This window comes from Dryobates pubescens, chromosome 22, assembly GCF_014839835.1.
Source record: "Dryobates pubescens isolate bDryPub1 chromosome 22, bDryPub1.pri, whole genome shotgun sequence".
NCBI lineage: Eukaryota > Metazoa > Chordata > Aves > Piciformes > Picidae > Dryobates > Dryobates pubescens.
The window spans coordinates 18,563,842-18,685,737 of NC_071633.1; the positions used below are offsets into that span (position 1 = coordinate 18,563,842).

The 121,896-nt window shown below is 48.1% G+C and overlaps 2 protein-coding genes across 3 annotated transcripts; both read left to right on the forward strand.

Annotated features, from left to right (window-relative positions):
• The first annotated feature begins 21,231 nt into the window (after positions 1 to 21,231).
• ANO1 (anoctamin 1) lies at positions 21,232 to 104,034 on the forward strand. Of its 2 annotated transcripts, XM_054171679.1 has the most exons (28): positions 21,232 to 21,427; positions 56,799 to 56,980; positions 59,523 to 59,849; positions 62,771 to 62,869; positions 64,581 to 64,732; positions 66,018 to 66,072; positions 69,233 to 69,284; positions 71,988 to 72,053; positions 72,561 to 72,616; positions 74,388 to 74,429; positions 76,582 to 76,646; positions 77,199 to 77,333; positions 78,630 to 78,790; positions 82,196 to 82,278; positions 84,083 to 84,094; positions 84,956 to 85,027; positions 87,661 to 87,738; positions 89,191 to 89,265; positions 91,382 to 91,583; positions 93,289 to 93,400; positions 94,019 to 94,076; positions 94,754 to 94,854; positions 95,068 to 95,213; positions 97,192 to 97,344; positions 98,748 to 98,800; positions 100,823 to 101,007; positions 102,276 to 102,381; positions 103,375 to 104,034. In XM_054171679.1, the coding sequence occupies exons 1-28, from the start codon at positions 21,370 to 21,372 to the stop codon at positions 103,627 to 103,629; spliced, it is 3,141 nt and encodes a 1,046-aa protein (XP_054027654.1). In that variant the 5' UTR covers positions 21,232 to 21,369; the 3' UTR covers positions 103,630 to 104,034. The 2 variants fall into 2 exon arrangements, with proteins under 2 accessions (XP_054027654.1, XP_054027653.1); XM_054171678.1 differs by lacking the exon at positions 87,661 to 87,738.
• Positions 104,035 to 112,912: 8,878 nt separating this feature from the next.
• FADD (Fas associated via death domain) lies at positions 112,913 to 114,318 on the forward strand. Its single transcript, XM_009897495.2, has 2 exons — positions 112,913 to 113,324; positions 113,776 to 114,318. Exons 1-2 carry the CDS (start codon positions 113,024 to 113,026, stop codon positions 114,060 to 114,062), a joined length of 588 nt encoding a protein of 195 aa, XP_009895797.1. The 5' UTR covers positions 112,913 to 113,023; the 3' UTR covers positions 114,063 to 114,318.
• Positions 114,319 to 121,896: the final 7,578 nt, after the last annotated feature.

Consider the following 121,896-nt stretch of genomic DNA (forward strand, 5'->3'; position numbering starts at 1 on the left):
AACTTAGTTTTCCTCTGTAGCAGTTTGCTGTTAGATTCATTGAAAACCAAGTTCTGCTCATGAGCAACAGGACTGGCTGTGGGGTGAACACTTCTGCATCTGGAATGGTTTTTAAACAGATGCATTGCCAGCATCTCCCTCTGCCTCCACTGGTATGTGTGCAACAATGCTGGTGCCAGCCTGAAGACCAAGTAACAAGGACTAAATACAGAAACCCCTACTTGGGCAAGAGTTCTGCCAGCATGAATTAATTTTAACTCCAGTAGAGAATTCAGGTTTGTAGTGATAGCTAGAAAGTGAAAAATCTGAGCTGTGTAAAGTTCTGAGAGCAATATACCAAAAGGAAGCCTGTCTAGCTTCACATCTCCTCACTACCCAAAGGGGCAGATTTACAAAGAAGCTGAGAAGAGCTGCTGAGCCTCACAAATGAGCTGAAGTTGGTTTGGAATGCTAAAGAAGATTTGTCTCCAGTCTTGGGGAAGAAGTGTGAGTCATTGTGGTAGTTCTTCAGCACTGGACGTAACTTGATCTTGGAGGTCTCTTCCAGCCTGGTTGATTCTATGGTTGATCTGAACCAGTGCCTGAGGCACTGCTGTGCCAGATGCTGCATGGAGCTCTGTGTGCTTGGTTAGATGTCCATGAGCTACAGTACTCCAGCTACAGGCAGGCAAGACACAGAAAGGAAGCCAAACTGCTTATTTTACAGGCAGGGGATGGAAGCACAGGAAAAGACCTGTTTATAAATTCATGTAGGAGCTCCAAGCTATGAGAAATGAAGTCCATTTTACTGAGCCTGGGCCAAAGCACCTGTTACTCACCCAAGTCCTTATCTATTTCAGTTGAATAATAACTGTGTAGAAATATGGCAATGATAACACTTGAATATGGTGAAGGTGGTGCTAAGAAGGTCCAGTCAAAGCAGAGCAGCAACAGAAAGAGATATAGGCACAGAGAGATACTAAAGGTCATACATTACGTGAATAACAGAAACTGAGTCCTCTGAGTACTGCTCTGATCTCCTTTTTCCTGCAGCTTTCGCTGTACTTTTAGGATTCCTTTGAGAATCAAGACATGGAAACTACCCTTGGACCAGCCCTTGGAGCCAAGCATAAAACCCCTTGAGTAGTCTGCATAGGAAAAAGGGCAGGTGTCTTACAGTTTCATTCAAATTACTAATCATATTTTCAATTACTTTAATTAAGACCTAATTATACTGCAATGCAGCTCCTCCATATTCCTTGTCTCCTGCCACCTGGGTGTTTTAAGGGTACAACACTTCTTATGTTGCTAACACTTGTGAGAACTAATAAGCAATATCTTAGTGCCCTTGTTTAAAGGTCTTACAAATGGTCAGTCAAGCCTATAACTTGCACCAACTTCAGAAATGCTCCTGGGCTCTCAAAAGCAGCTCCCACAGTCAACTGCTCTGCCTAACACCCAGAAACACCTTTGGCTAGAGTGATGCAGGAGTTCCCTCCGTCCCCAGTGTGGTGGAGCTCTCTGCAGTGAGGGTAAAAAGCCACCTACATAGACTGCAAAGCTTCTTTCCCTGTCACCCCAGCTCCTGATGATTTTCTAGGGAGCTGGCAACCATCCTACATGTTCCAAAGTACAGAGACATGTTTGGGCTGTTGATCTAATTTGCACACATAGCTCTGTGTGCCCTTAATTGCATGTCAGTGGGCATGTGTGTATTATTAACCATGCTCCACTCTCACCACAGCAGGAAGATGAGAGAACAAACCTATGACAGATGTTGTGGCTTAAACACTCTGAAGGTTGTTCAGATAAAGCAGTAGTGAATGGGATATAAAAATCTCTGGAAAAGATGTGTTCCTCTGGGCTGGATCAGAGTCTATGAAGTGATGAATCCCACTACTGCCCCTGACTCACACTCCCAGGCAGAAGCACTTCAGAAGGAAAATGAGAAAGAAGAGACCTCAGAAGCAAATGTCAGGGTAGTAATTTTCTCATAGGACTCTTTTTGGCAGCTCTCTAATAACATGTTGGAGTTTGGAAGGGGGATTCCTCCAGAAGGGAAATGTCCTTAGAAGGACCATTTCCTTAACTCTATTCAAGCCTGTGGGAAACTGCTACCCTATGACGAGTTCTGCTCAACTGGATGGGATTTATATTTACTCTTAAATCATGGTTTATTTTCAGCAGCTCCCCCACTGTGACTTCACATCCCAGACACAAGACCCTTCATGATCTCTGAAACACTGCTGACAAAACTGATTCAGAATGGTCTTTGCTAGGTCTACTCAAGTGTAACATTTTCTTTCCATTCACTTACTCCTTTCTCTGCTGGTTCTGGAACAGTTGTTGTGTATATTAAAAACAATGACACCATCTTACTAGAGATTCATAATCCAAATCCAGAGAAGCACAGAACAGAGCTATCTGCTTCACCTGGTTTTGTGTCTGATTTATGAGGTTTGGATTTTGCATAATCACAGGATGTTAGGGGATGGAACAGACCTCAGGAGATCATCCAGTCCAACCCCCCTGCTAGAGCAGGACCATAGAATCCAGCACAGGTCACACAGGAACACATCCAGATGGGGCTTGAAAGGCTCCAGAGAATGAGACTCCACAACCTCTCTGGGCAGCCTGCTCCAGGGCTCTGTGACCCTCACAGTGAAGAAGTTCCTCCTCGTGTTGAGGTGGAATCTCCTGTGCTGGAGTTTCTATCCTTTGCCCCTTGTCCTATGCCAGGGTGCAGCTGAGCAGAGCCTGTCCCTGTCCCCTCCCTCTTGAGCCCCAGCCCTCAGATAGTTAGAAACATTTATTAAATCCCCTCTCAGTCTTCTCTTCTGCTGACTAACCAGCCCCAGGCTGAGACAGGTGGTGAACAGATACAATCCTGTAAAACAGCCTCTGGTTTTTGAAGTTAATTCTGTGTGCATCCTGTGAGTTTTGAGGCACCTTAGTTTTGTGTCTAGTTGGTTTTACTCACTCCACTGCATTTCAGTTGTAATTTTTCTCAGCTACATGACTGCAACAGCTCATATTGCATTGGGCTGATTGTTAGAGAATTTTTTTCCCTTCCTCTGCAGACTTTGCAATCTCAGTTTGAGATCTTAGAATGAGCCTGGGTTCGTTCCTAATTGCAGACCCTGACGAGAAACAACAGATTTGCCAGTTTGCTGAACACCCTCAGTGATATTTCTTAATCTCATTAGTTGCTGGGACTCTATTAAGGTGAAGTGTGCTCACATAATGGCCCTTTCTGCTGATTATGTGCAGTGTGTGGTCAGACTCTGGATCAATATTTTAGTTCTCGTGGTTGTTCAGACTTGGCAGTTCCAATGAAGGGTAAAATCTGCTGCTAATCGATGCAGAGTGATTCCAGAGAGAGAGAGAGAAGCTGTCACTTTCCCAATGCTCAAAGCAGAAACACAGTCCAGTGCTTTGTTCTGTACTTGCCTGACAAGCCCTCCAGCTTTCACACAGGAGTAAGAATTTGGTGACTCTTGGTGTGACCATTCTATGATTTCCTGCCAGGCTCCTTGGGCTCACACACTAACAGCTATTGTGGGGGTTGGCAAACAGCAGTTCCAGATCTTTTAACTGTTGAAGTTAGATCCTTTCCCAAGTGAGAGGCACACTGGGACAGATGCTGCTTTATGCCTTCTTTGTGGGCCAAGTAGGAGCAAGAGAGAGCTCTTTTGCCAGCCCACTGCCAGTGAGGGAAAACCTGCCAGTGAGAGCAAGTGATCTGATGCCTGTCCCCCTGAGCAAGCCAGAGATTGCAGGGACCTTGGATAGGCAATTTGGATTGAGTCCTATAAGGAAATGGGCACAAACCCTGGAGGAAAATGCTCCCATGCTTCAGTTTCACACCTGAATTCAAATCCTCCTGCTGTCCTTTGTATCAGAGTTTGGGAGGGATGGGATTAGATCCTGCACTGCACAGCACCACAGCAAAGAATTACACTGCAGAGACCAATCTTTGCAGAAACCAAACTGAAAGGAAACGAAACCACTCTTTAGTGGTTGCATTTAGCTCAGAGCTTAGAGTTCGAATGCATGCCGACAGACAGGTAATCTGGGGCTTGATGGCACAGACAGGTTTTCTCATGCCTGTAGGTGGCTGAGAACAATGAAAGTGAGTGGAAGGTGTTGAACTCCCTTGGCTATTGTAGCTGCACTTGGATAAACAATGATGAATTTAGGGTTTTCAAGAAGGCAAAGAACATATCTATGGCACTTTTAGGCCTGTTGCTGTCTTTCATTATGATCTTGCATTACTTGCCTGGTAGTACCACAGGCATTTCTAGAGCCAGGTAAAGCCAAGTATTAATGCCCTCCTGGCAGACAGGAGTTTCAAGGGAGGAGGAAGTCTTTCACTTGGTCAGAGCATGCCAGAATGGCTGCTCCCTGTGTAGTATTTGGTGTGATTCCAGATCATCTGTGTGGGGTAAAAAAAGGGAGTAAAGCTTAGATGCCAGTGCCTCAGTGCAGGGGTCCTAACACTCTGAAATTTCTCCTTCCACACTGCATTTGTAGAGGTCCAACCTCTCATTCTGCACCGTAAAACTCTCGCCAGCATCACACTGGTGGATTTTACAGCACCTCAAACACTCCACTTCATATGAATCTTGGATGAGCAAAGTCTTATTGGGTAAATTCTGTCTCTTCAGTCTTCCACAATTGTTTCTTTGATTCCACTTTTACATTTAAAATACTTATGTTCATATAAAATAGGGGGGTTGGGTTTGGGGTATTTTGGGGGGTTGGTTGGTTAGTTGGGTTTTTATTGTTTGTTTGGGGTTTTTTTGCCATTTATCACTCTAGAAACCAGCCTTGGCACCCAACACGTGGGCAAGCATTGGCATGTGTCTTGTGAGATCAGCTCCTTCCTTGTGAATTAAAGCCATTAGTGTGTTGGGGAGTGCTGTGGTGATTCATGTCTGAACACTGCAGGCCAGGACAGAGCTTTCAAATGCTGCATCTATGTTTAGGTACAGATGGCAACAGATAATGAACCTGGAAAATGGAATGCAGAGGAACGTGAAAATTCTTACACAGGCTAGACTTCCAGTCCCTGATTATTGCATAAGCTAAGATAAACAGAACTCTTGGTTCTGAAGGTGAAAACCCCTCAGGATGGAATGCTTGTTGACATGATGCTGTCTAATTCCTGCTTTGTCAGCCATAAAATTCAGCTCCTCATAAAAAGAAAAACCAAAACCCCACCAAAAACCACCAAAGGCAAAGGTAAATAAAGGCAAGTTTATGGAAGCTGTGTTTGCATTCAAACCTGGTTTGCTGTTGGTTTTCAGATGCCTTTGGAGCCATGGCCTGCCTGGAAACACCACTTCCATTAAACACTGGAAGCTCAGCTTTTTGCAGAAAAATTCACACAAACATTCAGCTCTTAATCCAAACAGAGACTTGCACTATCTGGCTGCTCAGCTCAGTAGCAGCAAGCTGGTAGGCCAGCTCTCGTGCCCTGGAATTAATAACTGTTGTGAGGGGGAAATGAAAGATAAAATAAAAGGGCTTTCAGGCAGATCTAGGCACTGCATATAGCTTGTCTGCTGCTTTAACCAAATAAGGGAACAGGGCACTTCACTGTTTATAATAGTGACATGAAACACGATGTTTCAAACTGTTAAACACTTTTAAACTTTTCCTGCCCATTTCCAAGTTTCTTCAACTCAAAGAAAACCAAAACCAAAACCCCAACAACAACAGCAAAAAAACCCCAACAAAGCTCCAAAGTGGCTGTGATTCTCTGGCAGATTTATAGACACCTCAGTTTTTCACCGTTCCAAACACACTAAGGAAGCTCCAGAGATTAAAGTTGTTACCCCCTCCCCCCAGTTCTGGCACTTCTGCAGGGACTGGACACGGGGTCCAGAAAGAGTAAACATGTGAAAATCCATCCCAGAGAATGGCAGAAAGTGGAACTAATTAAAGAGGCCCAAGCCAAAGAGATCATTTTGTAAGGCAAACAAGTCAATATTTAGCACACAAGTAAAGTCAGTGCTGCAGTGAATCTGGTGGTGTTCACAAACACCCCTTTGGCACAATGACATCTTGCTAATTAGGAAATGAGTGCTAACAAAATATGTGCAAACACTAAGGCTTCATGCTAGACAACTCTCAAACTACTGCTTTAGCCTCTTGTCAAAACTTAAACATTAAATTATCTAGCATAATCCTAAAGGTCTTTAATGACCAAAAATGTATTACTCTTCCCACTTATTGTGACTTCATTGACTTAAGCAGAGCTGCTTTTGATTGCAGCAGTGAAAGGAGGCAGAATCAGGCCACGCAGTCCTCATTCAACAGTTTTATTTCCTACATGTTTTAAATCTGCAAGCCCAGTAACTGTTTCACAGAGCTACCTTGGGCACTCCTGGCAGTGATGCCAACCCTACTCAGTGCTGATCACCCTTTCATCTTGCTGGAGGTTTTCTTGGCACCAGACCCAGGCTTGAGCAGATGAAATACCTCCTCAGAATTTTATTGCCTGCTACTAGTTTTGCACTATGTTCTGAACAGAAAATTGACGTCAGGGGGTTTTCACTCCCCAGAAAGAAGAGCAACCAAGTGCATTGAGGATAGAAGGGTGTCTTCCTCAGTCCTGACCGAAGTCACAGGAGCTGTTGTCACTCTAAAGCTTTGCAATGCTGCTGGTGATGCTGGTACAGTTCTGCCAGATCAGCTGTGTGCTGATGCACAGCAACAGCAAAGCTACACCCTCAGCATGCTGACACTACCACCACCTCCCTTTCTGTCACAGCCTGGTTCTTTTAAGGCAAGGACTACTAGGTTGACACTGCTTCAGTGTGCTTGTGGCATGATGTACCACTGAAACAGAGCCACCTGTAGAGGAGGCAGCAATTTTCTCTGTCACTGGAAATGGACTTCTGTGCACTGGTACCAAATACAGAGGGTAGAAAGTGAGGAGAGGGACTGAATGTACAGAGGTGTGTGATCTGTGTGAGCTCTGTGCAGCTCTGTAGTCAGGTTAATTATCTTCTTCTGGTTCCCTGGTGTATTTTATTAGCTGGCATTTCTGAGCTTCCTAACTGCTTTAGAGCTTTGCATGTATCCAATGCATTCAGAAAACAAGAATTCCTTTAAAAGCACAGCTCCAGAGCCCATGGATACAACAGAGGTTTGCAGATTAAAGTTCCTTTTGTCAAATTCAGTGTGCAAATTCAGTGTGCAAAGCAAAGGGGAAACCTGCAAGAAAAACTGCACAGCACAGATAAGCCAAGAGCATTGTGGCTGGAAAGCTTGGAGCCTGAGCTTTTTGGGTTTGGAAAGGTTAAGGTACTTTCTTTGGCAGCATTTTCTCTACCACGTCAAGAGCCTCTTTCCATTTTGGTGTTTTTTGTTTTCTAATTGTCTTGGGTGGAAATGTAAGTATAACAGCAAGAAAGCCAGGCTGCATTCATCATCTAACTTACTTTCTACCTGGTTGCATAGCAAAAGAATTTCCTGTCTGCAGGAAAGTTCCAGGCTTTGGAAAGAAAGCTTTATTTCAGGCTGATTGAAACATTCTATGTCAGAGTTGACACAGCAAAGGAAATAAAGTTCAGGAAGTTTGCATTGCTGCCTGAAATGAAGTTTCATCAGACTTGACATCCATGATGTTGGAAGTTCCAGCATTCACAATGGGCCATTCTCTAACTTCTCTGTGAAGGATTCCAGTTCAGGCTCCAGTGTCACATTCAGCCGCATGGTTATTGAGGTTGTTACAAGAAACCCTTATCTTTTTACCCCCTTTCAAAGATGCCTCCTGCTCTGGACCACCAGCAGCATGTGTGCTGTCATGCTGGGAGATGGTTTGAAGAACTGATTCAACTCAAAACTGGATTAAGCCAGCTTTGCCACCAAATTGTGTTCATATGGAACCACAATCACTGCATAATTATATTCCTTGTGATGATAGGATAAGGGGCAATGGTTTTAAACTAGACCAGGGTAGACTTAGATTGGACATTAGAGAGAAGTTCTTTACCAGGAGGGTGGTGGGCCACTGGAATGAGTTTCCCACAGAAGGTGTGAACTCCATATCCCTGGAAGTGTTTAAGACCAGGCTGGATGAGGATTTGAGCAACCTGGCCAAGTGGGAGGTGTCTCTGCCCATGGCAGGGGGGGTGGAACTAGGTGGTCTTTAAAGCCCCCTTCCAACTCAAGCCATTCTATGCTTCTGCAATTATCACCTATGGACTACCTTACTTCCCTAGAACAACAACTTCAAATCCCCAAAGGGTTGCTCCATGTGTCTGAGGAAGATGTATTAAGTACCACACAGGGATGAGAAACAGATGCTTTGTGTGAATGTTAACAATTCCAGAACAGTTTCTGCAGTGGTAGAGTTTGCTCTGGTGTCCTTGGCCAGCTTCCCTGGGGTTGTCACTTGCATTGTATACTGTTTGGATACTCTGCAGAGATGGATGCAGCAGTCATGTTCAGTGTAAGGCATCTATCAAAGGCATCCCACGAGGCTGGGGCACACACATAAATTGTCTGGAAGTAAAAGAGGGAAGGAACACAAATGAAAGGAAGGCAAAAAGCATAAAATGTGTTTATCTAAAAGAGCAGGTAAACCTGAAAACAAGTGCAGGAGTAAGGACTCATGGAAAGTAAGCAAGATGAATATTGCTCACTGGGGCCCTGAACAAACCTAAGGTGACGAGGTTCAGTTGGCAGCTGTAGAGAGCAATCTGACTGCCCAGTGTCCCAGCAGCTTAGGACAGGAAGAGCTCTGCTGGAAGTGGTGATGTGCAGTCCAGCACGAGCAAAACTCTCGCTTTCCCAAGTGCAGGAATGAACTCTGCCAGCAGCACACCCAGAGAAATGCCTGTGTCATAAGCACAACAATGCAAGCAACACCACCAGAATTTTTGGAATTAAGTAAAAAAGGAAAGGAGAAAAAAAAATGGCTTAGGGGCTGTTGGACACTCCTAAACTCTCCTCTACTCCATACCACCAACTATTTAAGTGACTGAAGAAAAAAACCCTCTTACAGACCTACAAACTTAATTCAACCAGTGTCTGCCCTGATTTCAAGGGCTGGTAAGTGAAGTTGGAAGCTGCCATTGCTAAGGCTGGGAAAACCAGGCTTCAGCCTCAGGTTTGCAGGAGTGATGGTCTTTTTTCCCCTGGTAACTGGGGCTGTTGTCATTAATGTACAAGGTAAACATTTACACATGAGAGCTAAAGCACAGAGAAGTTAGCTGACTCACATGCACAAGCAAGGCAGTTAATGGTGTGAGAAGGATTCACATCTCTTGACTCTCTTCTGTGTTTTATCCACAAACCCGTTTTTAAGTCACAGGACACTGCTGAGTTTATGATGAAGCCATTCTGTGATTGCATCCTCAACACATATAGACTTACAAAGCCAGCAGAGTTTTGTCACTTTGGAAGCCACTGATTACAGTTCTGTCTAGTTAACTAGGTGAGAAATAAGAAACCATATTTTTATGACTGCAAGCAATTGTATTTTCCTAGCTACAAACTGGAGAGTATCTGAGCAATGAAATTGAGCAGCTGTGATCACACCACAGCCAGGGTTATACCTGCATGCAGCTAATGCAGAGGGACTTCAAATCCAGCAATGCTCTGCTCCTGATTCCCCCAACCTTCTAAGGGACCTTCTGCCTTTGGTTGCACACAACCACCTCTATCTTTGTTCTGGGAGAGATCAATTGATAAGTAGAAGTTATCCCATCTGCAGCTTTTAGTATCTGGAATCCACTGATAAAGCCTTCCTGAATGTGGCAGGAGAACACAACAGCTACCAGGCGGATCAGGATGGGAAAAGCAACTCTGTGCAGGCCCAAGCGTGGTCAGTCATCAGAAAACCTCACCAGAGAGATCTGTGTCATTGCAGAACCATTTTCCCAAGAGGGGTAATAGAAACTTGAAACTTTCATACTTGGGTTGTCATGACATGAATGGTCTGCTGGTCATGCGTGGGGTATGGCTGCACTGCTAAGCCACTTGAACTCTAGGCAGGGGTGCTCAGGGCTCGCTGTGATTTTAATGGGTGAAAATAGTTTAACACTTGCAAAAACATATTTCCTCCCACTGATTGCTACCTGCTGGCTCAAGGGTCCCACCTAAATGAACTCTCAATCATGGGGTCTCCTCTGAGACCTCATCTTCACCTGGGAAGTTTTAATTCCTTCGAAAGCCAGTTCTGGTTTTGTTGGCTGGGAAGAGGGAAGGGCTAGTGGGATAATTACCCTGAGAATTGGAAGAACACAAAAAAATCCAGGAAGAATGAGAGTGCACATGTGAAAGGAGGAAACACCTAGGGAGGAAACCTCCAGTGCCTGAAGTCAAAGGGGAAAAAAATGGAGAAGTGAGAAAGAAAAGCACTCTGTCAAAACCAGTCATGGAGGCCCCCAAAGAGACTTGCTTTCCTCCCTTGTACTAAAACCTCAGGGTCCCTGAATGTAACTCTTTCATGAGCAACAGTAGGGAAATGAATAGCAGCTGAGCTTTCACACACCTAACCCTGTGACCCTGGGACTAGAAAAGCAGAGCAGACATTTGGCAGTTAGAAAGGTGAGCAAACAGAGCTCAGGTTGCTCTTCCAGCACACCAGAGCTCTGCCGATCACAGGCTTTACCTGGGCTTGGGGGTTGTGCTCACCATCTGCACCGGGGCAAATCCTACTTGTGTCTGTGCAGAAAGCCACACTTCAATGGGTGGGATCCTGCTATATTAAGCACTTTCATGCCTTAATTTACATTTCAGAACTTCCTTTTTGGTCAGCTTTATCATGGGCATGCAAAAACGAATGGAGAAGGAAATGGAAATGTAACACCAACACCACTGATACTCCTACACTAATAAAGGAGCCAATGGTCCCTTGGCTCAGCTCTGCATTTTAGGGGTATTTGGTATGTTTTTGCATAGAAGCTGGATTCCCCCTTTATAAAACCAAGGAAACACATTTGTAGAGAACTATCTGTGGCCAAAATAAACAGACAAATAAAGAAATAAATTCAGATTCTAGCTAGTAAAAGAAATGAGGCATCATAACATGCACAAGCCAGGGACTGCTGTGCAGTCCTTTATTCCTTCCAGAGGAAGGAATGATAAAATCTTGCATTGCTTTCCTTCAGAGTCAGAATCCATCTGGATTAAGAAACTCTCAAGAGTTGTGACATTTTCTGATATGCTGTATCTGAACAGCTCCTATCTTGCTCCACCAGTTTGTTGGTGCCCCCTTGTGTTTGAAAGCCCAGGATAAAGACGGATTGCATCCGTGAGTCTTCTAAGGCAAAAGATTCATGGAGAAGAATTCAGTAACTGTGCTTGATAAAGGTACAAAAGTCAGGGCAGAGGGGGAAACATTTCTAAAAGCTTTTTAAAGGATCAAAGAGGGAGTTTTAGTTTGCAGTTTTCCACAACCTTTATATCTTGCCAATTGTGACCAAACCCACTGATTTTATAAGCTTATGGCAAGTGTAATCTTACAAGTATTCAAACACTCAGAACATTTCCATTTCTTTACCCTGTTCAGGTTTATTGTCCCCGTGCATGTGAGCAATAATCAAGTAATGCTCTTCATTATCTGGTGGTGAAAGGTATTCATAGATTCACAGAATAATTTGGGTTGGAAGGAATATTAAAGAGCATCCAGTTCCAGCTCCCCTACCGTGGGCAGGGACACCTCCCACTAGCCCAGGTTACTCAAAGCCTCATTCAGCTTGGTCTTAAACACTTCCAGGACTGAGACATCCACAACCTCTCTGGGCAACCTGTTCCAGTGTCCCCCCACCCTCACAGGGAAGAAGTATATGAGAAAGTATCTGAGGACTTGTTTTCAGCTGCCAATATTTTAAGGTGTGTGGGTTACTGGGTGTGCAGCTCATACATGTGAGAAAGGCACTGGAGCAGAATCAGCCACTGGAAGGTCTGTTGCTGTGTCACTCATCCACATTCAGACCTTGAGCCTAGTACACTACATCATAGCTGTTGACATCCTGAGCTTCAGTACGTGTTGGCAGCTTCCCACAGGCATTCAACCTGTGCTTTAAGACAGGAGTCGAACCTGTGTTTAAGATGAAAGAACTGAATACAAGTCTTGGGTTTAATTTATTGTTGCAATAGCTGATAAAATAGGTCAAAGGGAGGGGGAAAGTGATGTATGTGGTAACTAATATCCTGATCTCCTCTGTGTTCTTGTGCAGCAACACAGAATGGGAAAAACCCCCTGGATTCTTGCTGCAGAATGAACACAGATGGATGTGGGGCAGTAGGCATGTTGCCAAGCACATATTTTGCCATGGTCTTGGTTGATGGCAGAAAAATGCATCCAGTGCATCTGTTGTGACTTAGGAGTGTAGGATGAAGCATGTCAGGAAACCAGCAGCTGAAAAAGAACAGCCAGGCTATGGCACCAAGCTATGAGAAAAGCAGGGACCAGCCACGGGCTGGGGGGTGGCACAAGGCAGGAATCCAGCAAATCTGAAGAGCTGTTGAAGCTGTTCAACAGCTGGGTTTGAGAAGAATGGGAACCTCCATCAATGTCTCTGAATGTATCTGTTCCCCACTTTGACCTACATAAACAACACACACAGAACTTCCCCAGCCCACTCAAAATCAGTTCTCAGCTGTGGTCAGCATGAGGCTGCTGCTCCCCTGAGCCCTGTTCACCTCTGGAAGAAAACTCCCCAGTCTGGTACCTGCTGGACTGCAGCCCTGACGAATAGAGCAGTGAAGCATCCTTTCTGCTTCTCCTCCTGCAGACAGACATCTGCTTGACAGTTTTGAGTGTGAACTACAGGAAATTCCCAGAGGACAGATTAACTCTTGAGTGGTGCAGTTAAAGAGATTTGTTAAGATTAGTTGGAGAAGGTGACACTAAAGCTGAAGAAGTGGCCTGGATGTCACACAGCAACAACTGATCAGAGAAGTTCTACCTTGGCTTTGTCACAGTAAGACACCACGAGGAGTTTACAAACGTTTTCCATCAAACATTTTTCTCTCTTCCTGTCCATCCCTCTCCTTTTGTCACTCAGCCTAGCCCACTGCTAGAGGCTATTTACAGCTGCATTGCTGGAAAGCATTGGTGTTCAGTCTGACCAGGAGACAGCCACTGCTGCATTGCTTCATGGATATGGATTCAAAGCACGATGGAACTGTGTCTGTGTTCTTTCTCGGATTCATTTGATATTCAAAGCCATGCACATGAGGATACAGCCATACCCAATTACCAAGAACAGCTCTCATCCAGTGCAGGTGATGCTCTCTCTTGCTGGGTCTCAGATGGATGATTGCATATTGAAACAGCCTTCTTCAGGCAGTTCTGCACTGCTTTCCTTACCTGTCCTACAGAAACGCAGAGGTTTGAGGCTGGGAAAGTGAACACAATTGTTCCTTTAAGCAGCTCATCATCCTCAGAGTTTCTCATGCAGGTCCTTGGATATTCATGTTTTGGAAAATGTTGTTGAATCTCCCTGAACTCACAGCCCTGGGCTGGGTTCTCCATTCATTGTTCCTTTGTTTCCAGGGAGTCTTCACAGAGATCCTGACCAAACTCATGATTCACATGTTTAAACCACAAACACCTTGGAGATAAAGGTGGATGTGAAAGCAGATAATGTAACCAGTTCCCAAAAAAACACCACCAAACACCTCAATAAACTAGCCAACACCTTTTACTAGCTGTTGTAACTGAATATGGCAAAGTATGGAACTTAAACCTACAACTCAGTGGTAGTCCTGTGTGCAAGTTCACTGCTAATGTCTCATGTCTATGGAAAGACCTTACAATATTTGTGTGTTACCTGGGAAATAATCACTGCATGCAGACCTCTGAGACTTCCACTACAGTAATTAAATCCTGGAAAAGCAGACACATGATCATGTGTGACATTACCCAAATCTCAGGTCAACAGGTTCCCTGCTGCTTTGCTGCAGTCTGGTACTGTCAGGATGCCAGGTTTTCACGCCTTTGCAGGACTCCTAACTTTCTCATTCTTGTGAAGTGTTGTAAAATATTGTTCTTAAACCATCGGCTGTCTCTGCATCAAATGGACTTGTGATAGGATCACACACAGCAGAGATGGCAGCAGCCTGCACAGAGTTAATAGAGGCCTCAGCATCTTCCCAGCTGTGGTCATACTGACAACTAGAAACACCTGAGCAGAGAGGGGCAGCCCCGCAACCTGCCCTGCAGGAGATGGGAAAGAATAAAAGGGGGTGTTGGCTTCTTTCTTCGTGGAAGCTGGGCTGGCTGCAGGAAAGCAAGGTCAGTGTGGGCTCCTGGCTGGGTTATGGAATGCAGCACCATGGTTTGGGGCTGTAGGTGTAATCTCTGTTATCTTGGAGGGGTAGGTGCTGCACAGGGACTGGAACCATCAGCAGATCCTTCTGGAAGTGTTATCAAATCTCTGAGCTTTTCAGAGTCTAATTTCCAATGGATATTAAATCTTGAGCTGGTTTAGTGGCATATCTGCTGGTAACTCTTGAGGGTATGAAAGTATGTAGGTGTCTGGGGTGTTCTGGCATGTGAAAAGCATTGCTGCTTATGGCAACACTCCTGTTACTGCTACAGAAGTGATAAACATTGGTGAACTGCCAGGCTGTGCAGGATGCTACTTTTGCTGTCCTACTGCCCTGTAAAATGTCATGTGAGTGAGAGCAGCTCATGGGCCATAGTCTTCCACAATTACAGGATGTTAGGGGTTGGAAAGGACCTTGAAAGATTATCCAGCCTAACCCCCTGGCAGGGCAGGATCACCCCAGGACACATCACACAGTGTTGCATCCCGGTGGGTTTTGAATGCTTCTGGAGAAGGACACTCCACAACCTCTCTGAGCAGCCTACTCTGGGGCTCTGTCACCCTCACAGTGACAAAGTTTTCACTTGAGTTCACACTCTCTGGGTCACCACATTTCTGTTGCTAGTAGTTTTTGCCCGGGCTGCTGTTCCTGCCCGTGTGAGTAACCCCCGGGTTGCTGTGGCACCCTTGCTTGGTATGCTGCAGACTCCTGTGCCCCTCAGATGTTTAAAGAGCCCTCTGAGGCTGTGGCTGCGAGAACGGCGGGGGGGGTGGGGGGGGGGGCTGGCTCTGCTCTCCAGGTGCATCCCGGCTCGGGGTGTGTGTGTGGGGGGGGGGGCGGCTCTGTTCTCCAGGTGCATCCCGGCTCGGGGTGTGTGTGTGGGGGGCGGCTCTGCTCTCCAGGTGCATCCCGGCTCGGGGCGGGGGGGCTGGCTCTGTTCTCCAGGTGCATCCCGGCTCGGGGCGGGGGGTGGGTGCCGCTCTGCTCACCACGAGTATCCCGGCTTTGGGGAAAAGACCCCATCCGCCGGCACTGCCGCTCAGCCGAACTGCTGCGGGGACGGTTCGGCTCCAGACGCCGATGGCGGAGGCTGATCTCTGGCGGCCACTTAAAGGGTATCAGTTTGAGTCACTGTTAGTGCCTCTCTGTGTCTCATGAGCCAAGGCTTTGCTGCTGCCTTTATGAATGGTGCAACAATCGCAGGTTCATAAAAGAAGTTGCAGTAAACACCCGGACTGAGTGCACGTGGAGGGAGAGGCTGGCTCTTATAAATGCATAATGGCAAGGGGAGTCACAGGTGAAGACTTCATCCTCTTTCCCTCTGCATGATTCAAGTGGCAGTAAAGCCTTAGGAGTCGCTTCTGGTAACCAATTTGCTTTGCTTTTGAAACTTTGCATCTTTGGTCTTAAGCAACAGAGGCAGTGTGCATATGTAAGCACTGTGAGGTGGTTTTTGCTTTGGAGCAAACACCACAAAAAACCCCCAAGGATCCCTAAAAATTGTAGGGTTTTCCTGTCCTGGCTATGCAAAGCTTCAGTTCAAGGAAGAAATCTTTTATGGTAAAGGTGGTGAAAAGCTGGCACAGGCTGCCCAGAGAAAGGGTTGATGCTTCATCTCTGGAAACATTCCAGGTCAGGTTAGACAGGGCTGATCAGGTTTGATCTAGTTGAAGATGTCCCTTCTTAAGGCAGGGGGGTTGGACTAGATGACCTTTAAAGGTTCCTTCCAATACAAAGTAATCTATGACTGAATGAATCTAAGGAGATGATCAATAGCTGATATGGACTGTTAGCCTCACAGATGGAAGAGAAGGTCACGTACACTTCCCTGTCTCATGGCAATGGCCACAGACCTGCCCTACAGCAAAAAAGGGTTGAGGTTAGGGGAAACCTTGTCTAAATGCAAGGACAGTTTTGAGCACAGCATCAAAGTCCTACAGAACCTTGACACTGATAATGACCATCTCATAAAAATGAGTGAGGAAAACTCAGATCAGCTGTAGCGTGGGTCCAGCTGAATCTGCTGTGGGCTGGAGAGGGGGCCTGGATCCAAAGACAGAGGGCTTAATAAAAAAAGAAGAAAAGGGAGTGGGCCCTGTGTGACTCCCCCACTCCTCTGGCCAGTGCAGCAGGGCTAGCCATGGTTGTCAGAATTTCCTTCCATCAGTAACAAGGGGAGAACCAGAGACCAACAGTGACTCACGCAGTCTGAGTCAACTCCTCTCTCTTGCCTTTCCTGTGAACATGGTTTACAGCACCTCCTAATTTAATTTCAAAGCCCTGGCTGGTCTCTTGGGTGGTACTTCAGCTGTAAATTGTAGAGGGGAAAAAGAAGGAGGTTGCTCTAACGTTTGTAAAACGACACTCGGAAACTTCAGCAGCATTAATGGGAAACCCTCCACACATCTCCAGCGGCTGAGAGTAGCCAGTGGAAGCCTTTCCTGGGGACACGAGAAAGGGAGTAGTCTTCACATATGCAGGAGCAAGGAGTCTGTCTTCCAATTCCATTTTGCTTTTATGCAGAGCTTCATTTCTCACTTCTCTTACACTGTCTAAACTTGTGAAAAGAACTCATTCTAAATATTTACTCTTAATTTAGAGAATGTGTGGTGACCCCCAGCCCGCCCCTGCCGCTGGCACAGGCCAAGGCCCGCAACGTAGTAGATGTTTTTCACTAGACTTTGTTTGATTCAGTCCTTAAACTGCCTTCAGCTTTGAGCATACATCTGGCATACCTGACATGACTATTTACAAACAGTAACATTTTTCTCACTCAATTTTAGCAAACAGTTATGACTTAAAAAAAAAAAAGGAGAGGAGGAGGAGGAGGCAGAAAGTGTTCACAGAAGTAGTATTTAACATCAGCTTACACTTGCAAGCGTGGAGCATTGATGAAAGAATGTTTTTAGCAGTACTACACGTGACCTAAATGAGTCTGTAACAAGTGAAATATTCTGTGCTTTAGGTACATGAGCTCTACCTGAATGTTAAGTGTTACACAGCCAAAAGCCTTGCCATGCTCTGAGGTCCCTCTAGCCCAGGGCCCAGTGCCTGTCAGAGATAAGAAACAGAACATCCTTCCTCACAAATGCCTTGCCAACAACCAGAGGCTTAAGAGCTTACTGTGATGAAAATTATAGCTGGGCTGTTTTGTACAGTAGACACCACTGGACCTATTTTTCATCAAAGTTTCTCATCCCTCTTTAAAAGCTGTGCTCTGAACTTCATTGGATTGCATGGAAAAGGAGCAAAGCTCTGTAGCCATAGTTTTGTTATATTTACTATTATACAATAATTTACATAATAATCTTATGGTTTCAGTGTATTATGTAGAGGGGAAAAAAATCTCTTCTTGTTTATCTCAGTCTTGCCACCTGCTAATTTCTCTGGGTATGCCTTAGTTTTGTGACTTATTCCTCATTTACCTTTCTTGCACTGCCTGCGATTTTAGGGCTCTCTGGAACCTTATTCTCTACCCCACATACAACACACCCATGAACTTTCCTGTGTGTGCAGTGGTGGCCAGGGACTCTGTCATGCATAGTGCTGAAGGTGAGGAGGAGGGGGGCATGCTGCTGTCATAGCCACAGCCAGGGTTTGTTTCACCATCATGTGATTGTGTTCCCGGAGTTTCGGGTGGCTGCCAGGGATAGGAGCTCTTATCTCCGGATGCCCCAGCCGAAAGGAGAGCTGGAGTGTGCCCCTCAATAGTGTAAAAGGCTTTGTAAAAATAGTTCAGAGGCAACTGCAAGGCAGAGAGGCGCTCAGTGGGCTGGTTGGTTTGTTTGCCATTGGGGATGGTGGGCCTGGTGCTGCTCACAGGCATTTCCCTGGAGCGTGAGCACCCTGAACACCCGGAGATGTCGCTTGGCTCCGGATTTCAAGAGCCGAGAACTGCATTATTATTGTTCTAAAGGTACACAAGGCATTTTGCAGGAGCAGGCTGTAAATATTTCCAGCAAGTGCACTTACTGTAGGTGTGGATGCCAAGCAGGACTGTCTCCTTCCTAATTGTTAAGAAAGCATTGTTGGTTTATTGCATAGACAGTAGATTATCTGTCCCCCCACCATTCTTCTCACAAGTATGTGTTGAGATGGCACACGGGGTTTATCACACACTAAGGAAGAAAACTGCTGCTGGGGTCTCTGCTTCCTATCAGCCCAACAGCCTATTTTAGCTCATGGGGCTCTTGAAAAGACAAATTGTATTTCCTCTGCTCTCGTGCATGGTCAGAGTCTGAGCAGTCCTGTCACTTCAGGTGCAAGAGTGGTCCAGCCTTGGACGATACGCTCATTACAAAGTCCATCTGCACGCACAGGGAGGAGCCAAGGGAATATTGGCAGGTACATGAATCACATGTGGAAGCAGTATGGAGTGATGGAGGTCAGGCAGCCTCTGTCCAGACACAGGATTTTCCCCTCATCTTTATAGTAGTTCCCAGCAAGGGGCTTCTCCAAAGCAGCTCAGGGATCTGCTAGAGCTTGTCTAGGGGAGTGAGAAGGAAACTTCTTGTCCTGCCTCTCAGTACTACTGGGTGGAGCACAGCTTCCATGGCAGATTTTTTTCCATCACCACTCAAATCTGGGCCATGTCAGTCCAGGACCTTCAAAAAGAATAGCAGGCAGTTCATGTAGTCTCGTTTTCAGGACACATTACAAAGAAATGATCGGCCATTAACACTCAAACACCTGGAATGAGGCAGCGATGTTGGCTTGGTTTCTCCTTTTTTTCCCCCATGCAAAGGGCTGGAACACAAATTTAATTTTTCAAACCCTGCTTGTCAGACTAAAACTTCCTAAAGCTTGTCACAAAATGACAACATCAATCATCTGGCCTGCCTCTGGCTGGGCTTTCAGTAGAGAATTACCTGCAGCCCTTGGAGGATGAGGGCACGCATTCTGTGTGAGTACATCCAGGCTGGGTTCCTGCCTCAGCTGTAGTCAGCAGTTGCTCCTGGAGCTTGTGGTCATTCCAAGGCAGGACACTGGAACCTGGTATGATTTCCAGACTTGTTTCACATTCATAAAACAAATATATATGTTGGTCCTGTGCCCACATTTGGTTCTGCCGCAGATCTCCATCCAAAATAAATTCATTGTAGGCGAAGGGAAAAGAGCATGTTCCCAAGTGCCTTTGATCCCTGGTGAAACAAGCCGGCGAGCGAGGCTTCGGCTCTGCACAGTCTGCTCTCCTGCCCTTCTGCTAATAACACTCTGCAGCAACATGCATTTGGAAACAGCCAAAATGCATACAGGCTGAAAGAGCAGAGCTAAACAGGAGTCAAAACATGCCAAAGGTAGCCTGAAAGCAACCCAACTCCGTTTCAAAGCCTCTAGGGCTTATGTTCTGTGAAGGAAAAGTCCATGTGCAGAAATTGCCTTGTTTATATACTTATCTCACTGGGGTTTGTTGTTTGTTTGTTCTGTTCTATCCCTTGTGTCAAACCTCTGACCACCCCAGGAAAGATGCTTTCACAGTTTAAAAATACAGTTCCAAGGATGTAGCTGAGTTGTAACCCCCTCCTTTTTGCTAAGGAGTGGAATTAGGACCATGAGCTAAGTGCCTGAACCCTGCCATGCAGTGGGGAGCCCTGTGCTACCCCCCAGTGGTGCCAGGCACCTTGTTTTCTAAGCAAGGGGAGTAGAGATGGCTCAGCTGTCTACAAACTCCGTTGTTACCGGGGGGTGAGTACTACCAGCAAGCTGTCCCTTGGCAATTCCCCTTTTCTGAGTGCTAAGAGGACTGAGGAGGGCCTGGGTGCAGCAGGAGTGTGGCAGCAGGAGGAACTTGGCCTCGTACAGTGATTGCGGGGTGTTTGGGGGTCTGCCTGCCAGAAGCTGGGAAGCCTGCTGAGCCTGTTTACTTCTGGCAGAGCCCTGGTGTGCTTCTGTCTTTGCATTTTTGAGGGTTAAGTGCTTGTCTGAGATTAGAGAAAGGGAAAGCAGTCAGAGAATAGTGCTGATAAATCTGTGTCAGTTTTGCCCTGAGTGGGTTTCTACAGCACCGCAGGGATCAGGATTGAAGAAAATGAGGGAATCCCTGCAAGGCACTGAAGAGGGGTTTAAATTCCTGGAGATGGCTGAACCTGGAGTCTCGGGCCAAATCGTGTGCAAACGGTGTAGCCACACAGCTGGAGGAGTAGCAAGAAGTAATAAAAAGGTAACTTGGTGGCATCCTGTGAGTGCCCGGGTTTGTTGGTGTGGACAGGGATAATGGACCAGGATTCATGGACCAGACCCGGGAAGAGGAGGCAGCCAGCTGCTCGGGCAGGCACAGACCCCCGGGGAATGAAGCCCTGGCTGCTCCCGTGTGATGGAGGGAACTGTCACCACAGGTGGGGCAGTGGGAAAGATGGGGAGAGCTGGGGAGTGGTCCAGTGTGTATCTTGGTTGTAGAGGGAGTCATCACCGGCAGCTACGGATGATGCCTTCGCTTTGGCAGCTACGGAAACGTTCTGCTTTCGATCCTCTTCCTTTATTTTTGTTAAACCAAAAGGTGTGGGAGCTTGAACGTTCATAGAAAGCAGTAAAGGGGAGCGCGGGAACGGTTAAATTGCCTTCATTTCGGGGACCGCCGGGAGAATAGCTCCAGCGAACCCCAGCGGCGGTGCCCCCCCCGACCGGTCCCTGCCCCTCCGCCGCCGCCGTTCCGCGGGAGCGCAGGGCGTGCTGACCTTTCGCGGCCGCGCTGCTCCCGCCTGCCAGCAGCTGCCGCCGTCGTTCCGGCGCCCAAGGTCAGGGGCAGCTCCGCCGCCGCTGTCAGCGCAGGTAGGCGCGGAGCCCCGCGCAGGGTACGCGGGGGCGGCGGGTGCCGGGCGGGCGGGGAAGGAGCGGCGGCAGCAGCGGCGTCACTAGGAGGGCCGGTCCCCGGCGAGGGCCGCGCTCCCGGCGGGCCGGGCCGCCGCCCGCCGCCCGTATTTAAAGTGTGGCCGGGGGGCGGCGGGGAGCTGCGCGGTGCCGCTCGCTGGATGAAGGCGCCCTGCCCCGAGCGAGGCACGGGAGACGGCGCGGGGGGGGAAAGGGAGGAGCAGGGATCCTGTCAAGTTGAGTTTGGTACCAAGCGGCAGCCGGGCTACGGGATTCGGGGAGGAGATGGAGAAGGATGAGATCCACCTGCGCAGGCTGCCGCCCGCCGCGCCCTGGGGACCGCGTAAGTCACAGGCGGCGGGGAAGGTGCGGGGCTGGGGTGCGCCCGGGGGTATGCGGCTTCCCCGGCTGGGAGCTGGGCTCCGCGGGCAGCCGGAGTGCCCCGATAAGGGATTTATTATTAGCGTTTCATCGACTATTTTTAAAAATCCAGGCATGATCTCTGCAAAGGACCAGCGAAATCAAATATCCCCCCCCGCTTCCAAAGCATAAAACAGTGTAAAGAGTTTGGAACCCACATTAATGCAGCAATTAAAAGCTCTTCGAACCCCGGGGAAGCCAATCTAGTTATGAAGAAGTAGAGTACAAAGTATACAGGGTAAAACCCTGGGGTTGGTGGTTGCTGTTAATTCAGGCTGTGCTGTGAAAGATGAGAGGTGGGGGAAAAAGAAAGAAGAGGAAAAGGTCTTCTGAAATGAAATGGTTCTGCCTCAGCGTGTCAGTAATGCTTTTACAGAACTGGCTAAACCGTGTATCTCGGTATCATTAACTAATGTGTGCAGCAAAGTAAATTATATATATTGGAAGGAGGGGGGGAATACATTCCTTGGCTGAGAAGTTAGGGAATGTCTAGAGCCAAGGAGCAGAGCATTTAAATGGTAGGGGGTGGGAATTTCCTTGGCTTCCCTCTGGAAATAAATCACAGCTTGGTGTCTGTGTGCCTGCATGTGCACCCACATACCCTGCATGCAGGGTGTACCGAGCCTCCACTCACACATAGCTGAGCAGATTTTTACCAGCACTATTTACTGAGGGCGTTCTTCCTACCAGTTTAGCGACAATAAAAGGAGAAGGGAGATGCTAACCAGGAACGCCCTGGAGCACACTTGATTATCCAGCTGAATTGTATACAAATGAAGTAAATTTAGCATGGCACCATTATAAATTCCACCCTTTCCAATCAAAATTCCAAATCTAACTGTTTGCAGCTAAGAATAGCGTGGGGAGCCCTTCTCTGTACTCCCTCTTTTTGGATTCCCATGAAAACCGTTATCCTGGAGTCTACTCATTAGATGGCCAAATATTTCACTGGAGTTCAGCCCATTGCTGAAAGAAATGCTGTGGGCTTGTCAGACCCAGCCAGAGCACCCAGAATGAGAAGAGAACTATTTCTTGAATGTTTGACACAAACCAGCTGGGCTTCGTAGCCGGATAGCGGGGGACAGGGTTTCTGTACCTCCCCACTTCTCTGTGGTAACTTCTTCATTAAAATCAGGAGGAGCTTGAACTTCTCAAAAGTGAGATGGGCAGCAAGTGACCTGGGGAGCTGAAGTGTTAGCTCATTACATTAACAGAGATATAAGTAAGAGTACTAAATGATAAACTGGCACTGCAAAGCTCTACCATTACTCACGGGGCAGGTGGCAATTTATCATGAGGTAATCACAGTGATAGGGTGAGAGTCCTGAGAAAGTGCTTGAGTGGCTTTTTATCATTGGGAAACTTTACATAGTGCTCTACAGAGGCATTCTCTATTTACTTGACTGAATCACCCCTTAGCAGCATGATCAGTGTGTACCAGCTTCATTACTGAGTCCAAGGGGCTTATTTGTATTGCTATCGATAACTTATCAGCAGCTTTTACAAACAGGCTCTTTTTGGATAAGATGAAACTCCTGTCTAATTCCATAGCAGATCCACATGTCATGATACAAATCCTGTCCGGTTCTTTGGTAACTTCTTTGCTTTTATTGCTGGGAAGACACGTGGGGACTGGTCCTTGATGGTTGTCTGTCATCTTTATACTCTGGTGCTTGTTACCAGGAGTTAGGTAAAAGTTGGGGTCAGTGAGAATATGATAGAAAACAGGAAAACGAAGAGCAGCCTATGGTGCTCTGGGTAAATATTGTCAGTTGCCAACATCCAAAGCACTGTTTTACTTTTCACTAGCAAGGAAAAAAAGTGACCTCAGTACATTATTTTTGGCTTTCGGCAGCATGAAAGGACAGGTGTCCTCAGCTCCTCTCTGCCCTGAGCACCCAGACATCACAGCTCAGGCCTGCCAGCTAATTTTATGCCAATTGCTTCCTTGTGTTCTGGGCTGACCACTGCATCTAATGAGGAAGGGGCAAGGGTCAGAATTGGGGTGGGCTTTGAGGAAGGGGTTGGCATGCTGGCTTCTGAAGGGACCGTGGATGTCCTGGCACTTCAGAGAAAGGCTTCGAGGCACGGGGAGAAGTGCTCAGGACTGAGCACAAGATCAGGAGCCAAGTCTTTGCTCCCCAGATTTCAGCAATCAAAAATTCCCTGTGTGAACATTTGACCCCCTTTGAAACCCATGAGAGTTTTTTGTCATCAACTTAAATGTTATCAGTCTGTCACCCCCAGAAAAGGAAATTATTCCCTCCTCTTCTCTGAAGACATTCCTCAGCCCAAAGCTGGGACTTCCAGCATGGTTTCTCATCTGTAGCACCCTGCTTCCCATGGTAGTACTGCAGCTGTTTCCAGTAACAGTGAAAATGAGGAAGCATATTAAGACAATAATTAATCAAAGATGACAAGGGACTAATAACTGTATTGATTTAATTAGGACTTCTTTTCCAGCTCTGGAATGTGCAGCCATGCACATCATTAACTGAATATTTTAATTTGTAGTAATAGCTTATTAATTTCTGGGGCTGGGCACAGATGGAGCCACAGCTCTGCCTGCCTGCTGGACTGCAGACCTGTGCCTCGGCTTGCCGAGTAGCTGCTGGAAGTGTGCCTTGCTCTGGCCAAGACTGGCAGCAGGCAGTTTGTCCATCACTGACAGCTCTTCCAGAGTGCTGAGGTGGTGGGAAAGGGGCATTGCAGAGTCAGATGTGGTGGGTGCCCTGGTGAGGTCTATGTAGCTCTGTGGCTGCAGGGGTGTGACATGAAATATGGGGTAAAAGCAGCCTGCCAAAACAGAAGGCAGGAGAGCAGCCCTGGGAAGCAGCAGTATTTACTGGCACCAGGAAGGGAAGAGAGTCCCTTTTGACTTTAATTACACCCCTTGGATTCTGGTGATTTTGAGAAAAGGAAATGCTTGGGGACGTGCTGTGGTTGGAAAATTAGAGCTTGCTTTGGGGAAAAGGGAGAATGGAAGGGACAGGAACAGGCATGACAGACTTTGGGGCTTTACTGGGTGAGAGGCTGATGAATGAGAAGTTCACTCATCTCCCTCCCACTTCACTGGGGATATTTAGCACTCCTTGGGGCATGCTTAGCATCCTATGCAGCTGGGGCCTTGGCAGGCCACCCTCTCCTGGCCAGACACTTCTCCAGGAGGCAAAAGAAGGAGAAGCTGCTCTCACTGAGACCATAGCCCAAAAGAAATGGCTGTTTTGCCATGTGCAGCAAGGCTTGGAGCTCAGTGTCCTGCTTGGTGCTCCTGAGGTCCAGCACAGAGCTCAGTGTCCTGCTCAGTATCATCAAGACACTTGGAAGGTACAGTGCAAAGACCTACAAAAGCTGAATCCTCTGCTAGATCCTCGCTTCCTGCAGCGGGTGGTCAGCGCAGGGAGGAGAGCTGTGTAAGGCAGAAGCACTGAGCAGGCTCCAGGGGAGGACCTGTCTAAGTCCTTGCTATTGTCCTTTGACAAGATGATGGGGACTTGGAAGTGATTAAGCTATCGAGCATTAATGTCATGTAGAGTTGTTGGGTTGCTGTATAGGTGACCATTAGACTCTTGCCATGAGACTGATGAGCTCCATGAACAGAAGCCACCACTTTTATTTCTTGCAAGTGTTTTCAGGGATTCTGACCAAAAACCCCAACAAAACACTTCTGCACACATCCTCCTATTTTATCACACAAGCCAAGCTAGTGATAGTGGCATGAGATAGTTCTGCTTACTTCCAGAGACTACAAAGGCAGTTTATCTTGTGTGCCACTCTGGGAATATTCACCTTCCTGACCTCACCCATGTTTGCTGCCAAGCTTGAGACTATGGCAGGCCTTGCAGCTCTGCCATAGGTACAAACCCCAAGAGGGGTTTTACAAATGACAGGTTTTTCAGGGGCTGGCAGCTCCATGCCTTGCTGAGACTCTATCAGGGTGTTATTTTCAGTGGTGCTAAGTCATCTTGTGCCAGCTGTTAGATCTGAGCAATGTGAGTAACAGCACACAGCTTTTCTCTGATACTTTGGAGAGCAAAAAGATTGTGGTGTCTGCATGGTCACTGCAAGGTAATTTATGGTAACTGTAGACCTTTTAGATCCAACCACAATGGCTGCCTGGCTTGGGAGGCTCTGAATGCTCAGGAAGTGAAGCTCCTCATGCTGGGCTGCATTAGTCATTGCTGCAGCTCCCTAGGCTAGCCCACATGCCCTCAAGGGAAGGAGTTTTCTATTCATTTGGTTTAGCCTTTGCTTTGCATCCCTCACCCCTCTATTTCTGAAAGTAGTCCTGCATCCTGGTGGGAGGGCCAGCCCTTCTCCCTGCCCCCTAACCTCCTGGGATCCTTCAGCTTTTATCTGCAGACAGCTGACCTGGCTCCCTGCACGCACCCTTGCCTCTCACTTGCTCTGGTTCTTTGTGCTGTGCCTCCTGTCCTGCCGTTTCAGTCCCCCTTGCTGTTTCCAATGTCTTGTCCCTGCCTCTCCTCTGTGGCTGGCCCACATGCTAGTGTCTTCTTCAGACTCCCACAGTTTGCATCTTTGAACCTTCCCTGGCAGTTTGTCCTTCCAATCATTCCAGTGGCTATTTCCAGATTTGAGCTGATAAAAAGACAGGAGCAAGGCTAGATCCAACCATTCCTCTTCAGCATCTTTGCCAGCTTACCTTATCTCCATATCTGATTTATTCCTGGCAGCTCTGTATCTGTGCAAAGACCTGGATGTACATTCTCATTCTGAGTGGCATATTAATAATCTATATCATCACTGAAATGTCCTTTCAGACTGCAGCTTTGAAAAACAGAACTTTTGGGGGGCCTTTTCCTCCAAGCACTGCTGACTTTTTTGGGACACAGCTGTGAGTGCCCCAGAAGCTCACAATCTGAGACCTGTTAGGAAGAGGCCAAGTGGTTTGCAGGCAGTAACTGCTCTGTTTTTGCATCCTATCAATTATTTAACTTCTATCATGACATCAGTGATTACAAGTTGCATGGTCCTGGCTCCCAGTCCTGCTGGTTTACCTCTCCCTCTATTTTTATCCTGCCCAGGGAGATGAGTCTGTACTGGAATGGGGGGGGAGGGGGAACAAACTTTGTTTTCTAAACACATGTTGTCTCTTGTACATCTTCACTGACGTCAGCTGCTGTCCTGCTTGCAGAACAAGCTTGGAACATGCAGTGGGGAACTGTGTGTTGGTGGGGCTGACGAAGAATTCTGCCCAGGGAGACAGGAACACTTCTCACAGCACTTGGTTAGTAAAGAAGGGAGAAGCTTGGCAATGAAGTTACATTTCCAGTGCAGCTTCAGGACACTTTTAAAAGGTGAATAGGAGAAGTGGACAGATACTGACTTCAGTGACATCACAGAGATAACAGGATTCAGAGGACTCTGCATTCATTACATTTTAAACCTCTTCTTTTCAATGTGATATTGTGAGGGGGTTGTAATGGTTCATAAGAGAAACAGCAGCCAAGGTGCAAGTTTCAGGGCTAGTCATCAAAGCTTTAGGGTTTAGGAAAGTGGCAGAAATGTGCCCAAAGCAAATCCTGTTCTGTGTTTTTGCCTCATCATTTCTACTACAGTGTCTTGGCTGCTGATGTGCCACAAGACAGGTCAAGGAACCTGCTTTGCCTTTCTTCCCGGAGTTGGGAGGCAAGGATTCAAAGTGTGCTATAGCTTTCTGTTCGTGATATGATTGCCCAGCAGAAATCTGCTGCAGGCTGCAAATGATGGAAGCTTTTATGCAAATACCATGAAATTCATCACAGTGTGCTGTGGCACTATTGTCCTGGAAAGGCCTTCCAGTGATGGATGCAGGTTATTTTGGCAACCCAGCAAGAGGAGGGAAAAGGAGGGTCGTGTGGGCATGCTGGGAGTTGAGCAGCCAGCTCTGTGATGAATCACCTCCTTGGGTTTGGTTAACGTGGGCATGGAGAAGCTGATCCACATCACAAAATCACAGAATTGCTAGGGTTGGAAGGGACCTCAAGCATCATCCAGTTCCAGCCCCCCTGCCATGGCCAGGGACACCTCACACTACAGCAGGTTGCTCACAGCCACATCCAGCCTGGCCTTCAAAACCTCTAGGGATGAGGCTTCCACCCTGGGCAACCTGTGCCAGTGTCTCACCATCCTCATGAGGAAGAACTTCTTCCTGACATCCAATCTGAATCTACCCATTTCTAGTTTTGCTCCATCCCCCCCAGTCCTATCACTCCCTGACACCCTGAAAAGTCCCTCCCCAGAGGGAGGGGTCTCACCAGAGCGGAGCGGGAGAATCTTCTCCCTGGCCCTGCTGGCTATGCTTCTCTTGCTGCAGCCCATGGTCTGGTTGGCTTTCTGGGCTGCAAGTGCACACTGCTGGCTCATGTTGAGCTTCTTCACTACCAGCACCCCCAAGTCCTTTTCCTCATCCTGAGACCTTCCCTCACGTTTGTAACACAGTATGGACACTGTTGATGGACGAGGTCTGTAATGGTGGTGCCATGATGTATCCAGAAGAGAAGTGTCAGTTGTAGGACCACTGGGAAGGGTAAGGCCATGCTGAAGCAGCTGTGTGTAGCATGGGTGGTGAAAGCATTCTTCGAGGCTCACCAGAGGAAGCTACTCCACTGTTGTCTGTGTCCTGTGTTCCTGGCACAGAGTCTGAGACTGGGCTAAAGAAGGAAAATGGTTCTCTGTGTGTAGTCTGACTGTTGGTATGTGGTCAGCAAACCTCATCCAGATGCTTGTATCTTGCTGCATACTTCTGAATGTTCTTTTTTTTTTTCTCTCTGATGAATGGCAAGAACAGGCTTCTAAAAATAAATTAATGGTTTTCCCTTTTTACTTCCTGTGACTTAATATGCTTTATTTATCTGTGTAGCTACTAGTCATCCTCATCCTTCAGCTCACGAGAGTGTAAACAGAAATCAGCCTGAGTCACCAGCAAAGGATGTGGAGCCAGCCTGGTTCCAGGATTTTAGGCAGGTGTAGGAGTTTCAGCCTGGGGCTCATGGAGGGAAAGTTGTGTGAAACAGCTCTGGGGTTGTGTCTCAGGGGTCTTGCACAAGGCAACACAATGCTGCAAGAGAGACTGCTGCTGCTTTCTCAGCCTTCTTCCAGGGCGGTCAGACCTCACAGCATTGTGCAATGAGTTATTCATTCATTTGTTTTTTAGGGTTAGTTTATCAGTACAATAACAAAACCTGGGTGAGAGTCCAGTTGATTATTCCAGCCCCTAATGTTGATCAGAACTACATCCAAAGCAGCAGTTTGCACTCATTTAATCAGCTCAAGCAACGTACATCAAGAGATTTAAGTCTGCTTGGGCATCCAGTCCATCCATCATGCTGCTGATAGTGTGCCCCAAGCCAGTCAGAAGCTTCAGGCAAGCTTCAATTAATGTTATTGGGATTTTTAGGGCTTGGGCTCCTTTCTTTGGGGCTTGCCTGCTCAAAGTTAAGGCTGCTCTGTACGAGGGTAGCAGAATGTGCTGTAATTTTGGTTGCTCATTACAAATGTGGAGGGCTCTGACCTAAAACATGCTGAGCATCATTTGCATTCCCAGAACACATTCTGGGAGTGCCTCTGCTCTGTTGGTAAGCAGCACATTTGTATCCTGTAACAGAGGATAAGTAGGAAAGACACCTTGCAAGGTATACTGGAGAGTGCAGATCTCTGCTGTCTGTGTGCTGAGGGATGGCAAACAGGACTGACTTTGTGTCCTGGGGCAGAAGGGGCTTGCCAACAAACAGGGTAACTCAGACTGAGTGTTGACATCTTCCAATTCTTCTTACCAGCATGTATCAAGGGTGTGATCTTAGCTTTCCTTTCAGATGATTGAGTGAGCCTGAATGCAGGTCAGGTCAGTGCAGTATGCTGGGATGTCATTTGACCTTGTATTTAGTGGAAGATAACAGAAGGAAATCAACTCTATGGCAGCCTGAGCCAGCACCACCCCATACACTACCCAGGTATCTTTTCAGATCTTGCCAATAAATCCATTTTTCATGTTTTCCTGTGCACCATGCCTGGTTTGCTGCTTCTGGGTAGCTTTTCTTGCTCTTCTCATTAGTAACCACACTCATTGAGCTTCATCCTCAGCTGGTGGTGCTGGGGTTTTTTTGCCTCTGAGGGCTGCTGTGTGTAGGGTATTGCAAAAGTTTTCTGTGCTTCCCTCCTAAATGTCAAGTTAAGTAAAAGGAATCAAAGCTTCAAAAAACAATAACCTTCCCCCCCAAGAGCCATGTTTGCTGTTCCTGTGAGTGAAATGAAAGACTTCCATAAGCAGGCAGGGACAGCACTGCATAGCCCAGAACACGTGGCTGTCACAGGTTTCAGGGGATGTGGGTATCGGCACTGTACTAGCAGGGCTGTGTTTGCAGACTCCATCAACCTGCTTGGGAACAGCCTCCTAGCCTTGAGTGTTGACATCAACAGGGGCATAGATTTGAAATGCTACTTCATCTTTACAACTGGTGTCAATAATCCATTGGGCAGGTAGCTGGGACCAGCTGAATAGCACAAGAAAACTGCCTAAGGTACATTGCCAGGATGTACTTCAGCTGTAAGAGACAACTATTCCTGTGCTGCAGATTTGTATTTCAAACCCAGTTCCTTCGTAGGAATATTGTACTCTTAGTGCCCTGAGATGTAAGATGGTATTTGGGCTCTCAGGGGAGGATCAGATGCCATTCCTGAACAGTTGTACTTGAGGACATGCAGGAGACCCTCCTTTAATTCACATGGTAGGAAACCAGGTTGAGAAGCAAAGGCTGAACACAGAAAACACATCCTAGCCCTTTTGTACCTGCTTTAGAAATGGAAGGTGTATCTTTACACACAGATCTCAGAGGCCTTTAGGAGCCTTTGGGAGAGCACATCAACTCTCTTGCATCACATTCGTTTGCAGTCGCAGAGCTGCTGTGATGTGCCACTAATGGAGATGTCAAGTTTAGGGCTTCAGCAGGTAACAGAAAACAAGAATTTTCATGTAGTTCACTCAAAACTGACTCAGCTGTGAGGAGATAATACTTGTCCAGGATCCAACCCTGTGCATTGTGGGGGTGAGAGTGGAAGAAGCAGAGCGGCGTGGATCCACCCCAGATTGAACAGGGTGAAATTGTTCGAGGTGCTCCTTAGTTCAGAGCTGGAGTTCAGGCTGTGCTTATCCACTCTGCTTCCCTTGCAGGGGACTGCTGGGTGCCACCACCCTGGAAAGCCTGGCCCGAATGAAATAGCTTATTTGTCATTTTCAAATGAGGGTGAATCTGATCCTTCAAAGAGGCTGTGAGTAATGACAGGTCATCAGCTGCCAGAGAAACTGCTTGCTGGTACCATCCTTACACTGTCATAAGGACTTCTCTTGTGTGTGTTGGGATAAAGTATCTTTAATTAATCTTAACCATTGAAGTTCATCTGACAATGTAATGGAGTGGTTGGATAATAAAACCCCAAGACTGCATACTGATCACCAGTGGAAGAGCAGAAAGAGGTTTTGGGTTAGATTGTAAATGTTCTGCTCCACACCAGAGGCACAGAAATCAAGTCTAAGCCTTTTAAAGTGAATAGTTTCAAACTGGCAGAGAAACTAATTTCATTTCTCAGCTTTCTCCTTGTAGCATCTTGCTACCAAGCTTTCAGTCAAAAGAGCCAGGTGCAGGTTTCCAAAACAAGATCCCTATTGTCCTCCTCCTATAAATTAATGAAAGCTTTCCTTTTTTACCCCTCTTTTCTTTTTTTTTTTTTTTTCTCTTCAATGTATTTCTCTCAAAATAGCTCATCAGAGCTGTGTCCTGAAATTTGCTGTGCCCTCTGGCCCTCATCCAGTAAAGCACTTAAGCATACAAATAGCCCTGGCTTTGGTGGGAAGTGGGCAACTGAGCACAAGACCCTCTTGTGTGTCCCAACACCTTCCATACCTCTGTGCTTTCAAGGGAAATCTGCAGCACTTTCCCCCACCCTGCACAGTGTTCTCTCCACCAAACATGAACAGGATTTCACACTACAGCCATGCATCTCTGCAAGGGGGTTTAAGAACTGTTCGGTTCAAGTGGAGCATCTTTGCATTTCAGATGGATTCCAGAGCAGAGCTCCTGGGAAGCTAGCAGTAATCCATCGCAACTGTGACAGTGAGGCACATGTCTAATGGTAGTTGAAGAGTTCAGCATCCCACTGGTCAGGGCACTAAATCTTTAAAGTAAAACCTTGTCAGAGCAGTTCCTGGGAGCTTGTGATTGATTTCAGCCCAGCAATTACTCTGCATTGACCAACTCAAGCACGCTGCTGGTCAGTGCCAGGAGCTGCCTACAGAGACTTGCTTGCGGGAAGCTTCCACGTTCTGCAGGTGCCAAACAAGATCAGGGATGCTAGCAAACGTGGTTCAGCCTCAGGGTGAGACACCTGATGCTTCAAACAAAAAGGCTTTTCAGTCTCCTGCACTGTCTGGGCAGTGAGTGTGTGCTGTCATTTCATAATGTAAGGAGTGCCATAAAGACTTCTCGTAGCCAGATTGTGACAGGGGCATGTCCCTCCTCTGCAGTTTGGTTCTGCAGTCAGACCAGGGAGCTCATTTCAACTCTTACCCTTTCCCAAGTTTGATGTCATTGCCCTTTCTGTTTCTTGGTACCACATCCATTTATTTTTTTCAGCTGCTTTCTTTTTCCTTAGTTCATTGTAAAGATTCTAAAGGAAGAGAAAAGAGGATAGAACAGAAGTGGGTAGGGAAAGTGTTTGAGCTGTCCACAGGCAGGAAATCTGAGCTCCTCTGGAACCTGATTGAGTCCTGGAGTGCTCTCATTGCTTTCACATACTTATTTCCCTGTCTGGCTGTGCTGCTTTTCCCATGTTGTCATCAAAATGGCCCCAAAAAGGGACAGCTGTGAAGTAAAAACTATCTGTGAGTAGAGGAACAAACCCAGAGCTTTTGTTAAGCTACAGATGCCTTGGGTTCAGCAAAACCAAACAACTTTGCTGTAAGTATTTGCAAGTGTTGATGCTCTCTTCTGTACTTTAATATTGGGGGCAGGAGGGGAAAATGGGAAAGGCAAGAAGAGATGTCAGTGGCAGTCCCATCTTGCTGAAACTTAGGCTGAGCCCATCACAGATGAGGCTTCCTCCCTCCTCTGTCCCCTGGCCTGGATGCAGATAGGTTTGCAGTGCTGAAACCCAAGGAAAAAAATAGTTTCTTCCCCTGGTTCACATGAACTGCTTTGAACTGGAACAGATGTGGATGTACAGAACTATCTGCTTACAGCAACTGTTCCATTTATAACCATGGCTTTTCTATTCAGGTCTCTTTATCATTTTAACTTCTCTTTCCATATCCTTTTCCACAATAAAATATTCTCAACTAAATGAGTTTTCAGCTTGCATCCAAAAAGCTTTGCAAGAACCATTCCTCTTGTGTGAACTTAGAGGGGCAGCAATGCTGCTCAGCAGGGTTTTGCACATGAAGATGGGCAGTGGAGGCCACTTTGGGGTTCTGGGATTCATAAGATGGGGACCAGAATATCACTTTATTACCAAATTAGGGCAGAATCCAGAGTCTGATGCAGAAGTGATAAAGCCTTGCTGAAGGTGCTTGTAATATTTAAACTTCCAAATGGCATTTCTATTAATTTTCTGCTTTGCTGAACTGTGTTCAGCTCAGTTTAATGTAGGAAAGTTGTTTGTGTGCAACCCAGCCCAAAACTGTTCCAGTGAGCACAGATAAGAGATTCAAATCCAACCACAAAAATCCGGACCACAGCGCTGGTTTTCTGGCTTTGTGGCTGGTTGGTTTTGGTTGGGGTTTTTTTTGGAGTAAGCTCATTCACTGATTGAATTCAATGCTCAAGAGTGAATTCTGCAGATGCTCTGCTGAAGGACAAGGTGAGCCCTGCTGTTCCCCTTGCCTTGAGACACCGGGATGTGTCCTGAGATACGGAGCTGCGTGCACCCCGGACGAGCTTGGCAGTGGCGCTTGGTGAAGAGGCATCGGTCCTGCCCCTCCCGTGGAGCAGACCATGTGGCCTTTATTACAAAATTAAGAATTCATTTTTTCAGAGTTAGTTCAGTTTCTCTGTTCCCTAATTTTCTATGGAAACCATCAGTTGTTTGTATGCTGGAGACTGTACGTGTCAAGTGCTTTGTCTGACTCTGTCGCTTTCAGCCTTGACGCAGAAGAACAAAAATTTCATCAAAGCTGTGGGGCCAGATAGGATTTTAATCTAAACCATGCTGCAAGCTGAAACCCTCTGGGACTGGGGACTTTCTTAGGGTGCAGCCATGAACTGCCTCCTGCTCTACCTTCAGGAGGGCTGAAGATTTTTCAGTGTAATCTGAAGGTGCTTTTCCCTTCTGGTTGACTCAATACTGACTCCAAAAGTGGGCAAAGCGCTGTCTTGGTGCTGGGATGCTCTGAGGAGCAGTGCAGGGGGGGCAGGGTGTCCTGGGGCCCCAGGCTATGGATTCATCACAGCATGGAACAAGAAATGCTTTTGCTGTCATCAGGTTGCATCATTCAAGTTGCATTAAGTTAAATGAAAATCAAAGTAGAGATTTACAATGTGGAAGAGAGTTTTGAGTGTTCCCAGCAACAAGCAGGGGAAGAATCAAAAGGGAACATTGTGCTTAATCTGTTCTTAGCAAGGTGAAACAGATGGAAGATCTCTGTCAGCCTGATGTGGTATGGACAGGTTTCTGACAGACAACTTGCACTTGCTTAGACTCACTTTAAGCTCTTGTGTAATTGCACCCCTGGGGTGTTACCTTGCAGTGTGAAGTGTTCCTCTTTCCTCCTTCCCATTATCTGTTCCCCTCCTATTTCAATAGCTGTAGCTCACTTGATTTCCTGGATGGAATTTGCATCTGCAGTTTCTTCTAAGAAAATACCACAGATATTCAACAGATAGCAACCCCTCTGAGTATTTTTGGTTACACTGTACGCTGCCAGCAGACAGAAAACCCTTTCCACGTTACCCCCACGCCAGAGCTTTCCTCCTGAACCCTCCCAGTGTCCTTGTGCTACCCTTCTGCAGCTTTAAGGAGAACTAAAACTTCGTGGGAACATGCTCGGTCCAGGACCACATCAAAGCTGTGGTTGAAGTCCAGATTTCAAACAGTCCCCACAGCTGGGCAGTCAGTTTGCATTTGACATGTTCCATAGGGGCCCTGCTTGCATCACTCAGCAGGAGGCTGGGGAGCAGACACCAAGATCCCAAAAGCTAATTGCTGGCTGGGCTGAGGCTACATCTCAAGAGCCACTGCTCTAACTTGTCCCCATGGCTTGTTTCATCCTCTTTCACCAGAGCACCACAGAGTCTGTCTGGTTTTAAATATTGACCAGCACCAGAACAAGAGGACACAGTCTCAAGCTGTGCCAGGGAAGGCTTAGGCTGGAGGTGAGGAGAAAGTTCTTCACAGAGAGTTGTTAGCCATTGGGATGTGCTGCCCAGGGAGGTGGTGGAGTCACCATCCCTGGAGGTGTTCAAGAGGGGATTGGATGTGGCACTTGGTGCCATGGTTTAGTAGTCATGAGGCGTTGGGTGACAGGCTGGACTTGATGATCTTTGAGGTCTTTTCCAACCTTACTGATTCTATGAATTTGCCATGAAGGAAAAAATCTGTTTCCAGTCCTTTGGTAGATCAGTTCCATTTCTGTTCACAATTGCCAGTTCCATGGCCTTTATTTCTAAGGAAAAATTGTTATGTGAAGCCTGGTTCTAGTCAAGGACTTCTCTGGCTTGTGAAGAACAGGCAAAGAGCTGTCACATCAGGAGAGTAAAAAATCCAAGTGCTTCCAGCATCCAGGAGTGCCCAGCACTGTAGCACGTGTGGGCACCAAGCATGAGCAGAGACAGCAACAGAGGGAAAGCTTTGGATGTGTCACTTGCCCATGGGATGTATCTTAGAGGACAGTTTGGCATTTCTGTTCCCTAAAAACTTCTGACAAGAGGCAGATAACACTGCAGAGATTATTTCAAGGTAGATGGTTGATTCTTGTCTGCTTTTTCTTTTCAAGTTTTGCTTTGGTTTGGTTTTATTCTGGATCCTTTCACCACTTCATACAACCACTGACCTCTGCCCAGCTATTCATTCAGTTGGGGGATTTGGGGTCAGTATCTGGTTCTATGCAGGAAGGAAGCAATGGGTGTAGAGAGCATCTGGATGCTGTTAGTGTCAGTTCCTTGGCAGTGGGAGATGTGTCCCCAGCTCCCATCCTTCTGCCATGTGCTGCACTCCTGGAGCTGGGAGGGACCTCCAGGAGCTTGGGGGCTACTGGGTCTGCATCTGCTGAGCTGTGCCCAGGGGGAAGAATGCAGCCTTCTTCCTTTTAGTTTCCTTTTTGTTTCTGGATGCATGCAATCCTTTGGTCAGGTGAGCACCTGACAGTGATGTGAGCATTCCTGCACAGAGTGGTGCTGGTGAAGCTCCTTCATAGCCCTTGGGTCTTTGCATGCTCCAGGCCTTCCCTGGCACAACTCAGCAGGCTCTCAGACCATGAGGCTGCTGCACAGTGGATCAGTTGTCTAAAAACACAGATTACCTGAGCAGTCCTTGTGACCAGAAGGGGCTCTAAACATGGGGGTCTCCAAAACAGAAGTGGTTTGTTTGCTCACTGCCTGAGCATGCTTGGTGCAAGCAGCTGGTGCTTTGCTCTCTCTGTGTCCGGCTACACTCTCACAGCATCAAATACATCCTGAGGCTGAGCACCCCAAGAGGTGCTGAGTACCCTTGTGTCCTATCACTTCCCATGGTCAGAGGGCACTAGGGAGGAGTGATGAGGCAGAGCTGGGCAGCTGTGTGCCAGCAGTGACTTGCTGCCTCCTGGGGTTGGCTCCTTCGGGAGTGCTCTTGGGACCAACACTGGAGCATAAGGGCTGTCCAAGGAGGCTGCACCTGGGAGGAAGGGGATTATTGCTTTTTAAACTTTTCTAAGTGGGCAGATCTAGGTGATGCTCTGTCTTTTCAACCTTCCCATCTTACACAGACTGATTTGTTCCACATCTGTGGCATGGGTGCTAGTTGAGACATTGGAGTATTTACTCACCAAATTTGAAGGGCACAGAAACTCACCATGGGAAACCAGAATCTTCCTGTAGGCTGAAAATCCCCCAAGTCAGTGTCTGCCCCAGGCATGTCCCACAGCCACAGAAGGTGGCAAAAAGTCTTAGCCCAAAGAGAGAGAGAGAATAATTTTCCCCTGAAGAGTTTTCTTTCAGGCTCAAAACCTCTGAGTTGCAGGCTGGTTGGGAAAGTGTTGTCTGAGAGGCTGTGTTTGTGAAACCCCTGTCAAAGCCCTTCTCAAATCCAGGAAGGTTTTTGCCTTCATTTGTGTCACACAGAGAGAGTTCACCAAGGCTGGCATGAACAAGTGTTTCACTTGGTGTTTCTGGACTGTAGGGATGGTTTGCAGCAGCAGGAGCATGAAGCACAGGATCAAGGAACTCTCAGTTAAGAAACAACAGAGAGGTAAGATCCATCTTCCCTGACTGAACTTGCACAGCAGAGCTGTGAGCCTGGACTGTGGGGGTTAGAACTGCAGCATTTCTGACCCCTTGCATCAATAGTCTGTGGTTTGAGAAGCAGGAATCTCACAGCAGTAGCAGCTTCAGCTCCTCAGGAGGTTTTGCTCTGTTCTCACCATTCTCTTGCTTAAATAGTCAATCATTTATGAGGCTGCTACGTGCAGCCTTCACTTTTCCTTGCTCTTGGTAGCATTAGTTCTTTCCACCCTGGCTTACACAATGATCTTACAGCTTGAGATGAAGATCCTCTCACTCCTTACTCCATGCACCTGCAACTTAAACCCAACCCAGAAGTCCAGCTGAAAGCAGAGAGATGAGTTTGTACAGGGAGCTCTTGAACCTGCTGCTCTGCTGAACCTTTCTGGGAGTACCGAAGAGAAGTCTGCCCTTAAACCTCTCTGTTTATAATGCTTTCTGAAGGAATAACTTGCAGCTTTTTCTTGGGAGGTAACCCTCAAGTGAGAAATGTGTCTGGAGTAAGTGAAACTGATAGTCACCAAAGTGTGAGTTACAGCTTGGAAACGTCTCTGAGCTGCTGTCACTGAGAACAGGCCCCAAAGGCAGCCTGAAAGAAACATTAGAACGGAGGTGGAATGGTATTTGAGCTGTAATTATAAATATAGGAGGCACTCTGCTGTTGGTGCTTTGCTTTGAAACTGCCATGTGAGCAGGACTTGCTGCCTGGGAGTTTGAAGCATGGGATCCAGGAAAGCTATTTTAGGACAGAGGGGAAGATGCACATTGCCTCACCAGATCTGTCCTGAAATAGTGAACTTGGACCCTGAGAGCCAGGAGCTGTAGGGTTTCTCTCCTCAGTGTTTTCCCCTGGCTGTAACTCAGCTGCAGTAGGCAGGTAGTTGAGGGAGAGAAGCCCAGGGCTGTCCCTTCACTGCAGAGTGGCTCTGAAATGCCAAATCTCCTGATCTGCTCCCAGCAGTGTGGATGTGGTCCATCATCCAGCATGCAGAGGCAAGTGTTTCGGAAAGAGCTTTAGACAAGTATTTCCACCTCTGTTTTCCTTGGGACCAGCTGCTGCTGCTGCACCCTGAAAATAAAATGAGAGCTGATTCCTTTGCCTCTTAAGGAAAGGATATCTTAAACCAATCTTCATGGTGGTATGTGTTCAGATTTCCTCTGCTGTTTGTTTGGGTGCCTTCAGGAGTGCTGCACTGGGAGACAGGCACCAAAGCTGCACTGAGGTCAAGGGCAGTAAGCTGTGTAGGTGCTGGGAAGGACCCACCTGGCAGGTGAGTGCCATGCTCTGTGTCCTGTCACCTGAGGCAAGGGGGTGGCCATGTGGATGGCTCAGCATGCAGGCAGGTCCAGCAGTGGGCTCATGTCTCTTCCTTAATGCCATGAAACCCTTCAGCAGTGCCAGTGGGCTGCAGCTGTTTTGAAAGGAGCATGATGGAAACGTGTGGGGACACACTGGTGGCAGGGAGCCTGCAAATACTGGCAACTGAGAGCTCCCTGCCTCCCCTCTGATGCCCCACGCTGGGCCCTCATGTGAGATGTCCCTAAGGCTGCCTCAGGAGAGCCCCTGGGTAATTTGAACTGTGAAGAGCTGTGGTTGGTGGAGCATGTGCATAACCTGGGGTCACAGACTGGGTCTGCTCATGGGCCATGCTCGGCCCTGGAGCTGCTAAGTCTCCCTTCAGCACTGTACCTGGTGATGGGTGAGCAAGGTGGGCTCTTCCCCATGCTCTGCAGTGTTTAAATTGAGTGGCAGCATTCAGCCACAGTGTCTGCTGGCACAGGCTGTTCACAAAGGGTGATCTTGACAGCAGCTGCCATGTGTGGTTTATGGGTGAGGTGGTATAAAACTGCTAATTTTTCGTGGAGCTCATGGATGTGCTTCAGATGTGCTCTCTGTGTCCTCAGTTGGGGCTTCCATGGGAAGATGTCAGTGAGGGGAGATTATTTTGTGCTAGTATCACCACTGTCAGCTTGGTCATATAAATTAATCAGTGGTGAACCCCCCAGACCTATCTAGCTCGAGAGATTCATAGAATGGTTTAGGTTGGAAGGGACCTTAAAGCTCATCCAATTCCAATCCCCTGCCATGGGCAGGGACACCCCCCACCAGCCCAGGTTGCTCAAGGCCTCATCCAACCTGGCCTTGAACCCCTCCAGGGAGGGGACATCCCCAAACTCCCTGGGCAACCTGTTCCAGTGTCCTCCCAGCCTCACTGGAAAGAATTTCTTCTTAGCCTCCAGTCTAAATCTGCCTTCCTCAAGCTTCAATTCATTCTCTCTTGTCCTGTCACTCCAAGCCCTTGTAAAAAGTCTCATCCTGGCTTTCTTGTAGCCCCTTCAGGCACTGGAAAACTGTTCTAAGGTATCCCTGGAGCCTTCTCTCTTCCAGGCTTGAACAGCTCCAACTCTCCCAGCTTGTCTCCATAGGGGAGGTTCTCCAGCCCTCTGATCATCTTCCTGGCCTCTTCTGGACCCACTCCAGCAACCCCATGTGCCTCTTACACTGGGGGCACCAGAACTGGTCCTCCCTCAGGACTGGCATGCTTAGTGCTGTACTTCCTTATTTTCAGTTTCTTCCTATGGAAAACCTTGGAGGCAAGTGGGCAGAGCTGGAGCCCACAGCCTGCTCTGGGCTGTAGCCATGGCTCAAACTGCACCTGGGCCAATCCAGGCTGCAGAAGGGGTTGTTAAGAATGACTTCAGCAACATTTTGCACTTGGGTTTAGCTTATGTGAAGGAGAAGTGGGTTTGCAGGTGTTGGAGCAGGGAAGGTTTAACTGGAGAGGGTCATCTTGTTTTGTTTCTGAACTCCCTGTCTGTGTGCTGCTCCACCATGCTTTTATTTCAAAGCCTCGTTGTGCACCAACACATTCTCCATCTGACATGCAGATCTCAGCCTGAGCTGTTTCAAATGTTTGAACTGAATCCAGTTCTGAAGTACCACAGTTATCTAAGAAGTACATCAAAGTATCCTTCAGTGTTCATTTCTCTTTATTATCTGTGCTGGAGCACTGATGTTTTGCAGTGTAATTAGTGGATGTGTAGTGGAAGTTCTCTTTCTGATCTGGCTTCAGATGTGCTCTCATGTTTACAAAAGAAGAATCTCCTGCAGTTTCTATGAACCCAGGTTTTTACTGTGCCAAACTCAACTTTTTGTTCCCATTCCAGAGTTTTGGGTGCTGGGTCTGTGTGCTCTCAGGTCACCCAGAAGTACTGGATTGGTTTTCTTTCAGCTTGGGCACCTGGTTTACCATCACCTCCTAAAAACCTACAAGAAAGCTGGGGAGGGACTTTTGAGGGTGTCAGGGAGTGATAGAACTTGGGGGGGTCTGGAAAAAAATTGATAGATTCAGATTGGGTGTGAGGTAGAAGTTCTTCCCCATGAGGCTGGTGAGAGACTGGCACAGGTTGCCCAGGGAGGTGGTGGAAGCCTCACCCCTGGAGGTTTTGAAGGCCAGGCTGGATGTGGCTATGAGCAACCTGCTGTAGTGTGAGGTGTCCCTGCCCATGGCAGAGGGGTTGGAACTGGCTGATCCTTGAGGTCCCTTCCAACCCTGACAGTTCTATGATTCCTCAAAAAGCACCTAGATGAGTTCATGGGAGCTGAGTCCCTCTGTGCCAGCTTTAGGCTGGCCATGGCAGGAGGGTTGATAACAAATCTCAAAGCCCAACTGCCCTACCAAAAATGTGTCAAAACTGGAAGCAGTGAACTGAGTGCCTTTAGCCTTCAGCTTTGGGTTTTTTATGACTGTGGAGTCTGGATCTGGTGCTTGCAGCCTTTAATCTTGCAGTGTTAAAGCAGAGTTGTTGTTGCTTATCTTCCTGGAAAAGGATGTGCTCCCATGGCTTGGGATGAGAAGCAGGCGAGCACAGACCACTCCATCTGGGCAGCAATAATTAGCTGGTTAAACAGCAGTGCCTCAGAAAAGGGTCTTGGGGTCATAAACTGAGCATAAATCCACAACATCATCTCTTGTAAGGAACGTGGAGTAATTGTCAGGGCTGGAAAGGCCTGACCTGGAGCACTTGATACAGTTCAGGGCATCTCTTTGTGAGAGAAGTCTGCTCCATACAGCCTGAAGCTGAGAGAGGAGCAGCAAAGATGGGAAGAAATCCAAGAAAATCTGCCTTGGAAGAAAGCAGTGGAAGAGAGGCATTTGGCCAGGGAGGGGTTGCAAACTTCTGCCTGGGTTTCTGGGTAGCATTGTTGTTTTGGGGGGGGATGTTCATTGTCCTTGTCCTGTTCTCAGGTGCCTGATGTTAATGCTGGAAGGTGTGTGGAACTTAGAGGGAGAAGTCCATGTTGCAGGAGCAGGGGAAGAAACAGTGGGAAACCCCCTGTGTGCATATGCCCTCTGTGCCAGCTGCTTTCAGGAACTCCTGGGTCATCATGTCCAAATCTTGGCTATTTTGGGCAACCACATCACAGAATCCCATTCATAAACTGCTCAAGCACCATTACAAAAATAGTTGGGTGCCATTTATTTATTTGTTTTCTCTTTTGCCTCCGCTGCTCTGATGTGGAAGTCATGGCCCTGCTCTGGAGCCTCATCTCTAATGGTCATCTCTGTGTGTTTTAAACCTCAGTGCAGTCACACCTGCACTTGGTTCTTCATTGCCCTTCTGGTTTTTTGACCACCCAGCTGGGGTGGGGAAGAGGGTAATGAAGGGGTGGTTTTCTAGCTTAAAAAGTCTAAGTTCTCCTCTTGTCTGGAAAGCCAAGCTTCTTGCCCCATAACTGCCACCACCTCCCAGTCATTCTGCATCCAGTTACATTTGGGTTCATGCTTCTGAAACATGATGGTGCAGGCAATAGCCCAGGGAGATGCTGCTCTTGCTCTTTCAGCTTTTCTTGGGGTACCTTACTTGAAGGACTCTGAACTGGTATTTGGTTTTTTCTGAGCTGTCTCACCAGGGGATAGTTGTACAGTGATCAAGAGACATACAAGGAAGGAGCCCTGAAGCATACTGCACTGCTAGAGCTCCCATGTGCTACCTCTGGAGAAGATTAGAGACAGCCTATGTCTGAGCAGCAAGCAGGTTCCATTGTGCTGAGAGCCCTGATGGGCTTGGAAAGGAATTGCAGTCAGAGGAAAGATATCTCCCTGGGTGTTCCTTGACCTCCAGAAATCCCTTTGCTCTTGGGCACAGGGTGGGCAGGCAGTGGGTGTGCAGCGTTGACATGAGAGAGGAGCTGAGTTCCCAGGTGAGTTTCTCTAGAGACTGAGCAAGACAAATCTCAGCTGGGTGTTTTTTGGAGGTGAGGGCCACAAGGCACTCAAGGTTGCCAGCTGATCACCTTCACCTCTTTCAGCAAAGGGAATCACACATCTCCATTGTGGACAGCAAGTCCAGTTCTGAGAGGAGCTATTACAGGAGTGTAGGCAAGAGGTCAGATGCAGAAAGCTGAAGAAATGTTTGGTCAGTTGTGGCTTTACCTCATTGTATGTGGCTGTGTTTCACAGAGGCTGAGGAGTTCAAGAAGTTTGTCACTGGCACCTGGGCAGGACCAGCCTTTTGTACTACAAAGTAAGGAGGAGGCAGGAAATGGCAGAACCAATAAAGCCTCAGGCCAGAAGAAACAGACTCCAGCTGAGAGGGAAAACAGACCAGTGGTGGGGATGTTAGTGCAGAGCAGGACTGCAGAAGCTTGGCTTCCTAGCCTCAGCTGCCATTGCACCCACAAGCACTGCAGCTCCTGATGAGGATACAACCAGTTGTACCTCATTTGATCCCTGAGGATGAAGCAGCAAGGCTGTGGGCAGGAGGGCAGCCTTGGAAAAGGTTGCTGCTGGGTGGACATTGGTAGCTGCTGAGCTGAATCACTCCCTTGCAGCTTGTAACTCTCAGAGCCGTGTGGCATGCCCCAGAGGTGGTGGTGTGTTAATGGAAGACAGATGGCTGTCTGCACAAGAGCAGCCCTGTCCTTCCCCTCTCTTCTTCCCCAGGCCCAGGTTTCACTCTGGTTGTGCTGCTGGGCAGCGTTTCCGTTTTTGAACAGCACTCGGATAGATTGTTGGAGTGGGTGAGCAGCAAGCCAGCCAAACCTCTGGGAATCACACCATCAATTCCCCAAATAAGTAGGCAGAAAGAGAGAAGCCAAACAGGATGCAAGTGCTAAAAAGCCTCCAGACTAGCAAGATGTGTCCCTTTCAGCCAAGCCACCAAAGCATGGGTTTAGTATGGAAAACGGCCTTTCGGGATGCTAATTTTTCTACAGTGAGCTGATTTTGATGCTTGGCGTCTTAAACCTTGTTGAAAAGGTCACAGGCTGAGTCCCTTCTGAGTGCCTGAGGGCTGATGAGCTAGAGGGAAGATCAGCAGAGAAAGCACTTGATATTTCCTCTGTGCAGGGAGATCCCGGCAGGGTGCTGTGGGGATTGTTACCCAGGCTGGAGCAGGTGTGATGAGGCAGCTTTTGTCCACTGGAACATCAGGTTCGGGGGTGACACATCAGTCTGGAGCTATTTTCTCCTGTGAGAACAGGCACTTCAGAAGCATTGGGCTAGGTCAAGTCATGCCTACACTGATACTTGCTCCAATTTCCATTAGGGCATCCAGCTTGAGCCTGGGAAAAGAGAAGGCTCCAGGGAGACCTTAGAGCTGCATTTCAATATCCAAAGGGTGTCTGCAGGCAGGCTGGGGAGGGACTGTTCAGAAGGGTTGTAGTGATAGGACAAGGGGCAGTGGCTTCAAACTGGAGCAGGGCAGATTGGACAGCAGGAAGAAGTTCTGCACAGTGAAGTTGGGGAGACACTGGAACAGGTTACCCAGGGATGTGGTTGAGGCCTCATCCCTGGAGACATTCAAGGTCAGACTTGATGTGTCCCTGGGCAGCCTGCTCTGGTTGGAGGTGTCCCTGCTTGCTGCAGAGGGCTTGGACAAAGTGACCTTGGAGGGTCCCTTCCAACCCAATGCAGTCTGTGAATGTGTGATGTGCTGCCATGGGACTTCAGTCAAGCAGACTTTCTGTATTCTCCTGAGTTTCTTTGAAGCATCTTCTTGTCTGTTTTGTCTGGAGTTGTGCTGTGGTTGTGTTCAATGTCCTCCCTGCCTTCAGTCACGAAGGCTTCACAGGCAAGAAGCAACCCACGGGTTGGGAAGGGATAAAGAGTGTAAACTGTTGATCTGAGTTACAACCACTTCCTGAGGGAATGTAGGTGGAGATGGAAGTTATCAGGAAAGAAGGCTTAGTCTCATATAAACAAAACCCCAAGCTCATGTTAGAATTGGGTAAAGAAAATAGCCTCAGAAAGATTTCAGGAACTGTAACCTTGAAACTGCTGTGTGTGTGTAGTCATTGGTGGAGGTGCAGCCACCAGCCACAGCTCAGGAGCACTGACATCCTCTGTGTTTGTCCTGGTGGTGCCTGCTCTCTTCACTGCTGGAGGAGCTGCTTAGATGAAAGCTATTCCTTGGGGAGGAGATGTGACACAGCTTTCCCTAGGCAAGGTCCCCACCAATCTGCACACACACACAACCCCCCGGAATATCCTCTCTTACAGACTATAAGGCCAGGGAAATCAGTTGCATGCAGATTGCATCCCAAGCATATCTGCTGCTGCTTCTCTGTGGCTCCCATATTGGCAAGAAACAGATTTACATCACCTGGGAAGTCCTCTGGTTTTTCTTGAGGATTTATCATGTGAAGGAGACAAACAGGGCCACCTGTGTGTGTTTGCCCTGGGGCTGGCTGTGGGCAATGCCCTGACGGTGCTGAGCCAGGTGAGGTGCCAGCCCCTCTGCACCAAGCAGTTTGTGATGTCTTGGTCTTCATAGTGTGAAAAGAAAAGTTTGCAAGTCTAGGAAGTTTTTTCAGCCACTGCTGCTGGCTCAGCTCTGTCTCTCAGCTGAAGGCATTGGTCAGCAGCTGAGCCAGGGCTGCTCCACCACAACCACTGCTGCTCCGCCCCACCGCTTCCCAGAGGACTTCCAATACAATCCCACTTGCCATACAAAACAGCAACAGCTCTGGGTTGCAGACACCCCCAGGGTCAGTCAAGCAAATGATTCAAGGGCACACCTAGGGAGCTATCTGCACTGGATTTGAAATCAGGCACAATTGCACAACCTTCATTTGTATTTACCTAGTTGCCCTCTGTTCCTCTGAACCCCGCTGTTGACATTCCTGTGCAAAGGGAGAAGAACTTTTCTCTTCATCAGCAATAAACCTAATTGCAGCTTTAAATGAATCACTTCAAGGTAACATCTGAAGAGCTTGAATGCTCAGAAAAAATAAATAAGGCTCTAGCATTCTGAAGAGCCTGAACACTAGGAAAAATAAATAGGACTCTCGAGACTCTTCATGAGAAACCCAGCTGGCAAAAAAAATAACCCACAGCATGTTTGGTGAAGAGGTTGAACTAAGCAACCAGCATCAAGTCTGAGTGATCCAAGAAAAAGCCAAGCACTGAAGTTTGCAGCAAGCAGCAGTTTGCAGCAGGCTCTGACAAGGGCTCTGGAGGAACAGAGATACTGCAAGACGCTGCCCAAAGAAATTACTTCTCTAAATATTTTGGTAAAACAAGGGGTTTATTGTGGGTTTTTTTCCCCCCTGCAGACTATTGCTTCTCTAAATGTTTCAGTGCTTGAAGATAAGCAAGAGATGAAAGTTTAATTCCATTTCATTCCCCTGTTTAGGTTTTGCTCACCGAAGCAGTAAACATTTACCGGATAAATGAGCAAAACATTTTCCTCCTTCCAAAAGAAAGAGAAAGAGAGAAAGAAAGAGAAAAGGAGAAAGACAGCAAGTGAAATATTTTCCTTCTGAGCAAGAAAAGAAAAACACAATAAAAGCTTGTCTTGGGCTTATAAACTTAATCATGCTGCAAAAAGAAAACAAATTCCTCTCCTAAATTCTGGGGTGAAACCTTACCCCTCTATAAATAACAAGGTTCCAGCATCTCCAGTGTCTTTCCCAGGAAATATGCAAACAAATGATGTTTGCTCTCTCCCTCTCTCTCCCTCTCCATCTGCACTGATGTCAAATCCTGCCTCTTGGCAGGAGGTGCCATTTCCTTTCTTACCCAGAATATCTTCATACAAACCAGCACTGAACACGTGGGTGGGATCCATTTGTTTTCTGTATCTGCTTCATGGTTGTGTTTTGTTAAAGTCTCTGAGCTGTACCGAGAGTTTGAATCAAGCCCCAAGCAACTCAACTGTTTTCTAGTGGAGCCCTACATTGTTCAAGACCTTCACCAGTGACAGCAACAGCAAGACTGAGGCAGCCTCAGCAAGTCTGCAGATGGTTCCAAGCTGAGTGGTGTGGTTGATAAGTCTAAAGGATGGGATGGGTGCTAGCCAGGGGGACCTGAGGAGGTGGGCTGAGGAGAATCTCATCAGGTTCAAGAAGGCAAGGTGCAAGGTCCTGCACCTGGCTTGGGGCAATCCTAGGTATCGATCCAGGATGGAGGATGATGAAATTGAGAGTAGCCCTGGGAGAAAAAGATCTGGGGGTGCTGGTGAATGAGAAGCTGGACAGGAAGCAGCAATGGGCGCTGGCAGCCCAGAAGGCCAATGGCAGTCTGAATAATCCAGGCTTTCTAGTAAACCTGTCCCTGGTGCAAAACCTCCAGGGCAGCAGCTTGCTCTTAGGCTGGGTCCTGACTGCTCAGATGAGCTGAAGATGTACCAGACAGTAAAGGTTGTCAAAAGCTTGTTAGGGAGCAGACCTGGTGAGCTGGGCACGGCACTGCTGCCACTATCAGCTTCCCTGCAAAGCATGTCTGCCTCTGCTCAAGCATCTCAAGTGTGCCTTTCATCTGAGGGTCTTGAAATGCCTTAGCAAGGCACTGGCCCAATCCTTCCTCTTGCCCTCCCTGAAGGGAACCTGGCTTTGCTGATGTGTTCTCCAAGAATGTTGTTGCCTAAGATGGGACAGCCAGGAATTCTAAGCAGAGTATTTTATTTTCCTGTAGCCTGTGTTGCAGCATCCTCTGGCACAGGCCAAGCTAGCTGGGGGCATGTGGCACCTTCCTGGAGCCTCTGCCTCTTTGTGGCAGGCAGGTCTCAGCTTGCACTGTCACTGCCCTGGGTATGCCTCAGCTCTGTTATCAAGAGTGAGGAAGGCAGGAGGTGGTGCTCTGATGGATAGACAGGAGCTAACAGAGCTTTTCTCCTTCATGGATTTGCATTCACTTGCCCAGGGGGAGATGGCTCCAGTGGAACCAAGCAGGCTAGTGTCACCTAGCAGCATTGCCTTGCATCCAAGTTGAAACTGCAGGGCTGTGAAGACAACCTGCTAGAACCAAGCTTTTGCTCAGCACAGGATCTGGGGTTTATGTCTTCAAATAGCACAGAGCTAGAGGCTGCAGTGGGCCCCTGGGTGAGTACCACCTTCCACCATCTCACTGTCAGATCAGCCCCACCTGCACTGGCACACCCAGAGAGCATACATGAGGTGGAACTCCAGCACCCAAAGCCCAGCCCCACCCAGGGTGACTGGCTCCTGCAGCACAAATCTACAAGAGCTGTGGTTGCTGAGTGCTGATTGTAGTCAAAAACATCTTTACCAGGTCTGCAGAATCTCCTGAGCCATCCATGCCCAAGTCTCTGTGGTCTGAATGCCTTTGTCCCTTTCATGTATGGAGATTTAAAGCTGAGTGCAGATGTTTCAAGGTTAGGACTTTAAATGGGAAACCTCTTGGCTCAAGAGCAAAAACCAGAAAGGGGCAGCTTCAGATTGGATGTGAGGAAGAAATTCTTCCCCATGAGGGTGGTGAGAGCCTGGCACAGGTTGCCCAGGGAGGTGGTGGAAGCCTCATCCCTGGAGGTTTTTAAGGCCAGGCTGGAGGTGGCTGTGAGCAACCTGATGCAGTGTGAGGTGTCCCTGCCCATGGCAGGGGGGTTGGAACTGGCTGATCCTTGAGGTCCCTTCCAACCCTGACAGTTCTGTGATTCTAAGAGCAGCTTGGGCAGCCAGCGTGTGGCACAGCCTCAGCTCCAGGCTGCAATCTGTGACTGAGAACAATAAAACTGATAATGGGATCCTCATTTCCCCATGCTTAGTATGAAGAGCTCTTTGTAACAGCCTGGTAAAGGCAAATATGGTTAATGTTTTCAGACTCTTTAGATAGCTCTAAAAGCTGCTGTGAGAGCTGACGTTTCCATTGTCCCACACACAGCTGTTCTCCCTCCAGTCTCTCTTTAGTATTGTTTTCCTTTCATCTCTCTGCTCCCATTAGTGAAAACTGCCATGCCTCAGAAGACACAAAACTAATGAGCTTCAAAACCTAGCTAAGAAGATTCCTAGGGTACAGGTTCCATGGATTTTCCCATAACTAGTCCATCCTCTTGTTCTGATGATGTGTACAACTAACTCAGGATATGACACTGCAGAGAGCAGTCTGCAATGTGCAGTCCCAGACATGGAGGAGGCTGCCCAAAGAGGTGATGGAGTCTCTTTCTCTGGAGTGATTCCAAACCTGCCTGGACATAATCCTGAGCAACCTGATGCAGGTGAAGCTGCTTTAGCAGGGGGCTTGGAGTGTGATCTCCAGAGCACCCCACGCTGTGAGTCTGTGCTTCGGAATTCAGCACTAAGTAGTGTCAGGAAGAGCCTTACAGTTCCTAACCCCAGCGTACTCCGGTGAATCCCAGCAGTGCTTTTGCTCTCATCCAAGCTAATATAAACTGCAAAAATAAAACCAAAAGCTGCAGTGGAGACTTGCTCACTCTACAGCTCCCTGAAAAGGAGAGGCTCAGTCTGTTCTCCCAAGCAACAGTCTTGAGCTGTGCCAGGAAAGGCTTAGATTGGGTATTAGGAAAACTTTATACTCACCAAAAGGGTTGCCCAGACCTGGCCCAGGCTGCCCAGGGCAGTGGTGAAGTCCCCATCCCTGGAGGGGTTTCAAATGCTGGAGATGTGGTGCTGAGGGCTGTGGTTTAGTGGTGACCTGGCAGTGCTGGGTTAAAAGTTGGACTCTATGACCTTAAAGCTCTTGTCAGCCAAAATGATTGCATGATTCTACAGCGTGCAAAGAGCCATCTGCAGGGGACTTGAGCTTGGCTTTAGTGCTGCTTTTTGTGGTATGGCAACAGAGGTAGATCAGAAACATTTTCCCTGTGTCTGGTAGGAGTGCATAGTTATTGTAGAAATGTATCTGGAAAACACTTACTTAAAAGACTATTAAATACTTGATGTTTGGGGACAAAGAAGTGCAATTAGGCTTGGGGGGATGGCTTTGTGTGTTAGAGCACAGGTGATGTTCCAGGGTCTAAACAAAGGGGCACTATGAGTCTTGTTAGGGTAGAATTTATACTTGCTGGTCACTGATGTGTTGTTGAAAATGCCATTTCAACCCAAATCTTCGTTTTATCATCATTATAGGATTTGCTTTTTAGTTTTGGACTTCACAAGGGTTGGATGTGTTCAAGCCTGGGGCTACCTACTGCAAACAGGGTAAATTATCTTTAAAAATAGAACAGAAGGGCAGAAATAGAAATGAAGCCAGAGTTGTGTGTCCTCCTAACTGATAAGAATAGATCAATAACTTTAAAGCTGGAGACAGCCTTCCAGGAAAGCTGCAGGCCTGCTCTAAAGACCCACTGTTGATAAGCCAATAGTCAGAAATACAGCTGAGCAAGCTGATGTTCCAAATCATCCTGCCAGGAGCTGAGTTTTCCCCACCCATGTGGCAGGGCTTGGTTTTCAGACTCCCAATACCGAACACAAAGCCTCTGAAGGGGTTCTGCCATTCAGCATAGTCCAAAGTGCTCAGCATCAGCTATGGAGAAGATGTCCTGCTGTAGAAGTGCTTCTCTCCTGTGAAGGAAACTCTGTGGAATCCATGTTTTATTTCTTCTTTTCTCTCTTTTTCCCCTTAATGGATTGGCTCACAGCCTGCCCTTTGCTTCATTAGGGCAATACCCTGCATGGACCTCAGCTACAGCCAAGTTTGTAAATACATGCAAGAGAAGGCAGTGGGTGCATTCCAGGGCGTCCTCCTCAGCATGGTGCTGCAGAAGATGAGAGGGACAGAGAGTCAGTCATCTCTCTGCAGACAGCTGGGCAGGAGGTGCCAACATCTCTCAAAGTGTTAATCTTGCCCAGGAGTAGCTTGGTTGCCTTTTAAAGCAGCTCTTTGCCTGTCAGGCCGCTCGGTGGTGTCAGTGCAGCCTCCTGTATCTCCAGCAGGAGTGCTGCTGAAGGCAACATCTGGCTGCTCACAGCTGGAGAGGCTGGGGGGAATTTAATTCAGCTGGTCACAGATGTGGATCCAATCAGTGCTTCGCTCCTGGGCTTTGAACAGAACAAAAGTTGAGGACACGTAGGAGCTCTCCTTGGAGAGCCCTGCGGCTCCTGACCAGGCTCTTGGTCTGGGGCCAGGGCCTCGTAAACAGGTGTCAGCGTCCCAAAAAAAGATCTGCCCTCTCTGCCAGCAGTGGGTATCCTCCCTGGCACACAGCTCCACGGGCCAGGAGGAGTGACCCGGGGCTCAGCAATGAGCCACACTTGTCGGGTGGCAAACTGAGGCTTCCTTGACGTTTGCCTCACCTTACTTCTGAGGACGAAGCAGGGATTGCAGGCTCCAGCTCTGACAAACCTTCCATGCATCGGTAGGGGGAAAGAAAAAAAGGAGGAGAGGTGATGGGTGAGTCACTCACGAGAACTGCTTCTCTGTCCTTAGCCCAAGGATTAACCTGTAGCTTTGAACTGGGAAGACAGAGGGTGGAAAGGAATGGGTGAGATGTGCTGAAGGAGGGTTTTGCTGCTAGGGGGCAATATGTGGTAAGCAAAACCACAGTCGGGAGGTTTAATCTCGCTCCCTGTCCGAGTTGGTTTAACAAGAACCCAAAGCCCCCACACATTTGGGGTTGTTTACACTAGCACTGCTTCTTGGGGGGAAGGAAGGCCAAGACAAGAGCACAGTACAAACCAAAGCCACAAGCTCTCTCTCTAGGTGCATTTCTACATGAGGGCTTTATTCCATGTATTTGTGTGAGTGCATCACTTCCTCCCTGTAGCAGGGCTCACTACCCCTTCTGTGACCCGTCCACAACGTCTCACCTTAGCAGGTTATGGAAAGCAAGTCTTCAGCCTAAGGGATTTAAACCCCATACATAGTGTTTCAGAATGATTTTTGTGAGGGACTGGAGTTTTGTCTCCTTTAGAGTAATTTGCTCAGGACCTTATCCTGCATAGTTCTTTATTTTTCAATCTCAGTTCTATCACAGTTTATATAAGGAGGGGGAGGGGGAGAATTCTAATGGGGACATTTAAGAAGTCTTAAATCACATGGTGTAGTAACTCCCCTGCTTCGTCCTTGTTGAGAGCAACTGGGTCAGCTAACAGATCTCTTTATGGCTTTTTTGTTCTAGCCACATTCTTAAACACTCCTTTAAAAGAGAAAACAAGGGGAGATAAGAGAAGGAAAGAGAACAAGGGGAGATAAGAGAAGGCAGCTTCAGCAAAGTTATTAGTTTCAGGTTGAGCAGTGAAATAGGTTTTTGTTTGTTTATATATCCTCGTGCTGACTTGGTGATGCTGGTTTTAGAACTAGAGCAGGATGTCTCTGTAAACATTGCATTGTCTGGATGCAAGTTTCCATTTGGTTCAATGAAAAACTGCTTTTTGCCTGAGAATATCCAGCGGTTACACGTGGCTAGGGCTGTCAGAAGCTGGCTAAGGGAGCCCGAGGCGGCTGGTGGAGAAAGGACCTCTGCTTCTGGGGGAGACTTACAGTTCTGCCTCACGTAGTCACCAAAGGCTGAGCCTTACAGCTCTGCTTTAACTGGCCACCAAAGCCCAAGGAAGAAGGCTTGCCTATGTGAATGAAGGTTACAGCTTTCTGTGGTGGAAAACATCGTTAATTAATTAGTGTTCATTTTTCTGCAAGAAGAGTTTGGAGACTTTTGCAGCTGCAAGGGTAGTTTGAACACAGGAGCAGATGTTTGTGACTTTGAGGGGGCTGTGAATTACTTTAATCTTGTTTCCCATATTGTTCAAAGAGACTCATTGGAGACTCAAGAGGACAAGCAACTGGGGCAATGGCACAAGGTGTACACAGACCCTCCTTAACTCTACCTCTACCCTGCATTTGTCTCTTCTGATCTTTTCTTCCACCAGTTTCTGTCCTCATGTTGTCACCTCTGTGGCTCACAGAAGTTCCTCTGCTGCAGATGAGTGCAGTGGTTGCTTATTTTGCACTGGAAATGGGACCAAGCTCACTGCACCTGGTGCATCTCACAGTTTGCAAGGTCATTGCAGCATCTCCCCGCTCTGACTTGCAGCTGGAGGCTCAGTGTAATCCACAACATCCTGAGATCTTGGGGAAAATTCCCCCAGGGGCAGAAAGGTAGCTTGAGAGCTGCTGCAAACATCTCTTTCTGTGTCTTCTTTCTCTTGCTCTCCATGTTACCTCACTCCTGACACCAGGGCCAGCTGTTGAGACGTGCAGGATCACATACCCTATGGAGCTGTTCTGCACAGAGGTGCTGCCTCCAAGCCTGCTCTGTTGTCCTAGCTGGGACAAACACAGGGCTGGTAACAGCAAATGAGGGAACTACCTGGCAGTGCTTGTGCTAAGAAACTTCTGTTCTCTACTTGTCTCATGTTCACCAAGTACCTTCTCAAGCCTAGATCACTGCTGCTGTTGAAATTGATAGCAAATGCTTGTCAGGTTCTGCCGTGTAACAGAACGGGGATGTTTACAGACAGGCAAAGGATACTTCAAAGTGTGTCCTTCTATCAAGTATGTAAGTAAATATATGCTTAGCAGGGTGTTCTCTGGTTCCTAGCAAATATTGGGAAACGGCAAAGCAGTACATAATAAAGTGTCAAAGAAGTATTGGGCAGGTCTGAGGCTGTGTTCCAGGAATATTAGGCACTCCTGCTGTCTCAAAATCCATGGGTTTGTGATGAAGATCACAGTACATTAGAGGTTGGAAGGGACCTCCAGAGATCACTGGGTCCAACCCCCCTGCCAGAGCAGCATCACTTAGGCTAGTCCACACAGGAATGCATCCAGATGGGTTTTGAAAGTCTCCAGAGAAGGAGATCACAACTTCTCTGGGCAGCCTGTTTCAGTGCTCTGTCATCCTCACTATAAAGAAGTTTCTCCTCATGCTGAGGTGATATCTTCTATGTTCAAGCTTCAAGATCAGCTGTGCCTAGGGAGGAGAAAGGGCTGGTGGCTTATAAGGCTGGGTTGGAACACACCAAGCACTTCTCCAGGCCTATGCTGTGGTGTTTTCTGGTTAGTAAATAGCAGAGCCTGGATTAGTCAGCGTTGGAAGGCAGCAAAGCTGGCAATTTTCACAATGCTCTCCTCCTTCAGCTCCCAGCAGAGAGATTAAGATGTGACCCTGACTGAAATAGGATGTTAATGTGCTTCGTGCTCTTCGTATTACATCAACTCTCTTGCCATAAATAATTCTGAGCGTGAATTTATATTGAGATTAAATTACTGTCCTCCTTTAATAGGATTAACACAAACCAGAGATTCGTGTTTTTAAGCCTTTAAAGTACTCTGTTCCATATAAAAAAGCTGTTCTGTGTTCCTCAACAGAATGCTTTAATGGGAATCAATTATAATCCCTGGGCGTTTGTAATTACCAGAGCGGTTTGGATGGCTTTACTCACTCATACATCCTGACATCATCTGCAAGCACAGAAATCAGACTTGCTGTCATTAAGATTGTATCAATGAAGTTCTCACATTTCACATCTTTTCCAGTAGTTATAATAAACCCAGGTTGTATGATTCACTGCCTGCCTGTTGCCTGTTTGCTCTCTCTGGTTACTGCCAGGCTACTGATGTGTAAACAGAAAGGTAAATACCTGCTTGCAGGTGGGTGATTGTTTGGGCTTGCACAATAGTACTGAATCATTTCAGCAGGTCTCCTTGCTCTGTACTGGGCTCACAAGTGCAGCTCCAGAGCACAGGGAGCTCATTTGGACTCACTGAGGCTTGTGATTTTCTGCTCTGAACATATTACATCCTAATAGTAATTTCTGGACTAGCACTTCTCAGCTCACAGGTCCATTTTGAGCCAGACAAAGTACTCAGGCTCACTGAATACTTCTCTTCTAACATTCTCTGTGATAGCTGAAGTAACCAGGAGGGTTTTTTAGTACACTGTGAAAGGAGGAAAAAGGAGAGAGGACTTTTGCAGCACTTAAGCTATTGTTTCTTGAAAGTTGTTTCAGGCATTCCTCCAAAGGCACACACAGGTTGTTATGCTTAGGAAGCTTCAAAAGGTGGCTTCAAAAGGTTGTTGCATGAATATGTTTCAGCTCTAGAATAAAAGCTTGAGAACATGGGGTTCTGCAGCTGATCACACTGGTGTTGGTTCCCATGTCTTCAGGCTGTGTGTGCATGTGTATGTTGGGAAAAAGATTGCATACATGTGCTGGGAACGGTGACAAACATGCTGCTTGCTCCCACGAGACTGCTGACTTTTTGGCTGCCTCTTGCTATTACCCCATTAGAAAAACAAAAAAAAGGCTTCTTTATCTATGACAAATTCTTATTCAAGTGCTCTGCTGGGTTTGAGGATGCTGCCCCCAAGATCACTATTGGGGCATTTGAAAGAAAAGCCAAGAGCAGCAGCAGGGAGCTGCAGAGGTGTGGGTGTTGTGTGCTGTGCCCATGGAGCGTGTGAGGGTAGCTGCTGCTCAGCTGTTGTGCAAAGGCAATGGCACCAGGAGTGCTGCAGTTCCTAGGAATGCAGGCAGCTCAGTGAGTCACTCAGGGCAGAGATTTCTCTGATAACAGGGACTGAAATGAGGAGCACAAACTCAGGGTGGGAGTTCCAGAGAAGCATATCTACCAATTCCAGAGAATCAAGACTTTCCCACCAGTCATCTTCATCTCACTCTGATAAGCTCAAGAAATGTGCCAAGGCTTTGGCTGCACCTTCCTGTGGCTGCAGGTTGTTGTCTGAGTTAGCTCCCGCACGGCCCCGTGAAGCACATGGATTGCAGGTTCCTGTAGCTCCTTCCCACCAGGAAAGTTGGGTCAGGTTGTTTGGAGCTGTGTGTGATTGAGCCCTGACCATCCCCAGGGATCAGTGGAGATCTGGCACCTTGTTGGGCCCTTTCCCCATTATGTGGTCACCCATGTTGATAAAGAATTAACATTTATGCTCACAGTTTCCCTTGTTGCACCTTGTGTAAGCCTCCTGTCCTTTTGCTGTGCACCTGTGAGGAGAATGTGGCTCTGCCATGTCTGTACCTACTCAGCAGGTAGTTGAAGGCAAAAATGGGACCCCATGGTTTGTCTTCTCTTCTTTGGGCTGCATAAGCACTGCTCTTTCAGCCTCTCCTTGTGCATTCAAACCCCCTGGTCATCTTGATGGTCCTCCACTGGACTTGCTCGAGTTTGCTAATGCCCTTCTTGTGCTGGGGAGCCCAAACTGGGCACAGCACTCTCTGTGATCCTGCAAGTGTCAAAGACAGGGAAAAACCATCATCACTTGACCTGCTGTCTTTGCTTCCCTCTAGCCCAGTGTGCAGCTATCCTTCACCACTGAAGACAATTACTCACTTTGACCCTCTCCACCAGGACTCCCAGGTGCTTCTCTGCAGAGATATTTTCTACCTGGTCCATGCCCATTTTGTGCTCGTGCTTGAGACTGGTTTGTCCCAGGACAGGACTTGTGGTTCATGAGGCTGCACTCAGCCCGTTCTTCTAGTGGCAACCTTACCCTCCAACTTCTCAACCATGCTCCTCAGTCTTATATCAACTGTAGGCTTGGGAATGAGATTTTCCCCTGTCTCTTCCTTTCACATCATTCCTGAAGTTCAAGCAAATCCAGACAGGTAGCTTGGTGAAGAGGAGCAAGATGTTTCTGAGCTAAGACACAGCTAATTGAAAGCAATAGCTGTCCTCACCTCATCATAAGTGTGGTGGCAGGTCTCTGCAGGAGGGCAGCACTTTTCCTAGTGGGCCAATTCTGTACCATTTCTGCTGCTGTCTGCTCCAGAGGCAGGGTTGAACTGGTTGTAGCAGCAGACAGTGGTGATACAGCTGCTATGAGCACATGCTCCTCTGCAGGTTTGTGGTGTTTGTGTTTTGGGGGGGAGGCTAAATGTGAAAATTCTTCCTTTATCTGCACTCACAGACAAGCAGATCCTGCTCCCCTGTGCTTTCAAAAAGGCCACAATGCTGCAGTGTTTTACTTCAGTGTCAAAACGAATCCAGTCTGGGGGAACCTTGCCTGCCGGTGCCTGTGGAGGTGCACAGGCAGCCTCTGCTTTGCATTTTATCAGCTGACTGCTTGCTCAGGGAGATTTTTGCATCACCTCCTTTAGCACATCTATACATGCAGGTAATAGCTGCAAACAGCACAGGTGGCTGGCAGCTTGAGAGGGAGAAAACCTCAGCTTTTCAGAGCTGCCTAAGTAGGAATGGTTCAGCGAATCAGATGCAGCCCATGGGGGCTTGAGGGGAAAGCCACTACTCAGTTTTTCAGCATGAACAAGTGCTTGTTGAAGGAGAAAATCCTACTGAAAAGGGGGAAGCACCATGCCACCTGCCACCAGCAGCTCATTCTCAGGTGATTTTTTCCTTTTTCCCCTCCCATTTTCCCCTCTCTTCCCAAGAAATCATTCCATAAGGCCATGCAGTAAACACATCCTGAGAGAGCAGTGCAGAAAAGAAGTTAACAGAGCGCTGCTTTGGAGGAGGAAGGAGACCGAGGTAGGGCTGAAGAAGGCTGCAAGAAAGCTGAGAAGGGAGGCAGGGAGAAGGGGTGGGAGCCCTGCAGAAGGGCTCATTGGCAGGAGAAGGCAGGAGCAGGATACGTTTCAGCTTTTGGGTGGCTCTGGGAGGAGCAAGTGTTGGGATTAAAGTGTCTTGACGAAACTGTTCCTTTTCATCTCAGACGCAGACCACAGTGAGTTTCATGGGGTGGATTTTCTGCCAGAAGATCTCAGCAAGGCTCCAGAGGAGTCAGGAATGAGGATGAGCAAGAAGTACTCCTGTCTACCTGCTGAGGAGAAGGGCATCCACATCATCAACATCCGAGCTATTGAGGATATAGGATATGACCAGCACGAGAGTACAGTGAGTAAAGGACTGGCCAGAAGTGCCCTAACTGCTGTGCTGAGCTCTGCCCCTCAGCTTATTTCCCATTCTCCTCTTACCAGGATGCTCTGAAATCCTCTCTGTGTTTTTCAGCAGTGCTGAGGTGGGCTGCCACCAGCCACAGTATATTCCAGCTGAGTGGGGTTTGATCTTTGCTGGGAAGGAGGGAAGTGAGGGATCCTTGTTTAACCTGTAGCATAAAGCAGGGGTGGCTGTTCCCAGGGCAAGGAACCTGGCAGCAAGGCTGTGGAAAATTTCTTTGCCTATATAGAGTAGTACAGAGATGTCTAAAATTTCAAGCTCTTGTTAGCATAGGTAAGGCTAAACTACTCTGGAGCATACAACAGAGCTTTGAGCTCCAGTGTCATTAGTTGTGCCTTGGGTCAGTTCTTTAACTTTCTTTACAACAGAGGTTATAACATGAACACCCAACAAGATTAGGAGGTGGTTATGTCATAAACGCATTAAAAGTAGTTTATTCAGGTAGAGGAACTGAGGTGGAGCGGGCTGCATAACAGATCTCACTGGGGAAGGTGTAAAGCAGTGCTTGAGTCCTTGGGCTTGTGCTTAATTGTGATGGAGCATGGAGGAATCATTGTCAGTGTAAGACAGATCTGGTGACACTGAAACACCTTTTCTGTCTCAGCCTCAGGAGAGGGGAAATGAGCTTCTCGTGGACCAAGTCATTGTAACTCTATTCCCTCATAGCAGCACTGCAAGAAATGATGTGGTCTAGAAGTACCTTTCAGCATTGATACCCCACCCTGAAATACTCCAACCATTTCTCTTTAAAGCAGGACTGAGGTGCTTCTTCCAGTGTTTGGGTTACTTCTCTGCCTTGTTGGGGTTTGGCTGCTCTCATAAATGCAGAGATGCCTCGATGCTGTAGCGCCCACAGTGCAGCTGAGCGGTCAGGGAGCCTCCACAGGGTCAGCTTTCCGGCTGGGAAGCTCAGTGAGACACGAAGCAGCTCCCATGCAGTTCCTGCAGTGTGACCTGTCCCCTGCCTGGTGGCAGTAGCTGGAAGGAACAAGGACAGTAGGGATTTTCTGTGCAACTTTTCTCCACCCCAGGCATGCTCCAGGGGAAGAGGAGCTGTGGGCAGGATGCATTGACCTTTTCTGAGCTCCCCAGGCAGAAACAAGTGGCACACCCACTGCTCTTGTCTGCAAGAACCATCCTGCCCCTTTCCTTTATTGATTACCATCCAGAATAGAGCAGCTGATTGCTGTCCCTCGTAAAGCCAGGCCAGCAAGGGTAGGAAGTGGTTGGGATCTGAGCCTTTTGCTGTTTTATCTCCCTGCACTTAAGTGAACATCTCTCAGTTCAGGTTTTCAGAAGTTGATGATTAATTAATTAATATCCCCACAGCTTTAAACATTAAATACAATAAGCTATCTTAAAAGAAATCCCAGTGTCCCTGTGCCCTGTTCACACCTGTTTGGGGTTTTTTAGGGGGGGAATTTGGTGAATTTTTTGCTGGTTGGCCTGGTTTGGTGGGGTTTGTTTGGGGTTTTTGTTTGGGGTTTGCTTTGGCAGGTTGGGTTTTGTTTGTTTGGGGGGGTTGTGGTTTTGTTTGGGGGTTTTGTTGTTGTTTGGGGTTTTTTTGTGCATTTGTTTTTGGTTTGGGTTTGTTTGGGTTTCTGTTGGGTCTAGTGTTGGTTGGTTTGCTGGGTTTTGTGATGTATTGTTTTGTGATGGTCTGTGCATCTCCAAGGGTAGAGCTGTGAACTGGCCCTGAGAGAGAAGTGCAGCAGTGAGTAGCTGTCAGGACTTGGGTCTGTTTCTGCCCTGTGTGGGCTTTAGAGAAATGCTCAGAAATGGAACTGAGGTTTGAGTCTTGCATCTCTCACACCTTGCAACAGTCACACAGCATTAACTGAAGATGAGATTAAAGTCTTTGCCACCAGTAGCTTGCAAAGTGGCACAGGTTTTGTAAGTGGGGACAAGAAGGGATGGACTCAGTGAGCAGGGAACCCACTGCCCTGGCTCTGGTCCATCTGCATTGCTGGCCCTGCACCACGAGCAGCTGGCTCCCTTCAGTCTGTATCTAAGATGATCTCTTTCTCAGATGATGCAAACTTGCAAGGAGAGATAAGAGAAGTGAGAAATGTTTGCACATGGTATTAATCTGTTTGTCAGAACTGAAGGGCAGGTGTCTTGGGTGGAAAAGGACAGATGATCTTAGTGGTGATTAACCCCCAAAGGAGAAAACCAAATCCAGCAAGTAGCTGACTTGGGAGCTAGTGTGCTGGTAATGAGATTAAACCCCAGGCGTTTCAGCTATTTATTCCTGCCCAGTAAAGCCCCAGCTGGCTATCAGGGAAACTGCAGGTGTTAACTTGCAAAATTGTTTTGAGTCAGTAGCAGGGGGGGTTCCTCTCTCCTCTGTGCCTGCCGTTCGAAGATGGCTCACTGTGCGCCCCAGGCAAGCAGGAGCCCTTGGTGCGGCCACGCTGGCGTGAGTACTCATTCTTCTTCTCCTCTCTCCTCTCTCCACACCCCCATTCCCTGCTTCCAGTTATTAAATTCCCTATCCAAAAATCCAGATGCTGACTGCAAATATGGACTCTACTTCAGAGATGGCAAGAGGAAAGTAGACTACATCCTAGTTTACCATTACAAGAAGTCCTCGTCAGCGAAGACGCTCGGCAGGAAAGTTCATCACAATGATTCCGGTGTCCGAAGCACCAAGCAGGACCAGCCCCTTCCTGGGAAAGGAGTGCAGCTGGAAATGGGGGAAAGTGAGCCCCAGGTGGATTACCATGAAGATGACAAGAGGTTTCGCAGGGAGGAGTACGAAGGAAACCTTGTGGAGGCTGGGCTGGAACTGGAACGCGACGAGGACGTAAGAAGCCTTTTCACTCAGTTAAAGATGGGGACTGGTGGTCAGGCCATGGGAGATGCTGAGCCATTCCTCTCAGCCTGGTTCTGATCGAGGTTGCACAAGCTCAGCTCTTCCACAGCTTGATTTCAATCCTGGCAGCACCATCCTTCCCCACTGATTTAATTCTGTTGACAGGAATGGTATGGATTAGCTGGAGTGGTGGAAGTGCAAGCTCTAGGCATGCGGTTAGACTTGATCTAAAAGGTCTCTTCCAGCCTCAATGGTGCCATTGATTCTGTGATTCTGATGGGCTGTGGCAGTGCTAATGCCCCAGTGAGGTGAAGCTGCTTAATTTTCTTGGCCAGAACTTGTGCCACGTCCTCTGTTGCAACACAGCTTGCTGCTGTGTGGCTGTACCTACAAGTGAGGCTTAGATTGCTCTGGACACTCCTCTCAGTTTGGTGCCTTTGCAGGGTGCTGGGGTTTGGATAATTCCAGTTCTGGTGAAAAATACCTGACACAGTCAGTGTCATTTTTATACCTCAGTATAGAGCTGAAGAGAGCTCAATTGGCTGGAGAGGGTCTGGTCCCTGCCCAGGCACGTGGGGCTGTGCTGCAGTTTGCTCTTTCCATTCTTAGATGTGGACTGTCCAGCTCGTGATGCCTTTCACCTGCACCCTTAGAACCAGGGTATTCTATTAAAAGGCTACCAAAAGATTGCTGTGTGTGAAGTCCTGCCAGTGTATGATTAGCAGGAACAGCCACAGCCATATTCATTTCAAAGAAAGAGATTGCAATTAACTGATCCAACCAATAGGCCAGAAAAGCCCTGGGAGAGAGAGAGAGAGAGAGGGTAAGCATTTAGGCTGGGTTTGTTTACAGGAGCTAAAAGCTGAGATGAAACACCTAGACCCATGTGGTGGGTTGAAAGTGATCAAAGTGCTAAAAAAGAAGTAAAGCTGCTGTCTCTTAGTCACAAATTGCAGGCATTTATACAACAGTGTGTGTCTGGAGAGGTATAAAATACACACTTTGTATGCTGTAGTCACAGGATGTCAGGGGTTGGAAGGGGCCCAAAGAGATCATCGAGTCCAACCCCCAAATGTAAGAAACTCTTTCACTTCTCTGTCCCCCAGCTGAAAATCACAACTGCTTTCCATCCAACTTGCAAGTTGTTGTAGTCAGCTGGAATCCTGCCTGTGCCAAGTCAGAGACAATTAAATCCTTTGCAGGATGGGAGGTCCCCACCTATAGCATGTAATACGATTTGCAGTGATGTAGAAAGGCTCAGGATTCAAGCCTGGACACCCTACAAGAGAGAACTCTGTGCTTTCAGTACAAGATACCAGAGCAGGAATGTATAGAGATGAAAGCAAGCCATGGGGATCTACACCAGCTTCCATATGCCAGCACATCAGCGTAGGGGGAACAACCTGCAGTCACTTGGGCTTGGAAAGGTGCCAGGAAGCTGTGTTGGATGCCTCACTAATGGCAAAACATAGTGAAGTTTTCTTTGAACAGATGATGTTCACTAAATCACTTAAACTCTCTTCAACACCTCTGCCATGAGGCCAGGCTGAGAGGGTTGGGGTTCTTTAGTTTGGAGAAGAAAAGGCTCCAGAGAGACCTTCTGGTGGCCTTTCAGTGCTTAAAGGGGCTGAGCAGGAAGCTGGGGACAGACTTCTGAGCAGAACCTATTGGGACAGGACAAGGAGTGGTGGTTTGAAACTAAAAAAGGGAGAGTCAGATAAAAGTAAAACACCTTTTACACAGAGGATGCTGAGACTCTGTCCCAGGTTGCCCAGAGAAGGTGGTAGAAGCCCCATCTCTGGAACCATTGCAGGTCAGGTTGTTAGAAGCTCTGAGCAACCTGCTCTAGTTGCAGCTGGCCCCGCTGACTGCAGGGGAGTTGCACTGGATAAGCTTTAAAGGTCCCTTCCAAACCACTCTGTGATTCTATGAAGTCAATTCAAAGGCCTTACAGGAGGGCTGGAGCAGCTGGTTTCTAGAAGGCAGCGCAGAACACAGCTGTGTGAAAGCTGGAAAGAGCATTCAGGTTTCTTTCTGTTCCACTTGCTGAATACCTGCTGGTTTGATATCCTTTGTCCCATAGCTTTGAAATGATTACTCCTGTGGGAATAGATCTGGGCCAGGGGAGAGTGCCAGGAACAACCCCCCAAGTCCAGCCATCTAGAACAGAGCTCACAGAAGCAGCAAGGCCCAAGCATGCTGCTGGGATTAGCAGTAACATTTCTCTGTTTATGTCTTGCTGAATCCCCCTTACCAGCATTCCTCATTACTATGCACAGTGCTTTAATGTAGAGAGCCACGACTGGACCTGAGGCTGCTTCTCCCTTACTGCAGTTCTGGTCCTCTGAGGTACTGAGCAGCTCTTGGGAGGCACCAGGGACTCTCTCAGCTCCATTAATTACAGTGCACTCAAGAACCCAGACCGTTTGGCTGCATGCCTGTGCTTCAGATGTACCTGGCTCAGCCTATATTTGTGTCCACAGTCGTTAGCTTTTACTTCCCAACCAATTCTTATCTGTTTAACCTCTGGTAATTGTTCTGGAAGACAATAGCATTTGAGAGTCACAGCTTGTAGCAGCTCAGCACACAGAGGTGTCCAGGGATTGTCCTGTTAGAAACAGGCTGTCTCCAATGAGATTTATTTTGTTGGTGGTGATAGACTGTTTGTTCCTTAAACAGAGCTGAAACACAAGGGCAGCAGTGTTTAACCTGGGTAGTTTAATTTAGACTGAGTCTTAGGAAGAAGTTCTTCAGTGCAAGGGTGGTGAGACTCTGAAACAGGCTGCCCGGGGAGGTTGTGGATGCCTCCTGCCTGGGGGTGTTCAAGGCCAGCCTTGAGATGGTTTCTGAGGCCCCTTCTAACCTGAGCCATTCTGATTCTAATTTCTCTCACCAGTGACCTTTTCTTTCAGACTAAAATCCATGGGATTGGGTTTGTGAAAATACACGCCCCGTGGAACGTCTTGTGTCGGGAGGCAGAGTTCCTCAAGCTCAAGATGCCCACCAAGAAGGTGAGTCCTGGCTTTCCCTTTTCCCTCTGGAAGGCAGGGTTTGAGCATATGCTCATCTCTCAGCGCTTCACAAACAGACTTCTCTTCCCACAAGCACCTTTAAAACCCTCAGCTCATCTGTACAGAAAAGGAGAGCCAAGAACTTGTGAGGAGCAACTAGAAAGAGCTTGGGAGAAGGAAGGGAAATGAAGAACTCCTGGCTGCTAGCTCTGTCTGTGATACAAGAGACTTCATACCACACTTCACCCTCTCAGCCTGTTTTAAAAGAGGTTGCCATTGATGATGAAACCTGTGTGCATTTTGGAGGCTGTTTGTTTGTTTTCCTTAGCCAAACTGCTAAAAACACTCAGAAGCTTAACCATTTGTGTGCAGGAGACTTGCTGGGTTCAGTGCCTCTTCACACACATGGTCAGTCGTGTTTGCAGCAGCTGGGGTTACTCTCCCACCAAACATGTCAGCTTGCAGCCTATTTGAAATATCATTAAAGCACTGGCAGTGTATTTCCATCAGTTCTAGATTGCCGGTGATAGATAGCTACCTGTTCAGTGAGCACAGCTTGGAGATGGATTAATATTTAAACACATCCTAAGTGCATGTCCCCAGACTGCAGAGGGTAAGTCTGTAATGGAGAGAGAGACAGTCTCAAAGCCCAGCATCATTTATTAGAACACTAAACCCACACTTCTGCTTTGGATCTCATATTAATCCCCATGATTGCCTCCCTTACCACTGATTTTAATCAGAAGCATGATTAGATGAAACCAGTCTGTTGTGATGCTGCAGTTGAAGCTGCTTTGCCACAGAAGCAAGGATAGCATGAGCAATTTGGGGGTGTGATAGAGGCCACCTAAGCCTGCAGGCCTTGGCCAGGAGAAGCAATTCACAGATTCACAGAATGGGTTGGGTTGGAAGGGACCTTAAAGCTCATCCAATTCCAACCCCCAGCCATGGGCAGGGACACCTCCCACCAGCCCAGGTTGCTCAAGGTCTCATCCAGCCTGGCCTTGAACACCTCCAGGGAGGGGGCATCTACAATGTCCCAGGCAACCTGTTCCAGAGCCTCACCACCCTCACTGGAAAGAATTGTTTCCGTGTGTCTGGGGAGATCTTCAGACCCCTAAAGCCTCATTTGAGCCCTGCCCTGGATCTGAACATAGTTGATGTGGCTCAGAGAAGGAAGCTTGCAATCCTCTGTTGTGACCTGCTAACACAATTCCTGCTTTGAGTGCTACAGAACTGTGACAGACCATTCAAGATATTTTGGTTCCTTTATATGGAAGAGGGGAAACTCCTGAAAGCTGCACAGTATTCCCAGGAGAGTCCCCTGGAAGAGGAGACCACTTCTGTTGTTTTCCTCAGAGGCTCCACAGCTGCTTCATTTCTTTGTCCTATTGCACCAAGAAAACATTTACTGCCCGAGGAGCCGGTGCCCAGTGTAGCTCCACTGAACACCCCTGGCTGATTACTTGGAATCAACCACAGGCTGTGTTTTGGCTCTGAGGGAAAGCAGTAGGCTTCCTCTGCTTGCCTTGGTTGGACTTTCCCATCCATCTGTGTCCTTCTGAATGCTCTCAAGAAGGTCAGCTGCACCGCTCCCCACTTTGCTGGGATGTGTTACTGAATCGCTGGTTTGTTCCTCACAGTTCACTCTCCCTTGTGGCTGACCAAAAGCATTCAAGTTGCCCTGTTTTTATCCTCTCTGCCCACCCAGATGTATCAGATCAATCAGACCCACGGGCTTCTGAAGAAGATCAATTCTGTGATTCAGAAAATAACGGAGCCCATCCAGCCCAAAGTGGCAGAACACAAACCTCAGACGGTGAAGCGTCTCTCCTACCCCTTCTCCAGGGAGAAGCAGCACTTGTAAGTGAGAGCTGTCCCCGGGTCCCAGCCTTGCTGGCAGCAGATCAGGCACTGAAAGGTGGGAGGGAAAACAAACATCAACACTTCAGAAGGATCACTGTAAGGAGTATTTCCATTCTGCAGTAAAGGTAGGGGGGGTTGGCTCGATGTTGAGGAAGGAGGTTTTGCAGAGCCCTCCTTTGAAACCTCCGTTGTAGCTGCTGTTACGGCATTGAACACCTGTCTGTGTAACCACTCACATCAGCTGTTGGACTGCCAAACACAACTTACAGTGTGGTTTACAACAGCTTCTTTTCCACCTGAAATAAAATGCTCACTGAAAGTCATAGCCAGAGATGTGGGTGGATAAATAGCAGAACAGTTTAATTCAGCTGCTATGGGCAGCTCACAGATGTCCTGCCAGCCAGGCCTCCTCTTTGGAAGTGGTATGAAGTCAGTGGTAGCTTTGCCATCGATTTCAGATCAGTCAGAGGAGCTGCAAATGTGGGTGTAGGAAAAAATCACAAGGTGGGGCCCAGCCAAAGTTTCGACTGGCCAGGATTGCTTTGCTGCTGCTCTTCCTTGGCCAGCATCCCAGAGGAGAAGCTTTGAAGACTGAGTTTATGTAAGTGCCAGCTGGAACAAACAATAGTCCTAGGGCAGGATTTCTTCACTCTGAATGCAGGGGGGGTTAGTTTTTAATCAAGGGATGCAGAACACTGATAAGAGTTGTGTATTAGATTAGCAAACAAGTTAGCTGGAGCAGTCAATGTGTGTGACATTTGACATGCCCTTGGATTTGCAGGAAATCTATTTTGGTATTCATTGCATGTGGGAGGTTCCTGCAGCAAAGGAGCCTGGTGGCTCAGAGAAAGCCCCAAAGATGCTCCTTGGTGTAGGTGTGGATGTGTCTCATGCAGTTTGCAGTGGTGGCTTTTTCCAGTGAGACCAGATGCTGTCTGAGTAAGGAGGACAACAGTGGTTTCACAGGGTCCACACACCACGTGAAGATGATCAGGAGGTATTTAAGGCCACCAGTGATTGTGGAGTCAACTTAAATGGGTAGCATCAGTCTCTCTTATGCAGAAAACCCTGCAGATAAACTGAGTGAAGGGTACCAGCAGCCTTAATCTTTAAATGGGAGAGTTGTGGTGGCCTGCCTTTGTAACAAGCTTTCTACAAGCACTTCTTTAATGTTAGCTACAAGAGATCCCCAGGAGAGAGGAAAACATTGAAGGGGTCAACAAGAGCAGGAAATTACTGGCTGCCTTTTAACCTAATGGGCTTCCTTCTGATCTTTTAACAGATTTGATTTGTCTGACAGAGATTCCTTCTTTGACAGCAAAACCAGAAGCACCATAGTAAGTACTGCAGATAACTCAGGTATGGTGGATGTTGCCATAGGCACAGCGTTCACAGTCCCTCTGCCAGCTTTAGTGCCATGTCTGCTGCAAGCTTGCCTTTCTTAACCCAATGCCAGGACAACCTGTGACATCAGGTATGGGAATCAGAAATGGAGCATTTCCAGCTGCAGCTTCTGTGCTGAACATTACAGCTGAAACAAGAGCAATGCCTCCAGGTCAGGAAATTGCACCTTGCTCTGGTTTGTTTCTGCATCGCATCCCCCTGACACACAGCTCGGGGGCTGGGCTGAGTCTTGCCTCTCCTCCTGCTGGAGGCTCTGTCTGCTGCAGTGCTTGCATGGGGCTGCTCCTCTCCTCACTGAATTTCTGCTGTTCCCTTACAGAAACGAAGGGTAGTACAGGAACACAATATCACAAACTACATTTGAGTGCTTCCCTGTGACTCACAGAGTGGGGGAGAAGGTGCAGCTGCCTTTGTAGGCGCTGAGGAGGGATTGAAAAGCCTTCTCATATGACATCCAGGGCAGCTGGAAGGGACCATGCCAAGCAGCACTTGCTGCAACACTTCTCAAACTGGACTCTTTGCCCCATTCCACTGCTGCTAATCATCCCCTTGGAATGTGACTGTGAGCCTGCTTTTATCATATATTTAACATTGTCCTTTTGGGATGCTAGAGTGGTTTCAAAAAGAGCTTAGATCACAATTAGAGCTGCCTTTTGTTGCTATGGTGATAAGGGCTATAAGATATCTGACTTCCTTTTCCTGCTCTGAAATTCCAGTGTGTGGACCTCAGGATGTAGTTCCCTTGGAGTCTGAGGTACACTGGTTTGATGTGAGTGCAGGTTATCAGGCCTAGGTCATGCTGAGGAGGGGCAGATGCAGAAGCACAGAAGTGGGGGGAAAAAAATCCCAAAGGACAAACATTGAAGTGGTTTGTGATAAAAACAGTTTCAACTGAGACTGGGAAAAAAGGCACAGCTTTTGTTTGTAGACTTTCATATCTAGATGCACAGCAAAAAGCTCTTGTGAGTCTAAACTTGAAGGGGCAAATGAAGAGTTAAAATGCATAGCTACAGACTGAGAAAGGGAGCAAGCCAAAATGGCACAGTAGGGCAAGAGAGAAAATGAACAGAAAAATGAACTGAAACAAAGTGAGCTCAGAGCAGAGGAAGAAGAGGGATGGGGTTTGGGGAAGCATAGGATGATAGAATTGTTAGGGTTGGAAGGGACCTCAAGGATTATCCAGTTCCACCCCCACTGCCATGGCCAGGGACACCTCACACTACAGCAGGTTGCTCACAGCCACATCCAGCCTGGCCTTCAAAACCTCCAGGGATGAGGCTTCCACCACCTCCCTGGGCAACCTGTGCCAGGCTCTCACCACCCTCCTGGGGAAGAACTTCTTCCTAACATCCAATCTGAATCTACCCATTTCTAGGTTTTTTTTTTCTATTCCCCCCAGTCCTATCACTCCCTGACACCCTGAAAAGTCCCTCCCCAGCTTTCTCGTAGCCCCCTCTAGATACTGGAAGGCCACAATAAGGTCTCCTTGGAGCCTTCTCTTCTCCAGACTGAACAGCCTCAACTCCCTCAGTCTGTCCTCCAGAGCAGCTCCAGCCCTCTGCTCATCCTCCTGGCCCTTCTCTGGACACCTTCCAGCACCCTGAGATCCTTCCTGTACTAGGGGCTCCAGATCTGGTCACAGAGCTCCAGCTGTGGTCTTGCCAGAGTGGTGCAAAGGGGGAGAATCACCTTCCTGGCCCTGCTGGCTGTGCTTCTCTTGCTGCAGCCCAGGATGGGGTTTGCTTTCTGGGCTGCAAGTGCTCACTGCTGTTGAGCTTCTCATCCCCCAGCACCCCCAAGTCCTTTTCTTCAGGGCTGCTCTCAAGCCAGTCCCTGCCCAGCCTATATCAGTTGCCTGGGATTGCCCTGAGCCAGCTGCAGGACCTTGCCCTTAGTCTTATCGAACCTCAAGGAACACCAGGCATGCAACAGGAATGCTGCTGGTGTGCTGCTTTGTTTGCAATACCTGTAAGTCACCCAGTGTAAAAGACACCTTGCACATGTCTCAGCATCATTTCACCCTGTGTGCACTTCTCTTTGTGTTCTTGTTTCTGCCAGCTCTCCCCTGCCTTTCTCGTAGGTATTTTTAAACCCCACTGCAAATATTGACCCTTCCGCCTGCTGCAAAATGAACAGGAATCTTGTCACTCCCTGGGAGTCTTTGCTGAATAGAACTAAGCCAAAGACCTTTTACTTATTAAATAACATGAAATACATTATATAAGTGGAAATCTCTGTGACTGCCCCTGGGCTCGCTGGAGTTCCAAGGCGGCAGACAGATGAGCTGTGGGCTTGCCCCAGATGCCCTCGCTCGCTTCCCTTTGTGAACTGGGCAAGCAGCAGCCAAGTTGGCACAGGGACTAGTGAGCATTCCTGGCTGCCCAGGCAGGCCAGTGAGCAGGCAGCAGGTGCCTTTGCCCATGGTTTTCCCCTGCTGCCTGCTCCCCTGCCAGCTTTGCCTCAGCCGGGCACTTGCCCTGGTTAAGAGCATCGTCACCTGGGAGCGGCACAGGGTGAAAGCTTGACGGCCTGGGCAGCCTGCTGAGATGTTCAAAGGTGATTTACCAATAAATCCTAAACTAAATACATCTGCTGAGCCACTGAGGTCAGGCCAGCTCAGAATTTTTAAGGTCAGCCTGTGTTAGTCCAGTTTGTGATAAATGGCTGCGTGCTGTGTACGTGTTAGGAGCCGAGGCTCTGCTGAAGTCCCTGGGTTGAAGCCAGCTTGCACCATCAGAGACAAGAGCTGGCCCAGTGCACCGGCTGGGCTGGGTAGAAGAGGGCTTCTGGTCCTGGATCAGTGTCCAGGAGGAGTGAAAACAGCATTGCTGGGCCGGTTAGATGTAACCCTGCTTCCCCCAGTCAATTGCTGGGGTGGCTGGCTGTTGAGGGAAGCCTTTCTCTCATTTCCAGGTAACTCTGCATGGAAATCTTTCTGCTCTGCTCTGCTGACTACCTTGACTTTTATTAAAGAATGATGACTTCATCCACATCTTGGGTTTGCCAATATTTGAGCTGTACACAAAAGTGATTGTGCTTTCCACTGGCAGTGTTTGCAGTAACCCTTTCCTCCCTTTTCTTTGACTTCTCTAGGTTTATGAAATATTGAAAAGAACAACGTGTACCAAAGCAAAATACAGCATGGGTAAGGAGCTTCCTTTAGCTTTAAGATCAGTGCTGCTTTCGGGTAGTGCCAATAACTGCACGATGTAACTGGCTGTGGAGTTTAGCGTTTGGGTTGGTTGAGTTCCCCCCCTCCAGCTCTGTGATTTGATGCATGTGGATATAATTGTTTTAGCTGGAAATGTAATTTAATTAATGGAGCTGTTTGGATTTTTTTCAAATGTGAATTCATAGATTGGATTCTAAATTAATTGGTAGGTGAGTGTGCAGCCCCTGCAGATGTGAGCATGTAGCCCCTGCACTGCTCTGCATCACACCCAGTCCTAGATCCTGATAGTCCTTTGCAGCAGGACTGGATGTGATTATAGACCAATGGCTAAGATGTGCTCTGCTCTGGGTCCCTTTTCCACGCCCTGAAGTGGCTGTGAGGACATTCAATAACTTCAGTGAAAGTCTGTGGCTTGGCTCCTTCCTTTAAATAGGAACCTCACATTTTGGTTGTGGGATGGCTTTTCAGTGACTTGAGTGGAATGGTCTGAAGTGACTGCTCAGTGCTGTGCTGAGTGGAACTGACATGAACCCTGTGGAACAGCCAAGGACTAAGGCACACCCTGAAAGGTGGCCCAGCTTTTAGCCCCCCCAAACAGGTGTTGGGGTGAAGCTTATCCTGCCACAAGATTTCAGCCTTAGGGTTTGTGCTCCAAGAACTCAGTTCATAATACAGGGAAACAGCAGTTGCAAATCAAGTTCCCTTGAGGATTTGTTGGCTGCTCAGCTGTTACAGACTTCATTTTGTATGTACCATGACCTACAGGTATATACAGGTATATACTTGATTGTGGGACCAAAGTTAACAGTCAAGGGTCAGCCAAATGATATAAAGTGGAAGGCTGAATTCTGTCATCCCAGCTTCTTAACAGACAAGCAACAGAAAGGTCTGTGAGAAAGGTTCATGACCATGGTGGGGGGGAAGTTTGATAGCTGTTGGAATCTGTTATAGCACTGATTTGCCTACAAGCAGCTAAATAAACCAATAAGAACTTGAATTACAGGTAGTTCTGTTCAATATTGACCCATCAGCTGGGTGGAAATACAGCAAATAGCACAAAGGATAACCATGCCAGAAATGATCTCCACGCTTTGGCTTTTCTGTTGCAGTAAGGAGATACAATGGCCAATTGTTGAGCCCTTCCATGCACTGAATGTTGGTGGCCAGCCAGCATTAACAGAAGAGCTCTTTCCCTGTAGCATGGGAAATCCAAACTAATCTGTGACTTCCAGGACCCTTTCTGAGTCTGGGGCTGGATGGTTGTCATTGGGAATTACGTATTTGCACTCTTGAAAGAGGAAGGTCACACAGCTCAGTTTAAATTCTTGCCTTGGAGTTTGTTACTCACTTGAGTTGTTATTTTCTTCTTTTTTTTATGTTCTGTTATTTTTTTTAGTCCAGAAATGGGACACTCATTTGAGATTAGTGAACAGGGCAGAGGCTAAAGGAAAGTGTTAGGACTCCTGGACCCTCCTTCTGCCTCAGCCTGGCAAGGTCACACAGTATACCTAATAACAATGCCACTAGGGCAGCCTATCCATGGGGATACTCAGCATAACTCAGTTGTGCCCTTTGTGTTCCAGCACTGGAACTCTGGGTTACAACTCAGCAAAGGTTGTGAACAGATTTGAGCAAACAGAGATAATGCTGCAGCGTTTCTGCCCAGCAGGAAAAGGCAGCTGCCCACTGAACACTGCAGGCTTGGTTATTTGTTTTGCACATCTTCAAATGTGAATCTGCCCTCACTGCTAAAGGCTGGTGTGGAGAAGGGTCGTGTGTAGCTCTCTGGTCAGTCACACAGCCCTAGGGAAGAAAAATAGTTTATCTGCTGAGTTGTTTCAGCCAGGGGCATGGAAACATTTGCAGATGTTTCACAGCACTGCATAAGCTGAACCTGGACTTCGAAAATTAATGATGCTGCAGGACACTGAGCACTCCTGGAGCACTTCCTCCAGCAAGGGATTAGTATCTGAGTAATGTTAATGAAGCTGAAAAAGTCTCATTTCAAGAACAAGCAGGAATTTCTGGGTGAACCCACAGTGAGCTGTTCCCTGGCTTCCTAGTTCCTTCCAGTGCAGTCCCACACTCTGGCAGCAGTGCCCTGACGGGCAGCATGGAGCACATCATTTGTCTGGTCTAAGTCCTTTTAAATTACCCAGGATGAATCCAGTGGCTGGATTCTTTCTTCTGGTTTGTTTTTTTTATTGGCTTTATTAATCAGCTTGGCCTTGCACAAAGATAAGCACTTGGCTTAGCTCTGATTCAGTGCCCAGGGCAGGTTCACTGAATCCCCCAATGCGTCTTCACGGATAACAGGACGCCTCCAGACGTGGCTAATGCTCCAGAATTGGAAGTAGCTATATTAGAGCCAGCAGCTGCAGCAGTAATATGCCACAGAGAAGTAATATGCTACAGTCCTCAACGGTCCAGGTCCAGCTGGGTGACCTCTGGGAACAGTGCAGTGAGCTGCAGTTTGCAAGAGCCCCTCACCCTCCTACCCCTCCAGCCTTCCTCTTAACTCCTCCCAAGCCACCCAAGTTCTTGGCACTCTGTCCCCAAGTCAAGGAGTGACTCCTCAGCTGGGAGGGCAGGACTCCTCCAAGTCCCTGATGCCACATACATGATGTAGATGCTTTCAGCCTCATGCATGTCACTAATAAACGGCTGTGTAAACAGGGAAAGGAGAGGGAAGAAAGAAGGAAAGTGCCCTCTTAAATAAAAGACGAAAGTGTGGTAAATATGGTAAGTATTGCCCCCAGGGCTTCGCAAAGGCTTTCCCTACCATTCCTCTAATCAATCTGAAACCTGAACTCCCAGCTCTGTGTGGGTGATGCCTGCGTGTGCGTGGTGCCCTGTGCCATCGGTTCCGGCCACGGCCTTCTCGTGAGCCAGCCTCCTGCTCCACACTTGCCAGTCTGCAGGCTTGCCCTTCAATCAAGCTGACCTTTCAGAAAATGTGATTTATCTTCATAACTAATTCCAAGCCATTGGCTTCTAATTCCTGATTCTCAAATATATGTTTTTATATATATGACTTCCTCTTGCTCTCTGCAGTTTTCCATTTCATAAACTGAGTCATGTTTAATAACCTGTATGATTAAAAATGAACCTCTGTGGTAAGGAATGAGATGGCAGAGGAGTCGTCCTCTGAGCAGGTGACTTATTTTGGGGGAAGTCTCCAGGAAGGATGATGAAGTGAGGCTCCCTCACCTCGATTTGTAGGTAACTACCATGTCTTTGTTTTTCAAGGGATCACCAGTCTGCTTGCCAATGGAGTTTACAGTGCTGCTTATCCTTTGCATGATGTAAGTGATCTTACCCTGTATTTTACATGTCTGATACCTGACACCGAGTCCTGAATGTTCTGTGCATGAACAGCATCATTCCAAGCAGAGTGGTTTGGACCTGCCTTCCTGCCCTCCTGCATCACCACTGCAGTGACTTCTGCAGGTCGTTCCCATCACTCTGCTTGGTTTTAATGGATTCCCCACCTCTGCTCTACATTTGGTGACCAGAGCATTAAAACATAACATTAGAAGAGTTGTTCTGGTCATTTGGATCTTGTGCTGATGAATAAAGGAGGTCTGGTTGTGGATGTGAAGGTTGGAGGCTGCCCCAGCTGCAGTGACCATGAGATGGTGGAGTCCAGGATCATGTGAGGAAGCAGCAGAGTATTAAGTAGGATTACAGGAACCAGCTTTGACCACTTGAGAGACCTGCTTGGAAGAATCCCATGGGTTAGGGCCCTAGAAGATGGGGAGACTCAAGAGAGCTGGGGAGAGAGCTGGTTACCAATCCCAATGAATCTGTTGTTTTCTGACCTTCTGCTCCCAAGGTCCCTGGCATCAGTGCAAGGAAACATTTATCTTATCCCTGGGGCACCAAGTGCCCAGTTCCCTCGTCCACATCTCCCTGGCATTCTCCTTGCCAGAACAGAGATGTCAGTGGCTGTGTGCTCATGTGATTGGTTGCTACTGGAGGCAAAACCATAGGTGAGAAGTTGAAGTAACATGTTTGATGGGGCTGGATGTGATCATAGACCTTTTGACTGATGAAACCTGCTTTGGAGCAGCTTAGGCTGATGTCAGGAGCATGTTAAACCCTGGTGCTCAAGAGGGTTAGAGAGAGGCCGGGCATTTTGGTGGCAGCCATGCTTGAGTTGGGGATCCCCATCCTACCAGAGGTACACAGCAGCTGGATGCTGATGGCAGTTTTCCTTAGAGGTCCAGGATACAAGCGGAATTGGCACAGGCACTGTTAGCTAGGCGGCCCCAGGAGGGCTTGGCAGGCAGCAGGGGGAGGCAGCAGCACCCTGGCTGCGTGAGAGCACGCTGCCTGCTGAGCCTGGAGCCGGCTGTCCGATGTGGGATGTGAAGATGAAATGTGTCTTCCTGGGTCTGTGCTCCCCTCACTCACACTGGTGGTACATGGGACCACGAATGTTTGCTCTCAGTGTAAGTGAGACCAGAGCAGGCTCCTGATCTGCCTGATGCTTATCACAAATGTCAGGCACTCTTAAGCTACAGCAATGCCGCTTAGAGATCCAGAAAGGTTAAACAAACTTCTCTGCACGTCCTTGTCTCACATCTTTGGACAGCTACTGATAGTCCTGGGTAGAAATTATTTATTGTCTTAGTTTACTCTTTTATCATATTTTAAAAATAGCTCCAAATTAAAACCTCAAATCTAATCAGCCCTGAGTGTTTGGAGAGGCTGGATAGGGATCAGCTCTCTCAGCTGGTCTCTTCTCTTTGAAGTGGACTGAGCTGAACCCCAAATACCATGGCAATACCACATCCTTTCCCTTGACATTTTTAGGCCACCTTTATCACTTATTCATTCCTTTTTCCCCCAGTGACAGATATTATTACTCTCTTCTTAATGTGCCTCACGACAGAAGACAAAGTGTGCCGTGACAAATGGACTCCTAAAATACAGCATTATTTTACAGATTGCTTTTTCTGTTTTTGATGCATTAAGTGAGTGGGAGACATGGGCATGCAAGAGGAGCAGCAGCTCTGGACACTGCTCACTGAGTGATGCAGATTTCCTCTCTCTCTCTCTCTCTCTTTACAGGGTGACTATGAAGGTGAAAACGTGGAGCCCAATGACAGGAAAGTAAGTGGGGTTAAGATGTTTGCAAGAGGCACCTGCTGGAATCTGGATGCTTGCTCTGTGTCTTCTCCCTAGCAACAAGTGACAGGATGGGAGGGGAATGGCTTTAAGTTGCACCAAGGGAGGTTTAGGTTGGATTTTAGAAGAAACTTCTTCTCTGAAAGAGTTCTCAAAGACTGGAACAGGCTGCTCAGGGAGGTGGTCGAATTCCCCCTCCAGATGTTGGCAGCTGGACTTGAAAACTGCTGGAAAAGGTGGTTGAAAGAAACCTAAAGCAGAATAAACCCCAAACATGCAAGAATGTTGATGTTTACTAAAGGCCTGCCTCTAGGATTCTGTTTCTGCTCTTATTATTGCAAGGAAACTGATGAATGGTTTGGGGTTACAGAGAGGCAAATCCACTTAGGTTTTGACATGATATTTCTGTAAAAGTCAAGAAGTTGTACTTTCCTGAATTATTGGAACCATCTGCATGGGAAATGCAGCAGCCCAGCCTGGAAAGTCTGTGTTAGTGAGCTGGGAGGAGAGCTGCAAAGCTGCTGTGGAAAAGCTGTTTGCTGTGATAAAATGTGAGGAGCAGGAATGGGCAGGGCTGCAGGGCTGCCCCTCCTGGCTCTGCTGTGTTGCACTGGGGAGCTGTAGGCAGCTGGCATCTGTCAAGCTTCTCATGATAAAAGAGCCTCCAGATTTAAGCAACAACATCCTGTTTGGTCTGTTCTTCTATGAACAAGATCAAGAATGTTGCCCTCCCTGTAATAGTAACTGGTTTAGGTCTTGGTTCCCCACTGCGGTTCTGCCCCAGCTGAGCTGCTTGTGCAGCCCTCACCCACTGAGGGAGGGTTCCATTTTCTGCCCTTTTCTCCTTTTTCTTTCAACTCAAAATAAATACCTTGGCAATAAGCAGCTCATGCTCTTACAGGAGAGAAAACAAAGGGGAAAGATGATGCTGTTGCCAGGTGAATTAATGTAAACAGAAGTGACCATCAAAGTTTCTCCTTGAAATATCAGTCCAGGACCACCCTGCTACCAAGCTGATGTCACTGGGTTGAAGCAGGGTGAGAAGCAGCCAAGGGAGAGTTGACTTTGCAAGCTTTAGATCTGCAAAGCTTCTCTTCCCCTTGTCCCCCAGAGGAGGTGATGGCTGGGTGGCCAACGAGCACAGTTTGTCTCCTCCAGTTTTTTTCTGGTTTCTTGTTCACAGAGTGAACTGAATTAAGAAGAAGGGGAAAAAAAAAGACATCTGAGAAGCACTATTTATACATTTTACAAAGGAAAGAAGTTGAAGGTCTCAGAGGAACCTATTTTTGTGACAGATTCAATTTTGTAATTCACTAATGGGGATGGTGGTTTTCCTTGGCCCATATCCTAAGCAAAAGGATGAGTGGGAATCATCATGTTCTTCCAGTCTGGAGCTGAAAAACTCTTGCAGGCAGCCTTGGAGGCACCTTTGCACAGCACCTCTTGAGGGATGCTGAATATTATAGGATCAGAGAATAGTTAAGGTTGGAAGGGACCTCAAGGATCAGCCAGTTCCAACCCCCCTGCCGTGGGCAGGGACACCTCACACTAGCTCAGGTTGCTCAGAGCCACATCCAGCCTGGCCTTAAAAACCTCCAGGGGTGAGGCTTCCACCACCTCCCTGTTCCAGTGTCTCCCCACCCTCGTGCTGAAGAACTTCTTAATGTTCAATCTGAACCTACCCATTTCTATTTTTGTTCCATTCCCCTCGGTGCTATCACTCCCTGACACCCCATGCTTTGTGTAGTGAAAGCAGAGCAGTTTATTATAGGTTTGTTGTGGGCTTTTCTTCTGTTTTCTAACTCCAAGTGTATTCATCTTTCACATCCATTCTGCTGGATGCCTCCTACAGATGACCATCAGGACTACACCTCCCTGCCCCTGCTGTAGTTATCCATTGGTTCAGTTCCTGAAGAGCCCTTTTAATGTACTGCAGTTGGTCACTGTATTGCAGCCTGTCAAATTCTCAGAGCTGGTTCTCATTCCTGATGCAGACTGCAGGGATTGGCAGCTCATGGGTTGGAACCACTGAGGGGCGAGGGCAAATCCACCACCTGAGCTGTGCACTTTGCTGGAGACAACACCACTGGTGTGTGCACAGTGCTTTAACTTTGCACCTTGCCTGTCTGCTTTGCAGCTGCTGTGTGAGGAGTGGGCAAGCTATGGAGTCTTCTACAAGTACCAACCAATTGACCTGGTGAGGTGAGAGCTCAGCCCTTCCTGGCCTTTTTCCATGGGACACAGGACTGCTCCTGCGGGGGTGCTGCCCTCGGCGTCCTCCCAGGGGCACTCTGGAGACTGGGAAGTTCACTGGGGGAGAAGGAGTTTTCTGTGGGTTTGGACACATGCTGATGTATCCCACCCAGTGTGAAACTTGTTTTTCATGAATGTTGTTGGCTCGTGGTGAGAGCTGAGACCCTTTGGAGAAAATGAGGTGCTTTGTGAAGAGGGTTAGCTACCCAGAGACACCAATTCACACAGCAGGGACATGGGTGAAAATAAACAAACAAATGCTTGGAGTGAGTTGCTTTCATGGTGCCTGGAGCTGGATTAACTCCAAGCATCATGAGAAAGAGAGTCCTCTGAGAAGAAAAAAATTCCCACAGGTCATCAGCTCTTACTTTCTCCATGCTTAATCCAGCTGTGATTTGTAATTTTAGCTCTGTTATATTTTCAGCAATAGGAAACATTTCTCTTTCTCTCTCTCATTTCTTTCTTCCTTTTTTTTTTTTATTTTATTTTAATGTATTTCAGAAAATATTTTGGAGAGAAGATTGGACTCTATTTTGCCTGGCTGGGAGTTTATACACAAATGCTCATTCCAGCTTCAGTTGTAGGGATCATCGTTTTCCTGTACGGCTGTGCAACTGTGGATGAGAATATCCCAAGGTAAAACAAACAAAGGGACTCAGTGCTCTGAGGCAGCAAGGAGCTCAAAGCAAAGTGTTGCCTTTCTCTTCAAGTGTGTTGTCACTAACATCTAGGCTAAGCACAGCTGAACATTGGCTCATTGGTTTCTAGGGCTTGCCCTGCGCCACCCACAGCCCGACAGGCCAGTCCGTGTCTGCTGGCTGTGGCTCCCCCAGCTCTGCCTGCCAGCTGCTTCTTGCTGGGCTTCAGTGTGTTCCCACCGCTCTCCCTCCTCTCACCCCACATGCTTGGATCAGGAGCCTGCAGCCCCACCGACTTCTGCTTCCAGGGCTAAGTGTGGGCAGCAGAACTCCAGCACGTTTTGAAGTGGTTAGCATTCACTCTTGGGATGACTTCTGCAGTTTGCATTGATGGCCTAAAAATAATCCTTGGCCACTTGCTCAGGTGTTGGGATTTTTCCCTAGCTCAGATCATTATGTTCAAACAACCCAACAAAATGCTGCTAATGACAGGGTTTAGTGCTTCCCACCACAAAATGCTGAGCAGGGCATTGTGTGGCATTAAAGATGAATCAGGAACAGACGTGCTGAAAAGGAGCTCCTGACTCCAGATGAACAGAATCTTGATCCCCTATTATTTGTTCATATTTCAGTCAGTTTTGTATCAGAATGTTTTTGAAGCCCTGTGATTTTGCATTATTTGCCCTGCATGCATCATCAGCTGGAGAAGGAAATTACACAGTCCCTGCAACGACTGTGAGCTCTGAGTTACAAAGCAGATAATGGATACTGGAAAACAGATATTTGTTTGTCACTGAGATCTCTTTGTACTGCTTCCAATAGTTGAGGAAAGTCAAAGGGAGGCTCCCTGCTGCTGCTTCACAGATGGAGGGAACAGAAGAGAAATTGGTTGAAGTCCAGTCCTGGAGCTCAGCACTTCCCTTGTACCTTATCTATTGCTCTAGTTAGGATTTCCAAACAAGAATGGGTTTAAACTTTTTGTTTGTTTGCTTGGTTTGGTTTTGTTACTGTAAGATCCTATAACAAAAAGCAAAATCCTATCTGTTATCCCTTGGAACAGAAGCAGGGCTGGGGGTGGAGGGAGACAGCAGCCCAGCGTGGGGATTCCGGCCCCTACCATGGCGTAGGCTGTGGACAGAGCTGCTCACTGGGGCAGGATCTAGGAAGCACTGTGAGGGTCTGACGGTCCTACAGCCCAGAAACTGATGCTGCACAGAGGAGAAAGGTCTATCAGAGCACAGGAGATGGAGCTGTACTGATCATACTTCTTCCATATCTCGTTGCCTCTTGGCAGTATGGAAATGTGTGACGAGAGAAACAACATCACCATGTGCCCCTTGTGCGACAGGACGTGCAGCTACTGGAAGATGAGCTCTGCTTGTGCCACTGCTCGGGCAAGTCACCTGTTTGATAACCCTGCAACTGTCTTCTTCTCAGTCTTCATGGCTCTCTGGGGTAAGCAGATCCACGCCTTCATGTGAACGTCTGAATTATTTAACATACAACAGGAAGCAGCAGAAGAGGGAAAGCAGCATGTTTACACTCAGGCAGCTGATGATACAGAGAGCTGCTCTGTGGTGGTTTGGGTTTTTTCCCCTTTCCCATTAAACTGTCACCCCCAAAATTTATATTCTGGACCGAAGGCTAAAACACAAGAAAGTTGTTCAAGATGCATACCAAATGAGATTGTTAAGCATCTGTCATAAACCTGCTGCATGGCATGTCAGGGTTTCATTAACAGGATTGCACAGCTTGCCAGAAAACAAAATGTAAATCCATTTGCAGAGCCAGCTTTCACTTTAGAACATTATAGAAGGAATGTATTAATGTGCTTGGGGTTGAGGAGGGGGCTCCACAGGGAAGTGTAATGGCCTTTAGCGTCTCAGGACAGACCAAGATTGATTCTTGAGTGTGCTCCCAGATGCAATTAAGTTTATCAGCAAGCAGGCACCGTGCATGCAGACCATGAAGCTGTGGCTTTGTCGGTGCCTTTTCTGGTGCTGGCTGCCCCCTGTACTTTGGACACTTCCCTTTGTCCCTCCTGCCATGTCTCATGACATCTTTGTGAGAGTGCCTTCAGGAATGCTTATCGAGGGCTTTCCTCCTCCTTGCTCATGCAGCCCAGCACCAGGCATGGATGCTGGAGGAGAGTAGCCTCCCATGGTCCTTACTGCAGGCCAGGAGGGCCTGGTAAGGTAACTGGAGACTGATGGGCTCCAAACACACCCCCCCCCCCCCCTTTGTAACTGAGAGCCCTGCACAGAGCTCTGAGGTTTGACAGCCACATAGCCACTGTGTCAGTGAGAGCAGTACAAGATGATGCCTGTCCCTCCTGCATGCCTTGCTGCAGGCTAGCACATAACCTGCTTTGGGTTATGTCTAACCTTAAAATTGTAGCCCAGGGTTTTATTGGTTCTGGTAAGGAAGGAGGGAATCATTTTTTTTACAACAGCCTTCACCTGAACTGATTTTGGTACAATCCCAGGTAGGTCACCTTAGAGCAGTGCCTTCTTGACCGAGGTTTCCCTGTGAGATGACCACGGTTTAGATGCAAGTCTAAGAATTCGTTATCAAAGTACCATAAGGAAAAGGACAGGGATGGTTCTGCAAAGGGACTTGGGGGACTGTGGGGAGCTGGGAGCACTGCAGGTTTAGAGGAGAAGCTGGGAAGAGTGGGGAGGTTGAACTCAACCAGCTTTGCAGCAGAGAGGAGGGATCACTGCCTTACAGCTCATCTTGCCATGGAACATATAGGGAGAAATGTGATCTACCCCAAGCAGGATGTGGTGTCAGAGACTTTAAATAGTCTGATTTTTCTCACAGGGAGGTCAGGTATCAGTTCCAGTCTCCCTCAGTCACCATTGCTGTGAACCCCTCGTGGCTCTCAGCACATAATGCTCTGCTGTCCAGAACAGCAGCACTGCTTGCCTCCCTGTCCTTGGCAAACAGATGTGTGTCCCTCCACCCACTTTTCACACTCCTGGTCAGATTGGCAGAAGCCAGGATCTGTGCTTTCCACAGAATCAGGCTCCACAGCTGAGGCAGTTCTGGAGTGGACGTGAAATTCCTCAAGCACTTCAGGGTCACCACAGAATTGTGCTGTGGTTCAATAGCATATAAAATAAATGTTTGGAGAATCTCCCTTTGAGTTGGGGAAACCAGGACTTTTCCCACACCATTTTGAGTTTCTGTTAGTGTAAATGTGACTTCTGAAGGATCTCTCAAAGCAATGGTTTACAGAATGAGAGGAGCTTTGGTTTTGAAGGAAAAGCACAAACACAAGCTGTCTGTCTCCAAATGCAGGCACATGTGTAGCTTCCATTGTGAGCACCTCTGTGTGTAAGGAGAAGTTTTGTTAGCTTCATGTACGGCTGAAGAGTTGAGGCAGACCCCAGTAACCTGCTCAGGTGACCCAGAGCATCCTTAGCACAGCGACCCAGGTTCAGGGGGATCGCTGTGAGCAAACATCTCAGTATGACACATGGCCCCTGGCCCAGCGCTGCTTGGTGTCAAATGGCATTAAAAATGTCAGAGAATCCAGATGAGATCATCTGGACAGTAAGCTCTGGGAATTTTTAAGCTCCACTTCTGCTTAAGGGCCCAGATGAAATCAATGTGAAGACACAGGTGCCCTTGGCAGGGCAGGGGTGGGCGCATCACTACCTGGCATGGACACCGAGGGCTTTTAAGAGGAGCTGGCTGTGTTTCAGACACAGGCTTTTCATTTTGCACTGCTGTGAGCCAGCCCATGGGAGGATTTCTGGTAGCACTGAGAAATGACCTTGTGTCCATGTTCCCTATTGCTCCCTGCGCTCGGAAGCTGCAGCCCCTGGCATGAGAACTGCTGGCGATGGGGAGAGGGGAGGCAATTGCAGGACGAGGACACAGCCCCTCCAGTGATACAGCTGTGGCCATCCTGACTTACAGGAAGCCTGTGGCTTCTAAAGGGCTCTGTTAAGAGTTTTGCTTGGAAGGTGAATGAATGTCCTGACCCTCGCCTGGTTCCAGTCATGAGGGTGTCCTTTCCTCTCCATTCAGCTTTCTTACCCTCTCCCTGCCTGCAGTTCTTCTGGATGTGAAGGTTTCTGAGCACATCTGTTAATACTCACTGCAGCAAGCTCCCCTGGGAGCACCATTTCTTGGTAGCCTTGCCTCTTTCATAATCACTTATTTATTATACAGCACTGGTGTATTCCCAGCAGCTAAATATGTCCTCTGAGAACTTGCTTGGTCTCAGAGGCAGATAGACTGATATAGACTCAAGGTCTGCTTTAATGAGGCTTCCTTTCTGTCATTCTTCTCCATCAAAAAAACAATAAAACCCCTTAAAGGCTTCATCTTGAGCTGCCTGCCCACCTGCAGCTTTCACACTGACATTTGGGTTTGGGTGTGAGGCTCAGAGCTCACCACACTGTTAGGACCACTAGATGGATGTGGCCATAACAATACAGACAGGCTTTATCTGGCTATCCTGGGGGGAAGAATTAACCCAGCAGCACAAGGCCAGTTCATAGATTCATAGAATGGTTTGGGTTGAAGGGACCTTGAGGATGATCTATTACCAACCCCTTACACTATGGGTGTAGCAAAAGCCTTTTCTTTCAGCTGGCCTAGGCACAGTGTTTGGCTCCCAACACACCAGTATTTCCCAGACAGACATCCCTGTTGAACAAAAGAGTCACAGAACTGAAGTTAACCTGGCCTGGCATAAGATACTTTGCACCTTGTGGAGATGAGAGCTTCCAGACCTAGAGCAGATGGAGCAGGGCATGGCCACTGTGCCTCCTAAGCCAAGTCCTATGAGCCACAGTGGTTGGGTTTTGGTAAAAAGCCAAAATAATTGTAACCCTCTTGTTTCAGCTGCCACCTTCATGGAGCACTGGAAGAGAAAACAGATGCGTCTCAACTACAGGTGGGACCTGACTGGGTTTGAAGAGGAGGAGGTTTGTCCCTTTAGTTCTGACTCTTTGACTTCCACCCTGGTGCTACTGACAGCTGCTTGCCCCAAGCCCTTAGACATTGCCTCACAGGAAACTGCTCCTGGGGCAATTCCATCATTTAGAAGAAGGGGAGGGGAGGGAAATCTATACCTGAACTGTGTGAGGCTTTAATAGCAAGGGTATGACTAGTGAGCCTTGCTGCCATGGCAACGTGGTTGTATGGCCACAAAGTCTGAGGTTTTTGTCAGTGTGTAGTCAGGTCACACCTAGCAGCGTGGGCATGGAATGTACAGCTCAGCCCATGCTGCTGGGCTGATGTCAGCTGCTAACAGCTCAGGAGCTCCTTCCTCTCCTGCTGCTGTAAATCAGCAGGGGATGTATGGAAGGTGATAAAGTTACAGTGCTGGGGGGTGGAAAAAGGACTGAAAAACTCCTGTTAACTTTAACGATGCAGCATCAAGCCCTGCCTTGGAAAATCCCTAAGAAACTATCTGTTAGACCTGTGGGCTTGGGGCACTGGGAGGGAGGGACACAGTGGAGGGGAGGTGGGTTGGGGGGGTTGTTTTTTCTTTTAATTTGCTAAAATAAAAAACTAAAATCCCTAGAGCCAGGTTTATACTAAATGTGCCAATTAGTGTGAAGGGGGAAAGGGCTGAATCTGTATGGCAAAGGTTGTAAAATGAAGTTTTAGAAGGAAAAGAGAGAATAGCATCAGCCAGCTGGGCTCACCCCTCCTTTGGGGGTTGCATTTTGCTGCTTTATTAAAGAAGGGGACAAAAAAAAAAGGAAAACCCCTTCAGAGCCCCCTGGCAGCAGTCAGAGGTGGCAGAGGTGTGTGGATCCCTTCCATCTTCCCATCACATGTGTTGAGCCCTGCTGTGGGATCCGAGCTAGGAGCCGCGGCTGGGGCTGCTTTGCTTGCTGCCCAGCTGGCTGTTAGTTACTGTTGTTGCTGTTATTAAAAGCAGCATGAGTGCCCTTGCCCTGTCACTAGATGTTCTAAATAGATACACAACAAATACTGCTCACGTGAAACTAAAACCTCACCCCAGCCCTGGCTTGGGCACCGTGAGGCCTGATGAGCCTGGCACAGTTATTGCTCCCCTCGCCCCCCAGAATCGTTCTGCTTCAATTATCTCCGTGATATCTTTATCTGCTCCATAATATATTTGAGCACACTGTGCCAGCAGCCCCATGCTGTGTGCTTTGCTAGAGCATACCTGTCTCACTGGGGAAGAATATAGGGGTTTATTTCCTGGATACTGGACTGCTCTGTTATTTTTGGTAAGTGGTGAGCACACATGAAAGGAGAAAGGATTAGCTGTATCTTTCCGACCTCTGTCCTCTTCATGTTGGAGCTCAGAGCTCTTACAGCTAAAAGAGCAGCTGTTAATAAAGTAGGTTTAGTCTTTGTTCTGGGTACTCGGTGCTAGATCATACAGTCATGCATGGCTTTAGCAGGGAATGTAAGCCCCTCCTGTTTCTGCTCTGGGTGAAGCTCAAGCTGGTCTCATGCTGGAGAATCAGGGTTTCAAGGGTTAGCCTAAAAGTCCCTCACCTCCTGGTGCTCTCAGGCACCCCCAGTTCAGACAATACTCACAGTAATGTTCATGAATGCTGTAGGACAGGAGGAGACTGGTTTCCTCTGGCAGTGTCTAGCCACCCCCTGGATCTGCCTTTGTGTAATGTGATTTACAAATATAAATCCACAACAGTTCAGTAACCAAAGTTTTGTTGTTGTTTTTTTTCCCCTTGTTTTTCATTTTGGTTTGGTTTGGTTTGGTTTTGTTGTTCTGATTCCCTGAAGGAGGCAGTCAAGGTTTGGAAATTTTTTCATTTATTTTTTGGTTGCTGTTGCTCCTACATTTTTCTTCCCTGTCTGCTGATGAATGCCTTCTTTTGATCTCCACCTCTTCTTTTTCAAACATCAGATTTTCTTTAGATCTCCCCCGGGTTGCTTTGCCTTTACACGCTCCCCCTCGCCACGCGTGCAGAGCTCTTTTCCACTCCATCCTGTTTCCATCCGATGCCTCATTGTCAGTTCTGAATCTTTTGTGAATGCACCATTGCTGTGAATTCTGAATTCATGAATCCTTCTGAATCTTCTGGCTGTCCCTTACTTCTGAGCATTCCCCACTCCCTCTCCTCCAGTGCGTGTGGGTAGCCTGTGGATGCCGTCCAAGACGGGACCAAGGGAAAACCCTAAATGAGAGTTTTCTGGGATCCCAAAGCCATTTGCATACTGAGAGCAGATAACTCTTGCCCTCACGAGCTGAGGATCAATGAGACTACAGTTAATGACTTGCAAAATCTAACTTTTATCCAAAAGGTAATCAAAATGCAAATTGAAAGTGTGAGCCATCCTATAGAATTCTCTCTGTAGGTTGTACTCTGTGCTCTCATGTGTTAAATTTGATCTCCATAGCATTGCACATGGGTGTCTGATAGCGACTCCAGGTCGTTCAGGAGTTGCTGCTGTAGAACTGGGAACAGTTTGGGATTGAAGACGTTCTTGTTACTTGCGGCCAGCTGTCGGCTGACATGGATGACACCAAGTGACACAGAACTCGGTTAGAAAGCTTGGGGAAAGGCTCGGGAAACTGACCTGCAAACACTTCACACCTAGCTGATACTGCAAAGAAATAATTTTGCTTCTTATTAACTCTGACTTATTCCCCAGGACCACCCGAGAGCAGAATATGAAGCTAAAGTTTTAAAAAAGTCCCTGAGGAAAGAGCACAAACAGAAGGAGGTACGGTACCGACACCGGGCGGGCTCACCGGGCGGGCTCACCGGGCGGGCTCACCGGGCGGGCTCACCGGGCGGGCTCACCGCGGGCTCTGAGCTGCGAGGGCTCTTGCAGCAGGCACTGACCCAAGACTAAGCAATGAGTACAAAATAGTCACGGCACATTGTGCCTGAGTTCCAGATGTCCTTGCCCCTAGCACACGTGGGATACTCGAGCTCTGATTAAGTCTAGAAATACCTTTGGTGATCAGATACAAGGAGGGTGGCTTTGGGAAGCTGGTCGAGCTTGCTTGAAGGGCTGCTTCTGTGAGGTTAACAAACCAAGCCTGAGAAAACTGTGATAAAACTTCTCCTCCTGTGCCAGCAGAAGCACCTAAAGCCTGGCAGAAGTGTCTTGCAGGGCTTGATCTGTAAATCAAAGCGTTACTGCAGAGTACTAACGCCAATTTCCTTGCTGAATTCCAGCTTTGAGGATAACTTTTTGCCTTTTAAAAGCACAGCTCCCCTGTCGTTCCACTGAGGTAGTGCTCGCTTCTGCTTTAAACTTGCTCTTTGCATCCGGTGACAAAGGTGCTGCCGAGCATCCCCGGGGCACATGCAGCTTGCCAAGGGCCGGGCAGCTGCCCTGCCCTGGCTTTCCTATTACTGTCTGTCAGCAGCAGCCTTGAGCTGGCAAAGCTTCGCTTCTCCCCCACATCCTGGTTTCCACCCGCCCAGAGGTTATTCCCCTTTAACTGTGAGAATTCAGTTGTTTGTGTGACTGTTTTTAAGCAGAGAAGTAAAAGCTCTAGCATAAACAAATCCTCCCAGCAGAAATTCCTCCTTTGTACCCATTACCAATGGCACAGCAGTGTGGAGACATGCCCTCAGCTGGGAACTTAGGAAAATCCTATGGAAATCCAACTGCAATAACCACATTCATGGGAAATAAGCTTTGAGAGGCAGCATACAGAGATTGGGCTGCTCTTGGTGGTGTCTGATTTTGTCATGTAGTTACATTTGATGCTGCAGAGCTGCAGGTGATGGGAGCCCATTAATCTACAGGATGTCCTGTGGAAGTGGCTCAGCATCATGTGCAATACCTTACTCGCAGCACTGCTCTAAAACCCCATGCAGAAGGGAAAGAATTTCACGGACTCACAGAAACATTCAGGTTGGAAATAGACCCTCAGAATCACCAAGTCCAAACAAGAACCCTGCTCTGCAAGGGTCACCTCTAAACCATACCCCCAAGCATCACATCCAAACAACCTTCAAACACATCCAAGGTTGGTGACATCACCACCTCCCTGGGCAGCACATTCCAATCCCTGACCGCTCTTGCCATGAAAAAAACTTTCCTACTGTCCAGTCTAAACCTGCCCAGTGGCAGCTTGAGGCCATTCCCTCTTGTTCTATCACTAATTACCTGGGAGAAGAGACCAGCAGCAGCCTCTCTGCAACCTCCCTTCAGGTAGTTGTAGAGAGCAATGAGGTCTCTCCTCAGCCTCCTCTTTTCCTCCTCCAGGCTGGATAAACAATGCTGGAACACAACCTTTGATGTATTCCAGTCACACCTGCAGCTTGCTGTATTTCTGAGTTCATTAGCAGTTCAGATCCTCATTGTGGCAGCCTGCAGGGTAATCAGACAGGTAGCCACAGCATCACTACGGCTGGAAAAGGCCTTTAAGATCATCAAGTCCAACCAGTGGTGCTCTCCAAATATGAGAGTATGAAAGCTGAGCAATTAAGAGAGGATTTTTTTTTCCCAACCAGACTATTTATAACATTTTGGGCTGTGCTCAAAGTGGATGTTACTAATTTGGGACACGTGAGAAAAGGAGGTTTTTTTTTCCCCTGAAAGACTCAGTAATTATCTTTCATTGGGATCTAGAGTGTTAAAGTTCAAATTCAGCAGTTGTAAGACAAGTTGGAACTCTTACAGTAAAAAAAAATACCCAAAGCTGCAGCAGAAATGGCTCAGGAGAAGTCCACTTGGAGGGGAATTATAAAAAATCAAAAAGGGAGAAAGGAAAGAGAGGAGGAGAGAGGAGGGAAGAAAGGGGAGAGGAGGAGAGAGGAGGGAAGAAAGGGGAGAGGAGGAGAGAGGAGGGAAGAAAGGGGAGAGGAGGAGAGAGGAGGGAAGAAAGGGGAGAGGAGGAGAGAGGAGGGAAGAAAGGGGAGAGGAGGAGAGAGGAGGGAAGAAAGGGGAGAGGAGGAGAGAGGAGGGAAGAAAGGGGAGAGGAGGAGAGAGGAGGGAAGAAAGGGGAGAGGAGGAGAGAGGAGGGAAGAAAGGGGAGAGGAGGAGAGAGGAGGGAAGAAAGGGGAGAGGAGGAGAGAGAAAAACAAACCCCTTTTTTGACGTTCTTTATATGCCATAAAGTAAGAAGAAGGGCACAATCCTAAATGAAAAAAGGCATTTCCTTTGCAGGATCCCTTGATCTGCCCCAGGATATGGAGCAAGAGTTTGCCTTTTGTTGCCGTTCTGTGGTATTAACCTAAAGCTGAAACAAAAAGCCTTGAGCAAACTGAAGGAGCACTCAGCGGTGGCTACATTGCTGCTGTGCTGAGTCAGTAGGGAGACAAGAGCCGACTGTAGCCAAGCTTTGTAATGCTCTCTTGCCCCATCCTGTTTTTGTTTCCCTTGGCTGCCACCAGAAGCACCGGTATTTCCCAGAAGAGACAGCAAACAAATGGAGACAAAGAGTTAAGACAGTCATGGCTGGGGTGAAATTGGTTCTTTTTGTTCAAACTTACGAAGAAACTCAAATTATGAGTAATTATGGAAGACACAAATCAATTTGGTTTTGGCTGTTGAACCTTTGTTTAATCTTCACGTTTGGTTTTGGGTTTCTTCCCCCTCCTCGCCTTGTTTCTTGGGCACTCGTTGGGACACTGGGCATGGCACTGCATGGCTGATCTTGGGCTTCACCAGCCTGGGCTGACCTTGTGTTTTGCTGTGTGTTGAACTCGTTGCATGCAGTTCCCTGAGCCAAGGTGCATGTCACAGAACCGGCGTTTGAGTGAGCTTTTGCTGCCGGCTGCAGCGCCTGCGTCAGCCCCTGCCCTGCTCCTGCCTTGTGTATTTTCTGCTGGTTAGAAACAATTCCCAACATCAGAGTTTGTGAATGACTCTGGATGAGCAACACTCCATAGTGCTGGGTGGCTGGGTGTATCTTAGAATCACAGAGTTGTTTGGCTTGGAAAAGCCTTCTAAGATCATGGAGTTAAATGGCCAACCCAACACCACCGTGGCCACTAAACCATGTCCCCAAGTGCTATGGCTACACATTTATGGAACACCTCTAGGGATGGTGACTCCACCACCTCTCTGGGCAGTCTGTTCCAATCCCTGACCTCTCTTGCAAGAAAATTTTTCCTAATCTCCAACCTAAACCTCCCCTGGGGCAATTTCAGGCCATTTCCTTGCACCCTATTGCTTCACACTAAGGAGAAGAGACCAACCCCCACCTCTCTACAACCTCCTTTCAGTGAGCTGTAGAGAGCAGTGAGGTTTCTACTAAGTTACAACTAGTACCTTTAGTAACTTCACAGGATAACCTACTGTGGGTTATCCTCTAAAGAGTTATTCCTCTTGCACATCTTAACTCCTGTTGGAGTGCTGCATTGAATACCACATGGACAGCCAGGTAGTTAAAAATCCCTTAGTAAAGGAACCACATACTGGAAATCACTTACTACAGACATGTCAAGTCTTCCCACACACCACCACAAGATCTTCCCTGTCAGCTGTGTGCTCATCTTGGAGACACTCAGTGGCACATCTCATCTCTATTGCAGTGGAACCAGCTGTGCAACCTGAAAGCTGCAAATGTTAAGTGGGGAGGGAGAGGAGGAGAAGGGGAATTTTTCTAGGCAAAGCAAGAGAAAATATTTAAGAGTAAGAGAGCTCTTAGCTCATGGTTTGTGACAGCCTGTTTGCATGTTTCCTTCAGAAAGTATACAGAGAGCTCTGGTTTATTGATACTTGCAGCGCAGTTTGAGCCTAGATACGCAGTAAACAATTTGCCTGGCTGGAACCGTGGCTGTAAACACCATGGCTTTGCATCTCCTAACTCTTGGGTGTTTGCTAGCTTGCCCCCTGCCCCCATCTCTGCTTTTGTCATACATGCAAAACCACAAGCTGCATCTTGATTAAATGTTCCCTTTTTTCTCCCCAAATTTTAGACAGATAAAGAGAAGCTGACGTGGAAGGACCGATTTCCAGCCTATTTAACCAATTTTGTTGGCATTATCTTCATGGTAAGTGCAAAATCATAGGAGAGTTTGGGTTGGAAGGGACCTCCAAAGGTCATCCAGTCCAAGCCCCCTGCAGTCAGCAGGGACATCCTCCACTAGATCAGGTTGCTCAGAGCCTTGTCCAGCCTCACCTTGAATATCACCAGGGATGGGGCCTCAGCGACCTTCCTGGGCTACCAGTTGCAGTGTTCCAGCACCCTCGTGGTGCAGAACTTGTTCCTCACATCCAACCCAAATCTGCTCTTCTCTCATTTCAAACCATTGCCTCTCATCCTATCAACTGCAGACCTTTGCAAACAGTCCCTCTGCAGCCTTCTCATAGCCCCCTTCAGGTACTGGCAGGCTGCTCTAAGGTCTGCCTGGAGCCTTCTCTCCTCCAGGCTGATCAACCCCAGCTCCCCCAGCCTGTCCTTGTAGCAGAGGTGCTTCAGCCCCCTGACCATTTTCTTGTCCCTCTCTAGACCACTCCATCAGGTCCATGTCCTTCCTGTGTTGAGGGCCCCATAGCTGGATAAAGTCTCACCAGTGCAGAGCAGAATCAGAGGGGCAGCATCCCTTCTCTTGACCTGCTGGCCATCTGTCAACACCTGGGATTTGTGTCACCAAGTCACTATACAGAACAGAAGTGATGGAAAGGGTAGGGACACGTCAGCTTGATGTGGTTCCCAATGGCTTTTCCCAAGTGAGAAAGCTCAGGTATTTTGTTGTGTTCTAATCTAAGGAGTCTTTGCTGTCTCCTTCCAGTAAAGAAATCATTAAACAGGGTTGGGGACAATGAGGGCAGAGAAATGGAAATTGCCACTACCTTTGATGGGACAAAACTTAGCAAGAACAGAGAGTCCTCTCAGGAAGTCATCAGGAAGCAGGCAACAGCCTTGTTTTTATGCCACACTTCTTTGAAAGAAATGCTGTGGCCAGTTGCAATCCTGCTTGCAAGGTTTTTTCCTACATCAGTCCATTTGGGGTTCTTCCATGTGACAGCAGAACTGCAAACAGAGCACTTAGCTGAAGAGGAAGGTGCAGAACTGATGAGAAAAGCCTTTCTCCATTTGCTGATAAAGCAGCAGAGTTTAAGACAGCTTTTGAAGGAAATAACAATAATTGAAGACAAAGAACAGGTTGGCAGCTGGAGAGAAAAGCTTTAAGCCCTTTCCAAAGGTAGAATGTGCCAGACTCAGGGCATTTGTGTTTGGGAGGTAGGGATTCTGCTTTGGGGTTAGGGTTTTTCTATTTTCAGGGAATGGGAATACAATAAATCTGACCTGCTCAGCTGGGACATCAGTAGCTTAGAAGGGCTGTGTTTAAAAGTTATTCCTCTCTTTAAGCAATGAAAAATTGAGGAAGATTTTGTGCACTTCTCAATGCCAGGAAATGTGTTGTTCAAATCAGATTTCATTTCAGTTTGGAATCACAGAAGGGTTTGGGTTGGAAGGGACCTGACAAGGTCATCCAGTCCAACCCCCCTGCAGTCAGCAGGGACAGCTGCAACTAGAGCAGGTTGCTCAGAGCCCCAAACAACCTGACCTGCAATGCTTCCAGGGATGGGGCAGCTCCCACCTCTCTGGGCAACCTGAGCCAAGCTCTCCCCACCCTCACTGTCCCATTTCTTCCTTCTCTGAATCTCCCTCTTTTAGTTCCAGCCCTCAGCCCTTTCCTGTCCCAGTAAAGCCTGCTGTAAACAAACACTGTCCCTGTCTGCATGGCAGCATCATGAGCCTGAGCAGGGTGTCTGAAGGCTGTGAGCAGCCTGAAGCTCAGATACTCCTCTCTGCTACAGCCCTGCCTTCCTTTTAAGCCATGCAGACACTGTGTGTGTGCCATTGCTGCTGAGGCTGGAAGGAAGCCCACTGATGCTTTTAATACAAGAGAATAGTTCAGGTGCCTTTGAAAACAAGGGGGGAAAGCCTTTTCCATGGGATTGTGAGATCATTGCATGGATGTGCTGCTGGAATCGCTGCCAACAGAGGATCTGCTCTCACAGGTCCCTGGGAGCCTTCACACAGAATTGGTTGGATTGAGGCTGCGGCCCAGAAATCCCAGCTGTAAGGTCCCTGCTAAGTCCCAAGCAAAGTGTTGCTAGTGAGCTCCTTCCTAAGAGGTGTGCTGCTCTCCCTTGCAGGTGGGGCTGACCTTTGCTATAGTGTTTGGAGTCATCATCTACCGGATCTCGACGGCGGCGGCGCTGGCCATCAGCTCGACGCCCTCAGGCCGCTCCAGCGTCAGGGTCACCGTCACGGCCACCGCCGTCATCATCAACTTGGTCGTCATCATCATCCTGGATGAAGTCTATGGCTGCATTGCAAGGTGGCTCACACAGATTGGTAGGTTGGAATCCTCAGCTGACCTTTAATGGAGGGACCCCAAGGGACTGGCTTTCCTGAGTGGCTTCATGAGGGCCATGAGGATGAGCAGAGGGCTGGAGCTCCTCTCCCGTGAGGACAGGCTGAGAGAGTTGGGGCTGTTCAGTCTGGAGAAGAGGAGGCTCTGAGGAAACCTTATTGTGGCCCTCCAGTATCTGAAGAGGGCTACAAGAAAGCTGGGGAGGGACTTTTGAGGGTGTCAGGGAGTGACAGAACTGGGGGGGATGGAGCAAAACTAGAAATGGGTAGATTGAGATTGGATGTCAGGAAGAAGTTCTGTCCCATGAGGGTGGTGAGAGACTGGCACAGGATGCTCAGGGAGGTGGTGGAAATCTCACCCCTGGAGGTTTTTAAGGCCAGGCTGGATGTGGCTGTGAGCAACCTGCTGTAGTGTGAAGTGTCCCTGCCCATGGCAGGGGGCTTGGAACTGGCTGAGCCTTGAGGTCCCTCCCACCCCTGACAATTCTGTGATTCTATTCTTCAGTTGCAGAATCACAGAGTGTTAGGGGTTGGAAGGGACCTCCAGAGGTCATCCAGTCCAACCTAGTCAGTGAGCAAACCCAAGTGTCAGGCTGAAATTCTAAGCAGCAACTTATAAACACCAAAGCCCACAGGAATTTGGCTTCATTTGGGAAGTTTTTCCTTAATCACTAGCCACTTACTCAGTTAGGAGTGATGAGGAGACTGCAGAGGGTCCTATTCCAAATCTTGAGCTGCACTCTTCCATAGCATAAGAGCACTATTTGAATTTTCTGCTCTTTTTGTTTGGTGAAAGACATGTTGGGAAATGCAAAACTGAGCACAGAAAAACACAGTGAGGAAAGAAGAAAGAAAGAATTTAATCATGTCCAAAAAGCATCAGTGACAGAAGGTCCAGAAACCCTTTCAGATAGGTTCACAGAATCACTCAGGTTGGAAAAGACCCTCAGGATCACCAAGCCCAATCTAGAACCCTACCCTACAAAGTTCACCCCAAACCACATCCCCCAGCACCACATCCAGGGTTGGTGACTCCTCCACCTCCCTGGGCAGCACATTCCAATGCCTGACCACTCTTGCTGGGAAAAAATTCCTCCTACTGTCCAGTCTAAACCTACCCAGCAGCAGCTTGAGGCCATTGCCTCTTGTTCTATCACTAATGACCTGTGAGAAGAGACCAGCAGCAGCCTCTCTACAACCTCCTTTCTAGTAATTGTAGAGAGCAATGAGGTCCCCCCTGAGCCTCCTCTTTTGCAAACCAACCATCCCCAGCTCCTTCAGTTGCTCCTCATCAGATGGATTCTCCAGTCCCTTCCCAGCTTCCTTGCCCTCCCTCGCCCTGGCTGCAGCACCTCCACATCTCTCTTGTTCTGAGGTGCCCAAAACTGGACACAATACTTAAGGTCCAGAAACCTTTCCAGCTAGGAAGGTCTCTTCCAACCTGGTCTATTCTATTCTGTTCTAATCTATTCTATTCATGGAAGTCAGCCAGATGTGGAATGACCTTGGAACTGCTGTTGTGAGACACCTGAGGGGTGGGCTCCTCAACAAGGCTCTTTGCTTCTCACAGCTGTCCTGCAGTAAATACTGACCTCTTTGTTTAGAGGGTGGCTGATGCTTTTCCAAAGGCCCCTTGTGGCAGGTAGGGAACTCCCCTGACGTGTTGTCCCTGTGGCACTGCTTGCAGAGGTGCCCAAGACCGACAAGAACTTCGAGGAGCGGCTGATCTTCAAGGCGTTCCTGCTGAAGTTCGTCAATGCCTACACCCCCATCTTCTACGTCGCCTTCTTCAAAGGCCGGTGAGTGAGGGCTGCTGAGGCGCTCGGCTCGCTGCTCACCAGACAGCTGGAGCTGAGCTAAGACCACAGCTGGACAAGGAAGTAAATCTGGTTTAAAACCTCCTCATATTGACTCAAAACCTCAGCAGCCTCCTGGGATGGGGACCTGGAACTCTGCTGTCTCAGCTGTGTTTTAGAGCCATAACTTTGTCCCATCAAGATGCAGTCCCCCAGCAGGGTGCTTACCATTGCATTCTACCACCCCTAAGCTGATATCATTGTGAGGAACACCTTTCTTCCTGCAACCAGTGTGGAAGCTCAAGGCTTAAACTAAACACCTGTGTGGCACCTTCTGGTTGAAGCAAGAAAAGGAGAGTTACCTTAGAGCACTTCTGCCCTGATGTGCCTGTGCTGCTGGAGGACACAGCAGTTTAACTGAGGTCTTGACTCAGTCAGCAGGACTTGCTCTTTAAAACAAAACCACTTTTGCATGGAATCCCAGGGTGGAAGGACCTCAAGGATCATCTAGTCAAACCTTTCAACAAACATTGAAGGCATAGAGTTTGGCATAAATAACCTTAGGAATGAGCAGGTAGAAAACCCATGGGAAGGTTTTAATTCTAACCATTTTGCCCCTAGATTTGTTGGACGTCCAGGAGACTATGTCTACATTTTCCATTCCTTCCGAATGGAAGAGGTAACTGCATTTGCACCCTTGCTGTGATCACAGAATGGTGGGCTTGGAAGGGACCTCCACACATCATCCATCCAGTCCAATCCCCCTGCCAGAGCAGGCTCACCCAGGGCAGGCCACACAGGAATGCATCCAGGTGGCTTTTGAAAGTCTCCACAGGAGACTCCACAACCTCTCTGGGCAGCCTGCTCCAGGCATCCAGCACCCTCACACCAAAGAAGTTTCTCCTCACATTGAGGCAGAACTTCCTGGGTTCCAGTTCATGTCCCTTTCCCCTCGTCCTATCACAGGGCAGGACTGAAAAGAGCCTGGCCCCTTTTTCTTGACACCTTAAGGTATGTGTAACCATTGATCAGATCCCTGAGAGCCTTCTCTTCTCCAGGCTAAACAGCCCCAGGTCCCTCAGCCTTTCCTCACAGAAGAGATGTTCTATTCCTTTAATCATCCTTGTAGCCTGTTGGACTCCCTGCAGTAGTTATCTGTCTCCCTTGAACTGGGGAGCCTAGAACTGGTCCCATTATTCCAGATGTGGTTTCACTAGGATAGAGTAAGGGGGCAGGAGAACCTGCCTCAACCTGCTGGCCACACTCTTCTCGATGCACATTGGGTGGCAGCACCATCAGCTCCTGCCCCAGCGATGCTGCAGATGTTCTGATTCATGTTTCCTCTGTCCACCTTAGTGTGCTCCAGGTGGTTGCCTAATGGAGTTGTGTATCCAGCTCAGTATCATCATGTTGGGCAAGCAGCTGATTCAGAACAATCTGTTTGAGATTGGCATCCCGTGAGTAGCAGCTTTTGCCTGCCTGTGTCTCTCTGCAAGCACTTCGCAGTGCCGCACTCTGTGTGTCGGAGCCCGGCTCTGCTGGGCCTGGGGACTTTCAGCATCTTGTGGCTCCTGCAGAGTTTTGATGAAAAATGAGCGTGGAGCTTGCTGTGTCAGTTGATGTGAAGCAGCAGTGGCACTGCCTCACGGAATTGCCTCCCTTTGCCCCAGGAAAATGAAGAAATTCTTCCGCTACCTGAAGCTGAAGCGCCGCCGCTCCCTCGACCACGAGGAGCACGTGAAGAAGAAGCAGCGCTACGAGGTGGACTACAACCTGGAGCCCTTTGCTGGACTGACCCCTGAGTACATGGAAATGAGTGAGTCAGCTGGCAGGCAGGCATCTGAAACCAGAACCCTTCTGGCCAACTGGGGACTGTGAGCCGCAGACAGTGGGCATGAGGCAGGACTCCCGAAGTGAAGTGTGCGGTGTCAGGCTGGGACATGTCAGCCAGCCACTAGCTGCTTCAGGCATGAGCTGTGCTCCTTGCTGTCCAGGAGCCCTTACTTCAGCACTGTGGTTTAGATATTTTCTTTCAAGCCTTGTGACATGCCACTGTCAGGTTTCAAAAGCACAGATTCAATGGCATGACCTCGAGACCGTGGGGGATTTTTAACCACCAGTGCCTCCCTAGACTGGAAATAAGTCATTTGATTCCTATTTCACAACCTCACAGAATCACAAAAGCATTCAGGCTGGAAAAGAATCACCAAGCCCAACCCAGAACCCTACTCTACAAAGTTCACCCCTAAACCATATCCCCAAGCACCACATCCCAACCACCTTTAGACACCTCCAGGGATGGGGACTCCAGCACCTCCCTGGGGAGCACATTCCAATCCCTGACCACTCTAGATGGGAAGATTTTTTTCTTCATGTTCAGTCTAAACCTCTCCAGTGGCAGCTTGAGGCCATTGCCTCTTGTTCTGTCACTAGTTACCTGGGAGAAGAGACCAGCACCAACCTCTTTACAAGGTCCTTTAAGGTAGTTGCAGACAGCCATGAGGTCTCCCCTTAGCCTCCTCTTCTCCAAACTAACCATCCCCAGCTCCTTCAGTCATTCCCCATAAGATTTATTCTCCAGGCCCTTCCCAGCTTCCTTGCCCTCCTCTGCCCTGGCTCCAGCACCTCCACATCTCTCTTGTAGTGAGGTGCCCGAATCTGAACACAATACTCGAGGTGTGGCCTCACCAGAGTTGGTCCCAGGGGACAATCCCCTCCCTGCTCCTCTGGACACAGCATTGCTGATACACTGCATAGTCCACCAGGCTGGTGCTGTTTCCTCATGTCTGGACCAATATTCTGAGAGCCTGGTGTGTCTGCTGACCAGGCTGTGCCTGACACAGCACAGATATGTAATGATTATTTTTGTTTAAGGAATGTATTATGTTGAGTGAGTGATGTGGACATTAAGCACTGGGTATCAGCTCTGCCTTCCTGTGGCTCTACAGCTACACTACTTTTCCTACTTTCAGTCTTGGGAAGGCTGAGAACTGCTGAACCTAATGCTGTTTGCTGCAGTACCAGCCATCTCTGAAGGCTCTGTCTTAAAACAGCAACTTTATGTGGCATTTTATGCACTGACTAGGCAAAACTAATAGTAAAGGATAATGAAGGATGATAATAGCCCCAGATGGCATGGCCAGTAAATGCAGAGATGAATAAGAATGTCTGATGACCTTGAGGTTCAGAGCAGTCGAAACAGATTGCAATTTAATGGTGCAAACTACAAGGTCATGCTGTTGGTTCCTAAAAATAAGAAAAGCTGCAGTTAGTGAGATCAGCATTTGGAAGGAGAGGAGAGAAAGATGGGGCTTTAGCAGTGCCAGGCTGGGTATGCCATCAATGTGGTGTCCTCATCAACCAAAAGCACCTTCCCAGGTTGTAGGAAGCAAGTTATTCCCAACAGAGGTGAAGAGTGAGTCACATCCCTCTCAAAGCACCCAAGTTGCTGTTCTTCAGAGAAAGCTTCCAGTGGGATTAGAGAGGGCTAAAGTCCTGCTGGGTGGATCATGGCAAGTTTATGTGGAGCTAACACGTTGGCTGCTGGCATCCCACTCCTCAGGTTGCCCCTGTGCCAGCCTTGCCCATGGCAAAATTGCCACAGGAGCTTTCCCCTTGCTTCTGGTTCCTTTGCCTTGCCTTTTGCAAGAGGGGCGAAGAGCCCTTCATCGCAGAGCAGCGGTCAGGCAGGGCCCGCCACAGCAGACGTGGTGTAGCACTGAGGTTTGGGCACGCACCCTGAGGCGGGGGCCACTGGCCACAGCCACTGCAGTGGTTGCCTTTGTCTCCCACAGTTATTCAGTTTGGGTTTGTGACCCTGTTCGTCGCCTCCTTCCCGCTGGCACCGCTCTTCGCTTTGTTGAACAACATCATCGAGATCCGTCTGGACGCAAAGAAGTTTGTCACGGAGCTGAGGAGGCCGGTGGCAGTCAGAGCTAAGGACATCGGTAAGTGCAGGCTGCTGCTCTTCTCCCTCTTCGCTTGCATCGATGGCAGGATGTTGTGCTGAGCGAGCTCCATTAACAGGAAGCTGTCTACAGGAGCACTCCAAACATTAGGCTGTGGTTTAAGGGTGAGCTTTAACTCAGCAAGGCTTTGCCTCTAAATAGAAAGGGCAGAGCTCTGAACTCCCATGAATCTTTGATCCAGTAAACAAGATCCCTTCTCAAACCCAAGCGATCAATACCGCAGACAAATATTCAGCAGGGTTCTGCTGATCAGCAGCTCTCCTGCCAAGGCACTTCTCTCACAGAAGCAGAAATTTCTCTGTAGTGGGCTGGAGAGATGCACTTGGGAAGGGGAGGAGGTTCAGGAGTCTGTGGGTAAACGCATCCCTTCGTGCCTGCTCAGCTTGAGAGCTGCAGTGCTGCTAGCTGGAACTGGGACGGGTGGCTGTCTGGTGGCAGCAGAGCAGCCCTCCCCTCACAGCTGTGGCTGTGTGCAGCGAGGAAGCTCGTTCCCCAAACACTGCTGACTCAAGGCTGAAAGGGTCAGGCAAAGAATTTTTCGTATTAGAGAGCCAGTCAGGAAGAGCAGAGAAGTTTATGCTCCGTTACCAAAGCTGCTGCTCCTTCTGGTGTCGTGCAAGCAAAGCTTTTCCTTAAGCTCATCCTGGTGCCCTGGGATCATCCCAGAGTTGAAGAACACATCATGATTTGTTGTGCTGCCATGGCACCGCTTTGGGGGTGCTTTGTGGCTGGCTCATTTGATGCTGCACGCTGAAGTTGCTGGTGGAGATGTTAGGGGAGGGGATGTTTGGCTTAGGTTGTGGCAGGGCTCGCAGCAGGGGGTTGGGCTGGTTGGTGGGGTTGGGATTTTGGGGGTTTGGAGGTTTATTGGTGATTATTGTGTATTTTTTTGGGTGGGGTTGTTTGGGGTTTGGGGGTTTTTTTGAGAGGGTGTTAATTGCAATTTACTGCAGTTCAGTCCCACTCTTGGGGATGAAAGAACCCCAACAATGGCCACAGACAAACCAGACAAGTTTTTAGGGCAGGTTTGAATGAAATTTCTTGATCCTTTTCTTTCCTACCTATGCCAGCATCCCTCTGTCTCACACTTGCCTCCTTCTTCCTCAAAGAAGATTCAGCTCAAAACCTCAAAAAAAAGGAACAGGCACAAAACCATCTTTAGAAAACAAGCTTGGAGTTAAGGGTCATTAAATTAATCTCTTCTCATCTGTTCTTTTTTGTTGTTGTTTTTGTTGGGTTTTTTTTTGGTGGGGCTTTTGTTTGTTTGTTTAAAAGATAACTCCACTTCAGCAGTCCCAAATGCTCCCAACACTGGGAACTGCAAAAGTCATTTCTTTAATTATAATGAGTGGAACAGCATTTTTGTTTGTCTCCTTCCCTAGGAATCTGGTATAATATCCTCAGAGGGATTGGGAAGCTTGCTGTCATCATCAATGTAAGTAACTGGCCACGAGTATGGTCTTAGCCCAGCAGGCTGGCTTTTCCATTCTGCTCTGTTAGCTTTATTTCAGTATAATCCCTTAAAAATCAAGTGAAAGGCTGTGATTTAGACACCTCCTGAAATACCAGAGTCAGACACAGTCCCTTCTCAGGCTGTGGGAGCAGCAGCAGTAATGAAGCAGAAGTGGCAGCTTGCTTCCAGAATGGTTTCGTCAACCAGCTTTTGCCTTTCAAACACAGTCCACAGCTGCTCACATTTGCTCTTCTGCAATACTGTCACTAAGATGATGCAACTTCTAGTCAGGCTCCAGTAGTCAGCTGGGTGTGAATTAGCTCAGCTCAAAGCACAGTGAAAATTGTGAAACTGAACCGATCTGGCCTCAAACTGCATGGCTGAAGATCCAGCAGAACCTTTCTGTTCACTTCAGCAGTGAACAACCCAGCCCTTAGGAAATTTTAGCACAGCTTAATGTGTTCATTTATGGCCTTAACTAATGCTCTGTGCCAATGGACATCCCCAGTGGTCATCTTCATGGCACCACACCTGGGGAAAGATGAAACCCCAGCTGAATGACAAGCCCCAAAGGTGTCTGCAATGAAACAGGAGCAGGGGCTGTGTAGGGCTTATGGCCACGTCACCAGGGGCCCTCTGTTTCCTCACCATTATCCAGACTAGGAATCCCTTTCTTTTGCCCACAGGTGTTTGCTGTACTGTGGCCACACCACTCCTTGGGTTATGTGGTACTCTGCCTTCATTTGTCTCTAGCATTTCTCCTCTTTTCCTCTGGAAGTAATTTCTCTGTTTTTCTCTCTCCCCCCCGTGCAGTCTCCTCGTCATTCCCCAGTGTTATTCTCCCCTCTCTGATCTCTGTGCCCCTCTTTATCATGAAATAAGTAAAACATTCTGTACTGTGTTTGTTCCACATGCACATGAAATTTATGCCAGGGAGAATGTTTCATAACAATGATAAATGAATGAAGCATGAAGCACTCAGCCCAACTGGCTGGCCTCAGTTTGCATAGGACATTTTTAGCAAACCTTTTTCAATAACCAAATAAAACACAACTTTTGTGGCCATGAAAACAAAACTTGGCTCCATCTGCTCATCCTTTTATCTTGATGGAGCTAAAAACTACATACAATTAACAGCCTCTTGCAATGCAATGATAAAGACTCAGTTCCCTGTCAGTTGTTTGCAGAACAGGGAAATGCTTTGGGAATCCATCAGCTGGACCTCAAGCAATGCACCAGGGACAAGCTGTGCCTGGGGCACAGGGGAGCAGTGACGTGGTTTGCTCCCCTCTGATGCTGGGGGGGCATGGCCACTTTCTTCTCTGGGGAACTCCACTTGTTACCCACCTAGAAATCTGCTGCTGTGGAACTGCTCCATCTAATACTCTGCAGCTCAGAAGAGCATGCACTGAATACAACCTTGTCACAGCAGTGGACACTCCACTTCTAGGGCTCTGTGGGCTGCAGGAAGGATCTGGAGGTGCTGGAAGGTGTCCAGAGAAGGGCCATGAGGATGAGCAGAGGGCTGGAGCTCCTCTCCTATGAGGACAGACTGAGGAACTTGGGGCTGTTCAGTCTGGAGAAGAGAAGGCTCTGAGGAAACCTTATTGTGGCCTTCCAGTAGCTGAAGGGGGCTACAAGAAAGCTGGGGAGGGACTTTTGTGGGTGTCAGGGAGTGACAGGACTGGGGGGAACGGAACAAAAGGAGTAGATTGCAATTGGATGTTAGGAAGAAATTCTTCCCCATGAGGGTGGTGAGACACTGGCACAGGTTGCCCAGGGAGGTGCTGGAAGCCTCATCCCTGGAGGTTTTTAAGGCCAGGCTGGATGGGGCTCTGGGCAACCTGCTCTGGTGTGAGGTGTCCCTGGCCATGGCAGGAGGGTTGGAACCGGATGATCCTTGAGGTCCCTTCCAACCCTGACAATTCTCTGGTTCTACTGGAGGTGATAATGAACTTCAGCACTGCCTGAATATTGTGCTCACTCTCTACTCTTATGGCTTAGGCATTTGTGATCTCATTCACATCCGACTTCATTCCACGCCTCGTGTACCTGTACATGTACAGTGAGAATGGCACCATGCATGGCTTCGTCAACCATACGCTATCCTCTTTTAATGTCAGCGATTTCCAAGCAGGAACAGCTCCAAACGACCCCATGGATCTTGGCTACGAGGTTCAGATATGCAGGTACTCCCTCGAATAACTCATTTAGAATGGGACAAGTCTGGATGTTCCTGGGGCAGGTCCCTGGTGGCTTCACCTGTGTAGCACCTTGGTGGCCTTTGCTCCATCAGGTGAATCTGTTGTGGTGGCTCAGTCTGGCAGCCAAGGTGTTCAAGGCAGTGGCTGACAGACTGAGCAGCCGCAACGCCTGACCGTGAAGTAGCTGCTTATTTTGGGAGCCTGAGGTTAGTGTTGTTGAATTCACTCTTGGTCTCTGCAAAGATTTTTATTAGTATGCATTGCCCTTTTTGGGAGAAGAGATACAATCACAGGTTTGAGCTGAAAGGGATCTTTAAAGGTCACCTAGTCCAGCCCCCCCTGCAGCCAACAGGAACATCTTCAACTAGAGCAGGCTGCTCAGAGCCCCAACCTGCTAAAGAGAAAAATCACTCTGAGAAGAACAGATGTCCAAATTTGCCTCTGTATCAGCTTTGTTTGCTTTTACATTCTCCTGGTTTCCATCTGGTGATCTCTGGGCACAGGGTAAATGAGGTTGGCCAAGATGATTACAGCACAGAACTTACAGAACAGGAGTGGCAGGGGCATGCTGCAATACCAAATGCCAGGTTGGTTTGCTTTCCAGTGCCAGCCTCTTCTTCCCATCCCATCACTTCCTCTGTATTCCAGGGATTTTTAAATCATTTGACAATATGGAGCCCTAATTCTTCCAAAACACTGCCAAGGTGCAGTGGTTTTAAATTGGATGTCTTTTTCCCAGCCCTGTTTCTAACAAGTTATGTTTGACTTGCTCACAGATCTCCTGTAAGCCATAGCTAAGGCAAAAGCTTCACCTGCTCCCTCTAGGGCAAAATGCAGCTGCAGGCTCTTGCTACTCATGAACAAGGAGAGCACCAGGCAGCATAACACACTCTGTGGATCTGCCATTGGCATTTCTACCCTCAAAATTAGCCTGAAAAATCCCTGGGGTTTTGTTTTGCCAGGCTTAATGGAGCTGGAGTTGGGAGCTGTGTAGGTTACTCTGTCTTTACGCAGCATGGATACTGTTTGTGCTAATCAGATCAGAGGATGCTTAGATGGAAGAGCTTTAATTCTGGGTAGGACTGGCAGGCTGTGGGAGGCCTTCAGCTGGGTCTTGTTTCTGAGAGGTTAATGCAGCTTCATGCTGTAAGAGGGAGCCTGTGGATGGTTTGGTTTTCTGTTCACGTGGTGCCAGCTCCGCGTGCTGCTGCAGTTTGAGTGACGTTGCTGATCTACTGAGTCTTGTTCTGCAGGTACAAGGATTACCGAGAACCCCCCTGGTCTGAGAACAAGTATGACATCTCCAAGGATTTCTGGGCTGTCCTGGCAGCAAGATTAGCATTTGTGATCGTTTTCCAGGTAGGTCATGCTGCAGAGAGAGAGATTGAGTTACCAGCTTCCTTCAGCTCCATAAGGCAGGCCACCTTTGGATGGCTGTTCTCAGGCCAAAGGAAGTCTCTTCTTTCTCAGCTGTCTCATGGAAAAGCAAAGCAATTTGCCCATCCTCTTTCATCCTCATCCTCCCACCCCACCCACCCAAGCTCAGGTATATCCTCAGCAGAAAAATTCATCCCCAGGCATACCTTGAACCGGTTTGATGCAGAAGCAACTTAATGACCCTAGTGAGCAGCAAAGCACAAAGCTACTTAGGTTCCACCAATTTGTCCATCTAGGCATCAACAGCACCAATTCCATCCAAACTCATTCCCACACTGAACCAGGAAATGAAACGTCCAAAGTTCTCCTGGTTTGAGTTTATCTTGCATCTGAACAAAAAGGCAAAAGTCCTGTCCCTCTCCCCAGAGTGCCATTGTCCAGTCCCAGCAGTGATGCTGTTGTGGCACAAGTGGTTGAAGTCTGCCTTATCTAAACGACTTATCCTTACCTAAATGACTTGTGCAAAACTCTGCTCCCCTTTCCTTTTTTTCTGTCACAAAGCAGGTGTTCTCCCTCTCTCATGTGTGAATCCAGGTGTTTCCATCAGAAATATGTCATTGCAACTGATTTTTACCAGCTGTCACCATTCTGCCTCTTGCTGTCTCTTCTGCCTCTCTGCTGCGGGCTGGCCAATGCAAGGCCATTTATCCACGGCAGCATTTCCTTTCAATTGCTGCGTGGCTGTGGCAGTGCTTGGACGTAAATCAGAGAGATCTGTGCCTGCTATTTTTCTCCTCTTCTAGCATGAACAAGAACTTGAGATCAGTTTGGCTCAGTATCAGGCTCATGACAGCTGAGCCCAACTCAAATATTGTCCTTTCTTCCTCCTTCTTTAGTACACCAAAGCTGGCCCCTTCCCCTGCAGTTGTCCTTTCGTTTGACCTTGCTGACATTTTCTCACAATTCCCTTTTCAGAACTTGGTCATGTTTATGAGTGACTTTGTGGACTGGATTATCCCAGACATTCCCAAGGACATTAGTCAGCAGATTCATAAAGAGAAAGTTCTCATGGTGGAGGTCTTCATGAGAGAAGAGCAAGGGAAGCTGCAAATGCTAGAAAGCTGGAAAGACAAGGAGAAGGCTGAAAACTGTAACAACCACAGCCCCAGGCTCCCCAGGAGCCGCAGCGGGAGCTTGTCCTCCTGCCACTCCTACCCCCTCGAGGTGTAGCAGAGGAGGCGTTGGGGATCCAGGGGCATTCCACTGACCACAAGCCATCACGGAAAGGGCAGGACTCGACTGATGGACAGCCTGGTGCATGCTGAAGGATGTGCTGCCACTTTGCTCCCATCTTTGTGAGAGAGGCTCTTCTTACAGAGGTGGAGGACCACCTTCTCCTGACAGTGTCCTTTTCCTTTTGCACAAGCAGCAATGCAGGGGAGTTTTCTATTGCATCGCTAGGTAACACTGCTGCCGACGGTGTGCATTAACTGCAGGTACTTAGGACCTCTTGATTCAGAGATTCTCTGAGAACTTGACCTTAGCCTATTCATTGACTAAATAAAGGTAAATTTTAACTACTACTAATTTTAACTGTTTGGAAGCCCATGCGTGAAGGTCCGTGGGGGAGCCAGATAATGTGTGTGCAAAACCAGCTTTAGCGAGTGCTCTGGTTTTCCTTTGGGCAGGAGAGGAACCACGTAAAGCCTACCAGACTGACCTGCCTTCTGGATAGGGTTTGGCTCTGCTGGTGGATATCTGCAGGTCTGAAACAAGCAGAGCTCCTGCTGAACTGTAAGAGTCCCACAGTGCAGGAGGCTCTTGTGACCTGCTGCACAGCCAAGCCCCTTGCCGGGGCACTGCTCCCTTCAGAAACATCAGGAAAGTGAGGCTGGAGAAGCTGCTTTTCCCCAGTGACCCACTGATGTGGGTGAAGTGCCCCAAGGGGCTGTGTTGGAGCAGTCCTCCAGCAGCCCCTCACTCCCGGCCAGGCAGCAGCAGAGGTTTGGAGGTGGAGCAGCAGGGAGCTGCTCACATCTGGGTAATGCCCCGAACTAAAGAGCACAGGCAGGGCTCCTGTGACTCACTGTCCTGCCCGCTGATGTTGCTGAGGAAATTCCCTTTTCCCACTGGTTTAGCACATCCCTTTCTCGGCCAGGTTTCTCCCTGTAGCCCTCTGTCCTCTGCAGGAGAAAGGAGTCTGCATCCCTTTGCCACAGCCAGCTGCTGCCACAGACTTTCTGGGAAGGGCATTTGCCAGGGGCTGTGCCGGAGGAGTGAATCCAAACCGTGTCCCACTTGCTGCCTTCAGTGGAAGTTCTGCCTGCACTGGGGCTACAGGACCAGACCTTCAGTTAGTTACAGGACTTTCCTTTTGTCTTAACATACTCTGCCTTTTGTACAAGGAGCTTCCTTAAGCCCAAGCCTAACCTCCTTAGGTAGGACGCCTAGCTCAGTCCCATCAGGACTCTTTTTAAGCCTAGCACATTCTAGTTTCGCTTTGCCCAAGGATGAACTGCACTCCCAACGCCACGTTGGTGCAATTAACCTCATTTCTCTGGTGGCTTTGTCTTGTCCACGGCACTTGCATTGCAAATAGAAAAGTGAAAGAGACAAATAAAACACAAATGAAAGATTTCTTCAAAGCCTAACTACTGTATGGTTTGTTCCCAAACCAGGCTGTTTCAAAGAGAAGTGAGTGAGTTATTCTTTTCTTTTCCTTTTTTTTTCTTTGCCAAACTAATTTAAATATTAATGCCAGAACTTTAGGGGGGAAAAAAAAAAGACTAAAATTGCCATATTTAGCTTTTGATATATTTATTTGTTTTAAAGTGACAAACTTGCTAGTTTTCTCTCGTCTGGCCAAAGAAGGTACCAGAAAAGAGATGCTGTGGAAGAAGGGAACTGATATGAACCAAATACTCTTGAAGCTTATTTAAAAAACAAAAAATATTGATCCAACCAAAGATTTTTATTAATAAAGGGCTTCTATTTTGTTAACTCTGGTTTCTGTTGTATTTTGACTTGCAGGAATGTCACTATTGTTAACATTTGCAACTTTGGGTGGCTTACTACTGTAGGGCCAAATCCTGCCTGCCTTATACCCACTGTAAGCATTACACCTGGTAGTAAGTCTTGAGCAGATCAGGCCCAGTGACTGCAGCAGGGCTGGGAGTGGGAGTAAATTGAGCGGAATTCTGGCCACGCATCTTGCTGACAAGGTGGGCTTTGTCCTCTCGTTCCTTGGTAGCCCAAAAGATCCAGAAGAAAGGCAAACACAAACTGCCTATTCTGAAGGGAAACCTGAGGGGAACTTCCTGCAGGGGGACTGAATCTGTAAATCCTTCTCCAAAGTATTCCCAAGCTAATACTGACATTCCTGTAAATGGTAGGAGTGTATCCTGAGCACATACTGAGCAGAATTCCTCCTTGTTTGCTGCACTAGTACCAGCTGCTTTTACTTTCTTTTGTACAGTGAATTGTTTGACATGGACTTTTGTACATAAAAGCTGTATTACTACTTAGAGAACTCCAATCCCCTTCCCTGGAATCCTTTTTTTTTTAAAGAAAAGCAAATCTATCCTGAAGCTGTCCCAGTTCACTGGGGAGGGGGTTGGAGGGGAGGGGTTGGGTTGGGGTTTGGCTTTTTTTCCTTTGAACACTTATTTCAAATAAACTGAAATATGCAAGAGTTTGTCCTGTGGGACAGCTTCTCTTCCCAGCTCTCCTTGTGCTCTGAGTGCTCTCTCATTTGAGACCTACAGAAATTCCTGTTCAGAGTGGGCCTGGGATGCCCTGCCCGGTGCTCCCTGTGTTCTCAGACAGCAGAGACCAGAAGTGAGGCTCGCTTGCAGGTACTGCTTCCTTTACAGACATCTTCCTGAGAGTGCCAAAGGTAAATCTTGTGTTTGAGCTGCTGTAGATCCCCACTTGGAGATTAATGAATCCCACTTGAAATGCATCTGTCTCTAAGAGCACAAAGGGAGGTTGAGATTCCAGCACAGCCACAGATGGTTGCACCAGAGACACTCAATGTTAAGTGATGGATTTTATCCTGGCAGCTTTAATTTTCTTCTGCTTTCAGTCTTAGGTACTTAGCAGAATGTAATTAAGACATCTGAAACCAGCTGATGGTGAGGAAGAAAGCTACCTGCTTTGGTCATTTACATGGCAAAAATCCCAAACTATTCCTTAGGAATTAAAAATGAAATGGTGAAACTAAAGGAATGAAGCTGAGGGATTCCTTTGCCTGTGTTTTGCTGCATGCCACCCTGAAGGGAAGCAGCCAAGGAAGCAGGGTGGCTACACTCTGTGTGTCATGGCTTTATTGCCTAGTGGGACCCCTACAAGCGAGGCTGGGCTCAGAACCTGAGTTGCTGTTTCACATTTTTTCCTCCTTTTCCCATTTCCTTGTTGTGTGAGCAAGCAAAGCACCAGGCTTCATGCCAGCTGTCCCTTCTAGCCAGTAAATACACATGCTCTGAGTAAGGATATTTAGTTAGAAGGTGGGAATTCTGTTCTGGGATAATGGATATGAAAAGCAGGAGCAGGTAAATCACTGCCTAGTCAGTAACTGGTTTGGTTTGATCAGCTCCTAAAGACAAACAGAATGAGCTCATTGGATGTAAGGGGACACCTTCCAGAAAGAGTTGTGGTACTCTGGTGAAAAGTGGGGTGGGTTTCATGGTTGTGATGCAAGTAGAAACAGGCTTTCCTTTCACCCACAGCAAATCTGAGGGGGGCCTGAGCTAATGATTCACTAGAAGAGAGGAATACAAAGAAAGTCAATAGAGAGAAGCAGGGATCTGGAAGTGACTAAGACATACCTGAACATGCCCTAAGGTGACTCAAGGCTGCCACAAGGGCCAGGTGTGACAGACAGCAGTATTTGTACTGGGACACACAGCTGAGTTCTGCCTTGATGTGGCTGCAACTCCATGGGGTGCATTCAGAGCTTTTGGCATGCTTCTGCCACCAAGGCTTAAGCACAAAAGCCCAATTCCCAGCCCTGCTTTGATCAAAGGGAGATCCCAGGCAGCCCCCAGTGTATCAAACAGGAGAAGCCCGAGAGCAGGTGCAGACAGCAGTAGGAGAGATCACTGCTGGGAGTGGCTGCTGGACCATTCCTGAACCATTGCTAAAACACTGCTTGGGTTTTGCTGCCCAATTTCTATGGCAAAGACACAACTTCAGTTGGTGCATCTGAGGAGGAAATGGTGACCACCCTCCTGGTCTGACAGAGGGAGTCTGAGCCTCCTGGATTTCCGTGTCATTGTGTTTCCAAGATACTGTCTTACAAATATTTTGCAGTCTTAAATAGCTTAAGGGTGAATAAGTCTCAAGTCAAGGCACAGACACATTTCTATATTTAAACCTTTGGTACTCTCTGGTCCTGAGCTGTTAATGATCTTTTTTGGCTGTTGTGGTTCCCAATAAGCAATAATAAACCAATCTACTTTTCATCTTAGGAGCCTGAACTCTCCAGCAGTTTCATGGATCACTTGAGTCCATTTATATTTTCCTGTCAAGTTTTCAGAGTAAACAACTCTTTTTTTCCCTTTTCCTGCAGAAACTAGGTCTTAAACTTTATATGGATTCCATTGAACCTCTGGTTCAGTTCCTGAGTACTATTTATTCCAACACCAAACACGCTCTGCCATTTTTAGTGCAGCAGAGAAAAAGCAAAGTTCTTTTTTTAGCCTCCTCCTCTTTTTTTTTTAGCCCAACAGGCCTTTCTGGAGCAGAATCTAACAATGTGGCTTCTTTTTAAATTGGAAGTTCTTTCCTTCATTTCCAGTGCCATGGGTGCTGCCTGCCTGGAGGCCAGCGAAAGCCAAGGAAAACATTGCCTTTGACTGCCTCAGACCGCAGGGTGCGCTTCGCTGAGAGCAAGCATTGCTTGTGGAGTGATTTGCTCCACTTACAACCAGAGCTGTGGCACTTTCAGAACCCAAAGTGTCAGCTAAAGCCAAAGTGCAGTGCTGCAGATGAGTGGTGAGAGCAGCAGAGCTGTGCACACAACTGTTGTGTTGCTCTCCACGAGGTGAAGGGCTCTGGAAATCAAAGGCGTGGCAAAGACACCTGAGCACAGGCACACAGGTTTGAAGGGCCGGAGGGCTTCGCTTGCTGGGGTTGAGGAGAAAGTTCTTCCCAGAAAGAGTAATTGGAATGTGCTGCCCAGGGAGGTGGTGGAGTCACTGTCCCTGGAGGTGTTCAAAAAAGGATTGGATGTGGCACTTGGAGCCATGGTTTAGTTGTCAGGAGGTGTAAGGTGATAGGTTGGACTTGATGATCTCTGAGGTCTTTTCCAACCTGGTTGATTCTGTGATTCTGTAACCCAGGTTGGATGGAACTGGAGCTACCTGGTCTAGTAGGAGATAACCTTTAAGGTCCCTTCCAACCCAAACCATCCTGTGACTCTAATGCTCATTCACTACTGCCTGGAGAGGCTTTCTCCTTCCTCCCTGGCTTATTTCACAAGGACCCTCCTGTGCAGACAAGCCTCCTTTGCTGTTCTCTCTGTTCTGTTTTCTCAAGTGCAAAATGGATGTTGCAGAGCCTAAGGCATAAATAGGGGCTAGAGGAATGAGACGTGCTGCTCTAATCTATACACACAGCCTTATTGACATGTGAAATGTTTGTCTGAATGACTCCATACTTCCATGGCATGATGAAAATTCCCTACAAAAATAGGTAAAACGTCAAGTCAGAGCTTTTTAGCTGGAGAAAATAAACATAAGTCTACCATTTACCCTTCCCCTGAAGTTAAACTGACTTCCCCTGCCAACAATAACACAACAGAACTGTATCAACAGAATTATATCAACACTTCTGCTGTTTCAATATTAAGTTCAAGCATCTGTTAACAACTTATTGCTTGTTGTTGTTGTTACTTGGCCAGATCTTTTATCTGTATACAACCTATTCGTGCTGGAGGTCACTTTCTTTTCAGTCCTTATTTACTTTTCCCACACTCTGCTTCTCATTTTCTTTCAGCCCCCAATAATTTGACATTTCTTGCAGGCCTTTTTGTCACAGTTTTTCTCCTAGGATCCCCAGCTGCTTCACAAACAGTTCCTTTACTGGAGCACTTCTTTCCACACTAGGCATTACAGCAACAGAGAGGTGCCAGCTGACAAAGGAACCGTGGACAGAGATCAATTAATGCACAGCAGAAGCACAGAAACTGTCTTGTCTTTGCTGAAAATGTGCAGTGTGGGACTCTGCAAGCAGCAGATGAGGGCCAGTGAATGACTATTAAGAAATCTTATGGAAATGAAGTTTATTCACCACAGGAGTAAAAACAGATGCAAGCAAACAAACCTTCTCTGACTGCCCAATGCAGCTGGTAGGGAGGGCTTTGCATTTTTATGCTACAGAATGGTCAAGATGCTCTTCATTGCCTTGAGAGAGCATGCCATTTAAAACTAAAGAAGTGTACACCTCAGAAGAGAAACAATTTCTCAGCACCAACACAGGATGAAGGTATCCAGCCTATGCCAAGAGGTTTGTCCAGCACTGTGAGGGAAGAAAAATACCTGCATTAACACTGGGAAGTCTAGCACTCTGTGCAGGCTTTGCCCTGGGGGGGCTGGGGAAGGAGAGAGATTCCTCTGATGATCTGATTTGAGCATGCCATGTGCTGTCCTGAAGCAGCCATGTTGCAAGCAGCATCACTAGAAGACAAGTTCTGGTGTGTCAGCAGCAGCTGCTGCTGGAGAAGAGGGGCTGGCTGGAAAGAGAAGGGCAGGTACTCATATTTACAGAAAGCTGTTGGTCATAGCAGCAGGAATTTGCTTGACAGTAATAAACAGTCATCAAAGGCGGCCTCGGCAACTGCTGTACTCGTTAATGACTGTTAATGAGCACTAATAGCAATCAGATTACATCAGAGGGATTGCAGCACCTGCAGAAACTGCCAGACATTTCCACAGCCCCAAAGCACATCAGTGTGATGCCAGAGCAAAGGCTAGGGGCCAGCAAAACTGGAGGTCGCCTTGGGTGGAAAACACAAAGCAACTTCCGAAGTTTCCATGCAAGCTCATCTCAACTCCCCCGTGGCTCAGCACAGCCATGTACAGAGCACCATAATGCTTATTACCCAGGGCATATGGATTAACAGACTGCTCTTTAAAGCAGCTGCTTAGATCCTCCCAAGCAGCCTTCCAGCCAGCCCATAGTCATTCACACACCCTGACCCTGCACAGGCCCCATGCAGGGCAGCCACACGCTTCGCCTTGTCATGCCCACAGTCTCTAGGTGGGTGTTTGATGCCTGACTGTCCTGGTGTCCCAACAGCTCACTGAAAGCCAGGCTGAAACCCATCCTTTTGTTGGCTCTCTTTGCCCTGCTCCTCCAGCAGAGCATGAAATCACAAGGCTCAGCTTGAAACACTCCCAGGCTTCGAGCTCCCTCTGCAGTGTTTTGCCAGGAATCGTCTTGCCTCAAGAACCCTTCAAGTGCCTGGGTTAGGACCCCAGCAGCTCTGAGCACTTGAATTTCTAGGAGACTCCCACTGAAACCTGAGCAAATCCAATAAACCATTTCTGCTAAGCTTTATTCTGATGTGGAGCAGCTGACCTTGGCAAATACTTTCTCTGCTGAAGCCCTATGAACTGCTATCAAAGGAAGTAACTGGAGGAAAGCAAGTTCTTGGGGTGTTTCATCTGTGTGTGTCAGAGGAGTTAATGGGGCAGCTTCGAATACAACAGGAGGGGCTACTGAATCACTGTGGCATTAGGAGAGAGTTTAACAGCATTTCAGTGATGGTTTACATCACAACCAACCAGTATCTGGTTTCTTCCATGTTCTGATGCTGATTTAGACACCTGCAGAATTACACTGATGCAGGGAATTATTTTCACATCTCCTTGCCCTTCAGTGTGTAATCTGGCCACTAAGTCTTACACTCCTCTCAAGTGGCCAGTCCCTCCTTCCATGACCTGTAAGCTCTCTTCTTCCACTTGAGTTTGCCCAGCAGGTCCCTGCTCAACCACGCAGGTCTCCTGGCTCCCCTTGATTTCCTACTGGTTGTGATGCTCTGATCCTGAGCTTGGAAGAAGTGGTCCTTGAATGTTAACTAATTACCTTGGGCCCCTTTACATTCTAGTTCCCTGTCCCCTAAGATTTCCCCCAGCAATTGCTTGAAAAGGCCAAAGTTTGCCCTGCTGAAGTGCAGGTTGTGATGCTGCTTGGTGTTGTTCCTACCACACAAGATCCTGAACCCCACCATCTCATGGTCACTGCAGACACCACTGCCCTCACCCTTCACCACTTCAACCAGCTCCTTCTTGCTAACGATCCAGCAGCACCCCTAGCTGGCTCAGCCATTTGCCTCAAGAGGTTACCATCCATGCCCTGCAGGAGCCTCCTGGACTGCGGCTGGACTTGCTTCCAGCAAGTATCTGGCTAGGTAACCCCCCCACGAAAACCAGGGCCTGGAACCAGAGACCAATTTCTTCCCCACAAGGGTTGTCAAGGCTGGGCCTGTGCTGCCCAGGGCAGGGCAGTGGTGGAGTCCCCATCCCTGGAGGAATTTCGGAGCCTGGAGAGGTGGTGCTGAGGGACAGGGTTTAGTGGCGCCCTGGCAGTGCCGGGTTAAGGGCCTGGCTTTGTCGTCTTGAAGATCTCTTCCAACCAAAACAATGCTGTGTGGCCTTCCATCCTCGCACTGCTCTCCTCCCCTTTGGCAAACAGCCTCAGAAACATCCCTTGCAGGTACGGGTGCTCAGAAGCAGTCAATCGCTCTCTACCGCCGCCGGTGTCCTTCACTTCGGGCTCATGGAAGCCGAGGCGGCGCGACCCGGCCCTGCTCCTCCCGCAGCAGGAGCCCGGCGGTGCCAGCTGCTCCAGCACACGCTCTGCATTCGGCACCACGGAAGCAGCCAGGTCGGCTCCGAGGGCTTCCGAGCACTGCGCGCTGCCAGGAGCAGCCCGAAGGAAGGGGTTGGGGAGGCGGGGTGCGGAGGTGCCGGGCGGGGGTTGGGGGGGGGGGGGTGCGGAGGTGCCGGGGGGGGGGGGTTGGGGGGGGGGTGCGGAGGTGCCGGGGGGGGTGTTGGGGGGGGGGGGTGCGGAGGTGCCGGGCGGGGGTTGGGAGGGGGGGGTGCGGAGGTGCCGGGGGGGGTGCGGAGGTGCCGGGGGGGGGGTTGGGGGGGGGGTGCGGAGGTGCCGGGGGGGGGGGGCTGGGGGGGGTGCGGAGGTGCCGGGGGGGGGGTGCGGAGGTGCCGGGGGGGGGGGGGATTGGGGGGGGGGGGGGGGGGGGGGGGGGGGGGGGGGGGGGGGGCAGCCCCACGGGGCGCGGCGCCTCGCGCGGCCGCCATCTCACGGCGCGCGGCTGGGCGCGAGCCGACCCGCCGGCCGCGTCGCGTCACGTCACGTCACTTCCGGGTCAGGGGCAGCCCCCCGCTGTCGCCGCGGCGCCGGGACTGGGCCGTGCCGGGTCAGGTCAGGTCAGGTCGGGTCAGGTCTCAGCACCTCAAGCTCTGTGGCCTCCCAAGAAGTCGCTCTGTGATAGACCACAGTCCACGCCTGGAGGCCGGGGCCGGGTCTCTGACAGCCTTTGCCCCGAAGCCCGTGTCGACTCGCCGCGGAGCCTGGTAGTGGCTGTGGGGAAGGCCTCGGCACCATGGATCCGTTTCTGTCTCTGCTGCACTCTTTCTCCTCGAGCTTGGCGGATAAGGAGCTTTCTTCCATGAAGTTTCTCTGCCAGGATAAAATCGGGAAAAGGAAGCTTGAGTCTGTCCAAAGTGGTGTGGAGCTCTTCACCATCCTTCTCGAGCAGCAGGACATAACGAGAGACAACGTAGCGTTTCTTGAAGAAATGCTTACGAACATTAGAAGAGAAGATTTGCTCTCAAAGCTAAAGCAGTTCGTAGGTGAAGGAGAAGTTAAGGCTCCTGCAGATCAACCAGATCCACATGAAAAACGTAAGCGGATCATACATTTTATTATTCCTTCCTTCTCGGGCAACCCCTGTAAAGCCGCACCACATTCTCTAGCTGTAGGTATGCTCGGAGTAAACACCGAGTACGGCTGCCCTTACTTGCCCGTTGTAGCTGAGCCCAGTGCTAAGGGTGCTACTAGCTGCTGGCCAGAACTGTGTTGTACCCTGGAAACGTACCGGGAGGGCAGCAAAGGCTGCAAACAGCTATCCGGGGCGGAAGTTTCTTCCCTTTTTATACTGAATGGTCACTTGGCAATCGTGGTATGTACGTGGGCTTGTAAGTACAGCCAATGGCTTTTCCGAGCGTGATGGGACTTGCAGTATGTGCTGTGCAGCAAGAGTAGGAGCACTCTGCTGAAAAACAAACGCTGTTAACACTGTTCGGTATTTCATAGTAGATCCATGGTTAACTTGGTGTGTTTCTGCTGTTTCAGGTCTCCAGAGGGTAGCTATGGAGGTCATATGTGATAACGTTGGGAGAAACTGGAGAATGCTGATGCGGAAACTGGAGTTTTGTGATGTGAAAATGGAAAGAATAGTGGAAGCCAACCCGCGGGACCAGCGGGAGCAGCTGTTTCAGTCTCTGCGGGAGTGGCAGAGGTGGAGGGGAAGAGATGCCAAGGTGGCTGACTTGATAGCAGCTCTTCGGCGCTGCAGTATGAATTTGGTGGCAGACATAGTTGAACAAGAGCTTTCACTACTGGACAATGGACCCAGGTGAAATCGATGCAAAACCACTTCCAGGTCTGAGATATGGATGCAAAAAGTAAACCAGTGCCTTTGGCTGTTTTCAAGCAAAATGCCATTGCTGTTAGTAATTCTGCCCTTAACTGATGTGCTTTAATAGGTTGATCTGTGGTCAGATGAAGATTAACATAAAGCCAAATTCCTTTCAGGTAATGCCTTGTACTTTGGTGCTTCCTTTAAGAGACTTAATTTTTTTTGAAGACTTGAACAGCATTTTGTAGGAATTCTTACATTTTGTCCTACCTGAAAACAAGATTTGCTTTACTGCAGGTGCTTTTCAACCATGAGACACTTCTGAAGCAGCTGTACTTAACGTTTCGCAGGGAGTCTGGATTATCTTTGTGTATGTGTCACCTATTGCAATCCTAGTGGGAAAGGGGGAAGGAGTACAGCTCTTAGCTGTGCACTGGCTTTTCTTTTTGAATAGGATAAGATCATACCTTCTATAACTTGTCAAATCCATCTGGTGTCTGTGAAAGGATGTACTGAACTGACTGTAACCTCAGGCCCCAAGACTGCAGTGCAGGTGGCTTTTTGTTGGCAGGTTGAAAAGGAACTAGTTGAAATCCAATGTCTGTATCAAGTGCCTTCATCAACCTGAAGAAAACATCCTCCTGAAGCTATCAAAGAAAACATCTGCCTCTCAGATGTTTACAGCAGTCACTTGTGACTGCCATGAATGCTTTAAGAAAGCATTTAAGATGTGTTTACCAGAAATCATTCCATACCCTGCATTGCAGTCTGGCCATGTCTGCTGGGAGCTGCAGCTCACCTCCTAAGTACGCTGCAGTTATCTGTGCTCTTGGTAACAAAACCCTTCTGGTGGAGGCGGGGAGAAAGGCTACTGAGGGCAAAAACAATGGTACAGACTTTGCTCTAGTGACAGCCTGTGAAGAGTAGCTGTCTCTTGCCACAGTTCTCTTCAGAAGTTGCTCCAGATCCAGTAGCTCTTCCAAGTCATCTGCAGTTTTTTAGTTCATTCCTGTGCCTTGACATTCTTTTAAAGTGGCTGTAAGCCACTCGTGGGAGAAGGAGGATTTATAACAAGAGCAGATTCGGTTTTCAGCTTTAATTTGGAGCAGACTTCAAAAGATGGCCTTCATGCTTAATAAGGCTGGAAAAATTGCACAAGCTTCAAGACATGCAGGGCCGTAAGGGCCTCTGGGGACTGTCCCCTCTGCCAGGGGGAGAAGTCCTCTGAAATAGTGCTGGAATGAGTAGGATTGTTTGTTACTGCAAACATCCTTCCAATTACTAAATGGATACTTGAAGAGGAGAGGCTTCTTTTCCACTGCTCTAGCTGTGTGGCTTTTAGCTGCTTCCAGGTTCAGCTGAGGTGGTGCTGTTGCTGAGAAGGCAGGTGTCAGCATGGAACAGACCACTGCTCTGCAGAAATCTTGTGACATTCCTCATTTTCAGGTGCTTGTTGTACTTGATGCCTCCAGTTTAGAGGATGACACTTCAGTACTTGATTGTAATTAGTGGAAACTGCTGTAATGTGAACTCAGCTTTTTATTAAGGGGTTTTCCATAAGCCATTCTCACAAGTGTTTTTCTAATGATACTGTATTAAATACCAATGGCTGTGTCCAGCAGAGGAGCACTGGGTACTACTGAAGTTCCCACCTGCCCTCTGGGCCTGTACAGCTCTCCAGGTATTTGTTCCAGTACCTCAGTATTGATTCTCAATTCCAGACTTCCATCAGGGGAGACACTGCTGACTCCAGCTAAGTGTCCAACTCAAATGTTTTGGAGGGTTTTGCTTAATAGATACAGTCTTCATTCTGCAGCACTTAAAGAAAATGATTGCTTCAGACTTTCCCTCATGCCTCTAGGCAGTCTTGGTGAGCAGAGTGGAGTAGGAGTGAGCACAATGAGTTATGGTTGTGATGAAACAGCCCTGCAGCAGTTCCAAGTCCGATCTCTGGTGACATGTTTTTCTTACCCACTCGTAAGAAGTCTTCTGGTTCACAGCAGATGGATTTGTCTGGAGTATGAAAAAGAGTGCACTGCCTACTGCATGTAAACAGGATGCTTTTAAGAATCAGTAGAAATAACTTGATAGTTGTAGCCAAGCCCTCAGCAGCTACAAGAAATTCTCTCCCTTAGAGCCTAAACCCCCCTTGTTTCTTTAAGGCACATAGTGCCTGTGAAAGCAGTGACCTAGACTGCATCAATCCATGCAGCACCTCAGGGCAAATTAATTAACACTGTGTTTATTAGAGATTAAAAAATGATTGTGTGTGAACAAAATCGAGTGAAACTAAGGGAAAAGCCTTTTCATTGGGAGGAGGGATAAAGGAAGAGGATGCAGTTGGTAAGGAAATGGGATCCTGTTGGCAATCATGTTCTCTTCAAATGAATATAATAGTTTTATAACTGAAATTGAAGTTCTATATTGTATCATTTTGTCAACACTTCATTAAAAAAGTACTTCCTTAAAACCAGCAGAGGTTTAACTGGTTTATGTTCTGGGATTACTGCCTGAGATGAGATCTCTGATTGAGGGAAGAGAGATGCTAAGGGTACTTGTAAAGTGGTGCTAAACAGGTGTTACCTTGCCAGTGGCCTTCTCGGAGCACTATAGAGCACTGAATTTCTCTGAAGTGCTAAAAGGCTGCAGTTTCCCACCAGGAGCAGCATCTGAATGCTGTCACTCGGGGAAGTCAGGAATTCAGATCTCTCTGCCAGCCCTCAGAAGCCTGACTTGCGTCAGAGTGCAGCGTGTGCAGGGGAGAGGCTGCCTGTGAGTAAGGGCCTTACAGTTGTTGCCTTGGATTAACTGACAGTAAGGATGCTGTTTGGGTTATAATTCGTTGAAGACAGCTTAGAGGTTATTCTAAACCTGTTCAGGCTTTTAGAAGTTAAAGTGATGGAGGCTTTGGTGTGTACACTGGCACTTGGCACGCTGAACGCTTTGAATGCGTTAAGTAACTTACTTGCCCCTGCTAGGGTATTCCCAGGGATACTCTGCAAGTGTCTGCCTGGGAGGAATCACCAAACCCTCTTTCTTTTGGTCTTTTCAGAGTCTTGTTTCCTCACAGCCTTGAGAATACAACACATGAAACATGCTGAAAGTGTCGTCCCAGCAGAGCTCTCCTTCTGGAGGATTGTTTTTCCATGTCCCTTCGCAGTCCCTTTCAGTCTTTGTCCTTTCCTGTGATGATTATCAGTTTTATATCACACATTAAAGTTTGAGGGATTTAAAATGGCATTGTTTTCATTACTGAGCTAGAAGTTCACTGCACTTCAACTTTCCCCTTACCCAGACTGCTTGTCATGCCTAAATGCAATGCTTTGCTTGCTTTTTCCTCCATTCCCCACACACAGACAGCTGCACTTCCTCCAGCCTTTGTTTCATTCCTAAAATAATTGGCTGCTGTCTAAAATCTAATTGCTGCATTTAATTGTCTTGCCACAGACAGCTTAGTAAGACAGGCTGCCTCTGCAGGCCCTCTCTGGTGCTGGGGAAGTTCCTCACGCAGGCTTTTGGGCTGAGTGCTGTTCAGTTGAATGTATTTCTGGTCAGTGTCTTGCTTTCTTCCATAACTGCAAAAGTGGTTTGTGCTTTTCTTTCCATTTCCTGCATGGATCACCTGTGTGCTTAAATTGTGTCCCAGCACAGGAAAGACTTTTCTAAGTGCTTTCCCTCGCTGATTTACTGCCTCTGTTCCCTGCCAGTGAGTTTACTGCACGACTGCACTGGTAGAATTAAGAAATCACTTCTCTGTTTCAGCTGTATCCTATAAAAACAGGAACTGTGGGGGTGAGATGAAGGGTGGGGAGGGGAGGGAGTTTCAAGGGCTTCTGAAGAATTTCTTGGTAAGGACGCTGGGAGCTGAGCTGAGTGAATGTTCAGAGGGTGTGTTGCAATGGGTTCTGGGAAGTGCAGGCTTAGAAACAAGGAAGCACAGCTTTACTCTGCTGGGAACAGAGTCATGGAGACTGTGTGGAATAAACTTCACAGCCACAGGATGTGAGGGGCTGGAAGGGACTTTGACAGCCTTTTACTCATATTTAGAGAGATTTTTCTAGGAAGAGTCAGCATCCACTGGAGCAGTAAATCTGCCCAACTGCAGGGACCCTTCGGCTCCCGACACTCATCTCTGCGACTTAAGGCACCCTTAATGATTAAACAGGCATAGGCTTCACCCACAGAGCTCTTGCTGCTGCTCTCTCATGCTTGAGAGCATTAGACATTCATGTCTTAGACTAAAAATAACACAGGTTTGTTCTTGTAAACCTTGCTGTAATACCTGTTATTAAGTCTGTTAAATCGGTGGTGCTGGCTGGGTTTAAGCGGGCCGGTTCCTGTGATGGGATTGCTGTTGGGAGTTGAAAACTCATCATTTTCTAAAGCCACCCTGTGGGCAGCTCTTCTTGTGTGAGTGAAAAGGTAGCTTTCCTTTCAGCTTGGGGTTTAGTTTGTGGAATAAGAGTAATGACTTCTGGCAGGTTGCAATACTTAAGGCAGCTTTCAAAGTTGAGGGGTTTGTGTTCTCTGAGACTGAAGAGATTGGGATAGAAAATGGAACACCCCTAGGAAGTTTGGAGGATTGCATCTGCAGTGCAGAGCAGTAGGTGCCTTTGCTAAGGAGAGCAGCTTTGCCTGCCTGCTGCTCCCACAAGCACTCAAACTGGCGTTTTCATTTACTTCAGGGCGTCCAAGCCTTCAGAGCAGGCCTCCTGCTGAGTGATGTTACAGTGATGCTGGTGCCATCCAGCTGGGATTTTCTGGGGTGGGTGCTTTATTTACATGGGACTCTGGTTTTGTAGAACTTCTCTGTAAAGCAATCATCTTGTAATGAAAAATGCTCACAATTACTGGTGTGCTTTCCCTTGTTTCATTCCATTACTGCTGTCAGTCCCAGCAGGAGACTCCACTGCCAGAAAGAACTGGCAGAATTTAGTAAGTGAGCACTTTTTTTGTTGTGGTCTAACTTGTAGAAAGCTGGTGAAACCCAGCTGCTCTGCATGTGTCCACACTACCTGTGGCACAGATTTCTCCCAAGGGGTGGATGGAGACTGCCTTTCTCTACAAAAGGTAAGTGGTGTTTGTGTGCAGAGGTGGTACCAGGGAGCACGTAAACCCCGAGCAAGGTTTGCTGGAAAATGAAGCTACAAAACTTTTCTTCTCAGTAATTAAGAAGGACACAGAGCTGTTGGAGTGAGTCCAGAGGAAGCCACAAAGGTGATCTGAGGGCAGGAGCCCCTCTGCTGTGAGGCCAGGCTGAGGGAGCTGGGGGTGTTCAGCCTGGGGAAGAGAAGACTCCAGGGGGACCTCAGAGCTGCCTTCCTGTGGCTGAAGGGATCCCGCAGGAAGGCTGCAGAGGGACTTCTCCTGAGGGTGTCTAGAGACAGGGCAAGGGGGAATGGTTTGAAGCTGAGGGAGAGCAGGGTTAGACTGGAGCTGAGGAAGGAGTTCTTCAGTATGAGGGTGGTGAGACTCTGGAATAGGTTGCCCAGGGAGGTTGTGGACTGTTGAGCAGGGTCTCTTGTGCCAGTTCAAGGGGAGATGATTTCAGCTAAAAGAGGGAGATCTAATAACCAGTGATTCCAATAGGTTGTACTATGTCTCCTATCAGAAGAGGCCTCATCAGCAGAGTCTGCTACTCAGGTCTGTGCTGCAGAGAGCTCAATTTGTTTTGTGAGGTCTGAGAAGTTCCCACAGGCTAATTCAGAGGAATTAGAGAAGGAATTATGGAGAAATTAGATCAGTTTCATTTAAGCAGTACCTGAAGTGCCCCATAGGCTTGTCCCATTTTCCCTTTAAAAGCTTGCTTTCATCCCTTATCTCTGCTGCAAATTCATCCCCACACACATCATTAAATGTTGAGTAATTACAGCAGGCAGGCCTGAGGGAGGCCAAACGCTGCTTCTCGTGGTGGTTTGAAAAGGACTTTGACATTTCCTGAATCATTTCTGTTTATTCAGATTGCCTGTTCCAGTGGTTTTTGCTGTATTCCACTAGGATACAACTTCAGCAAGGGAAGGATGGCAGGGATGGAATTGCCATGGCACCTGTAAGCTGGTCAGGAAACATCCTGGGCTTGAAACGTTTTCATGTCAAATGCTGGAGCAGCAGTGGCAGCTTCCTGGTTTTCCAGGCAGAGGAGTAATGGGGAGCTGCTGACTGAAGAACGCTGCCAGCTCCTTTCAGTCACGTATTTGGTACTACAAAGGTGGCATTATTAAAGGCAGACAAAAAAGCCTCTTAATCATGCAGGCAAACTGAGCCCTAGGAGCTGAAAAACGCTTCCTTTGTGCGCTCCTAAAGCTCGCTAAGAGCTCACTGCTGTCCCTCTTTGCAGGCTGTTCTGCAGCATTTTGGCTGAAAAGAGTTAGATAAGAGACTCTATCTCTGTGAGCACTTAAAACTGGGAGTCAGGAACTTTCCCTATTGCTACTGCTGGACATCCTGACCTTCCTTTAGAACACAGGGCAAAACAGCAGCAAAACAGCTCTGGTTGTGGTGCCTAAACCTGCAAATTGTCACTGTAGATTTTGGCTGGCATAAAATCTGCTGATTCTGCTTACAGCAAAAATCTGGTACTGCAGAACTTAACTTTTGTTGTATCACTGGCACTGAGCATTCCCCTTCACAGCTGAATCCCCTTGGGCACGTAGCAGGTCAATGCTGGATACCTGTGCAAGGAACACGGCAGTTTGTACAGCTTGAAGGTGTCTTGGAATCAAACTTCTTGCCAGGTGACTTTGGTGAAACTGTGCAGTTATCATGGGAGACCAAGAAAGTGCTGGACACAGAATCCTCCCAACCCCTGCTGTGCCTCTGTATGTGTATGCACACCTCCCCCTGCATGTGTGCATGGTGTGTGCACAGGTGCATCCCCACACCCCCTTAACTGAAGTGATCTGGTGTAACCTGCAGTAAAAGACTCCCCTGACAGGGCTGTTTCTCAGGACTGCTTATCAAGTTTGTGTCTGTCACTTGCAAGCTGGAGCTAGCTCTGTAAAGAAATGCTCCCCTGTGCCAGTCTCCAGGAGCACCTCTAGTAAAGAAATGCTCCCCTGTGCCAGTCTCCAGGAGCAAACAACTGTGTTGTATTGCTGGGCCAGCAGGAACAGGGAGGCCATTCTGCCCCTGTACACTGCACTGGTTAGGCCACACCTCGAGTACTGTGCCCGGTTCTGGGCCCCTCAGTTTAGGAAGGAGGTTGACTTGCCCAGAGAAGGGCAACAAAGTTGGTGAGGGGCTTGGAACACAGCCCTGTGAGGAGAGGCTGAGGGAGCTGGGGTTGCTTAGCCTGGAGAGGATTCTCAGGGGTGACTTTATTGGTCTCTACAACTACCTGAAGGGAGGCTGCAGACAGGCAGAGGTTGGTCTCTTCTCCCAGGCAACCAGCACCAGAACAAGAGGACACAGTCTCAGGCTGTACCAGGGGAGGTTTAGGCTGGAGGTTAGGAGGAAGTTTTACACAGAGAGAGTGATTGCCCATTGGAATGGGCTGCCTGGGGAGGTGGTAGAGTCACCATCACTGGAGGTGTTCAGGAGGAGACTTGATAGGGTACTTGGTGCCATGGGTTAGTTGATTAGGTGGTGTTGGTTGATAGGTTGGACATGATGATCTTGAAGGTCTCTTCCAACCTGATTTATTCTATTCTGTTCTAAGTGCAAATTGAGGGCCAGCTGCTGCATCTTCAAGAGGCAGAGCAAAAGTGCTTTAATCTCACAGATTTAAATGCAAGAGTTGCCTCCATTTCTAGTATACACTTTCAACATTTTCCTTCAATTTAATATTTTGGGTCAGTACAAAATCTGTGATTCTGACACTTAACTCTCTCTTTTCT

Bases quoted from the DNA above. Each gene is read 5' to 3' on its own strand.
- ANO1 (XM_054171679.1), top strand. From the start codon at position 21,370: ATGGAGAAGGATGAGATCCACCTGCGCAGGCTGCCGCCCGCCGCGCCC. The intron at 62,870-64,580 runs GTGAGTCCTGGC...CTGCCCACCCAG, and splicing joins TCAAGATGCCCACCAAGAAG to ATGTATCAGATCAATCAGAC. The intron at 76,647-77,198 runs GTGAGAGCTCAG...AATGTATTTCAG, and splicing joins CAACCAATTGACCTGGTGAG to AAAATATTTTGGAGAGAAGA.
- FADD (XM_009897495.2), top strand. From the start codon at position 113,024: ATGGATCCGTTTCTGTCTCTGCTGCACTCTTTCTCCTCGAGCTTGGCG. The intron at 113,325-113,775 runs GTAAGCGGATCA...CTGCTGTTTCAG, and splicing joins ACCAGATCCACATGAAAAAC to GTCTCCAGAGGGTAGCTATG.